The following is a 144,179-nucleotide window of genomic DNA, read 5'->3' as shown; positions in this document are numbered from 1 at the left end:
AATCCTCCATGGGGCGCAGCTCGCTGCGCCGCCATGGGGATTCAGACACCCCATACCGCCATCCTGTTCCTGGCGGTTCGCCCGCCAGGAACAGGATGGCGGTATGGGGTGTCGTGGGGCCCCTGGGGGCCCCTGCAGTGCCCATGCCAATGGCATGGGCACTGCAGGGGCCCCCGTAAGAGGGCCCCACAATGAATTTCACTGTCTGCATTGCAGACAGTGAAATTTGCGACGGGTGCCACTGCACCCGTCGCACCTTCCCACTCCGCCGGCTCCATTCGGAGCCGGCGTCCTCGTGGGAAGGTTGTTTTACACTGGGCTGGCGGGCGGCCTTTTGTCGGTCGCCCGCCAGCCCAGTGTAAAACCCAGAATACCTGCAGCGGTCTAATGACCGCGGTGCGGTATTCTGGAGGGGGGAACTCTGGCGGGCGGCCTCCGCCGCCCGCCAGGGTGAGAATCACCCCCAAGGTGTTAAAAAGCAGTGGTTATTTGCACATCTCTGGATTCCGGGGTCCCCATACTAGCATGTGAATTACAGAGCATTTCACAAATAGACTTCTTTTTTACACATTTGGAAGGAAAAAATGTTAAGAAAGACAAGGAGCAATAACACTTGTTCTTCTATTCTGTGTGCCCCCAAGTCTCCTGATAAAAATAGTCCCTCACTTGTGTGGGTAGGCCTAGTGCTCGCGACAAAAAACACAACATGGACACATCAAATTTTTACATTGAAATCTGACATATTTTTGGGAAAGTGCCTAGCTGTGGATTTTGGCCTCTAGCTCAGCCGGCGCCTAGGAAAACCTAGCAAATTTGTGCATTGTTTAAACCTAGACACCTAGGGGAATCCAGGATGGGGTGACTTGTGGGGCTCTTCCCAGGTTCTGTTACCCAAAATCATTTGCAAACTTCAAAATTCTGCCAAAAAAAACACTTTTTCCTCATATTTCGGTGACAGAAAGTTCTGGAATCTGTGAGAACCCACAAATTTCCTTCAACCCAGCATTCCCCCAAGACTCCGATAAAAATGGTACTTCACTTGTGTGTGTAGGCCTAGTGCCCACAACAGAAAATGTCCCAAAACACACCGTTAACACATCACATTTCCAAAAGAAAACTGACCTGTTTTTTGCAAAGTGCCTAGCTGTGGATTTTGGCTTCTAGCTCATTCGGCACCTAGGAAAACCTAGCAAACCTGGACATTTCTAAAAACTAGACACCTAGGGGAACCCAGGATGGGGTAACTTGCGGCACTCTCACCAGGTTCTGTTACCAAGAATCCTTAGCAAACCTCAAAATTTGTAGAAAAAAAACACTTTTTCCTCACTTTTCGGTGACAGAAAGTTCTGGAATCTGAGAGGAGCCACACATTTCTTCCTACACAGCATTCCCCCAAGCCTCCCAATAAAAATGGTAACTCACTTGTGTGGGTAGGCCTAGTGCCCGCAACAGGAAATGCTCCAAAACACAATGTGAACACATCACATTTTCACAAAGAAAACTGACCTGTTTTTTGCAAAGTGCCTAGCTGTGGATTTTGGCTTCTAGCTCATTCAGCACCTAGGAAAACCAAGCACACCTGGACATTTCTAAATACTAGACACCTAGGGGAACCCAGGATGAGGTATCTTGTGCACTCTCACCAGGTTCTGTTACCCAGAATCCTAAGCCAACACCACACTTTGGAGAAAAAAAAACTTTTTTCAGACATTTCGGTGATAGGAAGTTCAGGAATCTGAGAGAAGCCACAAATTTCCTTTCATCCAGCATTCCCCCAAGTCTTCTGATAAAATTGGTACCTCACTTGTGTGGGTAGGCCTAATGCCCGCAACAGGAAATGCTCCAAAACACAATGTGAACACATCACATTTTCCCAAAGAAAACTGGCCTGTTTTTGCAAAATGCCTAGTTGTGGATTTTGGCCTCTAGCTCATCCGGCACCTAGGAAAAGCTGGATATTTCTGAAAACTACACACCTGGGGGAAAACCAGGATGGGGGTAACTTGTGGGGCTCTCACCAGGTTCTGTTACCCAGAATCCTCAGCAAACCTCAACATTTTACAAAAAACACTTTTTCCTCATATTTCAGTGCTGCAAAGTTCTGGAATCTGAGGGGAGCCTCAAACTTCCATCTACCCAGCATTCCCCCAGGTCTCCTGATAAAAATGGTACCTCATTGTGTGGGTAGGCCTAGTGCCCGCGACAGGAAATTCCCCAAAACACTATGTGGACACATCAAAATTGTCAAATACAAAACTACCTGTTTTTGCAGGGGGGCATCTGCGTTTTTGGACCTGGGCTAGCAGCCATCTAGGGAAGCTTTCCAAACCCAAACATTTCTGAAAACTAGACAACCAAGGGAGTCCAGTGAGGTGCAACTTACTTGGATCCCCCAGTGTTTTCTTAAGCAGAATCCTCAGCAATCCTCAAATTAAGCTAACAAATCACATTTTCCCACATTTCTGTGTGAGATCATCACACCAGCACAAATTTCCTACCACCCAATGTTCCCCTCAGTCTTCCAATAAAAATGATACCTCATTTGTGTAGGTGGGTCAAGTGCCTGAGACAGAGAAGAGCCAAAAACATGTTGAAAATGAGGGGAAGCGAAAGCGGGTCCCAAAGGGCAGTTTGAAAAAAAACATTTTTTAGGCTGACAAGTGGGGCAGAATTGTTATTGGTATAGATGTGGCAGTGCTGGGTGGTAGGAAGTTTGTGCATTCCTGCAGATTCTGGAAGGCTCATCACAAAAATGTGGGAAAAAGGTGTGATTTCCAGCAAAATTGGAGCTTTGCAGGGCATTGTGAGTAAGAAAATGGTGTAGGGTGCATGTAAAGCACACTACCGTGGACTCACCCAGATGTTTAGTTTTCATATGTGTTTAGGTCCCATAGTTTTTTCTACATGGCAGCGCCCCTAAGTCCAAAATGTGCAGCCCTCACCAATCCCACTGGGATGATTTTGAGAGTTAGATAAGCTCTCATGGCTCAAATGTAAAACCAAAACCCAAAATAATCAAATGCCCTCTTGCTTGCCATGGAATAAGATGTTTTAGTGTGGGGGGAGAGCTGAAAGACTGTTACCCCCTACAGTTTGGGCGGGGGCATAACCATGCCCATACTGGTTGGTGGCCACCATCCCACTAATTTCTTTTTTTTGTTTTTAATTCCCTGTCATCTAGTAGGCTTTCTGCCCCACCCCCGGGGAAGTGGATCAGAGGTAATTGCCCGATCTGTCCACCGGTGGGCAGAATAACTTTGTTCCTATTTATTTGGGGTGGGGGTATGGCGATATCTCCACCCTCTATTTTTTAACAAACATTTTCCCTGGTCTTTAGTGGGATTTCTGCCCCCCTTGGGGGTAGATGGGCCTTACAAATATATGCCAATCTACACCCAAGGGGCAGAAATGACCAACAGTAATGTTCCACCATGGGGAGCGACCCTTATCCAAGGGGCTGCCCCCTCCCAAACAAAACACACACACCAATCCCTGGTGCCTAAGTGGTTTCTGCCCCCCCTAAGGGCAGATCGGCCTAATAGAAATGGCCTAAAATAACTTTGACCCCAGGGGAGTGACCCTTGCCTATGGGGTCTCTCCCCTTGTGTGAAACTGGCATTAAAACAATCCCTCATGTCTAGCGGTTTCTTCCCCCCTTGGAGGAAGATTGGCCTAAGAAAAATAGGCTGATCTCCCCAAAGGGGGGCCGAAGTGGCATAAAAAGAAAATGTGACCACCAGGAGAGCAATCCTTGCATAAGGAGTCGCTCCCCTTGCGTGAAACTGATGTAAAAGAAAATGCCTCGTGTCTAGTGGTTTCTGCCCCCCTTGAGGGCAGATTGTCGTAAGAAAAATAGGCTGATCTGCCCCAGAGGGGGCAGAAATGGCCTAAAAAGAATTTGCCCCCAGGGGAGCGACCCTTGCCTAAGGGGTCACTCCCCATCTGTAAAAAAATAAATTTAAAACTCCCTGATGCCTCATGGCTCCTTCCCCCTCAGGGACCGATAGGCTTAATTAAAATAGGTCGATCTGCCCCCAGGGGGGGGGGGAGGGCAGAAAAGGCTTTATAAAATATGCCCCCCCGGGGAGCAACCCATGCTCAAGTGTTTGTTCCCCTCATGCCAATAACAGAACACCAAACAAACAAACACAAAATCCCTTGTGTCTAGTGGGCATTTCTGAAGCATTATCACTTCACAATCAGGCTGCAGATATTCTCAGAGAGACAGTGAAGGAAAGGAAAAGCCTTTCCTTTCCTTTGATGCCTCTCCTACCCCCCCGTGATCAGAAGAGAAATGCAAAGTATTTCTCTTCCAGTGCGACGGGGTGGCCTCTGATGACATCAGAGCGCGATTGCGCGCAGACGTCATCAGAAGTCACTTTGGGGTTATGGGGGGTGGGGTGGAAGGGTGGAAGGGTAAATGATTCCCCTTCCATCCCTGACCATGGGATGGGGGTGCGAGGCCCTCGAGGTGGTCTCATCATCAGCACATTGCAACTGAGGGCAAGACCACCTCGTCCTGGGCAACCAAGGGGTTAATTCTTTGAAAAATCATAACCCCAGTTCTACTAATTGGAGTTTTGTTGCTTTGATCTAATTTTGTTTTTTTGAATGTTGCTCAATTTTTATAACCTTGTGTAGTATCTTTTAGTGTGGTGTTTGCACTGTTTTGCTGTTTGATGTGAAGCACAAATACTTTACAGATTGCCTCTAAGTTAAGCCTGACTGCTCTGTGCCAAGCTGCCAGGGGTTGAACACAGGTGAATCAGGTTAATTTAGGGTTTGCTTGTGCCTTACACTGACAAGGATTGTCACTGATGCTTGACGAGGGCTTACACCCTGGTTAACCAACAATTTGATTCCTTACGAGATATTTGATACATAGAGTTGCTTCATGCTGAGGGGTCATCTTCAAACCCATAACAAGACATTGGCTTTGTGGTGCAGTTGCCACTCATAAAAAGCAATGGCAAAGTCTATAAACCTGTCAGGCTTGTTAAATTATCCATTTAGTTTATTCTTTGGAAACCTATGCATATAAACATTAAAATTGTAAAAGTAATAACAAGTAGAAACCCCATCATTAGAAAGTGGTGTATATGTTTGAAAAAAAAGGGAAAAATTGACCCATTGCAAAAATAAATTGAAAGCGGTGATTGACCTACTGACACAGAAGGACACTATTTTTTAAGGCCATGCCTGAGTCAGCGCATGTGCTGTCACTTGCAAGACATTTTATTTTAAAGAGGGCTTTACTTACCATTTGTTGACTTCATGGTCACACTTATTGCTTTTAATTGGTCAGTGCATGCTTGTTTCACTTTCTGTTTCTGTGTTTGACCTTTTTCCTGGATCATAGACCTGTATTGCTTCCTGTCAGTGTCCAATGTCCTTTCTCTGATCACAAGTTTCCAGAGATACTTTCTTTATTTTAATTGCAGAACTCCATAGTATTGCATGCTTTGGCAGGCCACCTCTCCTTCTCTACACCCCTCCTACATCCTCCTGCATTCTGTTGCTGGTTGCCCCTTCCCTCTCACCCCTCCTGCATTTCATTGTTGCTTATCTCCTTCCCTCCCAGCACCTCCCAAGTTTCGTTGGTGTTTCTTAGAGCCTCCCAACCACACCCATTCACCATCATTGCTTACCTCTTACCCCACCCCCTTTCTCTTCTTGTTCCTTACCGTGTACCAATGGCCCCTTTTCCTGTGATTGCTTTCTCAATAACCCCATTCCTTCACATTTCTTGGCCCGTCCCCCTGACCAACTCCACCCATTGTTTTTTACCCTGATTGCTCCTGCCAGACACAAAATGCTCTGACAAAGCAAAGTCTGGCCACATCATAGTGCTTTTTTCCATCCCTCACCCCTTCCCCTCCTCTGTGCCTCATAACCTTGCCCCCTCCCTTGTGTCATTGCTTATCCTCCTCTGGTTGGTGCCTCATGCATTCTGGCTTCTAGTCTCACCCATACAGCAAAATAAACTACAATGCCAGCATACATAACATAACTCTACAGGGGTGGCAATCCTGTAGTCTAAGTGTCACTCTCCAGAACATACTTACAGCACATGCAGTAGCCATGCATGCGTCATACAATGAAGAGATGGAACCTGAGCTGAAGGAAGATCATCTTTCCTCACAGAGAGCATGGCTTAGGTAAAATTAGGTCCAGCAGAAGTGCAAGCTTCTGGCAGGGATAGAGCAGGTACATCACAGATGTTAGTACTTAGCTTGTAAGTTGCCATGGTCATGTAGAATACACCCAGTTTTTTGCCTACATTATGTTGCATTCTAGGACATGTATGTTTCCTTTTAACGCTGCACATTTGCAGGTCTGCTCTATTATATAGTAGAAAAACAGGACCAAACCCAAGTTTACCCAAACAGTGGAACCTGGATACATTCAAACAAAGAGGAAATGGTTTTGTGGGACTCACTCCAGTCGACCATGTGGTAAAACTACAGGGCAAATCTATAGATCATGTACAAAAATCACAATTGTATTACTTTCTCTAATCAGTGGTGCCAATAATTATGTAGAATAAGTGCAGACAGCACAGTGCTCATAAGAGCAATAATTAACATATGAGACATATACACAATGTGGGTATCCGTGAATCAAATATATCAGTCCAGCACAGCTTGTCTGAACAGAACTGTCAACATTTTGACCCACAGTACTACATACAAGGCCTCATTCTGACTTCGGTGGTCTTTTCGGAAGACTGCTGTGGTGGGGGCTGCCAAATGACCGCCATGTTGGCAGTAATCAGCCCCCCCCGTATTACGACTCCTACAGTGAAGTCTGCCAAAAGCAGCCACAAATTGGACACCGCCAGGAGACAGGAGGGTGGAAAAAAGGCAATTCCACCACCAGCACTGCCAGCCCGACATAATTCGACCCACCAGATTACGAGCCACAAATCACCACAGCGGTTCTTTCACAGTGGTAACCATTGGTGGTTCGAAACGCCGAGCTCGGAACCCACCACAATCAGAACACAACACCACATTGGACAGTTTGAATAACCCAAGTGACACACATACACATATACACACACCAGACACACCTACTCACTGCACTATATAACACACCCACTCACAACTCACAATCCTTTGCTACAAATTTGATGTTCAGATACACTGATATATCACTACTACACCATAGGCACATATTCATATCTCACTCAGCAAACACCGCACAACTGCAGTACCAACACAAAACACACATAACAGGCACACACACAAACCACAAGCGTCCATCACTGAAAACACACTACCCACACCCTATCATTCACCCTCCACTGCAACCCTACACACACAACATCCCCTCCCATCCTCAACATACCCACTACCAAGTCCCCACAAAAGCACCCACGGTTCACAGACAAGTTGACGGTCATGGTGGATGAAATCGTCAGGGTAGAGCTACAAATGTTTGGAGGACTGGTCCAGCAAACCTTGATAGCCAGAAACAAATTGAGTTCTGCCAGAGAATAGCCAACAGGGTAAACTCAGTAGGCAAACATCCACGCACAAGGGAGGACATCAGGAAGAGGTGGAATGATCTTAGGGGCAAGGTACGTTTCATGGCATCACAACACCAGATTGCCGTGCACAAGATGGGCAGTGGGCCCTCACCTCCTCCCCCACAGTTCACATCATGGGAGGAGAAGGTCTTGGACATTCTGCATACCAAGGCCCTGACTGGAATACCTGGGGGACTGAATTCTGGTAAGTACCCACAACTTCCATGTTACACAATTGTTGTGTCCTGCATGCTTCCTCACCACCCAATAGTCCCCAATTCACAGTAAGTCTCACTACACCTCCCACCTATCCACCTAATGCCCCTCTCCTTTATGCCACACCTAAACCCAGCCCAAATGCCCACACAGCCATTTGCAAAGACACAAATGACATTGGCTAATACTATCACTACAAATCCCACAATGCACTAGCCCATCTACATGAATACTTGGAATGTGCACATCACATCACATTCCTTGCATGTATAACTATTGTACCACCTATACCAACTAGATAGTATGACGGGGGACCACTACATGGCAATGACAGCAATGCAATAGCACAACACAGTGTCAAACAAGGCAAAACACAGCTACAGCACCGTGACAAGTCTAATAGGCCATTAATCAGGATCCACAACGCAGAAAATTACCCACAATAGTATGGAATGTAAGATGGTAGCCTCTATGCACATTCACAACATACACAGACAGGACAATTAACCTTGTATATACACATACCCTCCTCTCACTGGGACATCGTGCTGCAATGTCCAGTGATTACCTCTCACAACTAGATGCCTGTATAATCACTTGCTAACAGTGCATAACAGTCACGTGCATCAGCGATGGTCCGATGATTCAGACAATAGATCTGGATGATATGCCTGTCCTCCAGGGTTGCAAGGTCAACTAGTGGACGGTACACTGGTGGTTGTCTCAATCTCCTCATGGCAGGATATCTAGGTAGAGAGCAATGAATGTACATTGAGAAATGCACTTGACACATATAAGCAAAACATGTCAAAATCGCACACACCTAACACTGTAGGAAATGCGTAGCACTGCTGACACATGCTATTATGGACATGCTGAAGCAGCTTGGACACCATCCTTGCAGCACATTGCTGAACATGTAAGTCGTATGGGACACATATCACATGTGTAATGTACCATATGTGGCACACTGAGCAGTCCTGCACTGATCAATTGAATAGTAGTGAGATGTACCCATAAAGGCTTACCACACCATTTGGCTGAATATGTGTATGGCACACTTATTTTGGCACATCAACACATGATATGTGCACAAAATGTTAGCTGGGTAATGTTGTCATGGCAGTAGGTGGTTGCAACCGCTGTGCAGCTTGCCATAGGTTAACATTGCTGTTTATGACGGATTAGGGCCAACGGCAGTTACAGTCCTGTACATGGCGGCTGTGACTGCCATTTTTTGCAGCCTTGCTCACTTGACTCCTAACACTGTTGCTAGCAAGACCTCCACGACCTGAGCTGCTGTGTACTGTCTCTGGGAGCCATCATGACATGTCTTGCAGATGATAGGACCCCAGCCTTCACCCCAGCCCTCACCCCAGAAGACATGGAGAAGCTTGCAAAAGGGGTCCTGCCCCTGTATGGACACTGTATGGGGCACCTGAAGAGCAGGTGAGCCCAATGCCATAGTTATGTGTGATAGGGGTGCGTGTGACGGTGAATGGGGTAAGTGTACCGGTGAGGGAGTATAGCATGCAGAGGGCATGAAGTGAAAGCTTGTGAGCCGAGAGGATGGGTAAGTGTAGGCACTTGGTGGTTCAGATGTGTACAGGCCACTCCTGTTGGAATGGTGCCAGTGTACAAGAATTTCTCCTTTTGTCTGTGTCATCCATGCAGGTAAACACCCATCAGAAGAAAGGGATCTGGTGTACCATCGCCAAGCAAGTGCGGACCCTGGTGGTCCGCAACCATTGTCGCAAGCGGTGGGAAGACCTGAGACACTGGGCTCGGAAGACCATGGAGGTCCAGGTAGGGATGTCCTCCCAATGAGGGAAGGTTGGCCGTCAGACAGTGACACCCCTAATGGCTCCCAATAGGGCGGTGGCCTACCCTGAGGTAGATGGGCATTTGAGGACAGCACAGCAGCCACAAGGGGGTGAGTAGTAACTGTATCCTGCGACTTGACTCAGGTTGTATGGGATTAGCTGTCTCACTGTAGCTTACATGACAATGTAGTCAATGCAACATGTATGTATACTAGTAGGAATGGGTAGTAACCACCCATGCTGAGTATACGTTGCAGATATGTTTTGATGTGTTACGGTCAGTAGATGTACATCTTTCATATCAAGACATCTCCATATCTGGATTGTGGGAATGGTCTAATGACATTGGCACATGTCTGACTTCATCCTTCGCATACAATGGATGTGAGCTTGTGTATCACCCTAACAATTATGACCATGACCTGCTCCATCCATCTGCATTTGTGGCTCTAAGGTGTCAATCCACAACCATCTGTGTAGCATACCTGTATATGCAACTGTGTGACTTTCATTTGATCATAGGGACTATATACATCAAGTACTGGTAATTGTATTGACTGAATGTGAGGCAACCATTACATTTCCACCACAGATATGGCCTGTATAGGACTGGACGTGTGGCTTTATGGTTGCATACTCATATATTGGTTGTTAGAAATGGCTTCTTTGGTTGGCAGTCAGGTCACCCCCTGTCCAAGCAAGGACCCTGAGCTAACCCCTACTTATCCCCTTGGTAGTTTTGCATGAGCAGTAGGCTTAACTTCAGAGTGCTAGGTGTAAAGTATTTGTACCAACACACACAGTAACTTAATGAAAACACCACAAAATGACACAACACAGGTTTAGAAAAATAGAGAATATTTAGCTAAACAAAACAAGACCAAAACGGCAAAACTCTACAATACAGAAGTCAAGTTATCACTAAAAATGCAAAAATAATCTTCATTTAATTTTAAACACACACTAATGCTTTTAGCATGAAAAAGTACCTTGGGCTCATCACAAATAACCCCGAACGGGCGAATGTGCGTCAAAAAGTGTTTGCAATGCGTCAATTTCACTCACTAGCAAGACCTTGCATTGTTTCTTCTTTTGTCGGGTCGTCGTGCGTTGTTTCTTCTCTCCACTGGAGAGCGATGCGTTGATCCAGTCAGCACTCTCGGGTTCGAGCAGGCCTTGCGTCGTTTTTGCATGCCCAGCGGTGTTTGCGTCAGAAATCCAGCAGCATGATGATCCGAAAAACCACGCAACATGGGTTGCGATCTCATCAGCCTCCGTCAGCGATGCTGTGCGTCGTTTCTCTAGCCCCAGGCATTGATCTTCTGGTTGCGTCGATTTTCAGCCACAAAGATGGCAGCTCATCGATTTTTCAGCCGCAGATTGGAGTCACGTCGATCTTTTCCCCGCACGGCAATCTGTGTGTGGATTTCTAACTCTTTGGCTGCCAGCTTCTCCTTTCAGGGGCCCAGGAACTGGTTGGGCACCACTTGGCAGAGTAGGAGTGTCTCCAGAGACTCCAGATGCTGGCAGAGAGAAGTCTTTGCTGTCCCTGAGACTTCAAACAACAGGAGGCAAGCACTAAATCAAGCCCTTGGAGAGTTATTCACAAGAAGGAAGGCACCACAAAGTCCAGTCTTTGTCCTCTAGCACAGGCAGAAGCAGCAACTGCAGGATAGCTCCACAAAGCACAGTTACAGACAAGGCAGCTCTTCTTCCTCCTTCAGCTCTTTTCCAGGTAGAGGTTCCTCTTGGTTTCCAGAAATGTTCTAAAGTCTGTGTGTGAGAAACTGGGGCTGATTGCAGAGGCCCCCTAACTTTTTGCCCCCATTTTCCACTTTATGCTGGTGTTTTCCTGACTCTGATGGTGCCCTGGGTACTGCTAACCAGTCCCAGGGCCTGTGCTCTGTGTAAAATGGATATGCAAATTAGGCTAATTATAATTGGCTAAGTTAACCTACCTATAAGTCCCTAGTATATAGTAGGGCATGTAGGTTTAGGGACCACAGCATAGGTGGTGCACACCTAGGTGCATTGCTGAGGTGCCCAGTGTCATTTTAAAAGCAAGCCTGCCTTGCTGGCTGCTTTTAAATTAAAGTTATATGCAAATTCGACTTTGGAATTAAAGGTACTTCCAAAGTCTTCAACTACCTTATTTTTACATATAAGTCACCCCTAAGGTGTGCCCTATGTGCCCCTAGGGCTGGGTGCCATGCAACTATAAGCAGGGACTTTATAAAAATAGATTTATAAGCCCTGGTGAGGTAAAAACAGCCAAATTCGTTTTTCCCTCATTGAAGTAAATGGCCTTCATAGGCTAGAATGGGCAGACTTTATTTTAAATTTTAAAGTCCCCTTAAATGTTACATACCAAGAATTTGGTATCAAATTGATTGTTATAATAAATCCCCCAACTTCCAGTTGTTGGATTTAATATAACTAGTGCAGGTAAAAAGTTTAGACTTTACCTAAAAAGTTGCCAATTTCAGCTCTGCATTGTTTTTGCTGCTGTGCTCTGATTGGCCAGCCTGCAGCAGCTTCTGCCAGGCTACTTTAATGAGGTGTGAAGTGGCCTGACTTCACACAAAGGAATGTGCTTGGGGGAGAGAATTTCCCCTCAGCAGATGGTGAGGCAGGAAGGGGGAGGGCTGCCAAACTGGTCTTCAAAGGCAGAGAAGGACATCTGGAGCACCCAGCAACACCCCCACATCCTGCAACCCCAGACAGCTAGGTGCCCCCTTGATTAGATTAGGAGAGGGCAGGAGAGGGGTGTGTTTATGATTTTTAGCCACACCAGTGGGTGGGCTCAGCCAGATCTCTCCTCCAAAAATCAGATTCATCCATTTTGGATTTTTAGAGACTGTTGCCTTCTGGGATGGATTTTTGCCACACTTCCCAGGAAGTGGTCATCACAGGGGGACGACCCTGTCCCTGATTGGAGAACCAGGGCCCCCCTGCTTTTCACCCAGGAGCAAGGATAAAACTGGCAGACCTGCACCCACGCCTCAGATCCCCACCAAATTTCAAGAAGAAGGAACTACAAGAAGAAGAAGGACTGCCCTGCTGGACCCCTGGCCTGCACCTGGACCCTGCACTCAGAAAGACTGCACCAGCTGCACACTTGGGCTTCACCACAAGAAGGACTTTGCCTGGCTTCCACTGGTTCAAGGAGGGACTCCCTGTTTGCTACAGGTGAAAAATTGCTAACCAGAGTCCCCTGCACCAACTCCTGAAAAAGTGACCAGCTGACCACTGCCCAGTGGCCAAAAAGGAGTTTGCGCCAGGTGCACTCTGGGAGTTGAAGTCCGCACTTCCCAAGGACCATCACAGAACTTCTGGACCCTTGGGGTGAGCTGTGGACCCCAAAAGAACCTTAAAAGAACATCTGGGTGAAGCCCCAGAAGTTTTGAAAAGATTGGAGAATTTTTGGAAAAAAGCTCCATAAAGTGACCGACCCGACGCGGAAATTCTAGCCGGCTTGCCTCAACCGCGACCCGGCCTGACTTCGTGGTTCGTCCCGGTAAAGAAAAACATCCAAAAAAGAGACTAAGTCCGAACGTAAAAAGTTGACCGGGACCTTCCAGCCATCGTATCCGAGAAGGGCTCCACGGACGTCGGATCAAGATCCAGGTTTACCCCGGTCGAACGATTTTCATCTCGAAAAAACGACTAAGTCCGAAGGTAAAAATCACCACCGAGGAAACCGACTTCGCGTATCCAGACAAGGGCTCCAGGAGGTCGGATCCAACTGGCAGGTTCGTCCCGGTGAAGAAAAACTTCAAAATAAAGACTAAGTCAGAAGGTAACTTTTTAACCGAGGCTTCCCGCGACCTGTAGCCGAGCAGGGCTCCATTGCGGTCGGCCTGAAAGTTTGACTTTGTCCCGGTCCTGGTGCAACCAGATGACCCGATTGGCGCTTTTTGTTTCTAAGTGCTAGAAAATAATAATACTTTAAAAATTCATATCTCTGGTTCCCCTGAACCGATTTTAATCGTTTTTGTGTCATTTTAAAGATAAAAATATAAGCTATTTTTATAAATTGGTTTTGGATTTTTAAACTGTTTCCTGTGTTTTATTTAATTACTGTTTTGTGATATTTGAATGCTTTACACTTTGTCTCCTAAGTTAAGCCTTGACGCTCGATGCCAAGCTACCAAGGGTAGAGCTGGGATTAATTTACTGAGACCTAACTGTACTTTTGTGGAGGTTTGTGGCTTGTTGCTAGGTGTAGGTACCTACCTGCCCTACCAATAACCCATTTTCCAACATAATTGAAAGCAGCGACGGGATCCTGTACTTGTGTTCAATATCACGTTACAGTTTTAGATAAAACAAATTAAAAATCCTTTAAATTGTCCTAGTGCAAAAATTGTTTTTAATTATTTTATTTTTTTAATTAATTTGGATTAATTTCAATTATTGAATTTTTGTAATTTTTCTAAATTCTTGTTACCAATTTTTGCAAAAAGTTTTTGTTGACACAAAACTAGGGAACCATGGAGCTTGATCTGGCTAGCCTACCCACATTGACAGTAGTCCAGCTTAGGGGGTTGTGTATTGAGAGAGGGTTGCCTTCAACCCCTGATCTCAGGAAGCAAATCCTGATTAAATCCCTGACAGCATGGGCTGAGGCCCAAGAGGTAGAGACAGAGGAAGCTCCAGAGGGGGAAGAAAAAGAGGAAGATGCTAACTCTAACCACTCAGGGGAGGGAAGGCATCAGACCCCAAGTGAGGAAGAGGAGGAACGGTCCTCAATGGATACAGTCACTAGGGGCAGACCCAAAGCTAGTGGTAGGAAGAGGGTCCTTTCAGGAGGAGAGAACCCATCCATCAGGGAAAGAGAGCTGGAAGCCCAGCTGGCCTACATAGCTTTGGAAGCAGATAAGCTTGCACTGGAAAAGAAAAAGTGGGCAAGCAAAGAAAAAAGAGATGGAAGCAGCGATAAAGAAGCTGAGGTGTCCATGGGTGGGGGAGTTTGCCCCAGATTACTCAAGGGGGTGGTCCCTGCTTATGTAGAGGGGGATGACATAGATAAGTGGCTGGAGGCCTTTGAGAGGGCACTCCAAATGAGAAAGGTTAGGCCTCAATACTGGGGTTCCCTTTTGTGGGAGTTGGTCCCCAACTCAGGGAGGGATAGGCTTCTGACCTTAAGGGGGGAGGAGGCAGATTCATACCCTAGTATGAAGAGGTGCTTAGTCAAGAAGTTTGGTCTGACCCCAGAGCAATATAGAATGAAGTTCAGGGACACCCAGAAGGTCAGTACCCAATCTTGGGTTGACTTTGTGGACATTTCACTAAAGGCACTAGAGGGCTGGATTATTGGCAACAAAGTAAATACTTATGAGGGGTTATACAATCTGATCATGAGAGAGCACATCTTGACCAATTGTATCCAAGAAAGGTTACGCCAGCATCTAGTGGACTCTAAGCAGACCAACCCTAGAGAGCTAGGGGAGGCAGCTGATGAGTGGTTGAGAACCAGGGTGGTTGTCAAGTCCCAGGGGGGAGACTCCAAGAAGGGGGGGTCAGGTCCCCAAAAACCTAAGGAGGGAGGTGGTAAGCCCACCACAGAGACTCCCTCTGTACCCCAGAACCCTAAGGAGGAGGAGAGAAAATCCCACTCCCACTCTGACAAGCAGAGACAGGGAGACCCAGGGTTAAAAAAACTCTTGGACAGTAGGGCTTGCTTTGACTGTCAGCAGACAGGTCACTTCAGAGGAGATGCAGCCTGTCCAAGGAAGGTGGTTAGCACTGGGCTGTCCAGTGTAGCCATAGAGGAGGATTCCTCAGATGATGAAGTCCTCCTAGCATTGTGCTGGGAGACAGGACCAGATGGTAAGCTGGTGATCCCTGAGGGTGGGAGTAGGCACTTCCACCACATTCAAGTGAATGGGATCCCTACCAGATGCCTGAGAGACACCGGTGCCAGTCACACTATAGTGAGTGACCGGTTAGTGACCCCAGACATGTATGTCCCAGGAAAGACAAAGAAAGTCAGGATAGCCACAGGGGAGGTCACCTCCAAACCTGTAGCCATAGTGCCCCTAGAGAGGGAGGGTATCCTTGACTGGATTAGGGTGGTAGTCAGTGCTGACCTCCCCCTAGATTGTATCCTGGGCAATGACCTCCCAGAGGTGAGTCTGGTCACAGATGGGGTGGTCGCCCAGGGCGCCCCCCCAACCCAAAGTCCTGGGGAGTCAGTCCCTACAGTTAGGAGACAGGGGTCCCCAAGAAAAGGAAAGAAGAAAAGGAAGGGTAGGCCACTCTTAAAGAGAGTTCCAGGGAGCCAAGGGCCTTCTGCCCCAGTAGGGGGGGAGCCCAGAGTTGGCACTGGTGAGGCCTCACCTGACCCCAAGGAAGTCCTGAGTAGTCAGGCAGCTGTCCAGATGCAAGGTGTTGCCCCTGCACTGACAGAAAGGAGAGTGGAAGGAGGGTGTCTGCCACAGGAGGTGGTAGCCCCCCACTCTAGACAGCAAGAGGGGTGCCAGGACCCCAAAGATGCCCCTAAAGCAGCTCAGCCACCTGTCAGTGGAGAGCTTAGGGTGTGGTTCTGGGTACTGACAGCTGTCAGTAGCCTCTGCTGGGTGCAAGCCTTCCTGGCAGCACTGTACTTGGCCTGGGAGGCAGACCCCAAGGCCAATAGCAAAGTAGGCCCCCTGACCCTGTTGGTCATGGTGGGGTTGCTCAAGTGTTGGGTGACCTCTTTGGGTAAGCTAGGTGTTGCCCTAGCAAAGTTAGGAGTAGGGGAGGTGGGCACCTCACTACCCAAGTTGACAGAGAGAGAGGAGGAAGACCCCCCTAGAGGGAAGTTTCAGTTTGAGTTGGGTCCTTTTACTGTTGGGATGGCTTCACTACCCAGAGGGAGTGACCCTGACAGGAGGATGTAAGGCAGAGTAGGCCCTGCAAAGGGACAGCCAGTTTTCTTCACTGTCTTCCTCGCCTAACAAGCCAGGAAGACTCTCCCAGGGTTGGGCTGAGTCTCCTGGGCGTGTGGGCTGGGGGGGGGTTGTGTGAGAAACTGGGGCTGATTGCAGAGGCCCCCTAACTTTTTGCCCCCATTTTCCACTTTATGCTGGTGTTTTCCTTACTCTGATGGTGCCCTGGGTACTGCTAACCAGTCCCAGGGCCTGTGCTCTGTGTAAAATGGATATGCAAATTAGGCTAATTATAATTGGCTAAGTTAACCTACCTATAAGTCCCTAGTATATAGTAGGGCATGTAGGTTTAGGGACCACAGCATAGGTGGTGCACACCTAGGTGCATTGCTGAGGTGCCCAGTGTCATTTTAAAAGCAAGCCTGCCTTGCTGGCTGCTTTTAAATTAAAGTTATATGCAAATTCGACTTTGGAATTAAAGGTACTTCCAAAGTCTTCAACTACCTTATTTTTACATATAAGTCACCCCTAAGGTGTGCCCTATGTGCCCCTAGGGCTGGGTGCCATGTAACTATAAGCAGGGACTTTATAAAAATAGATTTATAAGCCCTGGTGAGGTAAAAACAGCCAAATTCGTTTTTCCCTCATTGAAGTAAATGGCCTTCATAGGCTAGAATGGGCAGACTTTATTTTAAATTTTAAAGTCCCCTTAAATGTTACATACCAAGAATTTGGTATCAAATTGATTGTTATAATAAATCCCCCAACTTCCAGTTGTTGGATTTAATATAACTAGTGCAGGTAAAAAGTTTAGACTTTACCTAAAAAGTTGCCAATTTCAGCTCTGCATTGTTTTTGCTGCTGTGCTCTGATTGGCCAGCCTGCAGCAGCTTCTGCCAGGCTACTTTAATGAGGTGTGAAGTGGCCTGACTTCACACAAAGGAATGTGCTTGGGGGAGAGAATCTCCCCTCAGCAGATGGTGAGGCAGGAAGGGGGAGGGCTGCCAAACTGGTCTTCAAAGGCAGAGAAGGACATCTGGAGCACCCAGCAACACCCCCACATCCTGCAACCCCAGACAGCTAGGTGCCCCCTTGATTAGATTAGGAGAGGGCAGGAGAGGGGTGTGTTTATGATTTTTAGCCACACCAGTGGGTGGGCTCAGCCAGATCTCTCCTCCAAAAATCAGATTCATCCATTTTGGATTTTTAGAGACTGTTGCCTTCTGGGATGGATTTTTGCCACACTTCCCAGGAAGTGGTCATCACAGGGGGACGACCCTGTCCCTGATTGGAGAACCAGGGCCCCCCTGCTTTTCACCCAGGAGCAAGGATAAAACTGGCAGACCTGCACCCACGCCTCAGATCCCCACCAAATTTCAAGAAGAAGGAACTACAAGAAGAAGAAGGACTGCCCTGCTGGACCCCTGGCCTGCACCTGGACCCTGCACTCAGAAAGACTGCACCAGCTGCACACTTGGGCTTCACCACAAGAAGGACTTTGCCTGGCTTCCACTGGTTCAAGGAGGGACTCCCTGTTTGCTACAGGTGAAAAATTGCTAACCAGAGTCCCCTGCACCAACTCCTGAAAAAGTGACCAGCTGACCACTGCCCAGTGGCCAAAAAGGAGTTTGCGCCAGGTGCACTCTGGGAGTTGAAGTCCGCACTTCCCAAGGACCATCACAGAACTTCTGGACCCTTGGGGTGAGCTGTGGACCCCAAAAGAACCTTAAAAGAACATCTGGGTGAAGCCCCAGAAGTTTTGAAAAGATTGGAGAATTTTTGGAAAAAAGCTCCATAAAGTGACCGACCCGACGCGGAAATTCTAGCCGGCTTGCCTCAACCGCGACCCGGCCTGACTTCGTGGTTCGTCCCGGTAAAGAAAAACATCCAAAAAAGAGACTAAGTCCGAACGTAAAAAGTTGACCGGGACCTTCCAGCCATCGTATCCGAGAAGGGCTCCACGGACGTCGGATCAAGATCCAGGTTTACCCCGGTCGAACGATTTTCATCTCGAAAAAACGACTAAGTCCGAAGGTAAAAATCACCACCGAGGAAACCGACTTCGCGTATCCGGACAAGGGCTCCAGGAGGTCGGATCCAACTGGCAGGTTCGTCCCGGTGAAGAAAAACTTCAAAATAAAGACTAAGTCAGAAGGTAACTTTTTAACCGAGGCTTCCCGCGACCTGTAGCCGAGCAGGGCTCCATTGCGGTCGGCCTGAAAGTTTGACTTTGTCCCGGTCCTGGTGCAACCAGATGACCCGATTGGCGCTTTTTGTTTCTAAGTGCTAGAAAATAATAATACTTTAAAAATTCATATCTCCGGTTCCCCTGAACCGATTTTAATCGTTTTTGTGTCATTTTAAAGATAAAAATATAAGCTATTTTTATAAATTGGTTTTGGATTTTTAAACTGTTTCCTGTGTTTTATTTAATTACTGTTTTGTGATATTTGAATGCTTTACACTTTGTCTCCTAAATTAAGCCTTGACGCTCGATGCCAAGCTACCAAGGGTAGAGCTGGGATTAATTTACTGAGACCTAACTGTACTTTTGTGGAGGTTTGTGGCTTGTTGCTAGGTGTAGGTACCTACCTGCCCTACCAATAACCCATTTTCCAACACTGTGGTTTTGGGTGCCCTTCTTATAACCATTTTGCCCTTTGAAGTAAGCATACTTCAAAGAAAAGTCTCTCTTGTTTGTGAAATCATGCCTTGCCCTGGCCAGGCCCCTGACACACACCAGGGGGCTGGAGACTGCATTGTGTGATGACAGGCACAGCACTTTCAGGTGTAAGTGACCACTCGTCCCCTCCCTCCTAGCCCAGATAGCTCATCAGGAAATGCAGACTACACCCCAGCTCCCTTTGTGTCACTGTCTAGTGAGAGGTGCAACCAGCCCAACTGTCAAACTGACCCAGACAGGGGATCCACAAACAGGCAGTGTCACAGATATGGTTTAAGCAAGAAAATGCTCACTTTCTAAAAGTGGCATTTTCAAACACACAATCTTAAAATCAACTTTACTAAAAGATTTATTTCTAAATTGTGAGCTCAGAGACCTCAAACTTCACATATCTATCCGCTCCCAAAGGAAATCTACCCTTTAACCATACTTAAAGGTAGCCCCCATGTTAACCAATGAGAAGACATATGAAACACATCACTCTATGTCCTACCATAACCATATACTGCACACTGTCCTAGGGGCTACCTAGGGCCTACATTGGGGGTGCCTTACAAGTAAGAAAAGGCAAGGTTTAGGCCTGGCAAGTGGGTACACTTGCCAAGTCGAATTTACAGTTAAAAACTGCACAGACAGACACTGCAGTGGCAGGTCTGAGACATGATTACAGAGCTACTTATGTGGGTGGCACAACCAGTGCTGCAGGCCCATTAGTAGCATTTGATGTACAGGCTCTGGGCACCTCTAGTGCACTTTACTAGGGTCTTACTAGTAAATCAAATATGTCAATCATGGAAAAGCCTATCAACCATACAATTTACACAGACAGCATATGCACTTTAGCACTGGTTAGCAATGGTAAAGTGCTCAGAGTGCAAAAGCCAACAGCAACAGGTCAGAAAAAATAGGAGGCAGGAAGCAACAAGATTGGGGATGATCCTGCATAAGCAAAAAAGTCCAACATTAGTCATCCACTAACTATAGGGTATGTTAAGGTTGCTGAAGTAGGATACGTTTATGTATTAGGTCTGAATGAAATCATGCATTTCTAAGTGCTAGACTTGTGAGGATGAAACCTTGAACTCAATGGGACGGTACTAGAGGTGGCAAGTGCCTAGATAGACCTCTTCATTGTCAATATGTTATGTATATGCCATCAATGCCAATGCCCTAGCAATTACAGTGCAAACTAGCTTAGTAACTCCCTACATCATGTCTCAATGGTTACTTGGGAGCAAATCTGATGGAGTGGGACAATGTCTTCTACCCCTGGCCTAGCTGAAGTGGCAGATATGGACAGGTTTGGGTATTGCATGACTCATGGGATGTTGATGTGAAACAAATGTTGTATTTTCTCTCTTGAGGCTGCTTTAAGTAGCAGTGGGATATGTATTGTCAGTGCAAAGGCAGTGGTGTTGGTCCGTGCATGCACAATGCTTATATGTATTTACCATCAGAGATGTGTGTTGTCTGGACTTAGGTACTGCTATTCAAAAATCTGGAATGGTGTGTGTGAGGGTGGTGTTATCATTGCATGGTATTGTATGTCGACCACGATGTAATATGTGTGTTCTTGAAGCTCATCAGTTGTGACACTGCACTCAGTGAATGTGCAATATGGGCCATTGTAGATGTACTTAGACATATGATTAGTGATATATAGGTGTTGGTGTCTGCCTCTGTGATTGGGTCAGACTAATCACATCGCTATACCCCAGACTTGTATTGTACACATCAGATGTCACCTTTATGGGTGTCTAACATGTGGTGGCTAAATCACTTATGATATCTATATTGGCATAACTGTACAGACTGTTAGGTCAGCCATGTAATGTGACAGGCAGATGCTGTGTGGTGTGTGAGTGGTGTAGTCTTCACTGTCATGGATATTTTACATTGAATATGGACTGATCAGCTGTTGTTACTGTAGAGGCCTGATGTGTTTTGTTCAGTCAGCTGCACTTCCAGTGGGTGATAGGAGTACGGAGAGGTATGATATGAAATCAGGGAGTCGTTGTACTTCATTCAGGGCATGATGTGCATGCAAACATGGCTTTGGTGGTGATCATGTGGATGACTCCAGTCATGCTGACCTACTTAAATATAGATCCAAGTGGGGGGGTTGGCATACAGGGGAAGGTAGTAGTAACGTGTTGTATCATGATGTAGGAGATGTGTATTGGCACCTGAGATAGCCTAGCCAGGATTTGTACTCTCACAAATGTGCATGTTAACATGTGTGTATGTGAGGTGCATGTTAACCCTTTCTCTCCCTATCTTTATCTCTCCCTCCCTCTCTCTATTTGTGTGCATCAGCAGGTGAAGGAGATGGGGCACAATCTCTCCCTCCCTCTCTCTCTCTATTTGTGTGCATCAGCAGGTGAAGGAGATGGGGCACAGGCTAGTGGGGATGCTGCAGGCCATGCGACCCAGGGTGCTGCTACCAACAACAGCAAGGGACCCAGTGGCACATAGGTCGAGGGGAGGGCCACAGGGGAGACCAGAACTTCCACTTCATCTTTGGAATCCTCATCCAGTGGACACTCCCTGATGGTGGCGGACCCATCTGGAACCACACCAGCACAATCTTTGTCCCCTACCCCCTCACTACCACTGCTCTCCCTGTAGCTCCCCACCCAGTTGCCCGTGCCCGCTCACCCAAGAGGGTGGGCACATCATTCACCGCAGGCACCTCTGCCACTGCCCCAGTCAGCCCTGCTGCCCTCAGTGAGGAGGCTATTGACCTCCTGAGGTCCATCTCTGTGGGTCAGTCAACCATTGTGAATGCCATCCAGGCACTGGCAGCTCAAGTCCAGCGGAGCTATGAATTCCTGATGGGCATTCATGGTAAATTGGCTGGTCTACAGAGGTCCTTTAAGGCTCTGGCCTCCTTACCGATGGCACGCAGTCAACCTTTGTCTACCCCCCCTTTCACCTACCTCTTCCCAATCCCAAACCCCTATTCCCAAACCCAGCCAAAGTACTCAGACATACAAGCATGCATCAATCTCAACATGCTACAAGGGCAGCGCAGACAAACACAAGCACCACAAGACCCACCACTGGCAAACACACAAAACACCCACCTGCAGACACACCACCACTCACTACCTGCACAAACTCCCCAAGCACCCCCACCTTCAAAGAGACTACACCAGACACATCTGCAGCTACCACACCAACATTCGCTGTTCCAGCCACAGGTCCTATCTTACCCACAGTCAGCACAATATTAGGCCTGCAAACATCCACCCCAGTCACCACATCTGCAGACACCACAACCACTGACACAACTACATGCAGCATATCTTCAATACCTGCAGACACTACCCCACAGACAGTCACCCATCCAGCTTGGCATCTCCCAGCACCTCCTCCCCCTTTCGTCCTAACACACAAATGCCCACACTCACCCACTCAACAGACAGCCAGCACCCACAAGCATACCTGGTATGCACATGCACCCGACATCCACCAAGACACTTCCTACAACCACTTCCTCTACCTCCACTCCCAAATATTTTTGCCATGACTGCCCAGTGTGTCTAAAAAGGTCTTCTTGGAGTTTTCCCTGTTCCCTACTCCTCTCCCACCCCGAGATACTCCCAAACTGTCTTTGTCCCTCCCCAAATCCAGCCCTTTCACCCCAGAATCCTCCCCTGCCCCCCACTAGTACCCATGCCCCCTCCCCCTGCCAAGAAGTCCACCTCTCCCAAGCCCAAGCCCAAAGACCCCCCTCCCAAGCCAAAGCCCAGAGACCCCCTCTCAAACCCAAGCCCAAACCACCCCCTTCGCCCCCAATCCCTGAGGTACCTGCCTGCCCCCTTGATGCCCCTACCCTGTGGAGGTCATCTAGCAGTCAGGAGTCATGTTGGGGCACACAGAAGAGCAATTTGGGCCTTGTCCACTTTGGAATGGCCATTGGCCTTCTGTTTGTACATAGTTATTATTGTTTGCCATTAATTTGTATAGATATTCATTATATCTGGTTGGTTGTTGGTTTGATTGATGGTAACGTACTTCTCCTACCTTTCTTTACACATGGCTGTTTTGGTCTTGACTGCTTTGGTTTGTGTGTGAGTGACATTTGTGTGTGTGTTGGTTGTGCTAGTTGTTGTGTCTGGGCAGCATGTGTGGGTGTGGCCCTGCCATATGTCCCACTGTGATGGCTGTGTGTTGTATGTGGGATGTGTTTGTGTTTGGAACATGCATGTATGTTGATGATTTGTGTATTGTTTGTGTTGACATGTGCAATGGTGGTGTTGTGTGCCCTTATGTGGTTGTTGTGTGTGGTGATGGGTATGTCAGAAGCATTGTCAGGTGTTTTAATGTGTTGTTCAATGTATGTAGTGTCATGTGGAGGTGTGTAATGAGTTAGCTTGCCATAGCATTTGTGTTGTTGTGGTTGTGGTGTAGTTGTGTGAATCAATGCTGTTGTGTATTGCTCTGTTGGACTGTGCTGGTGCTGTGTGTGTGCGGGTTGGTGTGTGTATTGTATGTGTGTGTTGGCCGTGGTGTGTGTGTAGTATGGGTGTGTGTGTGCGAATGGGTGTGTGGTTAGGTGTGTGTTTTGCCATTGCCTGCCATCCCGGATGTTTATGTGCATGTGTAATGTGTAATTTGGGTTTTCCCTGCGGTGTCAGGTGGGTGTGTGTACTCATGGTTGTTGTCATCATTGCCTGTTTCGGAGTCAGTATGCGAACAGGAGCAGTGGGAGGACATGCTGTTCAGGTTTCATGGCGGCTCTAGACAGGTATGTGTTCGAGAAGATGAGTGTCTCCTTTTATATAGTTGGTTTCCACCAGGGTTTTCATGTGACAGAAACATTGGCGGTGTGCAGCCTTGAAATCTGTCCGGTGGCCCGAAGTTGGCTACCACCGTCCGTGGAGGCATGACCACGCTGGTGGCACAGGCGGTGGTTTGGCTGTTGGGAAGACCACCATGGTCATAATTTTGCCACCGGTCCGTCAGTGGTGTGGCTGCCAACATGGTGGACCTGATACCACCAAATTCATAATGACTCCCATAGTGTGCCTCCTCAGGACCAGAACTCCTTCTGAACCAGAACCTTGAGAAGAATGTATAAGAATATTTATTAACCTCATGGACCTATTTTTTTTGTACATCACCAAGTAGTCTAAGTGAAAACACACATACCTTTTAATTGTATGCAAATTGCTTATCTGGATGTCTCGTGCAATGATGCCAGAGTTCATTTCTCTAAAAAAATCAACAGATATGTATCACCGTATGTCACTTACAGGTCTACCAGCTTATAGATAGTCGAGGGCCCACTGCTTATGTAGCCTCCTTATATTCCTAGTGTGCATCAAAATAGTTTGTGGTGAGGAAACAGGTGATGGAAAAAATACCACTAACTCTAGGGTTCAGTTAGTGAAATGCACCAGATAATCATGAATGTATAATATTGCATTGGGTTTAAAATGCCATCTATCATACATCACCCTGTGTGTATAACTTCACCAATAATCAAGAGTTCACAAGGTCATTGAAAGCACTCTCTGGCATGCCACTATTTGTTGCACAACTTATTGCATCATCTCTATCCATTCATGCAAAATCAAATATGTATTTCTTGTTTTTACCCAACACAGAAGAAAAGTGCAGTCAGTTCCTCACCCATTGTGACACGTAATCTCTACAGTTAGCTGAGGGTTATCACTTTACAAACATTGTTCAGTGAATGGGTCATACTTTTAAGGTGCTCAATCCACCTGCATTCTCTGAGACTGGGCAGTTCATTCAAATTTTCTCCTCTGGAGACTAATTTAACCACTTCCAACATGTACCTCCTTATCATATCCTCTGTTTGGTGGAGCTTGGTGAAATGTTTGACCAATGATGCTCCCTCAGTGTGACACCTTATCCTGCTTTGATGTGGCAGATCCTCTGCTTCATCATTTCAGTTGTTTGGCCCACATATATCAAATCACATGGACACATGATGACATATATTACATTTCTGCTGTTACAATGTGACCAGCCAAGTAATTTAATTTGCACCTGCTATATTTCAATTCTTTTTATGTCAGATGTAAATCTACATGTTTCACATTCTCCACACCTGAAGGGGACCCTAATAGGTGGTAGCACCCCCTCCTCAGTTATGGTTTGTAGTTTTGGTTCCCTATGTGCTTACACTACATGATCTCTGATAAATTTGTTCCACTTGAAGGCAAACATTGGATTAGTGTTAATATCATCCTGTATGAATAGCAAATGTCTGTTAATTACTCTGCTCGCAGCATTACAAGCAGGGCTGTACATAGTAACCATGATCATCTGGTCATTATTAATATTGGACTTGTCTCTGAGGGTAAGAATGGTTTCTCTGTTCGGCAGTATAATGCTCTTTTTAGTGCTTGACGTACTATTCTCCATGGGTATACTCTTTCAGATAATGTGGTTATCCGTCCATGCATAGTGATATTTTCAATTATGTCTAAGAAGATTAATTAGCAGTGCATGGTAAGGGTGCGAGTTACAGTTACTTTAAGGCACGAGTGATAGTTACTTGTTATAACTATAACTGGTAAATGTCAGTGTTTTTTAGAGTTTAAAATGTTATGTTGCTACTGAATATTTCAGCTAACTATAATGTTACTTTGTTCTTTTTTTCAGTAATTTTATTTTTTAACATAAAGTCATATTTAATTACCATATGTTAATTCAATCCCTGCTGCTTACGGCCTGCAGCCGTGTACAGTGAGGACTTGGCTGCAGAGCCGGTCTGCGGCCAAACCCTGTCACCAACTACCTGCCATGCAGCCAACCCCATGCTTCATATGGCTGTTTGGTTGATCTAAATATTGCTTCCGCTTACAGGGAGCAGCATTATTATTATACTTTTTTAATTAGAGGCCCTGTGGGGTGAGGTGTCCAGGGCCATAATAGGTTGGGAGACGGGGCACACAGCCCCCCTCCTCTTTCAAAAAAGGCACTGAGTTCCCCAAGGCCAGACCTTGTGGCTTCCAACAGCAAACAGCTATGTGTGCAGAGGGGGATTGTCAACAGTGTCAACAGCCTTGTGGAACTCAGGGCCTTTTTTTTTTTCAAAGAGGTCAAAGAGGAGGAGGACTGTGTGGTCCCCTCCCACAACCTATTATGGCCCTGAAGACCCCATTCCCCCAGGAATTATTATTATCATTATTATTATTATTATTATTATTATTATTATTATTATTATTATTATTATTATTATTATTATTATTATTATATTATTATTATTAGTAATAACCTCTTAGCTGCTGGGCCTCCACCCCCCACCCCCTCCAGTGCTGAGCCCTTTTTTGGCTATTTGGAGTAGTTTGCACTTAGGCCTTCATAACTTTTTGTCAACAAAAGCTATCCATGCCAAATTTTTGTCCTTTTTTCCAACATCCTAGGGATTCTAAAGGTATTCAGAGTTTGTGGGGTTCCCCTGGAGGAAACCAAGGAGTTAGTCAAAATACAGCAAAAATGTTGTTTTTTTCAACAAAATGGGAAAAAGGGGTGCCAAAGAAAGCTTGTGGTTTTCTCCCTGAAAATGGCATCAACAAAGGGTTTGCAGTGCTAAAACCACCATTTTCCCAGATGTCAGGAACAGGCAGATCTGAATCAGAAAACCTAATTTTTCATCACAAGTTTGGCATTTTACTGGGACATACCCCATTTTTATGATTTTTTGTGCTTTCAGCCTACTTCCAGTTAGTTACAGCAATGGGTATGAAATCAATGCTGGATTCCAGAAAGCTAAATATTTTTGAAAAATAAACAAAAGTCTGAAGTCAGCAAGGGGTCATTTGTGTAGATCCTACAAGGTTTTCCTACAGAAAATAACAGCTGAAATAAAGAAAATATTGAAATTGAGGTAAGAAAACAGCAATGTTTCCCTACATTTTACTCTGTAACTTTTTCCTGCGATGTCAGATTTTTTAAAGCAATATACCATTATGTCTGCTTACCTCTTCTGGTTGCAGGGATATATATATATATATATATATATATATATATATACGGCTTGTAGGTTCATCAAGAACCCTAGGTACCCAGAGCCAATAAAGGAGCTGCACCTTGCAATGTTTTGTCATTCTATACCGGGTATACAGCAATTCATTTGCTGGAATATAAAGAGTGAAAAATAGGAATGAAGAAAACCATTGTACTTCCAAAATGGGCACAAGATAAGGTATTGCAAAGCAGTTGTTATTTGCACATCTCTGAATTCTGGGGTGCCCATACTAGCATGTGAATTGCAGGGCATTTCTCAAATAGACATCTTTTTTACACACAGTCTTACATTTGGAAGGACAAAATGTAGAGAAAGACAAGGGGCAATACCAGTTGTTTTGCTAATCTGTATTCCCCCAAGTCTCCTGATAAAAATGGTACCTCACTTGCATGGGAAGGCCTAATGTTCACAACAGGAAACACCCCAAAAAGCAACATGGGCACATCATATTTTTACATTGAAATCCGACGTGTTTTTTGCAAAGTGCCTAGCTGTAGATGTTGGCCTCTAGCTCAGCCGGCACCTAGGGAAACCTACCAAACCTGCACATTATTGGAAACTAGATACATAGGGGAATCCAAGATGGGGTGACTTGTGGGGCTCTCACCAGGTTCTGTTACCCAGAATCATTTGCAAACCTCAAAAGTTGGCCAAAAAAACACTTTTTCCTCACATTTCGGTGACAGAAAGTTCTGGAATCTGAGAGGAGTACAAATTTCCTCCTACCCAGCGTTCCCCCAAGTCTCCAATAAAAATGGTACCTCACTTGTGTGGGTAGGCCTAGTGCCCGCAACAGGAAATGCCCCAAAACACAACGTGGACACATCACTTTTTCCGTAAGAAAACTGACCTGTTTTTTGCAAAGTGCCTAGCTGTGGATTTTGGCCTCTAGCTCGGCGACACCTAGGGAAACCTACCAAACCTGTGCATTTTTAAAACTAGACACCTAGGGGAATCCAAGATGGGGTGACCTGTGGGACTCTCACCAAGTTCTGTTACCCAGAATCCTTTGCAAACCTCAAAGTTTGGCAAGAAAAACACTTTTTCCTCACATTTAGGTGATAGAAAGTTCTGGAATTTGAGAGCAGCCGCACATTTCCTCCTACCCCGCATTTCCCCAAGTCTCCCGATAAAAATGGTACCTCACTTGTGTGGGTAGGCCTACTGCCCCCGACAGGAAATGCCCCAAAACACAATGTGGACACATCACATTTTCCCCAAAAAATCAGAGCTGCTTTTTGCGAAGTGCCTAGCTGTGGATTTTGGCCTCTAGCTCAGCAAGCACCTAGGGAAACCTAGCAAACCTATATATTTTTTTAAACTGGACACCGAGGGAAATTCAGAATGGGGTGACTTGTGGGGCTCTCACTAGTTCTGTTATCCAGAATTCTTTGTAAGACTCAAAATTCAGCAAAAAAAAATCTTTTTTTGTCACATTTCGGTGATGGAAAGTTCTGGAATCTGAGAGGCGCCACAAATTTCTTCCTTCCCAGTGTTCCCCCAGGTCTCCCCATTAAAATGGTACCTCACTTGGGTGGGTAGGCTAGTGCCCGCAACAGGAATGAATCACGCAAGGGCCAAAGGTAGTCTTTGCATGAGGGCTACTGTTAACCCTGGAGTGATCCATTCCTGAGGCAGGCACTGGGGGCAGACACAAAAGTGGGGTTGTGCTTTTATCTGGACAAGTGGAGAAACACTGGGTGATAGGAATCTTGAGGATTCCTGCACATTCCTGTAGTTTCGGTGATGAAAAAGAAAGGGAAAATAGTGTTTTTAATCAACGTTTCACTTTTGCAGGGTATTCTGGGTAAGTAGGTGTGAAATCCAAACACACCACACTTCTGTGGACTGCTTTAGGTGTCTAGTTTTCAGAAATGTCTGGGTTTGGTAGGTTTACCTATATGGCTGCCGAGCCCAGGACCAAATACTCAGGTGACTGTCTTACAAAACGAGGCGGTTTTGTAGTAGGTAATTTTGATGTCTCCACAGTCCGTTTTGGGTACTTCCTTGTTGTGGTCACTTGCCCACTCACTAAAGTGAGGCAGTTTTTCGCTGGAGACCTAGTGGAACTCTGAGTGGTAGATAATTTGTGGCTGCCTGCAGGTCCCTGGACTTCTGCTCATTGAAATGCAAGGCAAAAGTGTTTTTAAGCAAATTTTGTGATTTCAAGGGGATTCTGGGTGACGGAAAACTGGTGAGAGCCACGCAAGTCCTGCACCCTTGGACTCCCCTGGAACTAGTTTATTAAAGTTAAGCCACCACTCACACTGGTTGGTTTTAGCACCTCCAGAAATTATGGTTTCAAAGCATGAATACTTATCAAAGTATTTGAATATTGAAACCAAGCCATCTGAAGGTGGGCCATAAAGCCACGCCCAGGCACCAACCTGTTTATGGTCCATTTACACGCAATTCACACACACCAAACAACCCTGTCATACCGCCGGCCATGGGCCCAATCCAGCCAATCACTGCACTCACATTAACTTACCGCTGCCAGACAAGGGCCCATCACATTCACACGCCACCGAACGGAATAGGTTTGACTACATTTTACCACCTGTCAAGTAACCGCCTCCTTCTTCTTTGACATTACCGAATGCATGCATAACGAACCTTTACTAATGACTTCCATGACAGCCACCCGAGGCTCAGGTAGACATGTTTTCCATGTGCCTTTAACCCACTCATTGTGCTAAATCCAACTCCTTCCAGTTTGTGGATGCAAGTTGGGGGTGTCCGAGTATGCCGTACAAAGCGATTCCTCGAACTGAGTGAGCATATTTACCTTTGAAACTAAGGGAGACATGCTCGGGAATTCTCGTGATGTTCCCTAAAGAGAAGTTCATAGACTATGAAAAAGGGTAGTGTTTGGGACACAAGGGGAGTCTGTGAGAACATAGCATATGTCCCAGGCAATATTATGTGCAGTGCTGTGACTGTAATGCACTTATCATACAGCAAACTGAACATCTCAATCAATCAAAAAATGTATTAAGCTACTCACCCAATAGGGTCTCAAGGCGCTGTGGGGGGGGAGGGGAAGCTGCAGTATTACTACTCAAAAAGCCATGTGTTTAGGTGCTTTCTGAAAGTAAGGAGGTCCTGGGTCTTGTGTAGGTTGGTGGGGAGGGAGTTCTAGGTCTTGTGGGCGAGGTACAAGAAAGATCTGCCTCCGGAGGTGGTGCGTTAGATGCGGGGGACTGTGGCAAGGGCGAGGTCAGCAGAGCGTAGTAGTCGAGTGGGTGGGTAGAAGTTCACTCATTCGTTGAGGTAGGCTGGTCCAGTGTTGTGGAGGGTTTTGTGAGGGTGGATGAGGACTTTAAAGACGATCCTCTTGCTGATGGGCAGCCAGTGAAGGGATCTGAGGTGAGCAGAGATGTGTTTGTGGCGTGGGAGGTTGAGGATGAGACGTGCGGCTGCGTTCTGGATATGCTGGAGTTTCTGCTGAAACTTGGCTGTGGTACCAGCATAGAAGGCGTTTCCGTAGTCTAATCTGCTGCTGATGAGTGCATGGGTGACGGTTTTTCTGGTTTCTATGGGAATCCATTTGAAGGTCTTCCGTAGCATGCGAAGGGTGTTGAAACAGGAAGATGATATGGTGTTGATTTGCTAGGCCATGGGGAGAGATGAGTCTAGGATGATGCAGAGGTTGTGTACGTGGGTGGAGGGTGTTGGGGGTGGTCCGAGGGTGGTGGGCCACCATGAGTCATCCCATACTGTCTTGTTGGGGCCAAAAATGATGATTTCTGTTTTGTTGGAGTTGAGTTTGAGGTGGTTTGCTGTCTTCCATTTGGCGGTGTCGAGGAGGAGGTTTGTCTTGGTGGTGGAGGGGATCCTGGTGAGGGAGATGATGAGCTGGGTGTCGTCTGCGTATGAGATGATGGTGATTCCATGGGGGAGGAGGATGTTGGGGGGCGGGGCCATGTAAATGGTGAAGAGGGTAGGGCTGAGGGAGGACCCTTGGGGACCCCGCAGATGATCTTGGTTGCTGGGGACTGGAAGGGAGGGAGGCGGAATTTCTGTGTTCTTTCACCGAGGAAGGAGGTGAGCCAGTCTAGGGCCTTGTGCCCTCTACTAAGTTCTGATGGAGGATGAACATGAAAAGTAGGTCAAACACTGAGCTATACATGTCATTGTCCTTCAGTGCTGGGATGGCACCAATAGGTTTGAATTTATAGGTGTAGATGATGTACATCTGTACTACCTTAACTATCTGCCTTCTACCTGTGCAATATCCCTGTGAAGGGCACCTTCCATAAGCTTTCCTTACCCATTCATGTCTTTGTTCTCATCAGAGTCCTGACTAATCCTGTATGATTGCCAAGTGAACCTATACTAGTTTGTGGATGCAAGTTGGGGATGTGCAAGTATGCCTTGGGAGGCCTATTCCTTACAATGAGTAAGCATATCTACCGTTGAAACTAAAGCAGACATGCTGGTGAAGAAATCCTAAGCTCTTTAAAGTAAAAAGTCAAACAAATATCCAGTGGGACTCATTCACCAACACTTCTACTTTTGCTTTGAAAGTGAAGCCACAAATTTAGTTTGCACAATTTCAAACAAGTAGAAATGTTGGTGAATATGTCCGACAGGACATTTGTTTGACTTATTACACTTACTCTGGTTCTCGATGGCAATCATGGTGTTCCTGGTGTAGTATACATAAGTTACCTAACAAGCACTTCAGAATTCAGTCATGCTTTTATCATTTCTGCCACACAGGGTACTCCGTGACAATGTGGCATGGGTTCTGTGCACTAGTATATGCAGTATGGGGACTATAATGCACGTTAATTAAACAGAACACCTACCACGTTCTGATGGTGGGTTTAGGTCTCAAGCAGGCCATAAAGAAGTCCATGATTTCCTGAAGTAGATGAAGTAAAATTCTGTGGCTCCTTGCCTAACAAAGCAGTGGCCCATGGACGTTCATTATCCATGCACTGCTGCTGAATGGATTACCCAACGACAGCTCCACCTCAGTCAATTTCCCAAAACTTTGCTTTAGTATGATACAACGTAAAGCAAGTAGGGACACAGAGGCCTGGTTGTAATGGGCACTGGGGACAATAATACCAACTCTCCTGCCACTTTCCATGCTTCAAGCACAGTTTACAGCGAAGACATGGACGATCCTTTTTGGGTGCTTTAGGAATGCGATCTGCAAAGTGTCGCTCCTGCTGCCTTGCCACATCCTCCAGAACATATGAGGTGGAGGCTGCTGCTGCTTCTGTAATAGCAGTGAGGCTTTCACTTACAGACTACTGGAAATCAAGGAAAGTCATGAGTCTTCCTGTGGTTGTCTGACAGTAAACAACATACGCATTGTATGTTGCCATCTGGATCAGTTGGGTAAACAGTTTATTGTACCAAGTGTGAGTTTTATGACAGGCATTGTATGGTTGAAGAACCTGGTCGTTCTTGTCCTCTCCGTCCATGTACTTATTGTAATCAAGTATACCGATGGGCTTGTGGGCTTCGGCCATCTGACCCCAAACCATGATGGGGGAAGTGCTCTCATCATGAACTGTAGTGAGCACGTATACATCACGCCTATCCAAGAACTTGACTGCGAGCAGTTCTTTGGAATGCAATTCAGCACTCTGGGATTTCTGGAGCTTCTTGAAAACAAGCTCCTGCATGAATCCTTTGTGGTTACAACAAACTGTACCGCAGGCCACAGTGCCAGCTTTGTAGAGCTCACTGAACAGCTCTACTCCTGCATAGGAATTGTCCACATAAAGGTTATAACCTTTGTGAAGAAGTGGGTGGACAAGTTCCCATACAATCTTACCTGTGACCCCTAATGGGGGAGGGCAACCAACAGGGTTTAGGGTAGAGTCCTTCCCTGTATACACTCTCAAGCTGTACACATAGCCAGAAGAGCTCTCACACAGCATGTACTGCTTCATGCCATAGCAAGCTCTTTTGCTCGCAATGTACTGTTTGAAAAGCAGATGTCCTTTGTACTGGATCAAGGTCTCATCGACTGTTATATTCTTTCCAGGAGTATAGATCTCTGGAAACTTGGCAGACAAATGTTCCACGACAGGCTGAGTTTTGAACAACCCGTCAAGGTCTGGATGGTCCCGGGGCACTGCAGCACAATTGTCATTGAGATGCAGCATGTGCTGCAGTAGCAAAAAACGATCTTTGCTCATGTATGGAGCGAAAATGGGGGTTATCCAAACCGTGCAAGTCGTCCAGTAGGACTGCAAGGTGGGTTTCTGCACTAATCCCATTTTGAGCGTAAGGCCCAAAAATATCTTCAACTCCACCAGCGAAGTTAGAGTCCACTGGCGTGCCCTAGAACGGGGCCCTAGAGTGCCTCCACGCTCCCTCAGAAATTGGCCTGCACGCAAATTTGTTTGCTGCACAATTTCCCGAAGGAAGTCAACATCTAAAAATAGATGGCCGTAGTCAACTGGTAAAAAGTTAGCTGTATGGACTTTACATCCAGCGTCACCAGTAAAAGGTGGAATTTGGGGCTGAACTAAACAGGGTGGCTGCCAATAGAGCGCTCTCTCTGTGCTTGTGGCCGCATGCACCTGCTCTCTGGGTTCGGCTAACCCAATGTTGTCCCGCTGCACAGACTGTGCTTGTGAAGGGACAGCACAGCTGTCATCATCGTCTTCTTTAGAATCACTGGAAGAGGTGTCGTTGGATGGGACTTTGCCGACTGAAAAATCACTCCCAGATCCTACCCCATTGTCCTCTCCCTCAGATGCTGTCTCAGTATCTGCTGTCTCACTCTCTGATCCTACATCAGAGCTGTCCTCTATAACCTGAGTTAGGGCTTGAGCAGCAGTCATTCAACGAGACGCCATCTCTGCTACTGGCTAAACTGTCCCTCTGAAGTAGTAGACTACGTAGAAGGCAGATAGAGTCATACAGTTGCTCGTGGATGTGTGTGATGTGTCAAATAGGAATGTCATCACCTTAACTTCTCTTCTTCTCCGATTTGGCAGATTCTCTGAAGACACTGAAGAAAAACCAAAAAAAGACAGTATTACTTCACCTTACCACATACCCATCATCACAGCCTTTAGCGGTGGTGGCACTCAGTGCGACAGTCATTTTTGGTGCTCTGCCTCCCATGACCTCCTCTTCTAATTCCCTCACTACCACCCAGCAAAAGTGCCCCTCATATCTCCATAGTGCCCCACGCACATACATTTCATTTGTTTTAAAGTGCAGGTAATGCTTGCCTTTACTAATCCACTCAGCTAAATACATATAAATGTATATCCGTTGCACAGCAGGACAATAAACTATCTGTGCTAATTTATGGCATTAAAACTGCCACTAGACAAAAGACATATATAGGTATATATATATATCACTTTTATATATGTATGGTTTCCCTAGGGGACCAATTGTAGCTCCCGGAGAACAACACATGAAACATAATATAATAATAATATATATATATATATATATATATATATATATATATATATATATATATATATATATATATATATATATATATATATATATATATAAAGAGAGACTGACTCTCTACATCACTTTGTTTTCATACATATGTGCTTTCCCTTGGCAAAGCACACATGTATAAAAAGAAATCACATCTATAAAAAAATGGCCCATAGAGGGTCAGCCTAAGGGCTAAACCCAGCATTTTCTATTTTTTTAAAAACCTTCCCTGGGGGGGCCCGATCGCCCTATAAACTATAATGATTTATAGCCCCAGGGGTCGGGCAGTGTTCGAAGGTCCGAACCCGGAATTTTGTTTTCTATTTTTTTTTTTTAATACATTTTTTTATCTGGGGGGCAGGATCACCACCCAAAAGAACCCCAACCTGTTTTTATTTTGTATTTATGCCCCCACAGGGGGGAGCCGACCCATTTACACGTGGGTCGGCCCCCACAAACAAGATCCCTGGTGCCTTGGGGCGTTTCCTGCCCATGGATCGCAGCCACACTGTGATCCATGGCCAGGAAACGGTGCCAGAAAGGCATTGATGGAAAGGGGAGACTCTCCCCTTTCCATTGATGCCTTCCCGGCATCTGAGGAGGCCGTTTTGGCCTTTTTTCCCCAGTTTAAGGAGAGGATGCTTAGCTGCTCCTCCGCTGTTCCGGTGGGGAAAAATGTGACATCACAGAGGGGCGGGTGGGGGGTTGCAGGGAGTCTTTCGTGTCTCCCGGCATGAAAAAAAGAAATAAATCCTCAGATTTTTTAACCCCCTCCCAGGTGTCACCCACTGGTCGTGACCCGCACCATGAAGTTAGTGTGCCAACACCCGCACTAAACGGGTTAGTAATAATAATAATCACAATAATAATAATAATAATGCTCTTAATCCTCTCTGTAAGTGGAGGGAATATTTAGATCTATTTCCCTGCCTGCAACACTCCAAACAGGTAATCAGCTCTAAAGTCAGCTCCCAGCCTGTAGGAGCATTTTACAGGCTCCCGCCCGCTCGGTGTGGACTTCATGTTTGGTACCGCTTGGGGGGACATTTGAAAATTCCCCCACCAAGTAAGAGCAAAACAGGTTTGCCTGACCTCACCACTGAAGGCAGAAAAACTGCTATGTGCTGAGGGTGGACTCCACGGGACATAGCCTGAGAGCCAACTCTGTGGGATGGAGTGCACTGTGGGATGGAGTGCTCAGGGGCATTAATGATTCAGAAAGGGAGGCATGGCCCCTCCTTTTCATATATGACTGAGCCTCAGGGGATGGAGCCTTTGGGGCTCGAATTATCACAGGGAGGAGAGACTCATGCCCCATTTATTTATTCGGCCACGCCCCAGGGGATGAGGTACCAGGGGCTTTTGCCATCCTCCCCCCTTATTAATTCAGCTGTACCCTAGGGAATGTATTCCCTGGGACCACAATTGAACTGGAGAGGGGGGGCCACATGCATGCCCTCCCCGGAATATAAATATCTCTTTCGCTCCCAGGACCTGGCCCACGCGGGGGCTTAAAAAACAAGCATGGAGACTTCAAATCTTTTTTTTCCATTTTTCTGCAGATTCACAGATGCTCCATTTAAGAAAATGGTTTTGGACACACCATCAGGTCTAGGGTGTCAGGGTATTCCTACCCTGCCCACTTGTGTCTCTTTTTCCATCTTTTTTTTTAGGACTCAGGTCATTACTGAGTCCTAAGATGGCTGCCACCACTTCCTGGCTGAGGTATTGGCAGCCAATCAGATCTCAGTTCGAGATCTTTCGGGATTCCCAGAGCTCCTGGGTCCCTAGATGTACACTATTTTTTCACATTATTTGTTAAAAAACTACTGAATAGATTCATACCAAAGCACATAAAGCACCTTTTTGGGACCTATAGGTAGCTTTCTGCCAAATATGATGTAAGTCTGTTAAGTGGTTTAGGCTGTATCTGTGTCTAACGTTCCTATGGGAAAATGAATGGGGAAAGCACATTTTGGAACCCCCCTTCTTTTTCGGGCACCCCTTAACAGATCACCCCAAAACTTTCCATGTGCAAACTAGGCAAAAAAGAGCACTCTTTTGAAATGTTTCACGGAGATTTGTCAAACTGCGCCAAAGTTATTAGCAACTCAAAAAAATGCAATGGAAACACAATCCTAACTATAACCACCCAGTGGTGACTGGCCCCAGGGCAAATAATTATTTGTAATAATGTCAATGTGTTCCTTTACTATAAAACGTAGTGTATTCACTTAAAAAAAAAGTTTACAGGAACTTTATAGTTAGGCTCACATTTTAAATGTACAAAACCACAGAAATGTAGCTGTTATACTTAGAGTTATTTCAAGTAACTATAACTCATGCCCTAAGGTAACAATAACTTGCACACTCGCCAAGCACAGTTTTCACATCAATAATGTTACTGCCAATAACTGCAGTGATATTATCTATGTTGTTATAAAAGATGTCATGAGTGCTGCAATATCTGGGGTAATGAGCAGTGCATGGCGAGTGTGCGAGTTTTAGTTACCTTAGAGCACGAGTTATTGCTACTAGAAATAACTCTAACAGCTGAATTTGTTTGTCTCAAAATGGCTGCCAACACCTCCTAGTTGAAGTGTTGGCAGCGAATCAGATCTCTGCATAAGATCAGGATTCATGAAGCCTTCGTGCCTCTAGGTGTACAAATTTGGTTTTCTATTAATATTTCAAAAGCGCTGATTAGATTTACACCAAATAACTAAAAGGCTTCTTCCTGGACCAAAAGCTACCTTTCTGCCAAACGTGGTGTAATTCTGTCAAGCAGTTTGGGCTGTAGTCTTGTTCACAATCTCTACGGGAACTCCCATGGGAAACACACTTTTTTTTACCTCCCTTTTCCTCGGCCCCCGCTTGACGCATCTCACCAACATTTACCATGCACAACACGACTCTTGGGCACACCTTTTTGGAAAATGTCATGAAGATTTGTGAAACAGCGCCAAAGATATAGCCAAGTCAGAAAACGCTTTTTCAATGGAAACCAGGTCCTAACTATAACTACCTACTGGTGGATCTCTTGAATTACTGGGCTCCCATCTAGCTGGGGTGGCAGGAGGTGAGGGTCAGCTTATGTCTTCTCCTAACTGTCATTCCCCCTTTAAAGACCAGTTTTGCTACCCCGCCCCTTTCCTGCCTTCTGCTCTGCAGCTTGCAGATCTCTACCCACCAGATATACTATTGTCTTAACTCAGGCCACTTCAAACCTCATTAAGGTAGCTTGGCTCACCCTGGCAGAGGTTGGCCAATATGAGAAGAGCTGCTGGAAGCCTGGATTTTGCCTCATCAAAAAAGCAAGTTCTATAACTTATTTTCTGTGATAGTTGTAACAAATCTAGCAGTGAAAATGTGTTGGATTTGTTCTAACTATCATTTTAAGTCCAAGACGGACATTTTTAGCTCCTTCCTAGCAAAAATACTTTAATAAAGTATTCCAATGTTCACCTATGAAACTAATGTAATACAATTGGGAAAAATGAAATTGGCAGTTTTCCCTCACAGGGCATACAAAACATCTTTGAGAATGTCCCTGCTTTTAGTTACAAGGCATCTCACACCTGTGGCACTTAGAGAACATCTTAGAGGTGACTTATATGTAAAAAATATTGTAGTTTGAGGCTTTGGAAGTACCTTTAATTCTAAAGTTGAATTTCTATATACATGTATCTTACAAACAGCCTCAAAGCACAATTAAGTGTATGAAATCTGGTGGGCCTCTAAACCTACATAATCTACCATATACTAGGGACTTACAGGTAGGTTGGCATGCCAATTATATTTATGCTTAATTTGCATATACTTTTAATCAGAGGACGGGTCCTGAGTTTGGTTGGCAAAGTTCAGGCCTGCCTCAGAGTCAAAAAAACAGTATCTAGTAATGGCAAACGGGGGCAAAAAGTGAAGAGACACATCAAAAAGCCCTGGTTTCTAATAATTGGTGAGTCAAGAGACAGGTCTCAGAAAGAGAAAGTTTGATTACTTTGTGTTGCATAGATTTTCTAAGTAACACAGGGAGGGCCTGATTCACAAAGGTAAGGTTACACTTTGGTGCTAGTTTATTGACTCTTACAGTGTAAGTTTATGACTAGTAACTTTCCCATCAGTAACTTTATGGTTAGTGATGTTGCGAATAGTAAGTAATCCCTATTGCACTTACTACTACTAATTAGTTACTACTCATAAAGTTACTACTTATACCGCCTAAGATCTGATAGTTTAGTTAAACTGCTAGAGTGAACTTGTTGTGAGGTTATTTTAGAGTTTAGGTAGGCACATTTATTTTAGCTTGGGTCTGAGTCTTGCACCCTCTGCACACAATAGTTTGCCGGGGATTGCCGATCCAGATGGTATAATATCTAACATACATAGAAAAATATTTGTTGTTATGTCAGGCAGTTCTTACAACAACAAAATGTTTTATTATAAAACAACATGCTGCCCCACCACTTTAGAGGGAACATTCCTGTCACCCCGCTATCTCATGCTGCATGTTGTTGCAGTTTCTGCTGAAACTTCACGCTTACTCTTCGTCCACGTGGGAGGACTCCCAACAGACTAACAGACCACTTCCTTCCTGGTACTAGATGGGTAGATTAGGGCTACCACTACTATTTGCTCTCATGTAGAAACTTAGTAGTGTAGGTAGGGATATTAGATACACGATTGTGACAATATAGTGGGACTTTTCCTGTGTTTTACTTTCGTAGTCACTGCCGTAATAGTGATGTGCTTCATTATCCTCATAATTGCAATTCATGTCTTTTAACATAAAAGCAATTGGTTCAATAAAAACTTTTGAACCAAAATCCTGCCTCTGTTTGTCCTTGCATGTATGAAACGTGTATAACTAAGAATAAGGGGTACAGTCTGTTCTACCACAACTTTCCTGTGGAGTCTTAGGGTATCTTACAATAGGTTACCACAAATCACTTTTACCTCTGGTACTGGTGAGGTGCTGCTAGCTAGCCGAGAGGGTTAGGCTTACAGCTGTCACACGGTGTGGGATCAGGGTCAGTTCCTCATGTTCAGTGGTGCCGCCACCCAAAATCAAGCAGTCTGGTTACTACAATAGGAATCCTACAACAAACTTACAAGAAACATGCAACTTTTCCTTTGTGAAACAGGGCAGATAGGTCACATTAGTACTACCTATCGTGGAACCCTAGAACAGACATTGTTCTGACTCTGTAGTATGATGAGGATTTTTTGTTATATCCCTTTCATGCCTTGGAGGGTAAGTGGGGGCTATTGTTGAGGTAATAAGATTCTGTAGTGAGTAGGTGTCACTTTCACCACATCCGCTCCATTTATGGTGTAAATCTGTAAGTTACACCTCAATTTGTCACACAGCCTGGGGTTTGTTGAATTGATGGGAATGGGGAGTTAGAGAAAGGTGTGACAAAGACAAACACTGCACAACAACAATGTTAATCAGGTCTATGAGCAGCACATCATCATCAAATATGTTGTTGAAGGACATGAAGGAATTACACAGTTCAGTTTAATGTATTGCAGACAGTCCTTCAGCCCCAGAGACCCAAGTTATTATCTAATTGTTCTGACATATTGGTTTAAAAAATACATATGAGGGAGGAGTGAACCTACACACTTATAAAAATTATTATTGTTATTAGAAATGGGGTCTCTGGTTGGCAGTTCGTATGCACTCTGTCCAAGGAAGGACTCTCACTCTAGTTATGGTAAGAAAGATACACAGCTCAGATAACCCCTGCGCACCCCCTTGGTAGCTTGGCACAAGTAGTCAGGATTTTCTCAGAGGTGATGGGTAAAGTATGTGTACAATCACACAGAGTAACACAGTGAAAACACCACAAAATGTCTCAACACCAGGTTATACAAATTGCCAATATTTATCTGAGTAAAACAAGACCAAAATGAAACAAAATCGAACATACGCATGCAAAGTTAGTAATTTTTTAAGATTAAACTTCAATATAGTGCTTAGAAACACAAATGCTTCGATTTGTTGATATTACTGCATTGTGACAATGCCGTTCCCAACAATCCGACACCAATGGCACCGGTCATGGAGTTGCACGGACCCCCAGGTACAATACCTTGTGAAAATGAGGAAACAGGCTTGTGCACTGAGGCAGGGATCGAGGCATCTCTGAATCCGGTGTGACATTGGTTCCCTGGCTGTGGAGCAGAGGTGTCAGTGCGAGGCGTCGGGTCCTTGTTGTGGAGGTGAGGCGGCATCAGTGCAAAGCATTGGATCCCTGCACTTCTGGCATAGTCGGGTGTCATGGACGTTGGTGACACAGCACTTCAGGACTAATGGAGTTGTGAACTTTAGCGAGGCTGCGGCAACATCGGTCCCTTAGGGTAATTGCACTCTAGCTAGGACCACAGCTTTAGTTGCAGGCAGCATTGTGGGATCCAGCAGCAGCATCAGTCTAGGCATTGTCCGAAGTCAGTGCACTTGGTTCTTCTTGGTTTGTCACCACCTTCTCCTTTCAAGGACCCAAGGACTGGATTGGTCACCACTTGGTAGGGTAGGAGTCTCAGCAGAGAGTCCAGAGGAAGTCTCTGATGGCCCTGAGACTTCAGAACATGGGGAAAACTCAGTCCAAGGCCGTGGAGAAACTTCACAAGCAGGATGCACAGCAACAGCCAGTCTTTGTCCTCTCTAAAGAAGAAGTAGCAACTGAAGACCAACCCAGCAAAGCACTCACAGCAAAGGAGCAGTATTCCTCCTCCAGCTCCAGCTCTTCAACTCTTTCACTTGGCAGAAGTTCCTCTTCATCCAAAAGTGTCCCAAAAGTCTGGGGTTTTGGGTCCACTACTTATACCCAGTTCTGCCTTTGAATTAGGCAAACTTCAAAGGAAAGCCTCCGTTGTTCACAAAATCCTGCCTTGCCCAGGCCTAGCCCCAGACACACACCAGGGTGTTGGTGACTCTATTGTGTGAGGACAGACAAAGCCCATTCAGTTGTAAGTGTCAGCTCTTCCCTCCCCACTTTAGCCCAGGAGACTCATCAAGATATGCAGGCTATACCCTAGCTCCCGTCATGTCACTGTCTAACGAGAATTCACACCAGCCCAACTGTCAGTCTGCCCCAGACGTCGATTCACAGGCAGGCAGAGGCACAAAATGTTTAAGCAAGGAAATGCCCACTTTCTAAAAGTGGCATTTTCAAACTGAATTTAAAAAACAACTTTACCAAAATATGTATTTTGTGAGTTCAGAGACCCCGAACACCATATCTCTATCTGTTACCAATGGGAAACTGCTCTTAAAAGATATTTAAAGGCAGCCCCCATGTTAACCTATGAATGAGATAGGCCTTGCAACAGTGACATTTTAATTTGGAAGTATTTCACTCAGGACATGTAAAACACACTAGTACATGTCCTACCTTATACTTACACTGCACCCTGCCCATGTGCCTACTGCGGGCCTACCATAAGGGTGCCTTACATGTACAAAAAGCAAAGGTTTGGGCCTGGCAAGTGGGTACACTTGCCAGGTCGAATTGGCAGGTTGAAACTGCACACACAGACACTGTAGTGGCAGGTCTGAGCCATGTTTACAGGGCTACTCATGTGGGTGGCACAATCAGTTCTGCAGGCTAATTAGTAGCATTTGCTTTATATGCCCTGGGCACCTTTAGTGCACTTTACTAGGGACTTACTAGTAAATCAGACATGCCAATCATGCAAAAGCTAATTACACACACAGTTTACACAGAGAGCACTTGCACTTTAGCACTGGTCGGCAGTGGTAAAATGGCCAGAGTACCAAAAACCAGCAAAAACAAAGTCTAGCACACAGTCACAAAATAGGAAGTAGAGGCAAAAAGACAGGGTCGACTACGCCAAGGATGCCAGGTCTAACAATCATTAACAGAAAAACGTATATAAATACCAAATTGAGGGGTTACATCTGCATTCTTCTCAGGACGTCCATCTTGGGTGCATGGCTAAGCCGGTAAGGTAGTTAGGAGTCCAATGGAATTTTCATGCAGAAGTGAAGGCCTGTGGATTGTAAAACAGTAAATTCCAATAGTGTAGAGTCAAGGAAAACATAAGGTTCATGAGGAGTGGACCAAGAGGCAGAACAAGATTATAGGCTTCTGCAGTGCAATCACGATCACTCAAGTGCAATTACCTGAGAAGTGCAAACTATTTTACAACCAATCCAAGAAAAGTAGCTACATGTATCTGGCTGATCAATCTGAAAACTTTTATAACAATTAGCCAAGTTCGTTTATCATGTGACATGTCTGCCTCCAGTTATGGTCCCCCCTCACCTACTGTAACCACTTAATTAGAGTAGTTTGACATTTGAGGCAGCGCACTACTCAACATTTCCCAAATCAAAACACCTCTCTGCAGGCCACAGGGCTCAGTAGGTCCCTTTGAGTCATGTTATTTTCACTTTGAAGGAGATTGGCCTTGTTCTTAACTTCTTTCTTCTGGCTGTTGAAGTAGTCCAGCCCTGAGTCGTGACTCAGAGTCCTGACTTCATCTGACTTCGGACCCAAACTAGATTGAGAGAGATAGAACTGTAGTGCACTGCTGTTGATGGGCAAGAAGAGCAAAATAATTTGAGCATTTTATGTATATTTGTTAACTAAAATGACTGCTCTGGTCTATGAAGAGACCAAACGAAGTAAACAAGGAGTGGACCATTCAAGTAAATCTAGCTAAGTGTGGAAGAGGCAAGCATATTCAAGCAGAATCACCCACCAATCTCCAAATCATTGAAATCAAGCTTACAGTTATTTGAACAACACCCTCACTGTCTGGCATCACATAAATCCTCATCACTCAATCTCACCCAATATATGTTACTCATTGGTGCAATAGTTACCTGTTTGAGTCTAAGCATGATGGTGCACATTTATCTATTGTATCTCCTCTTTTCCCATGGAAGCAACACAATGACAGTCTTGTAAATTACTGATCTTTACTGGGACAGCCCAGCCATTTAGGGAATGAAAAAAGAAGGATAGGGATGGGATGGAGGCATGCATTGTCTTCATGACCTTTGGGCAAATGGGAAGAAGGTTTCTTCTGTGCATAGTGGTCCAATTCCAGTCTGGCCATGCATTTGAACAGATGGTGGGGCTGCATAAGTCAGGCACCAAATATATAAATCCTCCTCTATCTACATCCTTTTTTTTCAAAGCTGTTTGACAATAATGTGAAAGTTCTACCATGGCCTGGTCAGTCAGGGAAGTCGGGATTGTCTTTCAACTCAGGAGATTCTCACAGAAGTTGGTCAACTAATGTACTTGAGTCTGCCAAATGGCTCTAATCCTCTTCATGTGCTGTTTCAGGGACAATGTAAGCCAGTTGTATGAAGAGTTTGTTCATTTTAATCCTGGACATATGCTCCATGTTTTGAGTCAAGAGTCTGGTCCTTCAGTCTATGAAATCTGTGCCAGCTGCTCTGAAAATACTCTCAAGAAACACACCGGCTACAGGACAAGCCGGATACTTCATTGGCAGGCTACTGAGCTCTGGCCATTGGCGTACCTTCCGATATCAATAGACCAATGGCTTTTTATCCAGGTAGACCTCTTTTGGGTCATCCAGAATTTCTTGGACCATTCTCTGAATGGTCATTGGTGCTGCCATTTGCTCGACCTCTGTTGCTTTAACCTTTGCACTTAAATTAGGCCTTGACACTTGAAACCACACCATTGCAGAGGTTGGGACTAATTCTTCCTTTGCTGGTGCTATTGCATGTGTTGCTGCTGGTGTTGCTGGCTGCTGTGAGACAACAGCACCACCCTCTTTGGAGGTTGAAGGCTGCATGCCAGAACATCTGCTGGGGACTCTAACTTCAAACCATTCTTCTTCCTGGTCTCTCACTTGCTCAACAATCCAAGTTGTGTATAGTGAAACATCCCCTCTTGAAAAAGGAATGAACGTGGCAAGTATTTTTTTGTAAGTGGATCAACTATTGTGGCACATATGTACTCTTTGAAGGATACAATCTTTCTTTGCACTCTTGGATTAACAGCCAAGTGAATAATTCAGCTCTGAACCATCTCATATGCTTTTCCTTACCAGTGAACCTGTGTGACACCTTTTGAAACTGGTCCTGTAGCAGAAGCAACAATAGGATTGCTTGGCTCATCGAACTGTCCTCCTTCCTGACTTCTCATGTGGAAACCTCAAAAGGAAGTAGCCTTTGTGCAAGGGATTTGACTAGGTCCCATTTGTCCATATCCATGGTCATACTTTTCCCAATTGCATCCCTTCATCTTTGAAGGGCTTAGTCAGGGATCGGTCTGTACTGCTCAAACAGACTTTGCAACATGTAGTAGGTTGAGTTCCAGTATGTTGGTATCTCCTGTATGAGGGCTTTAACTGGTACTCTACTAGCATGCTGAATGATCATCAACTGCTTCCAGGCTTTTAATAAAAGATTGAAATGAGTGCAGATGCTTCTGCAGGTGGCCAGTATGTGCTGACTATGTCTTCTTTTTTTTAGAATGTCATGTACAATCAGTTTGATGCAATGCACCAGACACAGGACCCTGAAATATCCAGCATCTGCCATGGCCTTGACTATATTACTGCTATTGTCAGTGGCAACAAATTGAATTCTGAAACCTCTGGGTTGCAGCCATTCAAACACCTTGCTGGTAAATTATTTCAAGATGTTTGCACATGTATGAGATATCTCCATGGTGAACATCAATACTGTTGCATGCCACTGAACACCTTTAAATGTTTCTTCAGCTTTGAGACCTGCAGATAGCTCTTAGCAAACCACCATAAAAGAGATCCAGTGGGCAGTGATACACATGTAATAATTTGCTTTACAACTGGTCCACGTCTGTTGTCAGGTGAATAGTGTGAAAGGTACTCTGCTGCAAAGATTGTCCAACCAATTATAGCACAGCATGATGGAGCACAGAAACTCTGGCAAAATAGGTCCAGCTGGGAACTTTGGCCACCACATCCCTCTGAGCAGGCTGAATAGGAGGGGTGCAGAAATAGGCAGAGGTGGCTGAGGTAGAGTGTGGTGTGCTGTCACTTTGTGCAGGCCTTCAGTCTGACAGTAATGTAGATGTTTCTTGTGCATCTGAGCAAATAAAAATAAAAACATAGTGAGACATTGCATTTTTGCAGTTTAAATTATGCAAGCACACAATAGAGAGGTAATCCTAAATAATTAACAACAATAGCATATAAAATCCCCATTCCAATCAAAATCATGTCATAATATTGCTAGTAGCATACAAATTTCAATTTTTGCTTCATGTGCCTCTAAGGTGAGGCACCTGTGGTGTTATATGGTGCCTACTAAGATATAAGAACTGTGTATTAGGAGTACAGAGCATCAGAATGTGGTGGCTGAGTCCTTCCACACCATCAGAAGCTGTTGTCCCAATTCCCTGTGCCTCACCCTAACTTCTAACCATACGGGGGTGGAAGGTGATCACGGCAACTGGAACATGACTCTCTAATCTCCAAGGGAATTGTGGAAACAGATCTCACCCTTTTGTTGTATTACTCATGAATGCCCAGGTGAAAACACAAGAGAGATAGGAGATAGGTTTTCAATACATGTATTCTAACTATCATAATCTTTCATAGAGAGAATGAGCTGTGATACTTGGGCATATTTAAAAAGATCAATTATATCAGCATTACAATAAAAGTAAATAATCCAAACATGGTAAATGATTTCTAGATATTCCCACATGAACCTAGGCCTATAGTGAGAGCACAGTGGCTGTACCCTCTGCCTGATCTAAGACAATAACCTTTGCCCCCACACCTGAAGAAGTGAATCATGAATCGGCTTGTAATGTGAATGGCAATCTTTCGGCAAACTGGAAGATCAGCACCAGGAGAGCTGCATGCCATACACAAATTTTGTCCCAGAACATTTGCAGCTGGAGTGCCCCTCTGCCCCTTCCGGGTCAGTGCATCGTTTATATAATCAAAGCAACACTGTGTTAGAGGCACAGCTCTGGTGCAATGATACCACTAGGTCCTAGAAGCTGTCTCCGAGCGGGCAACACAAGCACTAAGATATCGTGTATTGTATCCTAGCCTTGGACAGAATGTTCTGATTATATGCTGAGAAAGGCTAACTAAAACAAGTGACGTATAGTGTATACTTAGAATAATATTGTGCAAGCATAGGTGCGTAAAATGTCACTGCTGAAAACAATGTTAGCTAAAACATGTAAAACGTACAATATGAAACAAATCTACAATGAAAAACTAAGCTAGGTTCAAAACGGCCTCACTACAGTAGCAGACAGGCAGGTGCAGGAAATAATTGAATAATTCTCAAAAAAAGTGAACGCTGGTGTGTTCCTATGGCCAAAGAGACATATGGCAGGCTGGGGATGCAGGGAAAAACTAAACAATAATCCTTCAAAAAGTGCATGATGATGTGTGCCTATGGCATAAGGGGATATATGGCAAGCAGTGGGTGCAGGGAATTATGAAACAATCCTTAAAAAAAGAATGCTGGTGTGCACCTATAGCCTAAAAACCTATGCAGGTAGGTGGTGCAGGGAGAAATTAACTAATTATTTTTAAAAAGTGAATGCTGGTGTATGCCTATGGCCTAAGAACTGGGGGATGGTAGGGGTGCAGGGAAAAATAGAATAATCATTAAAAAAGTTGCTGGTGTGCCCCTATGACCTAAGACTCAGACCTATGGCAGGCCTGGGTTGCAAAGAAAAACTGGAATGCTGGTGTGTGTGTATGGACTAAGAGACCTATAGCAGGCAGGGATTGCAGAGAAAAATAAAATATTATTTAAAAATGTAATTGCTGGTGTGTAGTGGCTAAGAGAAATCATTTGAGAGGCTGGAGGTGCGGTACAAATGGAAAAAATACATATATTATCCAAGAAACACTGTACATGCATACTACGATGAGCCTTAAAAACAATAAACTGACATCAGAGAAAAATGTAAAAAATGAACAAAAAACAAAGGGCCAGATGTATCATTATGGCCCTTTGCAATTCGGAAATAGCGATTTTTAAGAAATCGCTATTTCTGACTCGCAAAGTGCCATGTATCACATTTGCGAATCGGTAATAGCGATTTCTTAAAAATCGAAAATGCTATTACCGAATCGCAAATCACGATACCGGCCCCATTCACACCTATGGGGCTGTTGGCCCATATCTGCGAATTTCTTTCATTATCAAAATTGCGATTTCTGAACCAGAAATCGCAATTTTGGAAATGCAACACCCCAGGGTGCTGGGGGGCTAAGGCCCCCTCTGCTGCACCCCAAAAAATAATTTTGGGGACATGTAAGGTGCTCATATGCCAAAAGGGCATGTGTGCTTGACATGTACAATTTAAAAATGCATTTTAAATGCATTTTTTAATTTTGCACATGGTTACCACCAAGTTCAACTTGGTGGTAATTAGCGATTCCTAAATGCCAAATTCACATTTAGGAATTGCTTCATACATGTGCTAAGAAATCGCAAATAAGGAATCCTTATTTGCGATTTCTAATTCAGAGAGTCGCAATTTGCGACTATCTAAACAGGGTCGCAATTTTAAGGAATTGCTATTTTAGTGATTCCTTAAATTTGCGTTCAGAATGTTTTTCATACATTCTGAAATGGCATTTTGCATTCGCAAACAGGCATTTGCACCGTTTGCGAATGCCAAATGCTTTCATACATCTGGCCCAAAAAGTCATAGCCCTCCTCTATTAATGTCCCTACAACATGGCTCTGAAAACTTAAAGATAAATAATTTAACACCCTGGCTGGCTACACAAAATGGCCACTGGCTACATGTTTAAACACCAACAAGCAAGGAGGCATGGAAAACAAAAAAGAACACGTGCAGGCCTATGGGAAAAGCACACTGGCTGAATACACAAAATGTCTGCCAGCCACATGTTTAAACAACAATAAGAACAGAGGCATGGACAACAAAGTACACATGCAGGTCTACTGACACTGACTACACAAAATGGCAGCTGGCCACATGGAATGGAGAACAAGGACAAGCTAGTGGTCAACGGCAAACACAAACACACACACACACAGGCTAGACAAAGCAGGCATGGCAAACAATGAAAAAAGATTACCATTAATTCAGCAATGCCAAAAATGAAAATTGTCAGCTATAACAAATTTACAACACACATCCTCCCAATGCGTCAAATTATATTACCCCACCAAAATGCATTTCTTTGCAGAAATGTGAATCACAACAAAAAAAAACATTTTGCATTTAATCCAATGCCATCCCTAGCCCAAACTATAGATGTTTTAAACAACATATACCACAGTTATTTCATATACCCAATGACAAATACTGTCTGGATGACCCTTGGGCAGACTATGCCACATGCTAAAATCTATGAATAATGCAAATTTAACAAACATGGAGAAAATGTGCTTCAATGTGCAAACCTTTTCCCTTATAAAAGCTAAAAAATTAAATGCAAAACATTCTAGGCCGTTATTGAAAGTCCAGACCACCCACCACAATCAAATTTAATAAAAACACAAATATATACTGGTGCATACCATTTATTGAATAACACTCTAATCCATATTTGTAACCTACTTGTGACCTCACAAAAACAAAGTTCTTAAAATTCAGTACTATATGTGCAACTGGAATCGCACCTCGAAATACAAATGAAAAGTGAGAAAGCACTAGGAGGAGCTTTCTGGACAGAAAGATGAAGTTGTAATCTCTGTGGCACTTTCTTCCTGTTGATAAAAATGTAAAATCTGTTTGAGTAGAATATACACTTGAAAATGTATTTTTGTTTGGATATAGCTGCTCCTCGAGTAGAAAATGTGCTTGAGAACCAGCTGCTCACAATTGCAGGCATGACAAAATGGCACAAGAAAGCTCTGTAACAACTGGAAATTGCAATAGTGAGCAGCAAATCTCGCTCATGATTGCAAGCATGAGTTACAGAGCCTCACATTGTTCCTGTGAACATCTCAAAGCCCCAAAGACAGAAGAGTTTCATTGTGTGCCAATTGGCAGAATTTGGCAGGAACTATGACACAAAATTACCAAATCCCCTCAACTCTGCTAGTGGAATTATAAGTCCTCCCGGGCCTACGCATTTGGCTCCAAACATGATATTGCCATAGAATTTATTTTCCTTTACTTTTTTATAACCAAGCTAATGAGTCCAGGAAAATCAGGGAAAAGCATGGCACTCCCCATCCTGTCATAGTGTGCCATGGGAACTTCCCTTCATAATGAATCTCAGATGCCCATGCTATCCACATGCCAACCCTGGGGTTCTCCATCAGGACTATTTCTGTTAGTGTTCCTGTTTCCCTCCCTTATTCCTCGGCCCTCCTCCTCCCCCTCTAACACCTGGAACTTTGCTTTTTTAGGCATGTCGTAGCAAGTCTGTTACCTGGATTAATGTTTGTTTTTTCTTATTTGCATTGTGCAGGGGGGCCCTCCAGTAGAGCAGAGGAGCGGCACTCTTCCAATTAAAATTAAAATGCTCCCAAAAGCCCCAAAGAAATTAAAAATAAAATGGTAAAAAAGTTAATTCATTTCAAAATTTTTTTTCATCCGCCTGTCCCGAACCAAGTGTCAGGACAGGATGGGGCCTGATGAGTGGCAGCAGGGAGGAGAGTGGTCTGCCTGGGCACTTAATTTCAAAATGTGCATGTTCCTTTGGCCAGCCATCTTGCAACAGCTAGCCAGACATGCGCACTTTGAAACCTCTCTAACCCAGTTGTCTTAGAATACCCCAGCTGTGTTAGAGAAAGCACCGGCCTCCTTTTCCCTCGAGAGCGGCAACAGAGACCACTCCCTCCAATCCTGGTGTTTCTCTCAAGCTAGTTTACAGCATGAGAGCAGCGCGAGCATTAGTTAAGGTGGTTGCCTGGGCCCCTTCTGAACACTGGACTGCCGAGGAAGAGGACGTGCAGTGAGGAGGACGTGTCATTTCTGTTAGTTAACAGTATTTTCTTTATGTTGCTTGCGGCGCGATCGTTCAAGCTACCGATACTACTCACCACCCATTTGCCGGCCCACCACGCTCTTTCAATGCCAGCCGCCACTAACTTTGTGTGCTGTTGAAACCTTTGTGAATGCACATACAAGATAAAGGACATCTTCATACCCCGTAGCTCTTAAAGGTGGTCAGTAATATTGCCGCAGCAGGAAGCGTCTGAATAAAATGCGCAATGCGCTCCTCGCATTTTCTTTCGCTGCATGTTGCTGTTTTTGTTTTAAAATGTGTTGGCAGTGGACGTAACTGCAGAACTGCTGTGTACAGTCGTGACTGAGAGAATAAAACATGACTAATAATTTGTTTCTGCTTTTGCCATTTTAAATGCTCTGAAGATTACAGCTGTTAGTTTAGCCCTGTCCAACGACGCAGAATTGTCTAATCGAGATCTGGAATTGGAAGACCTATGTTGGGCCTGCTCAGCTAGAATCTCAGGAGTTGGATGCCCTACACATATGTCAGCAACTGTTTTGTAATACGCGTCAGTAACTTCATGTTATGATAGTAACTTTGGATATTCTTTTCAAATTTGTAAGAAACTAGAGCCTGGCTTGTTGACAAAGTTGCAAAAAACATTAATTGAGTGATATGTGGAAATAGGTAGGACCCGCATCATTGAAAGCTCTTAGACAGAAGGTGCTGGCTGTACATGCGCTTGCATTCCTGCATTCAGGTCTTTAATGTTTTTTGGTTCAAGTCAAAGCTGCGTTTGAGACAGTATTTCCTTCTTATGTTGTAGTTCGGGGCCTATTGCCATATCCTGTCTTTATCCACAGCTGCTCACATTCCTAAACCTGTCTTCGATGTGCTGTTGTGTGAGGTGGATGGTTGGTGAAGCCAGTTTCGAGGCAATATTTCTTACAGATATGCCATACTGGAAGGAAGTTTATAAGTTCATCTCTATAAAAGTTTCCTTCAGTTTGTTATGCTTTTACGTTCATGACTTTTAAGTCACTCATCTAGTAGTGTGTTTTGTGCTTCACGTTCAGCTGCACTGCTATACAACGTGGGAAAAACATTGGCAAAGCCAATAGCTCTCGGACCTGTTGGTTTTGCCAATGATTGCTAGGGAGATGTGAACATGTGCAAGAGCAAAATGATGCCACTCACAGTGAAGCAAATTGCTGCATGCTTTATACTGTATTGGGTGGTAGGAAAATGTGAATTTCAGAGAGCAGTTTAAAGGATCAAGAGGGCCTGACCCATATGGATGTGTGTTTTTATTAGGACTAATAAATCTATGCTAGACCAAAAATGGGTACCAAATAGAACCCAACTATTTATTACACTTGTCCATTAAGAGGCAGTCTTTCTAAAATGCATTCCAGATTTCTGACTACAAGAATTAAATATTGTTTAGCATCTAAAAATTATTTAGTAATCGAAAAAATAGCTTCGCAGAGGAATGAAAGCCAACGAGCATGTGTTCGCTGTTAATTAGTTTAGCATTTGAATTTCCAACAGCAGAAGCCATTGACCGAAAGACGCCTCTTCATTTGGTGAACAGAAATAACTGCTTGGGCAAAATAAAAGGGACGATTGCCAAGTAAAACCACTGGGTTAAGTAAGAGCCACACGTGAGAATAATTAATCAAGAGTAGAATGGGGAGTTGAAAAATAAACTACAAAACCATGTAATGCAGTTCTGTAGGCGAGGCAGAGATTTATGAAATAGCATTTCTACAATAAACACGGTACGCAGTAATAAACGGTACGCAATGGCAAGATGAGTTTATTGGTCTCAGAAACTGCGAGTTGATGGTAATGTACATACAAATGTCATGGCAACCCTTCCCATCAGCACCGACCCTCTTCTTCTGGCAGTCTGATTCCCATTATTGTGTGTGCATAATATATAGGTGTCATAGACTGTGCTCTGACTACTCTACAGATGTATATGTATTCTTTCAGTCAGCTCTTGATAACGGATCTTCTAAGGACACCCCACATGGCAGTAAGTAGAAACACCTAAAACGAATTTATTTTAAATTGAAAAATATTGCAAGAGTAAATATCTATGGTTACCTCGGTATACCCTTCTGTGACACCATTACCTTGAACGATGGCTTAGAAAAATATCGGAGCCATGAGGCACTGTTATTCACATACGGTGCCCCCTGCAGTGCAGTGACATTGGGCTACATGGCAAGTGTTGAAGAAGAAAGAGGACAGAATACATTGCTCAAGAAACTACTGAAATCTGCACCAGCCTTGATTGCTTCTGCATCTTGAGTCAGGTTTACTGAGTACTTCGAATGAATTACAATTGAAACCATCCCTGCTTTGGGAACTTAAATTCGCATAATTATCTGCAGCCAACATCAATGCTCTTTGTTATTTTGTGCATCCCCACATTGTGACTTTGACATAATGTAACCTTTGTACTTTAAAGCATACATTCACAATTGGGTATCTTGGTGCTGAGTAACAGATTATTAACAAACTCAGTGGCACTTATTTATTGGTCTCAGGAGGATCAAAGGCTGTGCGGACCTGCCCGAATAGAAACCTGTGAGAAGGAAGTCAAAACACAGATCCCTTCAGTGGAAACATTTGCTTACTGAGTCACTACACCAGCCTCAGTGGATTTTGAAAAAGAGCATATTGGTCTGAGTAATAAACTTGAAACCATAAATGTGGCACTAAACAAGCATTACTTTGTGGTTAAAAAACCAGAAGGAAGAAATTTTGGTGAACTCTCCTGGTTTATTGAACGTTGTACGTCAAATTAGCCATAGGAAATTTACTCCTTGCCTCCTTTCCCAGTAAGTGGATTGTACAAAGTAACTCTGCAAATATCTGTTGGTATTGTCCTAACATCAAGAAAACCCCTGAAGACTTTTGATATGTGTCTCTCTTGTAAAAAGACTTGAAATATTAATGAGTACAATCAATATTAAACAATTATAGAATAAGAGATCTGAAATAGTGTGATAATTACTCTTGAATCATTTGTATTATAAAAGTGGTTTAATCTAATAAAAGCTGCTCGGTAGTGAGAGCGTATGGAGAGCAAACGTACAGAGACTCCTCCACACTCCAAAATGCTGTTAAACTGTCAATTCATTTGCAAGATTCTTAACCCCTCTTTCATCATAGGATTTCACTGTAGAAAAAAATGAAGCATGTACTAGAAAGTCGTATAATATACATAGAATATAATACATCTTTCCTAAAAAAAAAACAGCTGACAAAAATAATATGTAAACCTAGCTGGTATAAGATAAATTCTCACGCTATTATACTAACTGTTCTCAACTTTGCATGAATAAGAAATAAATAGTTCTCAACAAACTTGAATTAAATACAATGTTCCAAGAACATGACACAAAATGAGCTGTGATACCTACTTCGCACAACAATAGTTCTTACACTTTTGCATTGTCTGTTATCAACCTTGAAAGGGTCATCAGCCACTTGATCAGAATTCCTTTTCCAAGGAGACAAATCACTGTGTTTTTTTCCCACAATCAACTGGTTGATGCATTATATTGTGACACATATCATTACATTTTAGACCACTCCCATCACCAATTTCCAGCATCCTCTGTTCAGCCCTAGCTTCTTCTGCCATAATCCCTCAATGATTACTGTTGGAAATGACTTTCTGCATGGTCACCACCAAACCTTTTGCCTTCCTCCTCCTCTTTTTCTGACCTCGTTTTCCCTGGTTTTAGGACTCTGCGCACTTTACCACTGCTAATCAGTGCTAAAGTGCATATGCTCTCTCTCCTTAAAACAAGGTGACATTGGCTCATAACCAATTGGCTTATTCAATTTACTTGTAAGTCCCTAGTCAAGTGACTACATTTGTCCAGGGCCTGTAAACTAAATGCTACCAGTGGGCTGCAGCACTGGTTGTGCTACCCACATACGTAGCCCCTAACCATGTCTCAGGCCTGCCTCTGCAGTGTCTGTGTGTGCAGTTTCACTGTTAATTCGTGCCAAGCCTTAAATTCCCCTTTTTCTACACATAAGTCACCCCTAAGGTAGGCCTGAGATAGCCCATAGGGCAGGGTGCTATGTAGGTAAAAGGCAGGACATGAACATGTGTGTTCTATATGTCTTGGTAGTGTAAAACTCCTAAATTCTTTACACTGCTGTGAGGCCTACTCCTTCCATAGGGTAGCTTTAGGGCTACCCTCGTATACTGTTTGAGTGGTAGATCCTGATCTGAAAAGAGTGGCCAGGTCATATTTAGTATGGCCAAAATGGTGACACAAAATCCTGCTTAATGGTGAAGTTGGATTTTATATTACTATTTTAGAAATGCTACTTTTGGAAAGTGAGCATTTCACTACACATTCTCTGTCCGTCTGTGCCTTCCAATCCACATGTGGCTAGGTTTAGTTGACAGCTCCCTTGTGCATTCACTCAGACAAACCCCAAACACAGGATGCTCAGTCATACTTGAATACATCTGCATATTGAATGGGTCTTCCTGGGCTGGGAGGGTGGATGGCCTGACACCTACATATCAAAGGACAGTAGCCCGCCCTCACACAAAGGAATGCCACACCCCCTACTGGGACCCTGGCAGACAGGATGAAACTGAAAGGGAACCTTGTGCACTTCTAAGCCACTCTTTGAAGTCTCCCCCACTTCAAAGGCCCATTTGGGTATTTAAGCAGGGTCTCTGACCTTATCAACTTAGATACTTCTGGACAAGATACCACTGGAGAAGAAACCCTGAACCAGAACCTGCAACCTACCAAGAAGAACTGCCTGGCTGCCCAAAGGACTCACCTGGCTGCTTTTCGGAGAAGGACTGCCGTCTTGCTGTTGCCCTGCTGCCTTGCTGCTCTCTGGCTATGCTGAGAAGTGCTCTCCAAGGTCTTGGATAGAGCTTGCCTGCTGTTGCCTGAAGTCTCAGGACCAAAATGACTTCATTCCTGCAAGAGAACCCCCTGTGTGGCGAAAATCGACACAGAGCCTGCAAGAAACGACACACAGCCTGCACCGCAATGAGAAAATCATTGCACGCCGAACTGGAGCAACGCAGCCCAACTACACAAGGAGAAGATCGATGCAGCGCCAGCGTAGCGACTGAAAATTTGACACACGGCCCACTGGATTGACGCAAAGCCGGAATGATGCAGCCTGACTTGATGAGAGGAATCGACGCAGTGCCTGTCCTGCGGTAGACATCTCCACGCAATGCCCCCTGTATTAACGCAGCCCCTGTGACTTCGTCCTGCAAGTGCCAGATTTCAATGCATTGTCCCCGGGGCATCCGAAAACCCCCCACCCCGAAGAGGATCCCAGTCTACGCACCGGAAATCAACGCAAAGCCTGCCCTGTATGAAAACTCAACGATGCACCGTCTGTCTGCACCAGAAAATCGACGCACTCCTCCCTGTTTTCCACGCATCTCCTCCTTTGCGGTCCCTTGCAGAGAATTTGAACACAAACCAGGTACTTTGTGCTTGCAAGAGACACTTGTTCTTTTTTAAAAGACTAAAGACACTCTATATAATTTTCACAGTGATATTTCAAAGTATACTTATTGCATCTTGATTGTTTTGACCTGCATCTTACCAGATAAATATTATATATTTTTCTAGACACTTTGTTGTGTATTTTTATGGTGTTCTACTGTGTTATTGCATGATTTATTGCACAAATACTTTACGCATTGCCTTCTAAGTTAAGCCTGAGTGCTTAGTGCCAAGATACCAGAGGATGGCCACAGGATAATTTGGATTGTGTGTGATTTACCCTAACTAGGGTGAGGGTCCTTTCTTGGACAGGGGGTAACCTGACTGCCAACCAAAGACCCCATTTCTAACAATCACCATTGACTTTAATAGCATTTCCACAAATGTTGTCCACTCTGACAGGTTTGCCAAATTTACTTCCACTTTTCTGGACATAAAAAGATGATTTCAACCTAACCAAATTACCAATCTTAACTTGAACATCTTTGGGACACATCCTCTTGTCATGCCAACCTTTTTTTCTTTTGATCTATTTCAACATTTCTTTTCCCCAACTCCATCAATCATCAACAATTGATTCACCTTTTATCCACTTCAACATCCATGCTGGAATCAAATCAAATCAAATCAAATCATTAACATTTATAAAGCGCGCTACTCACCCGTGCGGGTCTCAAGGCGCTAGGGGGGAAAAGGGGGGGTTATCGCTGCTCGAACAGCCAAGTCTTTAGGAGTCTCCGGAAAGCAGAGTGGTCCTGGGTGGTCCTGAGGCTGGTGGGGAGGGAGTTCCAGGTCTTGGCCGCCAGGAAGGAGAAAGATCTCCCACCCGCCGTGGAGCGGCGGGTGCGAGGGACGGCAGCAAGTGCGAGGCCAGCGGAGCGGAGGGGGCGGGTGGGGACGTAGAAGCTGAGGCGTCTGTTGAGGTATTCCGGTCCCTTGTTGTGGAGGGCTTTGTGTGCGTGGGTGAGAAGACGGAAGGTGATCCTTTTGCTGACTGGGAGCCAATGCAGGTGTCTCAGGTGTGCGGAGATGTGGCTGTTGCGGGGTACGTCGAGGATGAGGCGGGCCGAGGCGTTTTGGATGCGTTGCAGGCGGTTTTGGAGTTTGGCTGTGGTCCCGGCGTAGCGGGTGTTGCCGTAGTCCAGGCGGCTCGTGACGAGGGCGTGGGTCACGGTTTTTCTGGTGTCGGCGGGGATCCAGCGGAAGATCTTACGGAGCATGCGGAGAGTGAGGAAGCAGGCGGAGGACACGGCGTTGACTTGCTTGGTCATGGTGAGAAGAGGGTCCAAGATGAAGCCGAGGTTGCGGGCGTGGTCTGCGGGGGTCGGTGCGGTGCCGAGGGCCGTGGGCCACCAGGAGTCGTCCCAGGCGGACGGGGTGTTGCCGAGGATGAGGACTTCCGTTTTTTCAGAGTTCAGCTTTAGGCGGCTGAGCCTCATCCAATCTGCGACGTCCTTCATACCCTCTTGTAGGTTGGTCTTGGCGCTGGCGGGGTCCTTGGTGAGGGAGAGTACAAGTTGGGTGTCGTCGGCGTAGGAGGTGATGATGATGTCGTGCTTGCGTACGATGTCGGCGAGGGGGCTCATGTAGACATTGAAGAGTGTCGGGCTGAGCGATGAGCCTTGAGGTACGCCACAGATGATCTTGGTGGGTTCTGAGCGAAACGGAGGGAGGTAAACTCTTTGGGAGCGGTTAGCGAGGAAGGAGGCGATCCAGTCCAGGGCCTGGCCTTGGATCCCGGTGGAGCGTAGGCGGGTGATTAGGGTGCGGTGACAGACGGTGTCAAAGGCAGCCGAGAGGTCGAGGAGAATGAGGGCGACTGTTTCACCGTTGTCCATCAGGGTTCTGATGTCGTCTGGAAGGAAATGAGTATGAGGTTTTCTCCCCTTTAAAAGTTCAAAAGGAGAGATTTGGTGGTGGAATGAGGTGTGATCATGTAAAACCATAGCATGCTGCGCACAGCTTTCACCACATCTATATGAGAGTATTTGGCCCACCTGATGCATTCCCCCACCATCCTGTTACTCCTCTCTACAAGTCAATTTGTTTGAGGGTGATATAATTAACTTTTAAGGTGTTTGACCCCACAATCCAGCAGAACAAAACTTTTCATTTCCTTACAAATTGTGTACCATTATCTGATGCAATGTATTCCAGAAATCTCTCCCTCATAAAACATTTCTCCCAGAAAGGTGATAATTGTGCTAGCATTAGGATCTTTGACCATCTTTAATTCTTGAGCCATTTTGAACAATAATCAACTAGAACCACGATAAACTTTGACCCACCTGGTATAGAGTCTTATTGACCCATAATATCTATGCTCAGTTTAACCCTTTGTCAGTCCAGACATTCTATAGGCATACGAAGAGGAGTGGACACTTTTAGGCTTTTTGTCTGCAGATTTGCAAATTACACAATTCTCATTCACTTCACGGACTTCTGTGTCCATGTGTGGCCACCAGAACAACTCTTGAATCGATATCTTAGTTGAAGATGCATCAAGAAGGCCCTCACGAGCATAATCAATAATGTTTTGTCTCAAGGCATATGGTGGAATTAACCTATCTGACAGTAAAAGCAGACCATCCTCAACAGACATCTACTCATTCACTCTACAATATGGATGTAATAATGGTGAAAGAGCTTTCTTCTGGGACCAAACATTTTTGACTAGGTCAATGATTTGCTGCTGCATTTGATCTCCTGACATAGCTTCCTTCTATACTTCTTCCTAGCATACCTTAATTTTAGGAATTTACAAAGCAATCTTCAAAATCCTCATCCAAAAAAATCCAAAAGTTTCACATCTCCTTCACATTCCTCTTCATTCTTATGCGGAAACCTGGATAGAAAATCTGTTCTGCCATTTTCCTCCCAGGAATATGACTGATCTTAACATTGTATTGCATAAGTTTAAATGCTAACTGTAATTTTCATGGAGAACATGCTTTGCTACCCCCACCACTCAAAATGTTTACCAAGGGTTTATGATCGGTTTGCAACTTGAATTGACCTCCTCAAACATCTGCAAAATTTCTCAATTGCCCAGCAACATGCCAGCATCTCTCTTTCAATTGCTGATAAGTGCAATTCCACCTCCCTTAGTACCCTTGAAGTGAAAGCTATGGTGAGTTCCTTGTTTCCATCAAACTGTGTAAGTGTGGCTCCAAGATCCACCTGGCTAGCATCTAGTGTGATACAACAAGATAACCTTGGATAAAACAGATTCAGAGCTTCACTTTGACTCAATTCTAATTTAATCTGCTGAAATGATGATTCACACTTTTCACAGCAAACAAATGTTGTGCCTCTCTTCAGAAAATCACTAATGGGTCTTACTTTGGTAGAAAAACTGGGAATGAAACATGAGAAACTTCGCACAGACCTAAAGATGACTTGACCCCAACCTTGCCAGAGGGAGGTGGGGCTCTAAGTATATATATTACACCAAACCCTGTCTGCGACTCAGACGATCTTTGGAAATTACATGTCCAAATATTCCACCTCACTACAGAGAAACTTACATTTTTCTTTCTTTAAAACAACACCTTGATATTTAAAAATATTCAAAACACATTCAAGAATGACGTGTTCTTCAACATTCTTTGCATAAGCTAGTATTCAAATCCAGAACCCCCTGAACATCCATCAAACGGGTTATATATGACCCTCTGAAAAAAGAAGCTGCAGAGGCCAGTCCGAACAGCACCCTATGGTATAGGAAAATGTGGGTGATAAACGCTGTCAAATGTCTGGAGGATGGATGTAGTTGTACTTAATGGCACACACTAGCTAGATCAAGTTTTGAGAAAATGGTGCCACCTGTAGTACATGCAAATACATCTCAAATTTTAGGTAAATGATGGGAATCCACCCAAATGTCCTTATTTATTGATCTGAGATCCAAACAAACACACAATTGGACACATCTTTTCTGAGCCACCACCAATGGAGAGAGCCATAGAGTGGATTCAGCTAGCCCTATGATCCCCTTTTCACACAGGCTTCTAAGTTCCTTTTCAAGATTATTTCTAACACACTGAAATGGAAACTACTTAATGTGTGTTTTATGGGAACAGCTCCTTTCTTTATTCCGATTTTGTGTTTAATTCCATTATTTTTCCATACCTCCTCTCTAAACATAGTAGGGAATCTCTTGCTCCACTCACTTGCCACATCTTCACAGTCAACAACCAATACTTTTTTCCACACAGTACATATACTAGGCACCACTTTTTTCACACCCTTTTGCACTTCCCCTGTTTAGTAAGTCACTGTCACCTTTTTATTTTGCTCCACCATGTCACATTTAAAAAATCCCCCTTATTCTGAGGATGAGTTAAGAGTCATGGTGGATGAAATCATAAGAGTAGAGCCTCAATTGTTTGGAGCAGAAGCCCAGCATACTCCTCTCAGTAGGAAAATGAAAATCTGGGACAGGATCGTCGACAGAGTGAATGCTATAGGCACCACCCTGCAGACAAAGGATGACATTAGGAGGGGGTAGAATTACCTCAGGTTCAAGGTCTCCAGGCACCAGCTGCAGGCTAAGAAGACTGGTGGTTGCCCTCCCATTGCCCCATTACATATCTTTCCCTCAGAGGAGATGGTCTTGGCTATCCTGCATTCTGAGTGTTTGACAGGATTACCTGGGGGAGTCAGGTCTGGTAAGTCACAACACTACACATCTCACCAAAATACTATCTCATGCATGCTCACAGCTCAGCTTATGCAACTTAAACTGTCACTCCACTTACCAGCCCAGTGTCCACCAGTCCAAAAACCTCCATATGGCAACTCACATTTGAAGTGTGCTCACTTGGGGAGATGGCATTTGTAAAGTGTGTGTAGTACAGGAACAGACATGACTCCAACTATAATTCCAAACAACAGACCAGTTGTCACTCCAAATACCCCTGCTTGGTACCTATCAATTTACGGGTACACACCTGGGGAGACAACATTTGTCAAGTGTGTGTAGTGCAGGCACTGATATGACTATAACTCCCAGGAGTCACTATTCCTGTAAATACAAACACTAGCATAGTAGTCACATGCTACAATACATCTGTTAGTGAACTCTCAATTGTATTGTATTCACCTGGGGGTGGGGGGGCATTGGTCAAGTGTGTGTACTAGGGAGAGTGACCAGAGTGCAACTCACAGGATATACCCTTTCAACACCTCCAAACACCAGAACAGTGTTTACTTGTCTAAAGACCACTCTATGACAACTCACAATTTAAATGTACTCAGCTGGGAGGATACCATTTGTCTAATGTGAGAAGTAGAGGGAGTGACATGACTACTAAAGCCAGGAGGGTCCTGAGCTGTACTACCAACCATCATCCCAGTGTTCTCATGTCCAAATGTCATTGTCTGTGAACTCTCAATTGAAGTGAAATCACCTGGGAGGATAACATTTCTATAGTGTGTGTAGTACAGGGACTGACATGACTGCTAAGGCCAGGAGGCCCTGCTTTCTCTTGTCCAAAGACCCCTTTGTCCTAACTCTCAATTGAAGTGTACTCACCTGGTGGGATATAATTTGTATAGTGCATGTAGTAGAAAATGTAACAACTGCAACTCTCAGCAGGTCTTGTGTCTATAACTTCAAACACAACCACAGGGTTCACTTGCCCAAATAAACCTGTTTGTAATCTCTCTAATGTGCTTTACTCACCTGGGAGTATACCATTTGTTAAGTATTGGGAACTAGATAGAGTGCTATGACTGCAAAACTCAGCAGGTCCTGTATCTCTAACTCCAAACACCATTACAGTGTACTCTTGGCCCAGGACCCCTCTGTCTTAACTCTCAATTGAAGTGTACTCACCTGGGTGGATACCATTTGGATAGGGTACATGGCTGCAACTCCCAGGAGGCACTGTTACTGTCATTCCAACAACCTGCCCAGTGTCCTTTCCTCCAAAGACTCCTGTCTGGTAACTCACACATGAAGTGTAATCACCTGGGGGATACAATGTGTATATTGTGTGTACTAGAGAGAGTGACATGACTGCAACTCCCAGCAGGCCCATTATCTGTAACTCCAAACACTAGCACAGTGTACTCTTGGCCAAGGACCCCTGTGTCTTATCTCTCAATTCAAGTTTACTTACCTGGGCTGGTACTATTTGTATAGTGTGTGTAGTAAAGAGAGTTACATGATTGCAACTCCCAGGAGGCACTGTTCTGTCATTCCAACCACCAGTCCAGAGCCCTCCCCTCCAAACACTCCTGTCTGGTAACTTACAAATGAAGTGTTCCCACCTGGGGGGGATACCATTTGTATCGTGTGTGCAGTACAGGGACTAACATGACTGCTAAGGCCAGGGGGCCCTGCTTTCTCTTGTCCAAAGTCCCCTTTGTCCTAACTCTCAATTGAAGTGTACTCACCTCGTGGGATAGAATTTGTATAGTGTATGTAGTAGAAAATGTGACAACTGCAACTCCCAGCAGGTCTTGTTCCTATAATTCCAAACACCAGCCCAGCATTCTTTTGTCCAAATACCCCTGTTTGTCACCTCCCAAAAGAAGTTTACGCACCTGGGGGGGATACCATTTGTCAGTATTGGGGAGTAGTGAGAGTGACCTGACTTCAACTTCCAGGAGTCTGCAATTCCAAACACCAGCACAGTGGTCACATGTCCCAAAACATCTGTTAGGGAACTCTTAAATGAAGTTTACTCACCTTTAAGAGAACATTGGTCAAGTGTGTGTAGTAAAGAGAGTGACTTGAGTGCAACTCCCAATAGGCCCATCTGTTACTCCAAACACCAGCCCAGTGTTCTCTTGTCCAAAGAACCTGTGTCTTAACTCTCAATTGAAGTGTACTCACCTGGGAGGATGATATTTGTATAGTGTGTGTAGTACAGTGAGTGACATGATTGGTAAGGCCAGGAGGCACTATGGGCCAGATGTAGTAAAAATCTGGATTGTGACTCGCAAAGTGCGAGTCAGACAGGCTCGCAATTTGCGAGTCGCAATCCAGAATGTAGGATGGTGGGTCGCAAAGGCCCACCTCATTAATATTAATGAGGTGGGTCGCAATTTGCGACCCCCTTGTGAGTGGCGGCACTCACAGGGATGGTGGCCTGCTGGAGACAGCAGACCACCATGTTTGTGACTGCTTTTAAATAAAGCAGTTTTTTTTTTGTAATGCAGCCCGTTTTCCTTAAAGGAAAATGAGATGCATTACAAAACTAAAAAATGAAACGTTTTTGTTTAATTTTTTCAGAGCAGGCAGTGGTCCATGGGACCACTGCCTGCAAAAATGTTTTTCATGCCATTCACAAAGGGGAAGGGGTCCTAACTGCGATTGCTTTGCGACCGCGTTTGTGGTCACAAAACAATTCAGCATCGGGCTGCGACTCGCAATTAGGAAGGGGAACACCCCTTCCTAATTGCGACTCGCAGTCCGGTTTTGCCAGTCGGTAACCAGGTTACCGACTCGCAAAACGGGGATTGGGCATCGCAATGTGCTTTTTGCACGTCGCAAATAGCAAAATTCACTGTTTGCGACATGCAAAAAGTTTAGAACATCTGGCCCTATTTCACTAACTCAAAATACCAGCACAGTGTTCAGTTCTCCAAATACCCTTCTTTGGAAACTCACAAATGAAGTGTACACACCTGTGGGGATGACATTTATCAAGTGTAAGAATTAGAGGGAGTGACATGAGTGCTAATGCCAGGATGCTCTGTCTCTCTAACTCCAAACACAAGCCCTGCGTTCTTAACTCTCAATTGAAGTTTACTCATCCAGGGGAATAACATTTGTATGATGGTGGGACATAGAGGGCATGACCAGAATGCAAAACCCAATAGGCCTTGTGTCTCTAATTCCAACCACAAAAACAATGTTCACTTGCCCAAATCTATCTAATTATGAACTCACAATTGAAGTTTATTTACCTGGGAGGATACCATTTTTCAAGTGTGTGTAATATAGAGAGTAACCTGACTGCAACTCCCAGGAGGCACTGTTTCAGTAATCCCAAACACCGGACCAGTGGTCATTTGTCCAAATATCCTTGCCTGCTAACTCTCAATGGAAGTTTACTCACCTGGGAGTGACCAAGATACAGAACATGCTACACTCTGAGATCTGTCTGGCCATCTAGCTCCATCTTGACCAGCTAACCCAGGGTGACACTATTGAGGACAGGAAGGACACCTTACACAGTGTGTAAAACAAAGACCCCAAAGGCCTCAAGATGCATCACCAGAATGGTATTGGCAGCAGACATATTCACAGCGCACTGACCACATGACAACTGCAGTCACTTATACAACAAAGTCCTGAGTGTGCCTGCATCACAAATAACTATGCCTCAAAATGGCCAAATACATATCTTGCCTAGCCACTGTCTTGCCTGCACAGGGGGCAAGATGGCATTCTCAGGCCAATGAGGCTTCAGGAACAAGTTGGAGAGGGCCCCCTGTGACAAGGGCTAGGTCTGTGGGGGTAGCATGCATGGGAGGGATGCTGTGGGCCAGCAGGGTGAGGCCACTGGGGCTGCTCTTGGACAGGGCACCATCAGCCACATCTTGGGGGTCTATCAGGAGTCCCAAGGTGTGATGGGCCAGGTCTTGACCAACTCTGGAAAAACAAGCAGCTACAGAGGGACATCGACAGGGATATGTGTGAACAAAGGGAAGTTCACAATACTATCATGGCCTCCCTAACAGGGGCGTTGAGGGACATCAACACCACCCTGAGCAGGACTCTACAACTCCACTCTACCCCTTAATTTGGTGCATCAACACCAAGCCCTTATTCATCGGTGACAGCCACTGGAAGGGAGGCCCTGCCAGAGGAGCAGGCCAGAGACACCCCTCCCTCTATAGCAGCAGATCTACCACCCCTCATGCAAGCGGGCCATCCCGCCAAGAATACAAGACGTGCGAATGGCAAGACACTCACCAATGCCAGCAAGTGACCTCTTCCAAAAGGACCTCCTTTGTGTGCCACGCATTCCTTCTGTAGACTGACCCTGAACCACCTACCTGTTCCAATGGGAGGAGTACTCAGGACTCCCAGTGGTGTGGCATCTACTCCAATAATTTCATTCACCATGACTGACCACTTCACTTTACATTTTTATCTTTCTGTCCAAATTTTATTTACTATATGAGCACTGTGATAAAATTCACCCATCACAAGCGTATTGTCTGTTTGCTCAATTTTAACATTTTGATATGTAGAGATGTAAGACCATGTGAACCAAAATGATGAGGACATAATTTACTTGTGCAAGGAGGGATATATTGCAGGTACTCTGTATTGTGCTCAAGATTGCAACCATTACACACAAACACATGCTGTTCACACCAAAATTTTATTCCACTGTACAGCACACAGCCTGTCCATATGTCTGGACCTTTTTGACATAAGAATGTGTGACTCATACTGAGTCAAAATACATATTACAAGGTACAGCCCCCCAGACCATGGAAGGGAGGAATTTGTCAGAAATTGTCCTGTAGAATAGGCATTAAAGAGGATGATGTCAGCACTGTTAGCCTTATCACAAGCCCCACAAAAGTAATACAACATCACATAATCCAAGATAAAGACAGATGGCAGTACAACAATCCCTGACCACAGGCCATCATAATTCAATGACCATGCATCTGGTGGTATGACACAAACATATGTCAGTGTTGTGGCATAGGCACTGTGGCCTGCAATGATGAAACACATCTACAGCTACATATAAGTCTTTCAAGAATAGTGTTTAGCCAATTTGAAGGGTGAATGACTTGCTCGCAATCTATGACTACATATTTCATGTCCACATGATGACACACATGATGGAATGGGCCCAACACAGCACACAAAACAATTCCATTGTGCAATTCTGACCTTCCACATAAACATTGTGCAAGCTGCCTTGGCACAGGTCTCATACACCCCAAATCAGTGACCTACAATACGTGGAACAATCCTTGTCCACTTCCTATGTCCGAATAGCATCAGATACCTGCCAATGTCACAACTCTGAAATGCCCACATGAGGATGTCATGGTGAAGTACCTGTACAAAGACAAGGAGTATAGGCTTGAAAACATAACTATTACATAAATCACATAGCAAGCAACTGGAAATGTCATTGCATTGCTAGGAAACTGACACAAACAAAGCAACATCATCAAGGTGGGAATATGTCAAAGGCTAACTCTTCAAGCAGCCTTTGGCTGAATATTGCACAGTATCATCTCCGTAGCTGTAACCAAAACACTCATCTCCACACAGTCTCACAACTACAGTTCATTGTACAGTCACAGTCATTACATCACATGACATACTTATACACATTAAAAGTAGCTGTTAATGAGATTGTTAGAAATGGGGTCTTTGGTTGACAGTCAGGTTACCCCCAGTTCAAGCAAGGACCCTCACTGTAGTGAAGGTGACAGAGAATCACTCTCAGCTAACCCCTGCTTACCCCCTTAGTGGCTTGGCAGAGCAGTAGGCTTAACTTCAGAGTGCTAGATGTAAAGTATTTGTACCAACACACACAGTAACCTAATGAACCACAACAAAATGACACAACACAGGTTTAGAAAATTAGGAAATATGTATCTAAACAAAATAAGACCACAACGACAAAAATCCACAATACACAAGTCAAGTTATCAATTAAAAATTTAAAGAAGAGTCTTTAAGTAGTTTCAAACACACACTAACACTGTTAGCGTGAACATATACCTTGGGTGCATCAAAAATAACCCCACACGGGCGAGTGTGCATCAAAAAGGGTTTGCCATGTGTCAATTCCACTCACGGGCGGGACCTTGCGTCGTTTCTCCTTTTGTCAGGTTGGGCCAGTCGTTCCTTCTCTCCTCAGGAGAGCAATGCATCAATCCGGTCAGCAGTCTCGGGTCCGGGCGGGCCTTGCATTGTTTTTACATGCCCATCGGTACTTGCTTCGGAAATCCAGCCGCACGATGATTCTAAAACCACGCAGCGCAGGTTGCGATCTCCCAGCCTCTGCGCATCGTTTCTCCTGCTCCGTGCGTCGATTCTTCAGTCACGTTTTCGGCGAGCATCGATTTTCAGCCCCAGAGCCGGCAGCACATCGTTTTTTAAGCCGCAGATAGGAGTTGAGTCGATCTTTTCCCCGCACGGCACTCTGTGCGTGGATTTCTCACTCTTGGGCTGCCAGCTTCTCCTTTCAGGGTCCCAGGAACTGGATGGGCACCACAGGGCCGAGTAGGAGTCTCTCCAGAGACTACAGGTGCGGGCAGAGAGAAGTCTTTGCTGTCCCTGAGACTTCAAACAACAGGAGGCAAGTTCTAAATCAAGCCCTTGGAGACTGGTTCTCAAGATGGAAGGCACACAAAGTCCAGTTGTTGCCCTCTTACTCTGGCAGAAGCAGCAACTACAGGATAGCTCCACAAAGCACAGTCACAGGCAGGGCAGCTCTTCTTCCTCAGCTCTTCAGCTCTTCTCCAGGTAGAGGTTCCTCTTGTTTCGAGAAGTGGTTCTAAAGTCTGTGGTTTTGGGTGCTCTTCTTATACCCAATTTCTCCTTTGAAGTAGGCCTACTTCAAAGTAAAGTCTCTTTTGAATGTGAAATCCTGCCTTGCCCAGGCCAGGCCCCAGACACTCACTAGGGGGTTGGAGACTGCATTGTGTGAGGGCAGGCACAGCCCTTTCAGGTGTGAGTGACCACTCCTCCCCTCCCTCCTTGCACAGATGGCTCATCAGGATATGCAGGCTACACCCCAGCTCCCTTAGTGTCACTGTCTAGTGTGAGGTGCAACCAGCCCAACTGTCAAACTGACACAGACAGGGAACCCACAAACAGGCAGAGTCACAGAAATGGTACAAGCAAGAAAACGCGCACTTTCTAAAAGTGGCATTTTCAAACACACAATCTTAAAATCAACTTTAATAAAATAAGTATTTTTAAATTGTGAGAGCTCAGAGACCCCAAACTCCACATGTCCATCCGCTCCCAAAGGGAGTCTATACTTTAATCAGATTTAAAGGTAGCCCCCATGTTAACCTATGAGAGGGACAGGCCTTTTCAACAGTGAAAAATAAATTTAGCAATGTTTCACTGTCAGGACATATAAAACACATTACTATATGTACTACCTTAACCATACGCTGCACCCTGCCTTTGGGGCTACCTAGGGCCCACCTTAGGGGTGTCTGACATGTAAGAAAAGGGAAGGTTTAGCCCTGCCAAGTCGAATTTACAGTTAAAACTACACACACAGACACTGCAATGCAGGTCTGAAACATGATTTATGTGGGTGGCACAACCAGTGCTGCAGGCCCACTACTAGCATTTGATTTACAGGCCCAGGCACCTCTAGTGCACTTTACTAAGGCTTTACTAGTAAATCAAATATGCCAATCATGGATAAGCCAATTACATACACATTTTGTAAAGGAGCACTTGCACTTTAGCACTGGTTAGCAGTGGTAAAGTGCCCAGAGTAACAAAAACATAAAAATCAGAGTCCATCACACATCAACAACCTGGGGAACAGAGGCAAAAAGTTAAGGGAGACCATGCCAAGGATGAAAAGTCTAACAGAGATCTTCCCGCAAGTCAGCTCCTTCCTCTTCACTACTGTCATCCTCACTTAGCATTTCAGGATTCTTGGTGGCACTGCAGGCTCCCCCTCCTGTGGGCTGCCCGGGATATTCCTTTGCAGGGCGTTGTTGTGAATCATGCAGCATGCCACAAGGATCTGACACACTTATCTGTGTGAGTAGAGGAGGGCTCCACCAGTCCTCTCTAGATACCTAAATCTGGCCTTGAGGGCCCAAAAGCCCGCTCTACTACTCGCCTTGTTCTCCAATGAGCATCACTGAAGCGGACTTCTCTGGACTGTTTGGATATGCAGAGTCTCCTGTTAAGTAATGGGACATATGTGCAACAATGAGTCGCTCACTTCATGTATGAATATAGTACCAGACATTGCACACACACATAGAAGTGATGTGACTTATCAACCAGCCAGGCCCTCTCTGGGCACAGTTGTGACAGCAGCTGGGGTATGGTACTGTTCTGCAATATGAAGGAATCATGGGCCGAACCCAGATAATGGGTACAGACATGTGTAATATAGTGATATGCCAAACAGACAACTTCCGTGTTGATGTAACGTAAGTTCTTTCTGTTGCAATAAACTTGTTCATTGGCCTGCAGTGGGACCAAACCAACATGTGTGCCATCAATGGCCCCCATCCACAAGTGGGATGCATGCGAAACCATAAAAGTCAGCCTTCACCTGGGCTAAATCCTCACATGGGGGAAACCACATATAGTTGTCAAGGTGTTTCAACATTGCTGAGCGGACGTCAATCAGCATCAGACTGAGCATAGGTTGGGACATACCAGCAGATCGCAGCACTGTATGTTGGAAGGAGCCTGTGGCAAGAAGTACAATACCGACATGATTTGTACAATGGGTGGTATGTTGGTTGGATAACTAATAGTTGGCATCAGATCTGGCTCCAACTGATGACAAAAGTTTACTATTGTTTGTCTATCAAGGGGTAACATGTTATTATGTGCCTTTGTGCCTAGTCTGAAGGTATGAGAGTGGACGGTAGACGGGATTTGTAACATTAGTCAAGTGTGTCCACAGCAACATACATTATGCATGTTAATGATGTCATGTGACAAGGTATTTCTGACTAGACAGACATGGCAGCCAATTCACACCCCAGCTGCAAATAACATAAGGATCACATGTGCCCCCTTTGGCTTTCCACATGTGTCTACAACATGTACGTAGACCAAACTCAAAGATGTGTAACACAATTGCCCCTCGAAAATGACCGTTGGCAGTGGTAAACTGTACCCCACTGCTAAATGTAATGTGTGCCCAGCAACATACTACAATGGTGTTTGAGTAGTAGGACCTACATGACAAGACAGGACACGATGTTGGTGAGGTCAAAATCATTTTTTGCCGGTGTGACACAGTTTCTAAATCCCAATGCATTGTTTCAGGCCACCAAAATGGTGGCTGCTTGACCTACCAGACAGCATATTAGGAACCGCCCATGACCACTGGCAGAATTGCCATGGTGGTAGGTGGTTGCAACCGCGGCAGACACAGCCATAGACTAACATTTTTGCCAGTGGTGGTAGCAGCCATCGGTTGTGTCCATCCGTGGTCACGACCCTTGTGTGGCAGGCATGACTGCCATATTCTGCAGATTCACTCACTTGAATCCTGACACTGATGCCAGTAACACCTCACGACCCAAGCTGCAGTGTGCCACCACTGGGAGCAATAATGCACAGTGTTCAGGAGTTGATAGGGCCACTGCCTTCTTACCAGAAAAGTGTGAGAGGCTGGTGATTGAGGTCCTAACCCTGTATGAGCAGCTCTATGACTCACCAGAGGAGCAGGTAAGTACCTCATATGCACAGTTTTCTCTGCACTTTCACCATCCTTTCCCTCCTCAAGAATGTGTATGCATGTTGGTTTGAGAGTCATGTGAGCAACGTATATAGTACAACAGATCTTTTAAACCACATTTTCCATTGGTCAACTATTTTGTGGAAGGCATGTCATGAGTCACTCTGCTCTTCAGGGTGCCACACACCACGTGCCAAATTGCTGTTTGCTACATGATGTACTGTCATGCATTGAAGTGATGTGAATGGAATGTCATGTAGGTTCTGTCAGCTCAGCCTGAAGAGACCCGGGCCTGTCAAATGTATCTCCCATTATAGGACCTAGTCTAGGATGTGAAAGAGTCACTGTGGCTGTGCAACTGTGGCACTGTGTCCACTCTCTGTACCCCAGCAGATCCTGGCAGGTGGCCAATATGATGCTCTGATGGCAAAACCTGCCTTGAAAGCCTCTTTCTTTTGTCTAGATTAGGAATGGGTACAGGGTTAAACCATTAATTTAGTCCATATGCGCATTAATCATCATTGCCAATGTGTGTGTTAGAATTATGACACATCGCTTACAGCTCTGTTGTCCCCTTCACACAGGTCATATTTGTCCTGTACAGGTGTATTTCATATATGACAGTCCAACAGTTCAGACACTGTGCTGATTCCTGGGAGGCCATGATGTGTGACTCAGTAGCTTGATCACATAGCAGAAACTCTACAATGCATCTATTTGTTTGCTGGATGCCACCTCTGTAGGATAGACACAAATGTCCAAAGGAGTGTTTTGTGGGACTGGTACATTACACAGAACCCCACCCCCTCATGTGGCATGAGTCTGCATTTCTCAGGCCCAATGTTCACCAATGGACAAGGAAGATACTTCTGTACCCACCATGCCAGCCCCTTGATTGCTACTCATGTGTAATGCTGAAGTTTGTACTTTGGCAGTTGCCTGTAGGGACTCTATGCAGTGAGTCATTCTCACAGAGTGTGAATGTTTTGGTTCATTCATGTCTCAGGAGTTTACCCTTCAGAAATCACAGAGGTGTGTAGTGTTTTCGTGTGGCACACATCATAGTGCAGGTTGCTAGAGCATGGGCTACCTGATGTCAGTAAGCATGCTTAGGCATTGTAGGCCATGAGCAGGGTCATGGTTAGTCTGCGATGCAAAGACATATGACTGTAGTCAGGTCCCTGTATTTATTGGCTTGTTTGCTTCATACGTAGGGAGTATTACAAATAAAAAGATCCTAGCTTGGTGTTACTGACATATATGTGACTCTACCATTTGTGATGAAACATGATAATAATCTCTTGATTGGTCTTTTGAATCCATGCAGGTCAGTGCTCATCAGAAAAAGAAAATATGGAGAGCTGTCACCAAAAAGGTGAGAACCCTGGCCCGCATTCTGGCAGTGGCCTACACATACCTTGATGGGCATTTCAGGACAGCACAGCAGCCACAAGGGGGTGAGTACAGGGCATATTCTTGCTTGTCACATTGCCAAGTGAATGTGTTAGATTCAGACATCTTCCCCTGACATCATGTGTAACACAGTAGATGAGTGATTGTTTGTGTAGACATGTCATGTTGTGTATACTGATGTGCCTTGCCAATTGGGCAGGGACCTAGGACACAATTGTGTAAAATCCACAAACAACTTGCTCTCCAGGGACGACGTATGGCTGTCTACAGTGATGAATCAAGTACTGTTTGTCATAGTGGGTGTACATTCTGTGCAACAGACCACTACTCCTCAATGTTGCAGGCCAAATGTAAGAAAGTGATGGATCACCTTCCTCAGCCTTGTGTCTGGGTAAATTAGTATTTTGGTCTCTGCCACCCAGAGGATACTTGTATTCAGTGCATGACGGGGGCTGGTGCCTCACTACAGTCTGTAATGTGAAGATGACCATCACAAATGTGACCAAACATAATTGTACTTTGGGTGCAGCTACAGATCAATATTTTCCCTTGGTAAGTGGAGAATGTCCATTGACATGATTTATGTGCCATCACTGTTGCCAACTCTCCTTGTGCCTACATGTCAGCATGTGTCCCTTTCTCATTAGTAAAATAGTTGGAAGCTGATTTTTCATGCATGGTCTACCTGTGTTGATGGGATGATGTATTTATTCCCTCACACATGTGCATGGCAATGTGTGATGGAATAAGACATTTACAGTGTGGGGATATTTCATGTTGTGCCACATATAGGAGTGTGTCACTATTGTTTATTGGCTGACACATACCCTCATGCATCATAACATGTAATTTAGCATGTACAACTGTAGTAGCATTGAGGGACATGACAGGCAGGCCTATAGTTTTTAGCCACAATGTGCATTTCTCTGCCATTGATATCGAATCATGAAGCAAAGTGATTAGCACATGTGAAATTTCTAAGGGTTGTAACGGGGTGTTGCCATGCATCATGGAGTGACTTGCAGTTATGTTGAAATCACACATGTTTGGGTACAACCATTCACCCTCTATCATCTAGGTCTGCATGACCATAATGGAGACAATGATGTAGCTTCCAATTGGGAAACATGTTGAGGGCCCTCAACAAGTACTTGCAAATCACTGGGCCACTCCAACATCCAAGGGAATAATGGCATCTACTGACAATTATGACCATGGTGAAAAGATCGCAGATAGATAGTCACTTTACCACACTGACCGTCAGGGCGGAAACAACAGACACCATGGTGGTAGCCACCTATAGCTAGACAGAAGTTAATGTCCCGCCCACCATATTAAGACCCTTGAAACCGCCACCTTTTCCGGGCGGTACCAAGCCTGGTGGAAACACTGTACAGAAGGGAAAGGACCCACCTTTGGAGACACAGGGAACAACCATGACGCCATGGAGCCCAAGCTGCAAATCTTTCCTATGATATTTTACATCCTACTCCATCACGAACACCAACGACAGCAAAGACGACTATGGTGAATACAGCCACCTAGCACACAGGGGAGGGGGGAGGAAAAAGAGAGTGACATACACACGCACAACACCCCCCCCCCACCCCTAACACCATACACACAATCAGATGCAGTAAGAAAACATATTGACCCCATACCCTTCAGGAATAATGCAAGGACAACATGAATAGATGAGGGTAATAGGGAGGTCGGGGTTCAAAGGGCACCTCTATCTGGGCCTCTGCGATCTTCCGTGCCCAGCATCCCAGGTCCTCCCACCATTTCTGACAGTGGGTGCTCTGTCTGCCATAGACCCCCAGCATCAGCTCGTCCTTGGCGATGGCACGCCATATACTCTTCTTTTACAGACAATACACACAGGGAAATGTATTAATCACACTGTTCTGCCTGTTACACTTATGGCCCACCATAACTCTTCACATCGCCATTTGCACTCACAGGGCTGAGCACACAAGCTGCATACTGCCCAGGGGACATCCACCAACACCCCCTACACGAGGCCGTCACACACACCACTCCATGCATTCATGCCCCATGCATCGTGCTCACTGTGTACTCACCTGTTGGTTTGGAGGCCTATACAGCAGTCCGTACTGGGGTAGGACCCCATCCACCAGTTGATATAACTCTGCTGAGGTGAAGGCAGGGGCCCTTTCTCCAGTCACACGCACCATGTTAGGTTCCAGACACAGGTAACAGCAGCACACGCAGTGTAGCTCCTCTCCTGTTGAAGGTCAAGTACCTAGTGAGTAAACAGATAGAAAATGGCGGTGATGTCCACAGCTGTTGGTGCCCCACTATCACTCCTGGTGTGATCACTGCAGCCAAATACAGGTCTTTCCAATGTGAACATTACTGTATATTTGAATTGCAATGTTTGAACCTGGTTAAACAAATACATACTTAAATCATTTGACATACTCCATACTTGCATTGTTTTCAAAGGGTGTATTTTTAAGTGCTAAGAAGTAGGGGGACAAGTGGATAGGGCTGGGTGATGATGGAGGAAAGTCCAGGGTAAAGTTCCAGTCTATGGGGAGCACAGGTGCATTGTCCAAGGGGACACAGGAAGGGGAGCAATGGCAGTTCCAGTTGGACAGGGTGACAGAGTGGGACACAAGGATGACAATCAGGAGAGTCTCATTTCCTGGCGGGGTCTTGGCAATTGTCTCTGGTTTCTGCCTGGATCGCAGGGAACATTTACAGGGTGGTTCAACTTCTGCAGGGGCAGGGGTGCTGTTCGCCTGTTGGTCCTGTGGGGAGGACTCCTGTCCACTAGTGGCAGCGGAGGTGGAAGGCAATTCAGATGTCTGGCTAGTGTCAGGGGCCCGCTGTTGTGAGGCTGCCTCCCTCATAATGTTGGCCATGTCTGCCAGCATCCCTGGAATGGAGACCAGGGTGGTGTTAATGGCCTGCAAGTCTTCCCTGATCTCCTTGTATGCTTCCAGGTTCTCAGTGAGTGCCTCCTGGAGACTCAGTTCTCTGGGCCTGTCCTCCCCTGGTGCACAGCACTCCTCCCAGTTTCCCTGTTGTCCTGTCCCTTGAACCATGTGCCCACTGACCCCAGGTCACTGATTGTCTTGGGGGCAAGGTGTGCCCTGGGGTCCCTGTGGTGGTAGACATACTGCTAATTGACATGTCCTGGTGACAGAGGTATGGGTATGCTGGGTCTGTGCTGTGGTGGTGTTTCCTGAGAGGGGACGCTCTGTGGTGGTGTGTGACTGTGGCTGGGTTACCGACTGTCCAGAGGTCCCTGATGGCCCAGGTTGGTCATCCAGATCCAGGCGACCAGAGTTGCTGTCATCACTGTGGGCCTCTTCTGTGGTGGGACTGGATAGTGCTGGCACCTCTCCTCCGCTGACATTGGCTGGCGTACCTGTGGGGATGTGAATGTAGTGTTATTGTTTCTGTGTGTGATGTATTGTGCATCAGTGGGTTGCCCTCTGCAGCTTTCACTTGTGTGAGTTGGTATATGGTGGGATAGCTGATTTTCTCTAATGTGCATGCTTAAGGGATAGGTATCCATGCAGGGCTGTGAGTGGTGTCCATGCATTGGTAGTGCATGTAGGGCTTGGCATTGGGATACGTGATATGTGATGGTAGGGTGTGTGGGAGGTGGTGGAGTGATGGCAGTGAGGGTGAGGGTATGAGATGGCATGCAGGTGGGGGGGTGATAGTAATAGTGAGTTGACTTACCAGAGTCCAGTCCTCCTGCTACTCCTGCCAGGCCCTCAAAATGCATGACTGCCAAGACTTGCTCCTCCCATGATGTTAGTTGTGGGGGAGGATGTGGGGGTCAACTGCCAGTCCTCTGTACAGCGAGTTGGTGCCTTACTGCAAAGGAATGTACCTTCCTCGGAGGTCATTCCACCTCTTCCTGATGTCATCCCTGTTTCTTGGGATCTGTCCCATGGCCTTGTCCCTATCCACGATCCTCCACCATAGCTCCATCTTCCTAGCAATGGAGATCTGCTGCACCTGTGCTCCAAATAACTTTGTCTCTACCTGGATGATTTCCTCCACCATGACCCTTAGCTCCTCCTCTGAGAATCGGGGGTGTCTTTGTGGTGCCATGGGTGTTCTGTGAGTAGTGTTGGTGAGGGTGTGTAGGGTGATGTGTTGGGGTGTGTGATGTAAGGTGTGTGGTTGGTGTATAGGTGATGGTGGTGTGTGGCTCTGGTCTTGTCTATGGTCATGGTGTCTGTCTCATGACAATGGTTTGTATTTGTAAAGGGTTGTGGGTATGTGGGTGTGTGTTTTATAGTGGTGTAGGTGTGTGGGTGTGGTGTGTGTATGGATGTCAGGTGTGTGTAGTTTGAATTGTCCAATGTTGTGTTGTTTTGTATGTGTGTGTATGTATTTTGAGTGTGGCGGTGTTTACCTCCATTTAATGTCTGCCGTGGTGATTCCTGGGTCATAATGTGGTGGGCGTTGTTCTGTTGGCATAACTGTGTGGGTTTTGATACCGCCAGTTTATCACTGACCTTTGGTGTGGCAGAATTGTGTATGTGGCTAAATAGTGACAGATTGTTGTGTGTGTGTCATAATATGGTGAGTGGATGTTCGCGGCGGTAGGTTGTCTTCTGTCAGCGGGGCGAAAAGCAGGATTTTCTGACAATGTCATAATGAGGGCCTATGTGTTAACCTGAAAACTCAATCATAGAAACTGCATGAATGTTCTGTTTGGACTTCGAAAAGACTTGCCACCTGTGGTAGCTGTAATGGTGTGCATATCACCACTAGTGTATGTATTTCGTGCGGCCAATGGTTTTAACAAACGTCCTGAAGATGTATTGTGCAGACACACTAGTTCAGCAATTCATGACTGTACAACTACAAAACCAACTGTGCCACAAATCAGCCTGAGGTGCAATAGTTCAAGGATACAACAGTTCTGATGCCACAAAGAATGCCACAAAAGAGATGGCCACGGTCTGCGGTAAACTGTACTTTCAGTGGTAATCAGCAGTCTAGTTATATATGGCTCATGTTCAACAAAACGTAGTGTGCAGGTTCATAGAACAAATAAACAGTGCTCTGAACTTAATCTGCTTGCTTCTTCTGTCCTGGGAGTGAAAGGACTGGACTTGGCTTTCTATATCCTGCTTTCCAAGGTTTCCTATGCCTTGAACTGAGCTTGTCTTCTGTTAAGATGTCTCAGGGCCATCAAAGACTTCACTTGCCAGCACCTTGGCTCTCTTACTGAAAGTCTAGACTTGCCAAGTGGTGCCAAATCCAGTTCCAGTTAAAATGGGGCAAACACACCACTACTTAAGGAAAGCTCACACAAGCAACATCATTGCTCAAGAAGGACGACATGGAGGTACTACTCATGCAGCATGCCAGACAACGCAGAGCACAGAACCAACATCAGCAGCTATCACCACACCAACGTGGACCCCAAAGGCAACGCAGAAGGCAGGAGAGGGTCTTCAGGAACAGGACAACCCTCCTGGGCCTCTGGGAACAAGATATCATCCAGAGGTACAGACGCAAATGGCAAGTCATACAGCAGCTGCTGCGCCAAATTGAGCCACAGTAAACAGCCAGCCTGCAGACACCTCACATTATTCAACCGGAGACCAAGCTGCTAGCTGTCCTGCACATGTTGGCAAGTGGCTCAGCCCAAACTTCGGGTTCCCTGGTTGCTGAGGTATCACAGCCCTCATTCTCTGCCTTCCTTCCCAAGGTTCTTGATGCCATCATCTCCCTCACACCCCACCACATCAGCTTCCCCAACACACAGCAGAAGCAGCAGGAGACCAAACAGAGGTTTTGACAAATAAATGGCTTCCCGCATGTGCTTGGTGCCATTGACTGCACACATGTCCGTATTGTACCACCTTCTGCAACCGAGCACCTATACCGCAACAGAAAGCACATGCACTTCATCAATGTGCAAGCCATTGTTGACCACCTGGGGTTGTTCACCAACATCATGGCAAAGTATCCTGGGAATGTACATGATTCCTTCATCTTCCGCCACAGCACCATCAATCGGCACTTCCAGGATGGAGAATATGGCAATGGCCTTCTTGTTGGTAAATCCATAAACCTAGTAATATACACATGGCACAATAACCCTGTAAGACACACAATACATACACCACTACATTGACACATGGCCAGGAAGACACTGAGGTGTGACACTGGTAGTTATGTTTGATATCCTGACCCAATGGGATACACACCTATGGACAAATGACCGCTGCCAATAACAATAGATGTCACTCTAGAGCCACAAGAGACCAATTTAAAACAACACAGTGACAATGACATGGCCTGCAGTGGCAGTACAACTTGGAAGATTAACCATTTAATATCACATAAGGCCACATAGTCAATCCCACATCCTCCCAAACAATATGAACTCTGTAGGAGGTGTGCAATGTATGTTGCTGCAGATCAAACACCATGAGACACATAGCATGATGACGCTGACTCACATGTAGGTGACATGGAAATACTGAGGCAGTATCAACATTTCACATCACTCCTGGGGTGACGTTGCCATCTAGCAATAAGAAAGTGGACTGTGCTATGAAAACATGTTGATGTGACACTAATGCAAAGGCACACTGCTGCACATACAGAAAGATATAATTCTCCATCTACATAACAGATTTACAGGGAGATGGCCCTTCCAGCACACATACATCCACCTCCACAACCAAGTTAGTCAGCTCACCTGGAGCAAGTTCAATACTGTAGGTGCACGTGTGCACATGAGCCACTGGAAGAGGGAACAACAAAGGTTTGCATAGAACCTAGTCACACATGGGATAATTGTGCATTGTCAATAATGAACACCTCAGTGCTGTCAACTTATGGAGATGTGTTGTGCATTGTCACCCAGCCTACTCAAAGGGCCTCACTGTTGCATTTCATCTGTAATGACATATGTCTAATTGGATGGGATGTCCAGGCCATGTAGTGCAACCATATTACCACCACAGTGGAATCTATTGTGTGCGTGTGGAAGTATCATGCCCCCCCCCCCAGTGAATGCACACTAAAAACTGAGATATCAGGTCAATTAGCCAAACACAAGTTTTTCAAGTCAAACAACCCAATGCATAAAGAACCTCACAGAAGCCCAGGATCCCACACAATACCACAAACACATATGAGACACAGGCAACACAAGATATCAACTGCCATGCTACATGACATTCCTGGTGCAAGCAACAACAAAATACTTACCCCTATTTTCTCTTTCAGCTGATCAGGGTTACGGGATCCAGCCATGGATCATGACCCCATTCGCCACCCCAAGCACAGCAGCAGACCGTGCCTATAATATGGCACATCGGAGGACACAAACCATAGTTGAATGTACTTTTGGCATCCTGAAGTCCAGATTCAGGTGCCTGGACATCGCCGGAGGCAGCCTCCTATATTCCCCAGGAAGAGTCTGCAAGATCATTTTGACCTGTACCATCCTGCACAATATTTTTATTAGGAGGAACATCCCCCAATATGAACCTGAACAAGAACTGCCTGAAGAGGAGGAGGAGGAGGTGGATGCTGCCTGGGAAAACGAGGGGGAACATCCTAACACAGCTGCAGGAATGCGTCACAGACAACAGATAGTTCAAAACATTTTTCAACAATAGTCACTATCAACACATTGTTACGATATGGAATGAAACACCTCACTTGATCACTCAATCCTGCTCTGGGTAATTATTTATTGATTACATATTCTCTAGGAATCAGAGTATTACCTCAGGGAGCATGTCACAAAGACAAATCTGACTACTTCTGATGCCACATCACATTTGATGGGTATGGTTGTACAGCAAACATCACACATAGTTTGCATGAAAAACATATTTTCTATTTCACATTTGAATGGCAAATTCATAGGACCACAGCAATGAGAGACATCCATGTTGCCAACATGGTTTTTTGCAGCATATGACATGCAACTAAGACATCATCAATCATAAGGTGAATAAGCACATCATACATGAACCAGTGGATGTGAAATAGCATTGGTAACAGGAATGTATGACCAGACCCTTGACACCAGTAAGTGTGACATCAGCTATCTCTGCAAGGAGCATGTGTGACAAGAGGTGCATCAATCCTGAAAATGGATAGCACAAATGTCCCAGGTATGACAAGCAATGCTCACAAGACATGCCCTGCGCAGTCCATCCCAGGTAATAAGTCCTGCCACTGCCATGTTTTAAGTCTCTGCCCTCCCTTCTCTAGGGGACACCGTAAACAGACTATCTGTACTCTGGGAATCATCATCTACACTCACCCAGACTCCCATTCTGACTCCTGTGTGCTTCCCTTTTCATTATGGCATGCCATAGTTCAACTACATCCTCCTGCATGGACTTCATGTCCCATAATGCACTACCTGGTAGTCGGCAAGACCTGTAATCTCTGTATTGCTTCCCATGGAAAAAGTCAAGTTGGCCCCTTATACTGGATTCTCTCCTCCAGGACTTGTGAGAGACTGAAGCTGCACACACCTGTGAGCTCTCTCATGCAGCCCAGCCATTTCACTCTGCTCTAGCCTTTTTGCTGCCTGGAACTGCTTAGAAGCAGCCCTTCCCTAAAGCTCTTTGTTGTGCATTGGAGTACAGTTCATTTGTGTAGCAGAGCCTTTGTTGGACTGTGTTACAGTGCTGAGTACCCTTAAAACTGTTCATTGTTTCCACAGTGTTGTTCATGCTTGTTCCAGTCAGACTCTGCTCCCTGTTTTTCTGCCTTGTTCATATTTGTTCCTGACAGAGCCTGCTTTCTATTAGCCAGACTGGTTCCAGTCTTTGCCTCAACTAGAGCTGTTCCCTTTGCCTGCATTTGCCTCATAGTTCGTTTCCATGCCCTCCGTTTCCTCTTAAGGTATTGTTTCTGGTAAGTATACGATCAGTCCTCAACTGTATAGAATAGTTTTTTTTTGTTGTTGTACTGGCATGTGTTTACTAGGGGACGAATCCAGCCCCCATTCTTTGTCTGGTTTTGAAGTATTCATTAGTGCCAAACAGTGACAGTGTGCTATGGCTGTTTTCCTGGTTTTGGTACTGTGGCTCCAGCCCAACAAACAAGGGCTAGTAATGTGTGTGCAAGGACAATCCATGTTTGTGCCCTGCTGCTCCAGACACAGATTCACTTCTGCCGCCACCTTTCGATGGGGCTTGCGTGGTGACTAGCTGTGAGATTAATCTGCAGAGAGATACTGATGTTTCCTGTTGCTGTGGGAGGGAAGTTCAGAGCCCTATTCTGTGTACAAATGTAGTGATGAGACCTGCTGTTTGTCCATTACTGAGCCGTTACATATTTGTCCACAGCAAGGTTGCTCTGTCTTCACTTTTCTGTATTTTCTGCTGTACCATAGCTGCCCTATCCCATTGTATGCCTTTAGCTGATCTTCAGCTTTAGGTCAAATCTGCTTTGAAAGATACTCTGTGAACTCAAGGTTTGCCTCCACAGACTCCTGACTAGACCTGCACGTAACCGTTACACCATGGAGGCCAATACTGACACAGTGTGCACATGGCCACACACTTTAACTGGACACATTTGTGCAATGAACCTCTGAAAATATGTGAACACATGCAGCCTGGGCTGCTAGTCCACCACAGCCACAGGAGGAACATAGGTAATTTACATTAGACAAACTGTGATGTATATAACACTTTCATGATTGGGATTGAGACTCTGTATCGCAAATACTGTACCTACCAAACATGTTCCAATGCCTTACTCATGGGTAGTGTACACACAAGTGACCATGAAGTGGTAGGCAACAATTAATGACATGTGAGGGGTAACATATCCGACATAGCCCTCATCAGCCATCCTCGATCTTTCCTGTGTATTGTTTGTCGTGGGAAATGTATTGTCCCCAAAGTCAAACAACTACACACAGCAAAAGAGTCGACACATAGTACAAACACATATTGTGACTGTTGTACCTAATTGATTGGCATCTGATGTTGATACCCATTTGTAACACATTCATACATTAACATCACGCATAATGTATTGCGTGCCATTCCAACAGAAGCACACAAATAGTTTTAATAGTCAATTCACACACAAAACACACAGGCCATAAATCATATTTTTGTAGCGTAGCCTAGCTGTCCTCTATTGATGCAACATATGCGCAAACTTAAACATTCCATTTTAAGTTCCAAAGTTTGCACTGCTGTTGCGTCAGCTAAAAAAGCTAATCCTGCACAACGATATTAGTAATGTGGGCCGCAGTAGCATGGTCTACCACATGTGGCCAAACACTAAAACACACACTGCAAGTCATACCATCCTATCTTTGTGTAGTTATAGGCTGCATGAATGTTAAAAAATGAAAAATGATGCAAACACAGTTTGAATCAGAAATGTACATGCAAATGCGTCAAATAATGATGCAAATACTCAAAATATATCAAAGGGTCCCTAGCGTTAATTCCACCAGTGCACCCCAGGCATGCGGCTATTGTTCCATGAATGCGCGGGATTTTGACGCAAACCACGTAAGCGTAAAAAAATTACATGCAAGTCAGAAAATGAGGTGCAAATGAGACAGGAAGTGAAGTAATAGGATATCCTGTTTACAGAAATGGTACTGTGGGTGTACTTTCACTTTCACTTTGCAATCTGTGATTTTTCTAGACTGTATGGCTGTGTGTTGATTTGCTCTTCTGTGGATTTTGTATTTTTTCTCCTGTGTGGTCTATCTTTTGTCTTTTGGTGTTCACTAACTGTATTTTGTACCTGTGTAAGTGTTTTTGTGTCTTTTATTGTTGTTAGATGTGTATATGTACTGTTTGGGGTCTGTTTGCGGGTAGGATTAGTTGGGATAGTTTAGGTCTTTAGTTGGGTTTTATAAGTTTCCTTTCTTCTACTTAATTGTCCAATTTTTTCCCTATTTAATGTCAAATGTGTTTTGTACTATGTCGGTAAGGGCAAGGGTGGGGCGCATGGGTGAGGAGGAGCTTGGGGCATTTATGTGGCTTGTGTGCCACTCCCTTTCCATGATGTTGGAAGCTGGGGGACATGGGATATAGGGGTATCACACGGAGGCAAGATGGCTGCACTGGGCAAAGATGCTGTTCCATCTGAGAAGAATATTTAACACCGCCCGGAACGAGCACCAGCTCAAGCAGTGCTGGGCTGACCTGGTGGCCCGAGAGCAGGACCTGCTGGAACACCTGGGTGTGGTGATTGGTGGCCCTGTTAGTGAGTATCACATTGACAAATGTGTACAGTTCAATGCTCCTGACAGTAGCAGATGTCGTGACATGCTGCATCCAATGTTTGTGGCCTTGTGGAATGCAAGTTGAACAAGCTGTAAGTGAACCAGTAATGTGATGTATTACACATGATAATACATGGTAACAATGCAGTCCACAGTTTCGTTGAGCCCTGTCTGAACAGTATTCAGGGCCATGTGTACCAAGCTCTTTATAACCTTCACTAATGTCTAAGTTCACTGAATTCTTGTGTTTACTTCAGGACAAATATTCATTCACATGGACAAATCCAAATGGCCCATTCTGCTATCAGATTACACAATCACAAAACGGGGTCTTCAAGTGGCATTTAGGATTAGGGGTTCAAATCCTATCATTGAGTCGCAGGCACCTACAACATTTTTTTCTTGTGCACAATTGCCGGGACTAAGCTATTGCAGAAACCATCTGTTTCAAATTGGTGCCGACCCATTTTCAAAAGGGAAAGGGTTAGCATAGGATCCCACCTCTTTGTAAATGCATGACCACAAACTATTTCTGAGCATGAAGTTGTGCAAGGGACCACTGACTGCTTCCAAAAATCTATTTTAGTAATGAAATAGTTTGTTAAAATACTTTCTGTACACCCCGGCTGAAATAGTGCTGCATTTCATCAAATGTTAACATCTCAATACGAAAGCAGTCACAGACATGGTGGTCTGCTGAGCTCAGCAGGCCAACATTCCTGTGAGTGCTGCCATTCCCAAGGGGTTTTCAAAATGAGACCTACCTCATCATGATTAAAGAGGTAGGTCATTTGCTACCCCATTTTTTATTTGCAAACAGTGTCATTTTGAGTGCTCCACCTCTGATCATTCAAGTTTCTAATGGCCAGTTGCTGAGTCTTGCAATGTGTGATTCACAATACTTGATATAGGTACACATGGCCCTGAGTGACACATTTCAGGTGCAATGATTACACCTGTGCCCATGCATTCTGTCAACAATGATCAGCTAAGACACTGTCATTATACATTATTTTTCAGTTTTGGAACAGCAAAGTGGCCAATCCATGTTTACCGCTACATTGTCATCATTTCACACAGGATCCCTGCCATCATGTTGTCATAGGGGGCATATACGGCTTAGGGGACACCGCCAATGGGGCATTTGTAACCTACATACAACACTGGCACACCTATAATGGACCACTGAAAGCATGAAAATTCCTGAATGCAAATCAACCCACATGTCCATCACACAGTTACTCATTGTCCCTTGATGCACAAGCCACAATACCTGAGTCACTGGTATTGCAGTGCACCAGGAAAGCGGCATTACAATTGTCACCCACTAACAAATGATGAAATGGAGTACCATCAGAAATGGATTTGCCACAAAAGTGTGTAGTCAGGTATAGCACCACATGATTGTTAGGGCAAGTGCATGTGTGCATATGTGTGTCCATCACTCACTGGAGTGACAGTGTCAATGCACGTTTGCAGGGTTATGTCTGTTGGAGTGTCTACATGCCTGATGTGCAGCTCTATCAAATAAAATGTCACACACTGTGATATGTTGTTTCCACGTTTGTACAGTGATCAGGCATTGAGCATATATCTCTCTTCCATGTTTTACAGGTGGACCAGACCCCTATACCATTGGTGAAGTGGCTCGATTCGAGGACCCAGACGTATCCAGTAAGTGTGAAAATGTCTGTCCTGTGTTGTGATTGCAGCTGTTGTGTGATTGACTCTTGTGTGTTGGACTCACTGCAAGATATCATGAGGTGGCACGTGATCTGATATGTGACTTGACTGGAGGTTGACATAGTGTTCCATGGAAGAGTTAGACATTCACTGGAAGAGAGTCATATCTTGGGAGTCTAGTGCTGTGAAATAGGCATGGGCAGGTGAACAAGGTGATTTGTAGACACATGTAGGCCCACATTTGATTTGGAGGTGGTCCAGTGTCATAATTTAGTCAGCCAGGCATACCCTATTTCATGCAAAACAGTGATGCCTCATTAAACACACAAAATTGTGCATCCCTGTAATGTAATGAACATGTAGGACTGTATGGGTGACTGTCCCCCAGCATCTAGCCCCACATGTTGTACTCCATTTACGTACAACTTAAGTGTTATGTTATAGGCGTGCATGCAGGTCAGATGTGTGCTTGCATCAATGTCGGTGATTTAGGAAATGTGTCATGTGTGATGTGATATTGATGGTTGTCCACAAATGGAAACATGAATGTAGATGTGAATGACCAATGGTTGACTCACTCCTAGTTGGCAGGTCTCCTTACATGTGTTCCACTCACTAAATCCATGTACAGATGTACAAAGCTTAGTGGTTGTCCTTGACGGTTAAAAATATGTATTGCATGCCTATCCCCTGAGGCACAGAGTTAGGGAGAGAAAATATATGTAGCTAGGTGAAATGATCACAGTGTAGATGACAGACATGTAATTCAAGCTTGCATGTGTGCAAAATTACACTGACCCTTTATGATTACCAACTGCATACCATCCTGCTAGTTCCATATACAAATCACAGGTCTTGAGTGCCTTGAAGTTGATCCAGATGATAGGGATTATTTGGCCTGGTAAATGTTGAGGACTTGCTGTATTTGCAAAGTGACTAATTGCACTACATATATGCACAGATCAGTTAATTTGGTACACACCTTGTTGTGCATTGCTGTGCTGTTAGATAGTTGATGGGTAGGCTGCATTGGCATGTCATTCCTCAGGGACATTCTATCATCTTTACTGTGATTTGGACTGCATGTACAATTTGTGAGGAAGTGTTAGATTATCATCTGTACATGCATCACACAATGATGACACTAATGTTTACCTGTCTCTTTTTTACAGCTGCCAACATGAATGCGGAACAAATTTGTGAGTTTCAGAGGCGGGCAGTGTGATACAGGTAAATCCTCGATGTCGAGGCTGGGTATAGAATGATGGCAAGACGCTATCGTCATGAAAGAGCCACAGGGGCATGGCGGGCTTCTAGCCAATGGGGCCGGCATTGGCCACGACAGGTGCCACCACCACCCCGAATGCAGGCACAGTGGAAACCAGTATCTCTGCCACACCTGCTGCACCCTCAAATATCTGCAGCACAAGGCACTACAACTGCTGCACCATCTATGCCCCCACCCCAACCATAGCACCAGCACCTGCAGTTGCTACAACCACTGCGACACAAACCACCACAACAGGAGGTATGGACATGGGCGCATTGCACCAGCTACAGCAGGACATGCGTAGGGTCATAAGGCGAATGGACAGTCTCCAGCATGAGGTAGCCCGCAACAGCCGAAGACTCAAGTCAATAAATAAAAACTTTGAGGAGGGCATACCTATGAGTCCAGTTTTGCCTCACCCCTAATTCCGTCCTCTCCCTCCTCTTTCCTTATACTGTTTTTAGTGGATTTAGGGGGCTTAGTGATAGGTTAGAGTATGGCTATTGGTTTAGATAGGATAAGTAGGTTGGGGGTCATGGGGGGAGTTATATTATTACATGTTAGTTTGTGGGTGGGTGGGGGTTGATGTTGGGGTTTATGTGTATTCCAGAAAAAAAAGACTACAAAAATACAAAAAAATATATATTTGTTTAGTATTAGTTAGTGTCTGTTTAGGTTAGTATATGTTGTCCTACACATGTCCCGTCATATAAGGTGGATGGGGGGGTTAATGTTAAGAGTGTTTAGTTACATGTGGTAAGTACGTTTAGCATGGGGTAGTTAGGGCCAGGTGTGGGTAATGTATAGTTAGGATAGGTTAGGTTAGTATAGGTGTGTGTAATGATCACAGTGTAGATGACAGACATGTAATTCAAGCATGCATGTGTGCAAAATTACACTGACCCCTTATGATTAGCAACTGCATACCATCCTGTATGAAAGTTTTCTTTCATACATTTGTAATAACGTTTTATGTACTCCTTTACAGTATGTGTCATATGCTTGGGGATCTGGGTCTTTGCATGAGTGTACAGTGGCAAATTTGTGTTTGCCTGTGTATTCCATCCTGCGTCCACATCCCATTTTTGCCATGTTTATTCCCACTTCCAAATGAGCTGTCACATTGGCAGCTACAACAAAGCTACATCTCTCTGCATCTCCCTTCAATTGTACCCACCACTCAACGTGACTATGGTTCCCATGTATTGGACAGGTAGGTGTGATTTTAAAGCTGTCATCGTTTGGTTCATCTGTTGGAATCTTCACCACTGGGGGACGTCTGCCTGCAGCCTGATGTGTATGTGAACCCTGATAAACTGAGTGGTGTCATAATCTTATGAGGTTCAGTATACAAAATTCACTCCTATGAGTTTTTCATTATACTTCCAGGTGACGTTATTGTCCAAACACTTTTACACATCCATTCCTTCTGTATGTTGTGGTTGTGGGATTTAAATTTAGAGTCAGATGTCACATACACAATGATTGTCTTGTAGGGGATGTGGGCAGCATTGAGTTTCATCTTGTAGATACCTTGGGCATTTCATATACAATTTCTACACTGCATTTTACTGTTTGTGGTGTTTTAACTTCAGAAATGAGCCAAAAGCAGCACAGATGATTGTAAAATCAAAACCCTTGTGCATACATAATAGCCCACGTTATTTCTACGCTCTTGTATTGACATTCTGTAGCCATTGACATGTTACATGCATCACAAATCTCCTGCACAGTAGATGTGTCACATTACACAGAGACAAAGTGCTGTAGTGCAATATTTACATAGTCCAGGTTTGTAAGTCCATTGGTGTGACACATTCTATTGTGACACAAAACAAGTGCAATGTTGAGGGACATGTCATTGGACATGTTGCGATGGAGTGTCATTCAGTGCAGAGGAACATGAATTGCAACTTGAGTAGTGAGAGACAATTGCAGTCCATAGTGGTAAGGTAAACAGTGTGTTGGAGAACAGTGCATGTTAGCAACTGTAGCAAGACTGGCATGTTGTCAAGCATAGGACATAGGAAAACTCAGTGCCCATGTGGCATGGGCTGGTGCTACTGGGTACTCCTACAGGTGAAGGTGATCTGTTCCATGTCTACCTCTTCTGATGTGTGTGTCGTCTCCTCTGGCCTTGGTGGTGGTGGTGGTGGTGGGTTTGAGGGGGCAACACACGTTTCAGTGTTTGGAGAAGTGGACTCTGAATTCCCGGTAGCTGCCAACTGTGGAACTATTAAGGGCATAACTGCAGCAAGGATGAGCTGCTGGTTGTTGAGTATGGCAGCAACATCCCTGTGGTAGGCAGCCAGGTCGACCCTGAGGGAGTCCTGATTGTTGTTGTGCATGCAGTGAAAAGTTTGGGAGGCCACGTGTTGTGACAATTCCCTCATTGCAGTGGTGAAGTCCCTCACACACTGTTGTAGTCCTTGCAGTAGTGATTGTTGGACTTGCATGGCTGCTGACTGTTCTGCAGATGTCATCATTCACATGCGCACTCCCTCAAGGCTGGCTGCCATATTTTGGATCCTCACCCGCACCTCCTTGGCCAGCTCTCGCTGTACTCCTACAACTGTCCTCTCAAAGGTGGTACCAGTGTCATCAGAGTCCTCAGCTGTGTTGGAGCTGGCAGGTCGTACTATTGGGGTGGTGGGTGGTTCCTCTGGGATGGCTGCTACATCTGTGCTCCTCCTTGCGACTGAAGGTGGGGTCTGGAGGGTTCCCAGGACATTTTGGAGGGTTTCCTGGCCAATGGTTGTCAGCTCATCGTCTATGTCATCAGGGTAGTCCAGGATAGGCATATCCACAGGAGACCCATCGTCCTCTGCAATGAGATATAGTACAATTAGTGAGTGTGTCTGTTGTGCCAGTTGTAATGTGACGTCACTGACTTCCTATTAGTGGAACATTGTAATCTGGGTTCCTGTTCATTGTTCCTGTCATTAATATTTGCATTCTCACAGGCCTATGCCCCACCTACATGTCACGTGTAGCGTGGGCAGTTTGGGGAATTGTCTGCGTCACATTCTCTAGGTGTAGGTTCTGTCCAAATTGTGTCTTGCCACCTTCTTGTCCTACTCAATCCTCCCTCTACTACCATTAGCATGGTGAGGCCTTGAAATGCCTGTTGGTGTTCTGATACCACATGCACCACACATAACAATATGGCCCTGAGCCAGTCTACGATATTTCTCATACAGCTATACGTTGCTGAGACCTAGCACATACCATGTATTGCATTGGCATGACATGACACAGGTGTCAGCATTGGTAGTTTGTAATGTTGATGTTTGCGAATGTGTGTTACATTGCATTGCACTGATGGGCCTGGCAGAGTTCCTTTTCCTATTATGACTGTGTGGGTGTGTTTCACTAGCTACACACATATGTCCTCCCCCTCAATGCTGTTGTCTTAGCAGTATGACAGTTGAGATGTTGCATGGTGGCATTGCGGCTATTGTAACACAGGCCCGGGGTAGACCCTGAAATGGGCAGCATGGGTATGACATTACTGCTGTGTACTTCATAATGTAAGTGACAATGCCTGATGTTTATTGAGCTTATAGATATGAGCATTTGACAGGAGTTGCACTTGCATAGGAATTGAAGGATATTGATCTCTTAGTCATCCAGAACCCTCATTTTGAGTGTGTTTGTGCCATGGACACCTAACTGCCATTTCCTAATTGACCAGCACAGACAGCACAGGTAGTAGTGGCAAATGTTGTCAATGGTAAATGCCGCTTGAGGCAGTGGTCTGAGACTGGGCATTGTCCCCTAGTTCACATTCTGACAATACCAGCGATCATGTGACAGCAGCCCTGTTTTACATTCTGGCCTACCCTCCTGGACTGGCTTTGACTTTCCAGCTGCCTTGACATGGCGGTGTACCCCCATGCAAAGGTTGTTGGTGTTGTGTTGTTCTGTGCTCCTGAATGCCCTTGCAAACCCCATGCACCCGTGCCGTGCCCCTTTGCCCTTTCCACTGCCTGAATACCATGGCTGACATTCATTGTATAGTAGGTTTGTACCTCCCCCTTCTTGCACTTTACATTTAAGCATTTTGGTCATCCATGCAACTTACCTTGCATATGTGTTGTTTCCTGGTAGTCTGCGCTGTCCTGTCCTGCGATTCTTGTGACGATCTCCTCTGGGATGATGGATGCAACCATCTCCTCCATCTCGTCCAGGGCCTCCTGCAGTGCTGGACTCCCAGCTCCAGTCTGCAGTGCTGCTTTTCTGTTCCTTGCCATTTTCTCCTTTGTCCTGTGCTTGCAGTTATGCCAGCGTTTCTTGCACTCAGTGACAGTTCTCCTGACCTCTGCCACACTGTTTATCTTGTTGACAATTTTTTGCCAAATTGCCTCTCTCCTCCCAATTGGCAATTTAGAGGTGATGAAAAGTTGATGTTGGTGCTCCGTCACCTCTCTGATCAGTATTTCACGCTCCTCTGCACTGAAACAACACTTCCTTTTCTTTTTGTCTCTCCCCTGGGTCTTGTCTGTGTCCTCCTGGCTGGTTCCTGGTAGATCGAGGTCTCCCTGGGGTCTCTCCTGGCTTCTGGGATCCATTTTGGGGCTCCTTAGCACTGTTTGCTGCGTTTGCGCTGCTTTTTTATGTTATTGCGGTGGAAAATGGCGCATAACCGGTTTGCAGAGTTTTCCGCATCGCAAACCGGATTCGAGTCATTTTTCCTGCGTTAACAACATTTTGCTTTACGATGCGGCACAATGGTTAGTATAAAAAAAAAAAAAATTACTCTAACCAGTTCTTAGAGCCACAGTGCGTCAAAGTATAAATTTGACGCATGGGTGGGGCGAAGAAATGGCATTAGCCCACATTAATTTTTTTGACGCAATACTGCGTTAGCGCAGTTTTGCGTCAAAAAGTATAAATATGCCCCTAAGAGTATTCTTTTTTCTTATTCTAAACTCTTGTTCGTTTTACAGTATGAAAGTATATTTGATTGTTTTTCCAGGTTTTTGGGTGAATAAATTAACCATGGGACCGGTTGCTATTCTAAATTAGATTATATGTTACCTTACTTTATGTTAAGGTATTGCAGGCTTATATTCTGCTGTTTACTTCCAAAGGGCAGTTTTAGGCCATCAATGTGACTTTGTGTGTACACAGAAATAGGCTTTAGTTAACAACATTCTAGAAATGTTCTGTGGTATATTGTGGAGCACTATACAGCACATGTACACTGACGCTTCTTGGCACTACTTGAGCAAAGATAATATATATTGAGAGGGTTTACTTATAACTAAGTTTAATTATTTCTTAAACTACAGCAATAAAGTTTCAGTATGAGGTCAAGAGAGAGAGTATTCCAAGTTTTTACAGCAGCTATAGAGAAAGCCAGGTCTCCAAAGATAACAGTGCGAGAGATAGGCACAATTAAAAAATGTTGATATCTATGTGAGTGTGGGTGGCGGGCACGAGTAGAGATATAGCAAGAATATTTTTCCTTAAGGAAGTTAGGAGATTTCTGGTGTACAGGCCAGCGCCATTGTCTAAAAAATGATTCAGCATCTTATCGGAAGTCTTTTTAATTGTTTGAACACTGGGGAGTTATGAGGTTGTTTAAGTAGTTTGTTAAATCAGACGGCAATATTTTGCACCAGTTGAAGCTGGCGCAGAGGATTTCTGGGGCAGCTAGGTAAATTGTAAATTGTATTGGCGTATCCCAGTCTAGATTGGACCCCGGCATTAGTAATATGTATGTGAAAGTGTAATCAAGGCAGTAACGATCTAAGAGTTGAAGGGGCCAAAAGCATGTCTTAGGGACGTAAACTACTTGTGCTTTAAAGCAGAGATTATAAGCAAACACTACACCTAGTTTGCAAACAGACTATGACGGTATCAGAAAAGGACTCATCGCCAAAGTTAGTGTTCGAAATTTCAGAGAGAGTCAGAAGTTCAATTTAATTAAAAAAAGTATGTAATGTCCGCGATATTGTGAACTATAAGGTTTTCATGTTCTTTCAATATTTTAGATGGCCAATGATGTCGGGCATGTCTTCCAGAAGAAAATGCCATAATATAGCTTCTTGGATGAAGATCAAACTCCTGTAATTGTCTCTAAACAATGGATCAAATCTAAGCCTTTTTAGGTTTCCGCTGCAGATTTAGCTGTCTATAGGCTAACCTATTGTTTCAAATACATAACAGGCACTTAAAGTTGGCTTTAGCACACCCCATTGCTCACGATTGGGTGCTTTGTTGTTGATCTCAGCTGTCTGCTCTTGATTTGAATATTTTTCTCATTCTTGTGTTTGTTCTGCTCAGAATCAGTTCGGTCTCAAACTTTGTTATTAGATGAGTTGTATCCTTTCCCTGCATTCTTGAAGGGACTCTGTTTTTCAGTTTGTTAATGACGACTACATGAAAGTGCATCTATTTCTTTGCACTCTCCTCTTTTTCTCCAACATTTTTAAAGCAAAGGACTATTAAGTTCATTAAAGCTCTTCTCCTTCTGTGGGCAGTTACATGCAGCAGGCTCTCCCTATGCTGATATCTGATGAAGTGATTTCCATTCCCAGTAGCTCTTACAATAGCTTGACCTTTCATAACTCAATTGTTACCACTGCAACCTCAGCAAAGTGGTTTTACAGTTCATGATAACATCAAATGTGGAAGAGTTCTCTATTTAAACATATTTCTTGTTTTTGCTTCAGACGTTGTTAACTTGTCTTCAAATTAAAATGCATTTCTTTCAATTAAATATATGTGATGACAAATAAATATTAATGCGTATTAGTTATGGAATATTATCGAAACATACTCTAGGGCAGCACATTTTAGGTCAATATATCTTTGGTTTGAAGGATCAGAGTGGTTTATAGTAATCAAGGCATGTTATTGGAATCTAATTTTTTTTAAGAGCAGTCCAGACTTTTGCCATAGTTTTATGTGAATCTGATCACAATACTCAAGTTCTGTGCTGAAAGATTGTAAAATAAGAGCGTGTTTTAATCTGTGGAAAAAAAACAAATGCTTTCCATGAGACAACTGAAATGTTGAAATCTATTCTTATCATTAGTTTGTATTGTGTTTTATATTTGTCTAACTTCTTTCCTAGTGAATAATGGCTAGTATATAAATTAGTGGAGATTGGCCCAATCCACCCAAATCAGTTTCTTTATTCAGAGTCTGCACCCACTCCCATGTCTACAATGCGCATGGGCTTTGTGCAGTCTCAATTTTAAAAATGTCTTTACATGTTTTTCCAGGATTCACACACAGTAATAACATGAAAGCACAACACAAGAAAAATCCCAAACCAATTTAGAAAAAAACTAGGGTAAAATTTAAATTTAATTAGTTATTTGACACCTGTTGGAAATGGGGTCTATGGTTGGCAGTCTGGTTACCCCCTGTCCAAGCAAGGACCCTCACCCTAGTCAGGGTAAAAGAGAATCACCCTCAGCTAACCCCCACTTGCCCCCTAGGTAGCTTGGCACGAGCAGTAGACGTAACTTTAGAGTGCTAGGTGTAAAGTATTTGTACCACCACACACAGTAACTTAATGAAAACACTACAAAATGACACAGCGCAGGTTTAGAAAAGTAGAAAATATTTATCTAAACAAAACAAGACAAAAATGACAAAAATCCACAATACACAAGTCAAGTTATCAATTAAAAACCAAAAAGAGTCTTCATGTAATTTTAATCACAACCCTAATGCTGTTAGTGTGGAAATGTACCTGGGTGTGTCAAAAATAACCCAGCACGGGCGGTGCGAATGTGAGTCAAAAAGGTATTGCGATGCGTCAATATCATTCACAAGCGAGACCGTGCGTTGTTTGTCCTTCAGTCAAGTCGGCGTGCGTCATTTGTTCTCTCTGCAGGAGAGCGATGTGTTGATTCGAACCGCACTCTCAGGTCCGGGCAGTCCTTGCGTTGTTTTTACACGCCCAGCGATGTTTTCGTCGGAAATCCTGCCACACGATGATCCCAAAATCACGCAGAGTGGGTTGCGATCTCACCAGTCTCCGTCAGCGATGCTGCGTGTCATTTCTCCAGCTGCGTGCGTCGATCTTTCAGTCACTTTGCAGGCGAACGTGGATTTTCAGCTGCAAAGCCGGCGGCGTATCAAATTTTTCAGCCATGGATCGGAGTTGCATCGATCTTTTTTCCACATGGCCGTCGGTGCGTGGATTTCTCACTCTTGTACTGCCAGCTTCTCCTTTCAGGGTCCCAGGAACTGGATGGGCACCACTTGGCAGAGTAGGAGTCTCAACAGAGGCTCCAGGTGCTGGCAGAGAGAAGTCTTTGCTGTCCCTGAGACTTCAAAGATCAGGAGACAAGCTCTAATTCAAGCCCTTGGAGAGTTCTTCACAAGAAGGAAGGCACAGAAAGTACAGTCTTTGTCCTCTAGCACAGGCAGAAGCAGCAACTGCAGGATAGCTCCACAAAGCACAGTCACAGGCAGGGCAGCTCTTCTTCCTCAGCTCTTCAGCTCTTCTCTAAGCAGAGGTTCCTTTTGGTTTCCAGAAGTGGTCTAAAGTCTGTGGTTTTGGGTGCCCTTCTTATACCCATTTATTCCTTTGAAGTAGGCTTACTTCAAAGTAAAGTCTTTTTTGAATGTGAAATCCTGCCTTGCAGAGGCCAGACCCCAGACACACAGCAGTAGGTTGGAGACTGCATTGTGTAAGGGCAGGAACAGCTCTTTCAGGTGTGAGTAACCTCCTCTCCCTCCTAGCACAGATGGCTTATCAGGAAATGCAGGCTACACCCCATACCCCTTTGTGTCACAGTCTAGTGAGAGGTGCAAACAGCCAAACTGTGAAACTGACCCAGACAGGAAAACCACAAACAGGCAGAGTCACAGAAATGGTTTAAGAAAGAAAAGGCCCTCTTTCTAAAAGTGTCATTTTCAAACACACAATCTCAAAACTAACTTTACTAAAAGATGTATTTTTAAATTGTGAGCTCAGAAATCCGAAACTCCACATGTCCATCCGCTCCCAAAGGGAATCTACACTTTAATCATATTTAAAGGTAGCCCCCATGTTAACCCATGAGAGGGATAGGCCTTGCAACAGTGAAAAACGAATTTAGCAATATTTCACTGTTAGGACATATTAAACACATTATTATGGCCCTCATTACAACATTGGAGGTAAATCCCACTTATCGCCGTGCAGAAGACTGCCAACACACCGCCGCGGCCGCGGAATTCCGCCACACCTATTACGACCCACAGCTCGGAATCCGCCAAAATCCAGACACCCACACAAGTCCGCCACACCAAAGGTGAGTGATAAACTGCTGATAACAAAACTTCCACCGTCACGCCAACAGGAATACGCCCACACTATCATAACCCACGAATCCACGTGGTGGTCTTTCAACAGCGGTATTCCATTGGCGGTACACACTGCCGCGCTCAAAATACAAACACATTTACAAAACACTACCACATTGGACAATTCCAAATACACACACCTGATACACATACACACACCACTCCCACACACCCAATACAATATAAAACATACACCCACATCACCCACAAACCCTTACTACCAGAAGTTTAGACGAAGGCCAGAGAGACAGCACAGCAAAGACAACCCCACCATACAGAGGCACACAACACCATCACACATACACATCCACGCCCAAAACACCACACACCCCTAAACATCACAATACACACCACCTCACACATCACCCACACCACCCCATGGCACTCCAAAGACACCCACCCAGGTTTTCTGAGGAGGAGCTCAGGGTCATGGTGGAGGAAATCATCCGGGTAGAGCCACAGCTATTCGGATCACAGGTGCAGCACACCACCATAGCTAGGGAGAGAGAGCGATGGTGCAGAATCGTGGACAAGGTCAACGCAGTGGGACAGCACCCAAGAACACGGGATGACATCAGCAAGAGGTGGAACGACCTACGGGGGAAGGTGAATTCCGTGGTCTCAAGACACCACATCGGCGTTCAGAGGACTGGCGGCGGACCCCCACCTCCTCCCCCACAGCTAACAACATGGGAGGAGCAGGTCTTGGCTATACTGCATCCTGAGGGCCTCGCAGGAGTTGCAGGAGGAATGGACTCTGGTAAGTCAAATCTTAACTACTATATCCCCCACCCTACCTGCATGCTATCACATGCCCCACCCTCGCCCTCACCCCCATCACTCCAACTCCTCAAATATGCCCCACTATCACAAACCACACATCCGAACACCAAGCGCTGCATGCAACAACAAAGCATGGACACCCATCTCCAATGCATGGCCACTACACATACCCACACTGACCCCTAAACAATTAGCACACAAGGTCCTAGACAAGAATGCAAGCACTGGGATACAGGGTCACCCACCCATTGCACACCATGGCACACACCGATGCAATAATCATGCATTTATACCCCTGCAGGACCCCTACCCAACGTCAACGGACAGGAGGTTCCAGACGTGTCCACTCCCACCACAAAAGAGGCCCACAGTGATGACAGCAGCTCTGTCCAACTGGATCTAGATGACCAGCCCGGCCCATCTGGGACCTCAGGACAGTCAGTTCCCCTCACACTGGCACAAGGCACAACAGAGCCTCCCCCCTCTGGAAACACCAGCACAGCACCCACCCAGCGGTCCCATATTTCTGTCCCCAGGACACGTCAAGCAGCAGTGTGTCCACCACTACAGGGAACCCAGGCTAACCCACCACCCCAACAACAGCAGGGACCTGGTGGCAGTGGCAGTGGGCACACAGTTCAGGGGACAGAGGCCCAGGAACACAGGGGAACTGGGAGGGCTGCTGTGCGACAAGGGGGGGAAGGCCCAGGGAACCCACTCTCCACAAGGCCCTCTCCAACATCATGGGAGCCTACCACCATTCCCAGGAGACAATGGCAACGGTACTGGCCAAGTTTCAGGAGACCCAGCGGCTGCAGGAGGAACAGTATTTGGGGTTCAGGGAGGAACTAAAATCCATTGATACCACCCTGGGCACCATTGTAGGGGTGCTGAAGGAATTCGTCAATACCAGGAGGGACACTGTTACACAACAAGGGGCCCCTGACACTAGCCTGGATGATGAACTGTCCACCACCTCGGCCGGCACTAGTGGACAGGAGGCACCGCCACAGGACCACGACACCAGCACCCCACCTCCTGCAGATCGAGAACCACTCAGCAAGCAGTCCCTGAGATCCAGGACAAAGACAGAAAACAATGCCAAGACCCCCGCCAAGAAATGAGACCACCCTGAATGTCATCCTTTTGTCCCACTTTGTCACCATGTCCATCCATCAACTGCCCCAGCTCCACTTCCTATGCCCCTTTGGACAATGCACCTGTGAGACTAATAGACTGGACTCTGCCATGGACATTCCTCCACCATCACCCCTGACCATTTTACAATCCCCTCCACTATTTAGCACTTTAATAAACACCCTTAAATCACAAAACTATCTGGAGTCAGTCTGTGCTTTCGCAAATGTGTATTTGCAATAACTGAGGAAAGATGTAATATCCATTGTATTGTCAACATACCTATGTCACACAGCTCTAGTCCATGAGGAAACAAAGCAGATGTCACACAGTGGGACCCACATCTGTGAAATCGAAAGGGAAAGTGACAACTCAGGGTCCATACACTGGGTGAAAGTGACAGACAGATGAGAGGTAGAACAAGTGTATCAGATGTAGCTGGCAGTGATGTCTTCTTACCTGTGTCTCACTGGAAGTATTGATGAATCACTGTGTTTCTGTTGTCGATATCCTCTTCTTTTGCTTCCTCGTCTTCACTGTCCACAGGCTCCACAGCTGCCACAAGACCTCCTTCAGAACCATCCTCCTGCAGAAAAGGCACCTGACATCGCAAAGCCAAGTTGTGCAGCATACAGCAGGCCACGATGATCTGGCACACCTTCTTTGGTGAGTAGAATAGGGAACCACCTGTCTTATGGAGGCCCCTGAACCTGGCCTTCAGGAGGCCAAAGGTCTTCTCTATAACCCTCCTAGTTCGCCCATGTGCCTCATTGTAGCGTTCCTCTGCACTTGTCCTGGGATTTCTCACTGGGGTCAGTAGCCATGACAGGTTGGGGTACCCAGAGTCACCTGCAAATGTCAAGGGACAACTGTTAGACACACACTAACCCTTAGGGACAACCCCAGACCCAGACACCTAGTCACACTGTATAGGTTCCATTTCCTCACCTGATAGCCATACACAGTGCCTCTGGAGTTGCCCCATCACATAAGGGATGCTGCTATTGCTCAGAATGTAAGCGTCATTCACTGAGCCAGGAAATTTGGCGTTCACATGGGAGATGTACTGGTCGGCCAAACACACCATCTGCACATTCATTGAATGGTAACTCTTCCGGTTTCTGTACACCTGTTCACTCCTGGGGGGGAGGGGGGGGGGGGGAACCAATGCTACATGTGTCCCATCAATGGCACCAATGATGTTGGGGCTATGTCCCAGGGCATAGAAGTCACCTTGCACTGTAGGCAAATCCTCCACCTGAGGGAAAACGATATAGCTGCGCATGTGTTTCAGCAGGGCAGACAACACTCTGGACAACACGTTGTAGAACATAAGCTGGGACATCCCTGATGCTATGGCCACTGTCGTCTGAAAAGACCCACTTGCCAGGAAATGGAGTACTGACAGGTCCTGCACTAGAGGGGGGATACCTGTGGGATGGCGGATGGGTGACATCAGGTCCGGCTCCAACTGGGCGCACAGTTCATGGATTGTGGCACAGTCCAGTCTGTAGATGACAATTACATGTCGCTCTTCCATTGTCGACAGGTCCACCAGTGGTCTGTACACCGGAGGATGCCACCATCTCCTCACCTGCCCCAGCGGACGTGCTCTATGGAGGAGAACAGCGAGCGGAGGGTCAGCCAACACTGAGGTACGAAAACACAACTTTATTGCACACATTTTTCAATCCACTATGTGCCTGTCTTAGTGTGCATGCAAGGCCTAGATATGTGAGACCCATTTAAAAATAATGCCATGTGGCCCCCTGAAATGGCGGCTGCCTGACCTGTAATGTGGGACAAGGGGATATGAGGTAACTGCACTGGCGTGCGCAATCCTACATTGGTTAACATTGGACCCTATGGGTCCCAGGAGCCAATGACGATTAACGCCGGCGGTGACGGTACGCCCTGCCGTGGACTTGACCGCCATTTTCTATCTGTTCACTCACTTGATACCTGATCTTCGACAGGAGAGGACCTACACTGCAAGTGCTGCTGTGACCTCAGTCTGGAAGAGACAATGGCTCATGTGTCTGAAGAAAGGGCCCCTGCCTTCACCACGGAGGAGTTGGAGAAACTAGTGGATGGGGTCCTCCCCAGTACACGCTACTCTACGGTCCTCCAGACAAACAGGTAAGTACACTGTGAGCATGCTGTATGGGTAATGCCTATGTGGAGTGGTGTGGATGGAAGATGGGGGGGGAATGAGGGGTGCATGAAATGACGGTGAGTGCATGTGCGTCATGGCAAGGGTAGGACCGCGGGCCAATGACTGTGACGGTCCGGACGGCTGTATCTTCTCTATTTCCCCTGTACGATTCCTGTAGGTCAGCACCCACCAGAAGAAGGATATTTGTCGTGCCATCGCCAAGGAAGAACGGACCCTGGGGGTCCACCACAGATGGAGCACCCTCTGCTGGAAAAGATGGGAGGACAGTCGCCGCTGGGGCAAGAAGACGATGGAGCTCAGCTGGTGATGGCCTCCCAACATGGGAGGGGTGCCCGTCGCACCATGACCCCCCTGATGTTCCGGATCCTGGTGGTGACGTATCCGGAGTTGGATGGGCGCTTGAGAGCATCACAGCAGCCACAAGGGGATGAATACCTTCTCATTGAGCTGAATCAGCGCACATTGGAGGTGTCTGGGTGGGGGAGGTGGGCTGTGGGTTCCCCTAGGCCAGGACGAGTTTAGCAGGAAAGGTCCCTTCGTAAGGCAGGCCATGTGGCACCCCACCAGTGTTCAGAGCCAAATACACCTAGTCAGGCTCGTGTGACTTCCATGTGTGCAGCAATTGGGCATAGGCCTTGTACCCCATGTCCCTGTGATTAATTAGGGAACTCTAAGTGCACAGCGTAGTGTAGAGGGCTTCTGTGTCTGTAGTGTGGTATTGCATGCACTGAACATGTCTTTCTTCTGTCTTACCCCCCCTTTTTTTGGTCTCCTTGTTCTTGTGTGTGATAGCATCATCAGATGGAGGAGCAGTGGCACCGGAGCAGGAGGGAGCTGCATCCCACATGGCCCTGGAGGGTGATACAACTGAGTCTGAAGGCACCAGTGGGACAGAGGGCGAGGGGAGCTCCATGGCGGGGACAGGAGCTGAGACCAGCGACACAGACTCCTCCTCTGATAGGAGCTCCCTTGCGGTGGCGATCCCCTCTGTGCCCCCCGCATCTACATGTACAGCCGCCACCCCCCCTACCAGCACCACTCTCCCAGCAGCACCTCAGCGTGTGCCCCATGCCCGCTCACCCATGAGGGTGGGCATCTCCTTCGCCCCAAGCACCTCAGCCCCTGCCCCTGTCAGCCCTGATGCCCTCAGTGAGGAGGCCATTGACCTCCTCAGATCCCTCACTGTTGGGCAGTCTACCATTCTGAATGCCATCCAGGGTGTAGAGAGGCAGTTGCAACAGACGAGTGCATACCTGGGGGGCATTCATTCTGGTCAGGCAGCCCAACAGTGAGCTTTTCAGACTCTGGCCTCAGCACTGATGGCACTAATTGTCCCTGTGTCCAGCCTTCCCCCTCCAACTTCCTCCACCCAGACCCAAACCCCTGTACCTCAGCCTATCCCAAGTACACCATCAGAGCAGCATGCACACACCTCAACACACAAGGGAAGCTCTGGCAAACATAAGCACCACACATCCCACAGGCACTCACACAAGCATCATACCCATGCAGACACACCAACATCCACTGCTTCCACTGTGCCCCCCTCCTCCTCGTCTCCCTCCTCCCTCCCTGTCACGTCTCCACTCACACCTGCATGCACTACATCTTCAGCCACTATGCCCATCACCAGCATACCCATCACCACACACCGCTCATGTGAACTCACCACCCCACTACCATTTCCACGTCCCCTGTGTCCTCTCCCAGTGTGTCTGTGAGCCCACTTCCCAAGGTATCAAACGCAGTCACACACCCACCCAACAGCCATCCACCGCACGACAGCCTCCAGCCCATGCACCTTCACCCAAAGTCAGCAAACGTAGACCTCCTAGAACCACTACTTCTTCCTCCACTCCCAAACCCCCTCCATCTACCCGTCCCAGTGTGTCTAAAAAACTTTTCCTGTCCAACCTTGACCTCTTCCCCTCACCCCCCCCCCCTTCAGTCCCCTAGGGCTCGTCTTTCCAGGTCCCAACCCAGCACCTCAGCCACCACATCAACGGGAACAGAAGTGCCAGCAGTAACCGGCTTCTGGAATGCGCCAAGCAGCAGGGCAGCCAGTGTGCCAAGGAGCCAGACCACGGACAGTCACCCAACTCTGAAGAAGTTGGCCACTGCCCGGAGGGAGAAGGGCAAAATACCTGCCACCAAGGGCTCTCCCAGGACTATGGTTGGGAGTGGGAAGACAGCTGCGCCACCAGGGGCACAGAAAGAAAGGGAAGTCGCCGCCAACTTGCATGGCGGACTAGACCGCCACCAGCACCGCTTCCCAGGACACCGCCGCCACCAGCACCGCTTCCCAGGACACCGCCACCACCAGCACCGCTTCCCAGGACACCCCTGCCACCAGGACTGCTTCCCAGGACACCGCCGCCACCAGCACCGCTGCCAAGGACACCGCCGCCACAAGCACGCTCACTGAGCCACCCACCAGCACCTCAGGCCAATGAGCGCCGCAAGCACCGCCGCTACTGAGGGTGCCACGAGCAAGATGAAGGACTCTGGACACCAAGCCCCCTCCAGAACCAGCGGAGATTCACTTCCACTACCTCATTCCTTGGCAGGATGAAGCACTCTGGGCACCAAGCCCCCTCCAGAACCAGTGGAGATTCCACTACCTCTGTCCTTGGCAGAATGAAGCACTCTGTGCACCAAGCCCCCTCCAGAACCAGTGGAGATTTACATCCACTACCTCTGTCCTTGGCAGGATGAAGCACTCTGGGCACCAAGCCCCCTCCAGAACCAGTGGAGATTTACATCCACTACCTCTGTCCTTGGCAGGATGAAGCACTCTGGGCACCAAGCCCCCTCCAGAACCAGTGGAGACTGTTATCCACTTGAGAGACTGTGACATTACACTCCCCAGGATAAAGCAGTGGGCAACCCACCCACTGAAAAGACTTGTTAGACTGTGGCTTTGCACTCCCCAGGATAAAGCAGTGGGCAACCCACCCACTTGAGAGACTTGTGAGACTGTGGCTTTGCACTCCCCAGGATAAAGCAGTGGGCAAACCACCCACTGGAAAGACTTGTGAGACTGTGGCTTTGCACTCCCCAGGATAAAGCAGTGGGCAAACCACCCACTGGAGAGACTTGAGAGACTGTGGCTTTGCACTCCCCAGGATAAAGCAGTGGGCAAACCACCCACTGGAGAGACTTGAGAGACTGTGGCATTGCACTCCCCAGGAAAAAGCAGTGGGCATGGAGCTCCCTCGTGGATCTGGCGTCATGCACTCATCCGGCTGAGGTGCCCCCCCTTTCCTTCCCCCTGAGGTGCCTATTGTATTTCTATCTGATGACCCTGCAGTGTTCTCTCCGTTTTGATCGGGTATCTTGTGAGGGCTTTGCCCATGAATTTTGGGCCCAGTGGTCCACGGACTATGTATGTGCAGTACATGGACTTGAATTCTTGGTGTATATATATTTGTTAATAGTGTATATATATATATATAAATATATATTTTTGAGTACTGGACTTTAATTGATTACAGTCGTTACAATCATTTCCTTTTGTCTTTGCATTCTTCCTGGGGGTTTGAGGGTGTGTAACTGTAATGTATCAATATGTATTTGTGTGTGTGTTGTAGTGGGTGAGGGTGGGGGTGGGGGTGTTGCGTGTTGCGTGTGTGTGTGTCACTCTCTTTTCCCTTCCCCCTCCCCTGTGTCGTAGATGCAGTACTCACCGTGCTCTTCACCGCCGGTGTTCATGCTCCTGCTAGAGGAACAGAAAGACAAAGGCAGGTAGAATATGGAGTTCTGGCTCCATGGCGTCCTGGTTCCTCGTGGGGTGTGTAGAGGTGAGCGTTATCCCTTCCAAGTCCTGTTTCTTCCGTGTTTTTGTTCGCGGTGAATCCGCCCCAGAAAAGGTGGCGGATTGGCCTGTTGAAAAAGTGTGGGCGGTACATTGTCTTCCTTCTGTCTGTTGGCGGTTACCGCTGCAGTGTTAGTTTGTACCGCCGCGGCGGTCGGTGTGTTAAAGTGGCTGTCCATGTTGACGGTTTCCGCCATGGTCGTGATTCCATTTTTTTTACCGCCGGCCAGTTGGCGGTTTAACCGCCGCTTTAACACCGACCGCCAGGGTTGTAATGACCCCCTATATGTCCTACCTTAACATACACTTCACCCTCCCCTTGGGGCTACCTACGGCCTACCTTAGGGGTGTCTTACGCGTAAGAAAAGGGAAGGTTTAGGCCTGGCAAGTGGGAACACTTGCCAAGTCGAATTTACATTTTAAAACTGCACACAGACACTGCAGTGGCAGGCCTGAGATGTGGTTACAGGGCTACTAATGTGGGTGGCACAACCAGTGCTGCAGGCCCACTAGTAGCATTTGATTTACAGGCCCTGGGCACCTCTAGCGCACTTTACAAGGGATTTACTAGTAAATCAAATATGCCAATCATGGAGAAACCAAACAATACAATTTACGCAGAGAGCATATTCACTTTAGCACTGGTTTGCAGTGGTAAAGTGCTCAGAGTTCTAAAGCCAAAAAAACTGTTCAGAAAAAATAGGAGGAGGAGGCAAAAAGATTGGGGATGACCCTGCAAAAAGGTCAAATTCCAACATAACCCTCTACCAGCCTAAAGCCAGGGGAGAGGAATCAATACCTTGAGGCACTTCCCTGATTGGGGCGATAGAACAGGGACCCAGGCCAACAACACCAGGGGCATTTTCCAGTTCTATGCCTTCCTGACTCCTGTTGGATCCCTCTGTCCATACTCTCAGGCCCCACTAAGCTAACCCATCGGGAACCCTTCTCCTCACCTGTAGATACCATCTGTGCAGCACCTAACCTTACTTGGCAAACAGATGTATCTCAGGGGGCAGATAGTACTACCAGGGCCAATACAGTAATGTTGCCCACTCCACCCCAGGGGTGTGACTCTTGTCCCCCCATCACACTAGGGGGGGGGGGTGATTGGGCAAACCCCCCTTCAGGTCTGGGTTTACCCCCTGCACCTGATCCTCCAGTCCAGGGTCTGTACCCTCAGACTGGACCACTGCCTGGCAACCCAGGATTTCCTAGGGGGCACATCTACTCCCCACCAGGTCGGAGTTTACCCACTGAACCTAGTCATCCAACTAAGAGTCACCGCCCTGCGATTGAACCCCTGCCTTGCGCAACAGGACTTCCTTGGCAGCACACCTACTCCCCATCAGGTCAGAGTTTACCCCTGAACCTGATCATTCAACCAAGAGTCACCAACCTGCGGTTGAACCATTATCTATCACACCAGGACTTTCTGGGAGGCACACCTACCCCCCCACAAGGGACACATCGTCCCCAATGGCCGCACAAGAGTCTGGCTGGTGCAGGTCTCCTGACCCCTGCCCATCTGGGAGAGTCTGGATTCCCCCCACCCAGAAATGGTCTCACCAAGGTCATTCCTGGGGGGCTCTGCTCTCAAAGCTGACCCCTGACCCTCCAGGTTTTCCACTGTGGTCCACAATCCCCACTCAACCCTCTGTCTGGACTTCTGCACCCCCTCACTAGGAGTGGTACTGCCAGACACCAGAACCGGCGGGATGCTGGCTACAGCCGCCCCCCCTCAAGTTCTCCTGACACTGTGGGGTCTCCCTCAGCAGGTAGCATTATGGTACAGGCTAGGCTCCCCTCCTGGTGTTCCCTTAGGGAACCTTCCAGGACCTGGGACTGGATCTCAGGCAACTTGGGCCTCAGCCCATCCCCTCTGCTCTGAGACTGAACATGGGGTCCCTTACCCATCCCACCACACTGGGATCTGTGACCACTCCCCTCAGGAGCACCCCCAAATGCCTCTTCAGACTCTCTGGTACTCACCCAGAGGTCTGCCTCCAGAGTAAGTTCCCTGGGGAACTCCACCTGGTGCTGGTGTAGCTCTGGAAAATAAGGACTAGACTTATGCTCTCCAGCAATCACATCACACAGTCCCTCACATGAATTAACCAAACTACCCTTCACCCAACCATCCAGTGACTCAGCCTTGAAAAAGTACCCCACATCACCCTACTGAGACTGGTGAGACAGTACCTGACTGTCCCTGACACTCAACCCACACTCTTCTGGGATGTCTTTACACTCCATAAACAACAACAATGCAATCAGTAGAACCAGAGCTATGCAATTTTAAAGATTACAGGTAAGTATAGCACCTAAAAGCACCAAGAAATTGTTTTAGTTATCTGAACGTCCAAGACTGGGTGAAAGCTACAAGTTCAGGCTGACTGCGATAAAGCAGGGGCTAGATACAGGGACCAGGTTAGTCCAGCTGAAAGTTATCTTCCCAAAGTCTAGAATGAAGTGTCCTGTTCATGGTCAAGCGGGCTGAGAGGAGCAGGAAGCGTGTTGTGGATGGTAGTCAATGTAGGTCAAAGAGCTGACCTGGCATCGTGAATGGTCATCACTGTAGCACAACGATACAGTCAGGTATCACGGATGGTCATTGCTGGAGCTTCATGTTTGCGGTCAGTCTGGGATGTTGTTGCTATATCGCAAAGTGCAGATCTCACATTGCCCGACTTCGTTGGCGGTCACTGTGGTACAAACAGTCGGGTTCACTATAGGTTCATGTTGGTGATCGTCACAGACAGCAGAGTCTCGGTATGAATGGGCCAGTTTGCAGTTGCCCAGAACATCAGGATTTCACCTTTCATTACAAAGTCATGCACTCCAATGCCTGCCAAGAATCCTGGACCTCCTGATGTTCCTCTTGGGGACAAGGGACTAACTTAAGCGGAGGCCAGCAGGGCTCAGGCAGATCCATTTGCAGCTCTGGTCTGCTGAGCGACTATAGGACAGGTTTCTGGAACTTGCTATGTCCCTGTAGCTCACGCAGAAGGCCAGCCAGCTAGCCCTGAAGTCACTATGTTGGTCCTGGGTTCAAGGAGCAGAGCAGGAGAGCAGTCCTTCACGCGCAGGGCAGTCAGCCTTCTGAGTCATCCACAGGTCCGGAAGTGAAGTGATAAGTGACTCAGGAGGTCAAATATTTATAGCTGGTATCAGCCTTTGAAATTGAAACGAAGTGACTCCTTTACTACCCACTCATCTGGTTCTTGACATTTCTTCCCTTCCTCTGTCAGGGCTCCAAGTAATCTAGGATGACAAAGACTCGTGTCAGGTTCCTTTGCGTGTGGGGAAATATCTCACCTCTTTTGCCTTGCTGTCTGGGAGAAATACACTGACTGGCAAACTATTTAGTCATGTGACTGAGGGCACATATAGCAGGCACCAATCAACAAGAAAATTACAACTTTCTAAAGAATACACCAAGACTGGTATGTAAAATGAAAGGTTTTCAAGGCTCTTGTATTTTATTGAATGGTTTGAAACAAAGGGTTTCGCCTCAGAAATGTCAGATACATTTTTATCTCTGTTTTACATGTTGTGTCTGCTCTGAAATCATAAGAGCCATGATGAAGATCTGTGTGCTTAATCGCTAAAGCCGCAGAACGTCAAAACAAGTTGGTGTTATTCAGTGTTGTTGAGGACACCTCCTGTTAAAGACTAATAGAAGTCAAAGGACTGGAATCACAACAAGTGAAACCTCTTAAAGTTACAACCAAGGATACAATCTTGTGACCCTCCCTTGAGGGTCATCTACAGTATCTGCAATAAACATGCCAATGAGATTTATGGTGGACACTTATTTCTGTCACATGCACATATATGTTGCCTATGTAAATGTTTGTAATGAAATGGCAGGGTGAATATTTTTGAATATGTTAAAATGCTTGTGTGCTACAAATCTCAAAATGATGTTAAGTTATGACCTCCAGTTATAAATGCCTACAAAGTCTTGTGTTTTCATGATATCAATTGAGTCACTAATAAAAGTCTTAATTAAATCTTTAGGTTAATGGAAGGTGTGTGATGATCTCCATATAACTCATTAAAATATATGGCTTATTTGGTGTTAAATCTTTAGGCTCAGAGTAATTATGTGGCCTGTGCAGTTCTTGAAGAATATGTGGTGTGTGGGGGGGCTTTGTATTTCTAGTTTGAATTAATCCCTCCCCATATTTCCTCTATAGGATTACTCCTTGTAGTGTGTCATACAATTTCTAAAATGTACATTTTCAGAATTGTGAGAACAAATCTGACTATTACATTACAGAGTATTTTAAATTATAATTTTGAGTGCAAACTTCATTTTCCTATCTGCTTCCAAACATAAGTTATCACTTATTAAGTATTATAAGGTACCTCAGTGTTATCCCATGGGGGAGAGAGGCCCTGCAATAGTGAAACACTTCTTTCTGAATTTTTCGCTACCAGGGAATGTAATAATAAACCCACAAGTCCTACATGTTAAATACAATGCACCTTTTGCTGTGAGCCTTTAGGGTGTACCTTAGGGGTGACATATATGGTATTAAAAAAGGAAGATTTAGACCTCCCAAGCTCCAGTGGCAGGCCAGGAACAATTATTAAAGTTCTGGTTTTAGTGGGTGCACAATTAGTGTTGCAGACCCACTAGTAGAATTTAATTGACAGGCCCTGGCTACATGGAGTACATTTTATTAATGTCTTTCAAGTAAATTAGATGTGTCAATTAGGTATAGACCAATTGTACCTTGTTTTAGGGAGAGTGTACAGGCAACAAATACAAATTCGGCAAAACAGTAGGTGTGAAGGCAAAAGGTTTGGAGACCTACCACCCAACAGTGTCAGGTCAACAGTTATATATGCATATCTTTATATTCCCTAAAATAAAAACTAAAGGTTAAAGTGACATTATAGTTAGGTGTTCAGATGATGTAAACTGCTTACATTTAAAGAAACAAAAAACACTGAAATTCACCACTGAGCTGTCTATAACTTGCGTCCCACCATGTACTGTCTGTGACCTCACATATTACATCATTGCTGACATCATGCCACTTTAACCTTTATTTTTTTCAGTGTATTTTAAGGGATTATTTAAATCTAAGGTAAGATTTCATTACCATACCCACCAATAATGCCCCTTTAACATTTTCCCTCAGTGAGTTTCTGGGGTCTTTAATCATATTTAAAGTCTGTACGCAGCAAGGGTTGGCTGCAAGGTCTGAGTGCAGGACTTATGTGGGGAAAAACATTCATTTATACCTAACTTTTTAACTACTTCAAGCCCAACACGAGCACCTCTTTAGATGCAAATGTCTTGAAAATGGATGAATGGATTTACACTAACAAAAAGCACACTTTCTGAGTAAACGTCTATGTGTTTGCCAAATTTAGTGGGAGTCTGCTCTGCTATTTTTCTTTATCAGAGAGCAAAGATTCTTATGGGAATTAACATGAAAAATTAACCTTTTAGAACCCCCCTTTTTCTGGGTGATAAATGTTTTTTGGGAAAGAGTTGTGCACATTTTTCAAATGGTGGCAAAGGTAAAGGTTAGCAGAACAAAAAACCCTCTTCATATGGAAACTGTGACCTAACTAGAACTACTTAGCAGCAACTGCAAATTACCCAAAAGAATGTGTGTGTGTGTGTTTGTGTGTGTGTGAAAGTGTGTGTTTGTATACACATTGTGCACAGGTAGCACCAACACATTTCAGCTTGACAGGGCCATCCTTAAGGCAAGGTAGTAAACCCCCTCTGCTATAGCAAATATATTCAAACATATGCCATAGACATAGAAGAAAGCCTTATCAGCAGATAATATTGAAATTAATATTGCATATTACAAAAAACAATCCACATTACATGATGTGCATGATGTTCAAATGAACCTTATGTCTTATTAAATATATCATCTAAAAATCACTTTATTGCTTATTGGGTTTGCTAAAAATAAACATAGTAGAAATCCTCCAGTCATCCAGCCAGAGCCCGAATAGTGTCCCACTAGTCAGAATAAATAGCCATTTTCAATTATTTCATCAGCCTTCCATATTGCGCACAGTGCGCATTTATCACATGAATAATTGTTAACAATCCTTCATAACCAGGCCACTTAATTACAACAAGATATAAACACCCTACCTGTATTTGTACTCAATTTGATAGAAATCAACATAAAACATTCCTCAAAATATTCAAGGCTGGTATTTACAATTTCTAAATTTAAAAAAACAAACTAACACCAGGTTAAATATTCCTGTGATCCACAATCAAGCGCATGGTGTGCACATATTCTCATGGACATCATCCCCCTAAAGTGCAAGTGCATTGAGCATGTATCTTGACCTAAGCGGGGGGTTTACGCTTAAAGAAAGCAGCAATAGTCGTGCACAGTTTAAAAAAAACTATAAAATCTAAACCACCCATACCTATCACTCCCATGATACGTTCACCCAGTAAAAATAACAATACTACAATATGCCTATACACTGTGCAGGAAACCATAAACGAAAACAAACACTAAAATGAAAACTCCTATATTTCACCATAATCTCAAGGCACAAAGCGGGGAAGGAAAATACAATGTTCAATATTAAGTGAATGAGGAAGGTAGGGGGAAGCTCAAAGACCTATATATAGTCACATTAATCCTATAGGTCTATGCAAGGTTATGATCAATACTAAGAGTTCCTGTATATCAACAAAAATATATGTAAAGAAATCCTGATAAACTAGTCACTGATGTATGCACTATACTTAGTATCCAAGTCCTATTCCTCTATGTGGTGTTCATCAAAAAGGACACCCAAATTATGAATCTGCGATATTCTTAGTGATGGAAAGATTCAGATGATATATCAGTCAATCCCTACAGCAGCATTCCTATTTTTTTCCAACATAATTTATTAGATTTTGCAAAACATCATGCAAGCTGACAACAAATTCCCCCTTATCCCTGATGCCATAATTTGACATCTGTACCTGACTAGCATAGCATAGATCAAAAGCAGTTTAACCAAAATTTTGCATCATTTATATTGATGATCAATGCCAGTACTTTGCATGCAGAATTATCTATTGCTGAGGGCAGAACAACTAAGTGCCAGGACTAGTGACTCCCAATCCCACGCATTATCTAATGTGCCTATTCCCTTTTGTGCCTCTCTTTGCAGAAGAGTTCCTTCACATTCTGACCATTTCTCCAGCTCATTAATCCAGTATAGAAAGGAGGGGCCTGTAGGGTTTTTCCATTTTCTTGTGATTTCCCTCTTAGCTAACAATAGGCCCAGGTCTTGAAATCTACTAGTGGTTTTGTTCTTGGCCATGTGTGGATACCAGTGCAGTAAGCAGTGAGTGGGTGCGAGTGAAATAGGGTTATTGATAATATCGGCAAGTCGTTTTACAACCTTTGTCCAATATTGATTAAGAACCGGACATGTCCACAGCATGTGCATGAAGGATGCCCCCACCTCTCTAAAGTGGTAGCAAGCTGCTCCATGTATGTGGAATTATCTATTAATCATTTCTGGGTGTAAATATGCTCTCTGGAGGATATAAAAGTTTCTGAGCCGAAACCTGGAATTTCTGGGGGTTCTGGGCATCCTATCCAATATTCCATCCCATTCTGCCACTGATATAGTGGTGCCCAAGTCTGCCTCCCTTGTATTACTTAGTTCATCGTTGGGCCTGTGGGTCTCTGCTTGTAAATGTCGATATCAACAAGCAACTGCCTTCACCATCCCGGCAGCCTGCAGGACGTCAGAACAGCACGTATGGGCTCACAGTTCTGAATCTCCGATTCCCCAGTGCCTGCGAATGTTTGTCAGTGCTGCCCTGTTGTTCAGGAATTGTCCTCCCGAAAGATTAAATTCCACAATAAACGTCTCAAAGGGAGTTAGGATCCTCACCCAATCTAGTTACATCTGCTGCAGTCCATGTCCTCAGACCATGCCAGTGCCGTCCCGCCTTCAATAATGGCAAGACCAAAAGGGGGAGTTCTGGGGAATATGGCCATTGAGTATCTGTTTTTTTTCATGGCTGCTCTCCAGCATTTTTTCGGGGGTGTCAACTCTCAGGAACAAACCAAGCAATGCCCTCTATGTGGGTATAAACCCATCTATGTGCTCCTCCTGCTGTCGCTTATGCGTCAACCATCTTGCAAGCCAATGCAGCAGCGCTGCCAAATGGTACAACTCGAAGTCAGGGGCTCCTAGACCTCCCTGTCACACCAGACGTTGAAGTGTAGCCTATGTCACTCACCATCGCCCGCCCCATATCAATGCTGTACTAAGTGAGGTTAGTTCTTTAAAATAGGATTGGGGCACCCACAGAGGGAGCGTTATGAAGAGAAACAATAACTGTGGTAGTGCAACCTTTTTCAGGAGGGAAATTCTGCTTGTCACTGATATGGGCAGTGTCTGCCAGAAGGTAATAGATGCCTTCAGGTTGCAAATGCCTAGCCCGTAGTTACCCTCAAATGTGTCCTGGACAGATCGGTACAACCTGACCTCTAGGTATGGCAAGCAACAGGGTTCCACCTCCAGATCTCTGGGCAAGTTATCCGGGGGTCTAATTTTCCTTAATAAGGAACAATTTTCTTTTGGATCAATTCACTTCAGGTCCTGAGACCACTGCAAAGTGGTTCAACAGGGATTGACACCCCCCACGGATCGCGTCCCATATCCCGCAAAAAAAATAGCAGATCGTCAATGCAATACGCTGTACGTCTCCTCCTGCTAGAAGCCCCTCAAAGTGAGCTCACATCAGGCTAATGCTGCCAGGGGCTCCATGGCAATGGCAAATAGTTAGGGGGATATCCCAGCCTCATACCACGCTCTACACCAAAGCCCTCTGTTATAGTCTGCCCCATCTTCACTCTGTCTGTGGGGTTAGTATATAGGAGCTTCCTCCAAGCCACAAACCTCTGTCCAAGTCCCTTACGGGTCATGACTTCATAGAGGTACGCCCACTCAAGGCTATTGAATGCCTTTTCAATATCTACAGATAGTATAGCAGCACTGGTCTGGTCATAGGAGGTATCCACACTATGGTCATAAGACGGCTGATATTAGCCACCGTATTGCGTTTGGGAATTAACCCAGATTGGTCGGGTGGATTAGCTTGGGCATAAGGGGGAGAAGTCGGGATGCTAGAATTCCACTTAGGATCTTATAATCTACATTCAACATGTATAGCAGCCTATATGCTCCTACTTCTGATGCCTCTTTCCCAGGTTTGAGCAACAGGATAATTACTGCTTCTCTACTGGTTGCTGGCAGGTGACCTAGTACATATGTCTTATTGAACACTGTCACAAGTCTCGGGCCAACTTTGTTGAGTAAGTACTATAAAATTCGGTCGGTAGGCCATCTGATCCTGGAACTTTACCTAAGGCCTTTCTTTTATATATAGCACAGTTATGTCCTCCCCCATAGTTACTGCATAGTCCTGGATTTGGATCAAGTGTGGGATTGTGATGTCTTGCAGAAAATGAACTCGCTGAGTGGGGTCAGATAAGGGTCTACTACTATACAAGGTGCAGTAAAAGGCAGAGAAGTAGGCATTTATTTCATCTTGTGTTTCCAGCAGGGTCCTGCTGATCGAGTTTATTTGCACTATTGGAGAGCCCCTCCTTGCTGAGTTCACAAGCCAAGCCAAAAGTCTTCCCGCCTTGTCCCCTTCATTTTGTTGTCGTACAATATAAGCCTTATAGTCAAACAAGCATTGCTGTTCTGTGTTTTCCGCTACTTCCGGCCTGACCTCCTGCAGTCGTGGTTCAAGGTCTGGGTGACCCAGTCTATCTAATTCTAAAGAGTGCAGTTGAACTTCCATATCTTTGATGTCCTTAAGCAAGTCGGAGCAAACCCCAACCCTCTCCAAAATACAATGCCCACTAGTTACCACCTTGAACGTTTCCAACTCTGTTTGAGAGTTTGAGGCGGTGCCCTCATTTTCGGCAAAATAATGCACTATCTGCTGTTGTGTCTTTTCCCGAAAGGTGGGGTCCTCCAGCATCACTGGGTTCAGCCGCCAGCTCGGGATCGGTGCAAGTGGCTTTCCCCAGGATAACCTAAGCAACACTGGATTATGGTCAAATAGTGTGCCAAGCTAGGTACTCGACACCTGTCACCTTGATGTGAATTTCTGGGGAGCAAAGAAAGAAATCTAGGCGGACATGCAGCTCATGGATGCTTGAGAAAAAGGAGTAGTCCCTTTCTAGTGGGTGAAGTAGGCACCAACTGTTCCAAATCCCCCAGTGTTCCTGCCACTCTAGTAAAACCCTTGTTGCCCTGCATGCAGGTGAGCCCAGCAAGGGAGGGTGACAGCAATCCATCTTGGGGTCAAGGACACAATTTAAATTGCCCCCCAAAATGACCCTGCTCATTAATACGTGTGGCAATCGCGCTGTCAATTGATCAAAGAAGAGTGTTTGGTGTATATTGGGGCTATAACTATTAAGCAGTGAGATGTCCTGCCCATTTAGCCTAACCATCAATGCGACATACCTCCCCTCAGAGTCCACCTCTGCATGCACCAGAGAAAAAAGCAGGCTCGCCCTGATCCAAATCAGAACTCCCAGCGCAGAAGCTGAGAACGTAGTGTAATATAGCTGTCCTCGCCATCGTTTCTGCAAGGCCTTGCACTGTTTGGCAGACATGTGAGTCTCTTGCAGGAAGGCAATGTCCACTCCCCACCTCTGTAGATATGCGACAACCTAATATCGCTTAGCTAATGTATGTATGCCCCTGACGTTCCAGGAGAGTATTGTATAGATTTTTTTATACAACATGGGGGACGAGTCATTTGAATTGGAAAGCGGACATTGCCCTCCACAGGCCGCAGGAACTTACACTGAGCTCCACCCCTCGGCCCAACATACCCAGTCTACCGATTCCACACCAGCGTTAAATCCCAACAAACCCTAACTATATCCAACTCCTACTCACCAGAACCAGAAGAAACAGTCCCCACATCCAAACAATAGAGGAAACAACAGTTCAATCATAGTAGAAAACCCTACAGGGGGTATCCAGGCAGCAGTTGACCTCCAGGAAATCCAGCCCCAACCCGGCTTCAAACATTTCTTACATAGCCCTCTATCATGGTGACACGTATGAGACAATAGAAAAAGTCATGCTCTGCCCTGCAGGGCAGCGCCCATTGATTATACGGCTCCCCAGCTGGCAACACAGGACCGTTCTCAAAGTCAATATGTTAGAAATGGGGTATTTGGTTGGCAGTCAGGTTACCCCCTGCCCAAGCAAGCACCCTCACTCTAGTCAGGGTAAAGGAGAATCACACTCAGTTAACCCCCGCTCACCCCCTTGGTAGCTTGGCATGGGCAGGCAGGCTTAACTTCAGAATTTAGGTGTAAAGTATTTGTACCAACACACACAGTAATACAGCAAACCACTACAAAAGGACACAACACATAGGTTTAGAAAAATATTAAATATTTTATCTAAATGAACAAGACCAAATACGATTTAAAAAATCCACAATATACTGTTAAAAATATGAATTTTAGCACTTAAAAGCAAGAAAACAGTGATCTGGGGTGAAAACACTGCAATTTGGTAAACCACACGTTGTAACGAAGTTGTTCACGGAGTTGGTCGACTCCAGGTACCGTACCTTTAGAACAAGTGGAAAACAAGCCGGTGCACGTAGTCGGGGAAAGCGGCTTTGCTGGATTTGATGCTGTGTCGTTTCCGTTGCCACAGGGTAGGAAGAGTGCGGAATCACGCAGCGGCATCTGGCCCTCGCTACAGGGCGGTGGAGGTGAGCGATGTTGGATGTGAAGACGGTCCCTTGATTCCATCAGATGCGAGTCCGGCGGGGTTCCGATGCTTCGGTACAACCTCATGGGGTTGGATTGATGTCACAGGGCTGCAGGCGCCGCGATGCTTCGGAACGTCACCAACATTGGACTTATGTCACTCCGATGTCAGTGAAGTCGGGCAGGATCAGCAGTTGCAGCGACGCGAGGCCTACAGGGTAGGGGTGTCAGCTCACAGGGTCATCGGATTCACACTTCAGCGTGGTCCACGGCCTCGGGGCAAGCAGCATTGCAGTTCCAGGCAGCAGCGTACTTTGTAAAGTCGCAAGGTGCCGTCCAACGTCGGTAGACTGGTTTTTCACCAGGAATTGACTTTCAGGGGTCCAGGAACTGGAATAGCACCATCTGACAAGCTAGAGTCCACAGCAAGTGGACTCAGGTCTGGTTGGTGAAGATGCTGTTGTCCCTGAGGCTTCAAAACAGGAGGCAAGCTCTACTCCAAGCCCTTGGAGTCACTTTTCAAACAGGAATGAAACAAAGTCCAGTTGCTGTCCCCTTGCACAAGCAAAAGCAGCAACTGCAGGATAGCTCCACAAAGCACAGTCACAGGCAGGGCAGCATTCCTCCTCAGCTCTTCAGCCCTTCGCCAGACAGAGGTTCCTCCTGAATCCTTGAAGTAATCTAAAAGTCTGTGGTTCTGGGCACAATACTTACAGTCCCTCCTGCCTTTGAAGTAGGCCTACTTCAAAGGAAAGTCTCTTGTGGCTGTGAAATCCTGCCTTGCCCAGGCTCAGCCCCAGACACACACCAGGGGGTCGGACACTGCATTGTGTGAGTCCAGGCACAGCCCTTTCAGGTGTGAGGGACCACTCTTCTCTTCCCCTCCAGCCCAGATGGCTCATCAGGAAATGCAGGCTACAACCCTTCTTCCTTTGTGTCACTGTCTAGAGGAGAGGTGTCAATCAGCCCAACTGTCAAACAGACCCAGACAGGCAATACACAAACCAGCAGAGTCACAGAATGGTTAAAGCAAGAAAATGCCTACTTTCTAAAAGTGGCATTTTCAAACTCACAATGTAAAAAACAACTTCACTAAAAGATGTATTTTTTAATTGTGAGCTGAGAGACCCTAAACTCATTTCTTTCTGCTCCCTAAGGGAATCTTCATTTTAATATTATTTAATGGCAGCCCCCATGTTAACCTATGAGAGAGATAGGCCTTGCAACAGTGAAATACGAATGTGGCAGTATTTCACTGTTAGGACATGTAAAACATATAAGTACATGTCCCACCTTTAACATACACTGCACCCTGCCCATGGATCTGTCTAGGGCCTACCTTAGGGGTGCTTTACATGTATAAAAAGGGAAGATTTAGGCCTGGCAAGTGGGAACAATGCCAAATCAAATTGCCAGTTTAAAACTGCACACACAGTCAGAGCAATGGCAGGTATGAGCCATGTTTGCATGGCTATCAATGTGGGTGGCACAACCAGTGCTGCATGCTCACTAGTAGCATTTGACCTACAGGCCCTGGGCACCTCTAGTGCACTTTACTAGGGACTTACTTAAACCAAATATACCAATCATGGATAAGCCAATTACATATACATTTTATATAGGAGCACTTGCACTTTAGCACTGGATAGCAGTGGTAAAGAGTCCAGAGTAACAAAAACAGCAAAAACAAAGTCCAGCACACATCAACAACCGGGGGAACATGAGCAAAAGGTTAGGGGAGACCACGCCACGGATGCCAAGTATAAGACAAAATATCTTTTGTTCAGATCAGATCATCAGCTGAGCGGGGTCACCACTGGTAAGCCCTCACTAGAGGGGAGAGAAATGTTTACGTCAGTGTCCAAGTTAGAGCTTGTGTTGGCGCCTGGCAGTGGCTGTGTACATCCCCCAGGCGCCTTCCCACTTATGGAGGCCACTTATTCAACTGCCCTCAGTTTTCCTTGCTGTAGCTGTTCTGCTTTGGGGGAACCATGCATCGTCGTCCCTCCCCTCCTTTGGGATTGTTCATGGCACCTCCTCTTCCCAGCCTGCCGGTCCCCCTCCCCAGTGCCTGGACCAGACTGGCATTCCATCCATGACCAAGCCTCCTGGGAAGTGAGGAAGAACTGAACACCTACTGGAGTGATCACACGGAGCCGGGCTGGGAACTGCATAGAATATTCCACTGCTAAGTCATGTAGCTTTTTTCACAGTGTTAAAGGCTCCCCGTTGTTGTTGCATTTCCTGAGAAAAGTCAGGGAATATTAACACTTTATGGTTTTCAATCACCAAGTTGTTGTTTTGGCGAGCTCGAAGTAGTATAAGGTCATGATCTCCTGTAGCAGTTTTGCTACAACTGTGTGTGTTAGCGCACCCAGAGGGGGAGCTCTGGCCAGCACCCGATGTGCTCTTTCAAACGCAAAAAATGGGGAGAGCCCTTCTGGGACTAGCTCTTGAGCAATCCATTTCTCCACAAGGTCAGTTTTCTCTATCTTCTCTGGCAGGCCCACTATTCAGATGTCATTACGGTGGGCTCTGTTTTCAGGGTCTTCTGCTCTGGCTTCTAATACCTTCAAGCGCAGATCCACATAATTTAGGGGGTTATTCTAACTTTGGAGGAGTGTTAATCCGTCCCAAAAGTGACGGAAAAGTGACGGATATACCACCAGCCGTATTACGAGTTCCATAGGATATAATGGACTCGTAATACGGCTGGTGGTAAATCCGTCACTTTTCCGTCACTTTTGGGACGGATTAACACCTCCTCCAAAGTTAGAATAACCCCCTTAGTCTGTTATTAGCCTCTGTTGCTGCTGGAGTCGTCTCCGACAGTTCCCTTTCTGCCACAGTCATGCGTTCCCCCAGGCATCTATGATCATCTTGGAGAAGTCACAGATCCGTGCTTAGACCAACTATCTTCTGTTCTAGAGCTTCCCGAGATGCTGCGATTGCTTGCATCACATCTTGAAGCGTGGGAGTGGGGAGTATACTTTCCAATTGTGGATGGTCCTCCTGCGCCTCCATATCAGTCCTCTAGTAGCCGCTCATCTGGTCCTTCGCCGTCACGTCCCACTTTTTATTAGCCTTCCCCATAGTTATGGAGTCCAGCAATGCCCGGAGAGCCCAAAATGGGGTACTCGCTTATTTTTACCAGGTGTCTCCAACTGATGACCCCAATCAACCTGCTGCTATTGCGTGGTCAATTCTCTTCACTTGCTGAGTGTGTTTTCCTCCCCTGACGTTGTGAGCCACACAGGCATTTCTGTTCTTGCCTTGCTTACCAATCTATGGACCTGTGTGTTCTGGGCGGCGTCCGCCAGGCACCCCACCTGCAGCGTGTTGCACCCCTATGTGTGTAGGGTGGCTCCCCTGGTGATTTCCAGGCCAGGTGTCAAAGGTGGTACCCGCAACCAATAAACATTTGGGCCCATTGGTTGGCCGGGACCCCTTGTCCATGTTTCCATCACTCCACTCCCACGGTTGGGTCCCAGGCTCAGTTTCCAGCAAGGGCACAGGGTGGGGGGGAGGTTTCACTCTCCGTGTAGCATTGAGGTTCCTCTGCCAATCTGCAGGGCCCCCGCTATGTCACCTCCGTCGGCAGGGCCCCCAGCTCTTTCTACAGCTAGGCTGCTCCTCCTGTCTCCGCAGTTCCCTCGCAGGGGGCAGACAGCCCCCCATCATCCACACTCAACAATCAAGAGAGGGAGGGCTGGGGGTGTGGGGAATGGCAATCTGCTTTATTGTTACTGTGGTCCCGCTCAACAACATGGGCACCACAAGGCCTTGCTAGCCCCCCAACTTCACTGGGGGTCAGGACACTCGGCGCAGCACACTTGCTCAAGTTCCAGGCCCCAGCTCTCAGGACGGGCCCGCCGATACACTTTGTCAACTTCCCGTCGCCGTCAATCACTGCAGAGCCGTGGCGGCTGCCATTTTGAAGGCCCTCGCAGCGTCCCAACTACATCACCAGGCCCAACAGCAACCCGCTTCTTCTTCATTTTTCCATCCAGGGTACCTCGCCGCCCTTCTATGTTGGGCAGTTTTCCCATGGAGGGCAACACTATTGCCGGATGGATCGGGCGAGGAACGTTTCCCCAGAGCTCCGAGGTTCTGCGTCTTACATCTCCAGCCACCCGGCCAGGCCCCCCAAAGCAGCATCCCTATATATACAAATTTCTTTTTTTAATAACTTCAAAACTATAGAACATATTTACACCAAATTACAAAAAGGGCGCTTTTTAGACCAAGATCTAGCATTCTACCAAATTTTCCGTAATTCCATTCAGTGGTTTGTGCTGTAGTAGTATCTAAAACCTCTACTGGAAATAACATGGGAAATACACATTTCTGACCCGCCCACATTTTTCTCTGCCCCCGCTTGATGAGTGACCTCCAAAATTTTCAATGCATAAATTATACAAAGTAAGGCACTTTTGAGGTCAATTTCAAGAACATTTGTCAAACAATGCCAAAGTCATAAGTAAACCAAAAAATGCTTTTCCTATGGAAACTAGGTCTTAACCATAACTGCCTACTGCCAACCGAATAGAAAGACTGGGGGTGTGAAACAGCGGGTGACCCCTACCCCGAAACATCACTTTATCACCAGAGATGAGGTCCTAGAGACGTTTTCCTTGGGAAAGGGTCAATGCAATACATGAAGATTTCGATCACAGCTCGTAAGACATGGCTATCCTTCCCTGAGGAACCCAATAGATTGGCAGTCTTAGCTACCCTGATATATATTCTTTTGTGTTTTTTTCAACACATACCAAATACAGCCAGCACTTAAATTTCACAACTTACTCAAAGGGAGGGGGAAGGTTACCAGAACCTTCCTCTAGGGAAGGATTTAAGGTATATAAGGTGGGGAAACTTGGCCCTAAGGCAGAAGGAACTCATTTTTGAGGGAGGATGCACTGCTCGAAAAACCCGAGTACCATTGGGGAATATTTCTCCTGTCTCAGCTGTCCAGGGTTCCACAGCTTGACGTTGGCAAGGACAAGGATGATGTTGGATTCGATCCCCATGGTGATGCACTTTTAATTCTTAATTATCTAGCTTTGCTGTGTGCATGCATAAATATATATACTCACTGCTCACATATTCATTGTTGATGTATTGCAATTTGTTTGCTTATTATTATTTAACTGCTGTGATTATTTTAGTATCTGCATGTGTTTTACTGCATTCAAGTTAAATACTTACGTTAATATTTTTGTATGAACTTGTTTGAAACTTTGGAATTACCTTAATAAATTCATTACTCAGACTAAGGGGGTCATTCCGACCCTGGCGGTCCATGACCGTCAGGGCCGGGGTCCACGGAAGCACCGCCAACAGGCTGGCGGTGCTTCCAGGGCCATTCTGACCGCGGCGGTAAAGCCAAGGTCAGAAAAGGGGAAGCAGCGGTTTCCCACCGGTTTTCCCCTGGCCCAGGGAATCGGGATTCCGACCCCCATCCCGCCACCCTGTTTCTGGCGGTTCTTACCGCCAGGAACAGGATGGTGGGAACGGGTGTCGTGGGGCCACTGGGGGCCCCTGCACTGCCCATGCCACTGGCATGGGCAGTGCAGGGGCCCCCTAACAGGGTCCCATGAAGATTTTCAATGTCTGCTTTGCAGACAGGGAAAATCGCGACGGGTGCAACTGCACCCGTCACACCCCTGCAACTCTGGGTGCTACTATGGGACCTATGAATTGGAGGGGTGGGGGTGGTGGCCCAGAGGTCAACATTGCTCAGGAAAAGTTTTTGACGAAGATTGGGATGGGTAGCTGGAGGGGGTCTGGGAGTGGAGGAAGAGGAGGTGGTTGTAGGAGGTGTAACTTTAGGTGATTTGGGTGCAGGTACAGGTACTGGAGGCTGTCGTGAGGTGGATGGATGTTGGGTGTGTGGGTGCCCGCGTTTGTGTACTTTGGGAGGGGGCGTCACAGACACACTGGGAGTGGACACAGGGGACGTGTAAATGGTAGTGGGAGTGGTGAGTGCAGGTGAGCGGGGTGTGGTGCTGGGTGTTCTGGTGCGAGTCCTAGTGCCTTTAGATGTAGTGCATGCAGGTGAGAGTGTAGACGACACTGGGAGGGATGAGGGAAACGACGAGGAGGGGGACACAGTGGAGGCAGTGGATGTTGTTGTGTCTGTATGTGGGTGATGCTTGTGTGAGTGCCTGTGGGTTGTGTGGTGCCTATGTTTACCTGGGCTTCTTTTGTGTGTTGAGGTGTGTGCATGCTTGTCTAATGGTGTGCTTGGGGTAGGCTGGGGTACAGGGGATGGGGTCTGGGTGGAGGAAGTTGGAGGGGGGAGGCTAGACACAGGGACAATGGCTGCCATCCGTGCTGAGGCCAGAGATTGCATGGATCGATGATGGGCAGCCTGACCAGAATGAATGCCCTCCAGGAATGCATTAGTGTGTTGCAACTCCCTTTCTACACCCTGGATGGCATTCACAATGGTAGACTGCCCAACAGTGAGTGACCTGACATGTACAGGGGAAGAAGAGAAGTCATTGCCAACTGCACCGTCGAAGTTAGTGGCCCACATCCCTACCCTTGCCATGTGGCAAATGCATTCACAGTCCTACATGCTCGCAGAACCCTTCCCCCTTCCATCTTACAACCAGCCCTCTCCACCCAGGCATAGCCCATACAACGTGCTCCCTGTGTACTTACCTGTTGGTCTGAAGGACCGTAGAGTAGCGTGTACTGGGGAGGACCCCGTCCACGAGCTTCTCCAACTCTTGAGCAGTGAAGGCAGGGGTCCTTTCCCCAGACGCAGCAGCCATTGTCTCTTCCAGACCAAGGTCACAGCAGCACTTGCAGTGTAGGTCCTCTCCTGTCGAAGATCACTTATCGAGTGATTGAACAGATAGAAAATGGCGGTCACGTCCGCGCGGTGACGTCCGCGGCGGTGCGTATCATTACCGCCGGCGCACTTCATCATTGGCTCCTGGGACCCATAGGGTCCAATGTTAACCAATGCAGCATTGCGCCACGGTCTACGACCGCCTACCGCGACGATGTACAACGCCAGCGCAGTTACCTCACGTCCCATTGTCCCAGTTTAGAGGTCAGGCAGCCGCCATTTCAGGGGCCCACATGGCTTCATTTACTACTGCGTCACACATACCTAGGCCTACACTCAACACACATACAGGAAGAGTTTTGTATTTGGTGTCGTGTTCTGTGTAGCTGTGGGTACATACCTGAGAATTTGCTTACTCTGTGGTCGCTGTTGTCCTTCTTAGGCACCGTCAGCTGGGACATTTGAGGAGATGGCGGAATCCTCCGGTGTACCGACCGCTGGTGGACCTGTTAACAATGGAGGAGCGACATTTGATCATCACCTACAGGTTTGATCGTGACACAATCCAGGAACTGTGTATCATGGAGCCAGACCTGATGTCACCAATCCGCCATCCCACAGGAATCCCCCCTGAAGTGCAGGTACTGTCAGTGCTATATTTCCTTGCAAGTGGGTCATTTCAAACAACAGTGGCCATGTCATCAGGGATGTCCCAGCCTATGTTTTCCAACGTGTTGTCCAGAGTGTTGTCTGCCCTGCTGAAACACGTGAGGGGCTACATCGTTTTCACTCAGGTGGAGGATTTGGCTACTGTTAAAGGTGACTTCTATGCCCTTGGACATATCCCAAACATCATAGGTGCTATTGATGGGACCATGTAGCTCTGGTCCCCCCCGCAGGAGTGAACAGGTGTACAGGAACCGGAAGAGTTATCATTCCATGAATGTACAGATGGTATGTTTGGCAGACCAGTACATCTCCCAGGTAAATGCAATGTTCCCTGGCTCAGTGCATGATGCCTACATCCTGCGGAATAGCAGCATCCCTTATGTGATGGGTCACTTCCAGAGGCACCGGGTGTAGCTATTAGGGGACTCTGGTTACCCCAACCTGTCATGGCTACTGACCCCAGTGAGGAATCCCAGGACCAGGGCAGAGGAACGCTACAATGAGGCCCTTGGGCGGACTAGGAGGGTGATCGAACGCACCTTCGGCCTCCTGAAGGCCAGGTTCAGGTGGTTCCCTATTCTACTCACCAAAGAAGGTGTGCCAGATCATCATCGCCTGCTCGATGCTTCACAATCTTGCTTTGCAACACCAGGTGCCTTTTCTGCAGGAGGATGGTCCAGATGACGGTGTTGTGGCAGCTGTGGAGCCTGTGGGCAGTGATGAGGAGGAAGCTGAGGAAGAAGACATTGACAACAGGGAGTCAGTCATACAGCAATATTTCCAGTGACACACAGGTGAGAACATTTGCTTACTATTATATTCAATTTCATACTTCTACCCCTATCCTGTCTGTCAATTTGAATCAGTATTGGGAAACTGAGTTGTACATTTATATTATGGTCTCACAGGTGTGGTTACCAACGTGTGTCATCTGCTTGCTTCCTTCATGGACTTGTGCTGTGTGACATAGGTATGTTGACATTAAAATTTTGAACGGATTTTGTCATAGTCATAGCTAATACACATTTTTAAAATCACAGACTGACTCCAGATTGTTTTGTGCTTCAAGGGTGTTTATTTATGTGCTCAAAAATGTAGGGGGGTGGTAAAATGGTGATGGGTGATGGTGGAGGAATGCCCATGGCAGAGTCCAGTCTATTTGTCTCACAGGTGCTTTGCCCATATGGGCATAGGAAGTGGAGCTGGGGCAGTTCAATCTGGACAGGGTAACAAAGTGGGACAGTGGGAGGACAATCAGGGTGGTCTCATTTCCAGGCGGGGGTCTTGCCATCTTGCTCTGTCCTGTTCCTATATCTCAGGGACTGCTTGCGGGGTGGTTCTCCGTCTGCAGGGGGTGGGGTTCTGGTGTGGTGGTCCTGTGGCGTGGCGTCCTGTCCACTAGCGCCGGCGGAGGTGGTGGGCAGTTCATCGTCCAGGCTAGTGTCAGGGGCCCCTTGGAGTGCCACGGTGTACCTCATGGTCTTTTGTATGTCCTTCGGCACCTCTACGATGGTGCCCAGGGCGGAGCTGATGGTTCTGAGCTCCTCCCTGAACCCCAAATACTGTTTGTCCTGCAGGCGCTGGGTCTCCTGAAACTTGGCCAGGACCGTTGCCATCGTTTCCTGGGAGTGGTGGTATGCTCCCATGATGGAGGATAGGGCCTTGTGGAGAGTGGGTTCCTTTGGCCTGTCCGCCCCCTGTTGCACAGCAGCCCTCCCAGTTCCCCTGTGTTCTTGTGCCTCCGTCCCCTGGACCGTGTGCCCACTACCACTGCCCCAGGTCCCTGTTGTTGTTGGGGTGGTGGGTTAGCCTGGGTTCCCTGTAGTGGTGGACACACAGCCGATTGACGTGTCCTGGGTCCGGAGGTATGGGCCCGCTGGGTGGGTGCTGTGCTGGTGTTACCAGAGGGTGGGAGGTCAGTGTTGGGCTGTGCCTCTGCAAGGGGAACCGACTGTCCCAAGGCCCACGATGGTCCGCGCTGGTCATCAGGATCCAGTTGGCCAGAGCTGCTGTCGTCACTGTGGGCTTCTTCTGTGGGTGGAGTGGAGATGTCTGGACCCTCCTGTCTGGTGACGTTCCGTAGTGGTCCTGCAGGGGTATAAGAGCATGATTATTACATGTGTGTGTGTCATGGTGTGCAATGGGTGGGTGTGCGTGTACCCCAGTGCAAGCATTCCTGTGTGGGGGTTTGTGTGATGATGGTTGGGGGGTGTTATGGGTATGTGCAGTGAGCATGGTTTAGTGAGGGATGACCATGCTTAGTTGTTGCATGCAGGGCTTGGTGTTGGGATGTGTGGTTTGTGTTATTAGTACATTAGTGAGGAGTTGGAGTGATAGGGGAGGGGGTGAGGGTGGGGCTGTGTGATAGCATGCAGGTAGGGTGGGGGATATGATAGTTAAGATTTGACTTACCAGTGTCCATTCCTCCACCGACTCCTCCGAAGCCCTCTGGATGCATGATGGTCAAGACCTGCTCCTCCCATGTTGTTAGTTGTGGGGGTCCGCCGCCAGTCTGCTGAATCGCGATGTTGTGCCTGGAGACCACAGAACGCACCTTCCCCCGTAGGTCGTTCCACCTCTTCCTGATGTCCTCCCGATTTCTTGGATGCTGTCCTACAGCGTTCACCCTGTCCACGATTCTGCGCCATAGCTCCATCTTCCTGGCTATGGAGGTGTGCTGCACCTGTGATTCAAATAGCTGTGGTTCTACCCGGATTATTTCCTCCACCATAACCCTGAGCTCCTCCTCGGAAAACCTGGGGTGTCTTTGGCGTGGTGTGGGTGATGTGTGGGGTGGTGTATGTGTTGATGAGTGTGGTGATGTGTAGTGGTGTGTGGTGTTTTCAGCGTGAAATGTTGTATGGGTGATGGTGATGTGTGCCTCTGTGTGGTGGGGTTCTCTATTGCTGTGCTCTCTGTCTGTCACCTTCGTCTCTGATTTTGGGTCGTAGGGGTTTGTGGGTGATGTGGGTGTGTGTTTTATATTGTGTTGGGTGTGTGGCAGTGGTGTTTGTATGTGTCTCAGGTGTGTGTATTTGGAATTGTCCAATGTGGCGGTGTTTTGGAGATGTGTGTGTATTTTGAGCGCGGCGGTGTGTACCGCCAATGGAATACCGCGGTTGAAAGACCGCCGCGTGGATTCGTGGGTCGTGATAGCATGGGCGTGTTTCTGTTGGCGTGACGGTGGAGGTTTTGTTTTCGCCAGTTTAACACTGACCTTTGGTGTGGCGGACTTGTGTGGGCGACTGAATTTCGGCAGTTTCCGGAATGTGTGTCATAATAGCTGGGGTGGAATTCCGCGGCCGCGGCGGTGTTTTGGCGGTCTTCTTCACGGCGGTAAGCGTCTTTTACTGTCAATGTTGTAATGACCCCCTATGTCTTGTGTAAAATGGAAATACAGTGATGTCTCTTGTAATCCTATGCTTTCATTTGAGCCGGTGGTTTCTGGTGCTCGGCACCAGCACTTTTTTTACCAACACTGTCCCTTGTGGCAGTCTGCCACAAGGTGGCGCTGTCTGACAAATATTTGTGAATTGCAATTGGAGGGGCACCGACAAAGTTCATAAAGGAAGTAATCATCTAAATGTGTTGCTCCAATTAGATTTTTTATGCTCTGCAATATAACAGACAACAGACAACGCGTTTCGTTCACCACCTTTGAACTTCTTCAGAGCTATAAAACAAACATACATAAAGTATACATAATTTTCACTTGCTACATCAAAAGATATGATTCCAATATGTAATAGAGCCATGCAAACATGACATATAAAGCTTTGAGCTCATCGTGCTAATAGAAAACAATGTCAAATTTAATCATTACATTTTTGAAAAACATGTACACATGTATCTCCCCCCATGTATTATGTCATGTATAAAATGGAAATACAGTGATGTTTCTTGTAATCCAATGCTCTAATCTGAGCCGGTGGTTTGTGGTGCTCTGCACCAGCACTTATTTACCAACACCAGCACGTGTGACAGTCTTCCACAAGGTGGCACTCTCTGACAAATTTAGAGATGACCACAACAACAGTTTATCATTAATTCAATATACATTAAAATGACTATTACTTGTCTCCCAAAACATTCTTATGTCTTTTTGGGAATGGAATAGTCTGAATTGTTACACTTGGAAGAGTTTGATGGTTTAGTAGTTGTGTTGTTACTATCATTGGCAGCATAGCATAGGCAATGTGTAGTACAAGCTGTAGTGGCCTACTCACGAGATCCCTGTCATTTACTTTATTTTCTTTTCTTTTTTTTTCCACAAATTAAGCACTGTTGTAACCAAAACATAAAGGTATTCTGCGGTTCCTCAGAACAGGAGGTTGAAATTGCCTTTCCACTTCCAGCCTGTCCTCTGAAGCATCCAGGCAGATGCCAGGTGTGCCCCACAAGTAAACATTGCAGGAAAGCTGACCATTCTCTCCTGTCTGTGGGGTCATACCTCCAATCTCAAAAGAAAAACAAGTTTTGCAATCTGAAAATAAAGGGATTTATTTCGTTGGTTGTGTCACAATAAAAATTATAAATACCTAAAAAAACTGAGTAGTTATAAGCAGTTATCCTCCAAAATATTGCAGGTTACAACAGATTCCCTACAATGAATCGGTCTATTAGAGTTTAAGTACTTTACCATGCATAGTTAATGTGCAGGGGCAGTTGGTACCCTTTGAAAGTGGTGGGGTGAGTGGCGTGCCCCACCACTTCTCCCCCAAAAAAAGAAATACCCGTTCCTCCAAAACCTCAAACTAAACCGCCTTTCCCTAAAAAAGCTCATGATAAAACACCCCCTCCCTCCAAAAGCCCAAATGAAAACATAACACTAACTACAAAAAAAAACACTGCATTTACATGCAATACATATATCATATGAAAAAATAAAACAGCACTTACCCACAGGCTGCGCGTTCTTCTCAGTGTTTTTAACTTATCCGATACGTGAAGAGCTCCACTGACCAATACAGATGCTGCTCTCATGCTGTTAACCAGCATGAGAGAAGTGTTTGGATTGAATGGAGAGGGCTGTCTGGATGCTCCTACAGGCCCTGGAGGCCAGTGCTTGTTCTCAATCTGCTGTCTTAAGGCAGCCAAGTGGAAAGCTTCAAAGTGCTTATGTCACTTTGGCCAGCACAAAACAGTCAGCCAAAGTGACATGCACACTTTGGAACATCCAGTCAGCCCTGCCTTTGTCCTCTGCTGCCAATCAGCAGCAGAGGACACGCCAAGCATATCTCTGGACTTGGAGCTGGTGCTGCTGCAGTGCACCATTAAAACTTTTGATTGCCATTTTTTTTATGCTGTGTGGCCCGCACCGGTTGGGGGACAACGCTCCTCTTCCCTCGAGAAGAAACCGCTGATGTTTATGTGTAGAGGTGGCTTGTTTGTACTGTGTAGATCGGGTGTCTGCACCTTAATAAAAAAAAATACATCTCTTATTTCTCTCAAAATGAACTGAAAAAACTCCTGGAAACTTCATTTCTGTCCCCTACATGAGCCAGAAACACTTCCAGTGGATCTAGCCAGCAGCAGGCAAATGCATAGCCTTCTTCCAAGAGGTAGGAGCATTCAGAAACTGTGCCTCAGTGTGTGGGATTGTTGCAGGTCAGGACAGGGCATTAGGACCCTGTTGAATGACCAGTGGCCACATAGTGATTCCTAGTGAATGGGGTCCAAGGGAGGAAAGGAGGGCCTGAAGGGAAGAAGGGCAGTAAAGGGACTTTATGGAGCGGAACAGACATGTTGTGCTGACCTATGGAAATAAAGCACCTACCTCATCTTGTGGCCTCTGAAAGTTGGTCCTGTACATGACACATGGAAACACTTTACTAGCTTCTTGGCTTACAACAACTTTGCCAAAGTGAAGATTCCCCATTCACATCCTTCACAACTGGGCAGTTTTCAAGGAAAAGGATGTCTATCTCTAGAAGGGCATGAGGTGGTTAAGCAGAATATCAGAAACAAAAATATTGTGGGCCAAAATGTTGTGTGAAGAATATCAAGGAGAGAAATATTGTGAAAGTATGTTTCTATAGGTAAGCAAAGTTTTATATACATATATGTATATATAACTCCACATATATGAACCGTGATGGTATATATATTAACTTAAAAAACCAAAGGTTACAGGGACGTTATACTTAGGTTCTGAATTTACTCGTACAAAACATTAGAAATTTACCAGTTATAGTTATTTCAAGTAACTATAACTCGTGCGTGAAGGTAACTATAATTCATGCCCCCACCATGCACAGTTCTCTTATGAATAATTTTACAACAAATGTTACAGTGATAATATCAATGATGTTACAAAAAATGTCATGAGTGATGTAATATCTGGGGTAATTAGCAGTGCATGACAAGGGCGTGAGTATAGCTATCTGTGGCCAGTTCCTGGGTCCAACCCCCCCCTAACCACCCAACCCGGAGAGAGAGAGAGGGATAGAAAGTGAGAGATTGAGAGAAAGAGAGCAATTTAGGCTTTGATGAATGATATTCTTAGAATTAGAAAAATTAAAAAGAAAAATGTTTTTGTCAATTAAAAAGAGTGAGATCACTTTTCAGTACAAACCTAAAACTTTGAAATTTAAAAGAATTTAAAGACAGAAAATGACCATTGTCACCCCTGGAGTAGAACCCTCAACTTTCCATGTGAGCATCTGTGATCTTAACCTTTAGGCCATAGGTCACTCCTTAGTGTGATGCTTCCAGACATACCTATGACACTCAACCCACTCATGTGATTGGAAAGAAACAGGAATGTTCCATCACTAGGAAGGTTTAACAGTGAAAACACTAGTAAATGACCAAACACACTGCCAGTGATACTAGGATTTGAACCATCAGCCTATCGAGTGACTGCATAATACCTTGACCATTAGGCCAGAAGTAACTCTTTTCTGCTCTGCATCGAAACGTACCTATAACATTTGTACCAAACATCTTGCTCGTTTGATTCTTTTTAGTCATTGTATGGGAAGACAATTGCAATAACAAACTCTCTCTCCCTTCCATCCTTTTATGGGATGGAAGAGAGCGAGAGAGTTACAGGAGGCATGGGAGGCACCTCAAGGTCATCGTATTCATAGCCAGCTCCCCACATCCTGCAGGAGCTTGCATTGCTCCCACAAGTGAGTGCTGTTTGACAGCTCTCACTTGCGGAACGTGACGTGCTTGCTCTGACTTGGCGGGAGCTTTCAAAGCAAACAGCAATGTTCCGGGGGGTGGGCACCCCAGAACATAGTAGGAACTGGCTTTGGGTGGTGGCAGTCCCTAGGGCCATCATTGGCTCCATGAGGGGGGCCACCTCGCTCCCCTGCATACAATCATATATTTGCCCCAGAGAGGTGGTGGTCCCCAGGGCTGTGAGGGGCAACATGCCCCCGCATTAGTATATTAAATCCTTGCCTGGGTGAGGTGGTCGTCCCTGGGACTGAGGTGGGGGCTCATGGCCCCACTGCATTGTATTTGATTACAGGTCCGGGGAGGTGGCAGTCTCCAGGCTGCTGGGGTGATTGAGCAGCCACCCCACAATTTACTCTATTACAGGACCGGAGAAGTAGCTGTGCCTGGGGCTGTGGGGGTGCCATGCTGCTCCCCTGCATTCATTATAAATAAGCCCCGGGGAGGTGGAGGTCCCTGGCCATCAAACTACCCGAGGAGGGGGGACACCATGCTTCGCAGATCCACCACAAATTTCCAGCAATATAAAAAAAAAAAGTTTTTTACCCGGTGAGGGGTTTCCAGCACCAGAGCTAAGGGGTCAGGGTGACCTATATTTCTATGTATTTAGGCCAATATTTATACTTTTTTAGAGCTACATTTGCGCCGCTTTTTTACACAAAAACAGCGCAAACGTACAAAATACAATTGTATTTTGTAAGTTTGCGCCGTTTTTGCGTCAAAAAGCTGCGCTAATGCGGTGCTAAAAAGTATAAATATGGCCCTTAGTTTTCTTTTAATGTTTAAAAACGTACTGAATGGATTTACACCAAATAACAAAAAGCACTCTTTTTGGACCCAAAGCTATCTTTCTACCAAATGTGGTGTAATCCTTCCCAGCAGTTTGGGCTGCAGTTGTGTCTAAAATCCCTATGGAAATTATAATGGGAAAGGCACAATTTTTTACCCATGTTGACGAATCACCCCCTGTAAAACAAGATTCACAAACAATTGTGAAGACTTGTCAAGCAGCACCAAAGATATAGGCAAGTCAAAAATGCTTTTTCAAAGGAAACATGGTCCTAACTATAACTACCTACTGGTGTCCGCCAGTAGGATGTATCTCTCTCTCTCTATATATAAATATATATATATATATATATATATATATATATATATATATATATATATATATATATATATTCTCTCTTCGAGGTACGTAGCTGTGGAGTTAAGACTTGAGAATAGTAAATCTATACTAACCTATATGCACTTACCTCCTCGATATTTTGGTCCTCCATGTTTTTGAACACGATATTCTGACCACATAATATTTTTGTTTACAATACTCTGTCAGTTATACAGAGCATGACAAACTGCATCTGGAAATGGAATCAAAGAAGTATTACTGAGAAGAGTGATGTTAACAGATATGTTGCCAGGGATATCGGACAGTCCTTGCTGAGTGAGGAGGGAGACTTATTCAAAAACGGACACTACAATAGATGCTGAATAGTCAAAGCCCCTACAATGGGGACAGCTAGCCCACTCACTGCTCTCCGACACTGCAGGATCAGATTTCATATGCCACAAGGAACCACAAAAGTTTACCTTTTTAGGGTCGAGTCTGCGTCGCATGTGCTTGCACATGCGTATTGCTACCGAGACGCTTTAGGAATTAGAAAAGGGATCATAGCCCTGTCCACGTCATGTCAGTGTCTTTCATTGGTTCGAGGGCTTGACGGTTAGAATCGACTTGCTTTGATTAGTGGAAGGCATGCATACGTCATGCCTTTTCTGGTGGTTAGCCCTCCTTAAGTGTAGCGACCAAGTACAGAAAACATGTGAGGCTCGCTGTTTCCCGTCAGGTTTGTGGACAATTTTTTCTCTATTTTCGCAGCGCGATCTCGGCTGGCAGAAGTCGAGCGATTTGCATAATATCGACCCTGTTACACAGTTAATTGCACTTTTGCCGGTTATGTACATAACTGCACTTTTGCCAATAGGTTTCATTTTTAGTGAACTGTAGCAGCGCGATCGCGCTGTTTTTTTTTCTTTTAACGTGGCAAGAAAAGTCCGGTTGGGAGTTTACAACTGGTAATAGCTGTAACTCTGACAAATGCGAGACCCGTTGCATTGAAAATGCTTGTTTAAATAATGAAAGTTGTGTGCTGTGCAAATTTTGCAAATCTTAAAAGAAAGAACAGTTGCCTTGGCATCTTTGCACACACCTACGTTTGGGTCATTGATCATGCAGCAGTCTGTTCATTTGGAAAGGGGATTATTAGGACTACTTTCTGCTGTACCTAAGTCCCATGATCAAGGATCAGCTGATTGGAATATCTCTGGGGCTAGAAAATTATTTTCTGAATTCTTTACTAAGTGTTTGAGGGCCGTACTGACTACGCATTAGTAGGCAGTTCTGGAAGTGGAAACAATACCCTATGAATGTATTATTTTGCAAGGCTTGTTAGTATGATTCTGGGAGGGAGTAGATAGTGGTGATTCCAATTGGGCAAGACTTGCAAGCCCGTGTAAACATCTTAAGACCTGCTGAAACGATTTTAATTTAGGCACTGATAGCTGTAAAGCTACCTGTGAAATGGAGGATTTCATTTAAATCCCTCTATTTGGCCCATAAAGCCTTATCTTGTCTCCAACAAAACTCTTCATCCCTGAAATTTGTAAGTTGCACAACCTGAAAGAAACTTAGGGGCATATTTATATTCTGTCTGTGCTGAAATAGCGTAATTTGTTTACTCTATTTCAGCGCAAACATAACTCCATATTAATATTTTGACGCTAGGCACGTCTAGCATCAAAATATTGGAGTTAAAGTCATTTTTTGCTTGCATCATTGAGATGCAAGGTTGGCGTTCCTGGGCAAAACATGACTCTAAGGCCCAGGCGCCTTATTTATCCTCCCGTGCAAAAATGGTGCATGGGAGGGAGGCGAACTTAAATAATGGCACTAAGCTTGCTTAGCACCATTATTTAGCGCTTGGATCAGGGCAGGCGTTAGGGGACCTGTGGGCCTTTTTCCATGGTCAGAGACCATGGAAAGAGCCCACTGGTGCCCTTCCCTGACCCCAGGGACACCCGCACCAGAAAGGCACCCATCCCAGGTAAGAAGAGGTAAGTAAAGGTGAGTATATATATATTTTTTTTAAATGCCAAAGGGGGGCTAACTTGGGCCCCCCTACATGGCACTGGCCATTGGGCTGGGGGGCATGACTCCTAAAATGGCCTGGGGGATGGGGATGTGTGCCCTTATCCCCCTGAAAATTACATCAGGCCCCAGGGGATGTGATCCCGGGGACAATATCAGCCCAGGGAGGGGGACCGTGTACCCCCCTCTATTGAAAAAAGATGTTGGGTCCAGGCTCTGGGGTTCCCAGGGCTAAAATTGGCACAGGGAGGAAGAATGCATGACAAAAGATGTCAGGACAGGGGAATGGGGTACCCCGGGCTGAAATCAGCACAGGAAGGAGGGCCACTTGTGCCCCCTCCCCTTCAAACTAAACTCCACCACCCCCCCAGGCCCTTACCCACCCCAGGGGGGGGTTAAAGAACAAGCACAGGGGCACACCCTTTTAAAAAATATATATTTTCTAATCCTCTGAATTTGCAGAACATTTTTTGACTCTAGACAGAGGGACCGCCACCACCAAGTCTAGGGGGTCACATTTTTTTAGGACTTAGGACTGATTCCCAAGTTCTAGGAAAGCTGCCACCACTTCCTGGTTGAGGTGGTGGCAGACAATCAGATCTCAGCAGGAGAGCTGTCAGTTCCACAAATGCTTTGCGTCCATAGATAATAAAGAAATTTAAACACATGAATGGATTTACAACAAAATGCAAACAGCACTCTTTCTGGACTAAGATCTAGCTTTCTGACAAAAATGGTGTCAATCTGGTGAGTGGTTTAGGCTCTAGCAGTCTAAAAATCCTATGGAAAAATAAGTGGGGATAACGCATTTGGGACCCCCCTATTTTCTTGGCCACACTTGACAAATCGCCCTGAAACTCTGTGCGCTAACTTCTCAAAAAGTAACACGTTTTTGAAAAAGTTTCATGGAGATTTAACAAATGCTAGATGGATAGAGAGATAGATAGATAGATAGATAGATAGATAGATAGATAGATAGATAGATAGATAGATAGATAGATACACATAAACAAGATTGGTGCAAAACTGGACAGTTTCTTTGTCAAAAAAGTGATTTCACGTTAATTTCTTTAAATTAGAAACCGTTTCAATATACCAACAATAATGATATTTTCATTGTTTCATTGTACACTCTATGCAGCAAATCACAAACCAAAAGGTAAATGTCCTCTTTAATACAATGACATATGAGGTAAGAGCTAAGAGCCACTCAAAGCCTCCCTTGCAATGTTTAATTCAGAAAATGTAACCAGTATCTTAACAACCTTGGGACAACATGCTGTTTTACAGGAAATGTTCCACAAAAGGGCAAGTTAACTGCCATGTTCAACCCTAACCTGTTTATGAATAATGAAACAAATCATTTATTAATGTGTTTCAGAAGGTCTCATATGCATAATCATTGCTTCTAAATATCAAGTAGCCAATATCAATTCAATTAACACATCACACAACAATCAGGGCAAGATGTGGTTGGGGCCATGATGTGTCAGCTTCACCCAGTTTGTTCTGAGCTTGCAATAAAGTGCCTCATTCAATCCGAGCACATGCAAAGCATGCACACTTTTTAAAACATTATGGGGGTCATTACAACCCTGGCGGACGGTGTCAAAGCTGCGGTAATACCGCAAACAGGCCGGCGAAAAAAAAAAAGGGAATTATGACCGTGGCGGAAACCGCCAACATAGACAGCCACTTTAACACTCCGACCGCCACGGCGGTACAGACAAGCGGCGCGGCGGTCACCGCCAACAGACAGGCGGAAGACAATGTACCGCCCATAGTATCACAACCCACCAATCCGCCACCTTTTCCGGGGCGGATTCACCGTGGATAAAAACACGGCGGAAACAGCTTTTGCAATGGAAAAACGCTCACCTTAACACACTCCATGAAGGAGGCCACCATGGAGCCGGCACTACAAATACTCCCTGCCCTTGTCTTCCTGTTCGTCTACGAACACCAGAAACGGCGGCACCGAAGACAACGGTGATACTGCACCTATGACATAGGGCAGGGGGGAGGCAAAAGTCAGGGGGACACACACGCAACACCCCCACCCCCCACCCCCACCCTTGCACATTACAACACACACACCAATGCATTTCCAAACATCACAGTAACAACCCACAACCCCCCTGGAAGAATGCAAAGACTAAAGGAAATCAGTTCAACCATTGTAATGTATCGACACAGAGTAACCAAATATATACAGATATATATACACATTCTAGAATTTATACATTACGATTAGTAGTGCAGGTTTGCACATATCAATGTCCGTGGACCACTGGGCCCACAAAGCATGGCCGACGCCCACACTAGATACCTGTCCACAAACGGAGAGAACACTGCAGGGGCATCAGATAGAAATACAACAGGCACGTCAGGGGGAAGGGAAGGGGGGGCACCTCAGCCGGATTACAGCACCACACCAGATCCATGACGGGGCTCCATGCCCATTGATGTATCCTGGGGAGTGCAAAGCCACAGTCTCTCAAGTCTCTACAGTGGGTGGCTTTCCCACTGTTACATCCTGGGGAGTGCAAAGCCACAGTCTCTCAAGTCTCTACAGTGGGTGGTTTGCCCACTGTACCATCCTGGGGAGTGCAAAGCCACAGTCTCTCAAGTCTCTACAGTGGGTGGGTTGCCCACTGTTATATCCTGGGGATTGCAAAGCCACAGTCTCTCAAGTCGATAACATTCTCCACTGGTTCTGGAGGAGGACTGGTGCCCAGAGTGCTTCATCCTGTGCAGGACTCAGGTAGTGGATGCATGTCTCCACTGGTTCTGGAGGGGGACTGGTGCCCAGAGTGCTTCATCCTGTGCAGGACTGAGGTAGTTGATGCATGTCTCCACTGGTTCTGAAGGAGGACTGGTGCCCAGAGTGCCTCACGCTCCCCGTGACGGTCCCAGTTCCGTCACTGTCCCAGCTGCACATGGGCTAACGATGCTTGAGTTGACGGTCTTTGCCCTGTTCAGCGGTGCTTGACTTTGCTGTGTCAGACCTGTTCAGCGGTGCTTTGCCATGGCGGTCTTTGCCCTGTTCAGCGGTGCTTTGCCATGGCGGTCTTTGCCCTGTTCAGCAGTGCTTGACTTTGCTGTGTCAGACCTGTTCAGCGATGCTTTGCCATGGCGGTCTTTGCCCTGTTCAGCGCTGCTTGACTTTGCTGTGTCAGACCTGTTCAGCGGTGCTTTGCCATGGCGGTCTTTGCCCTGTTCAGCGGTGCTTTGCCATGGCGGTCTTTGCCCTGTTCAGCGGTGTTTGACTTTGCTGTGTCAGACCTGTTCAGCGGTGCTTTGCCATGGCGGTCTTTGCCCTGTTCAGCTGTGCTTGACTTTGCTGTGTCAGACCTGTTCAGCGGTGCTTTGCCATAGCGGTCTTTGCCCTGTTCAGCGGTGCTTGACTTTGCTGTGTCAGACCTGTTCAGCGTGCTTTGCCATGGCGGTCTTTGCCCTGTTCAGCGGTGCTTGACTTTGCTGTGTCAGACCTGTTCAGCAGTGCTTTGCCATGGCGGTCTTTGCCCTGTTCAGCGGTGCTTGACTTTGCTGTGTCAGACCTGTTCAGCTGTGCTTTGCCATGGCGGTCTTTGCCCTGTTCAGCGGTGCTTTGCCATGGTGGTCTTTGCCCTGTTCAGCGGTCTTTGCCCTGTTCAGCGGTGCTTGACTTTGCTGCCTCTAACCTGTGCATTGGTGTGTGGCATGATGGTCCCTCAGTGCCCAGCAGGGCTGTGGCTACCGGGGCCCTCCAGGGCACTGACGCTGGTGGTGGTCTCTGGACCAGTGACGATACTGCTGCCCACCAGGGCACTGACTCTGGCGGTGGTGTCCGGACCAGTGACGATACTGCTGCCCTCCAGGGCACTGACTCTGGCGGTGGTCTCCGGACCAGTGACAATACTGCTGCCCTCCAGGACACTGACTCTGGCGGTGGTCTCCGGACCAGCGGGGAGGATGGCGGCCTTCCCCGCTGTGCTGCTCCTACCAGACTTTGGAGACTTCTTCTGCCCCTTCACCACCTTGGGAGGAGTCACAGCTGACTCGGCACGCCCCCCGGGACCCTTGTGAGCAGTTTTGCCGGCAGGAGTCTTCACCCCCTCCTGTCTGGCACTGTCCAACTTAAGGTGCTTTACAGGGGGTGGACTGGCAGTGCTTTGGCTCTGTGTCACACTGCCTGCCCTGGTGGCCGGTGCACTCCACAGACCTCTAACACACACCACTGGTACCGGACTTTTTTTGGCTGAGGTGCTACTATGGGACCTATGAATTGGAGGGGTGGGGGTGGTGGCCCAGAGGTCAACATTGCTCAGGAAAAGTTTTTGACGAAGATTGGGATGGGTAGCTGGAGGGGGTCTGGGAGTGGAGGAAGAGGAGGTGGTTGTAGGAGGTGTAACTTTAGGTGATTTGGGTGCAGGTACAGGTACTGGAGGCTGTCGTGAGGTGGATGGATGTTGGGTGTGTGGGTGCCCGCGTTTGTGTACTTTGGGAGGGGGCGTCACAGACACACTGGGAGTGGACACAGGGGACGTGTAAATGGTATTGGGGGTGGTGAGTGCAGGTGAGCGGGGTGTGGTGCTGGGTGTTCTGGTGCGAGTCCTAGTGCCTTTAGATGTAGTGCATGCAGGTGAGAGTGTAGACGACACTGGGAGGGATGAGGGAAACGACGAGGAGGGGGACACAGTGGAGGCAGTGGATGTTGTTGTGTCTGTATGTGGGTGATGCTTGTGTGAGTGCCTGTGGGTTGTGTGGTGCCTATGTTTACCTGGGCTTCTTTTGTGTGTTGAGGTGTGTGCATGCTTGTCTAATGGTGTGCTTGGGATAGGCTGGGGTACAGGGGATTGGGTCTGGGTGGAGGAAGTTGGAGGGGGGAGGCTAGACACAGGGACAATGGCTGCCATCCGTGCTGAGGCCAGAGATTGCATGGTTCGATGATGGGCAGCCTGACCAGAATGAATGCCCTCCAGGAATGCATTAGTGTGTTGCAACTCCCTTTCTACACCGTGGATGGCATTCACAATGGTAGACTGCCCAACAGTGAGTGACCTGAGGAGGTCAATGGCCTCCTCACTGAGGACAGCAGGGGTGACTGGGGCAGGGGCAGAGGTGCCTGGGGCGAAGGTGATGCCCACCCTCCTGGGTGAGCGGGCACGGAGCGAAGGCTGAGGGGCTGCTGGGAGGGCGGTGCTGGTAGGGGGGGTGGCGGCGGTACCTGTAGAAGTGGGGGCACAGATGGTGCCGCCACCACAAGGGAGCTCCCATCGGAGGACGAGTCCGTGTTGCTGTTTGCAGATCCGGTGACCGACGTGAAGCTCCCCTCGCCCTCCGTCCCATTGGTGTATTCAGAGTCCGTGGTGTGGCCCTCCATGGCCATGTGGGATGCAGCTCCCTCATGCTCCGGTGCCACTGTACCTCCGCCTGATGATGCTGATGCACAAAAGAACAGGGAGAGCAGAAAAAGGGGGGGGGGACGACAGAAGAAAGACAGGTTGAGTGCATGGTGTACCGCTACCGTTGGCGGACAATACAGACACAGCAGCCCCCTGCACTACGCTGTGCTCTTGGCCTCTACAGATGCAATTCCTGGGATATGGCCTACATGGCTATGGGTGTCATCTGCCCACATAGATGACACAGGGGCATGTCTACCTGTACTTGGCACTCTACAGAGGTGGGGTGGAGTGGCACATGGCCTGCATTAGGGAGGGGCCAGCCTACGGAACTCGCCCTGGCCTAGGGAAACCCACAGCCCTCCTCCCCCACCCAGACCCCTCCACTGCGCGCAAAGTCCGCAGAATGAGAGTGTACTCACCCCCTTGTGTCTGCTGTGATGCCCTCAAGCGCCCATCCAACTCAGGGTAGGCCACCGCCAGGATCCGGAACATCAGGGGGGTCATGGTTCGACGGGCACCCCTCCCACGTTGGGAGGCCATCCCCAGCTGAGCCTCCTCCGTCTTCTTGCTCCAGCGGCGAATGTCCTCCCATCTTTTCCGCCAGTGGGTGCCCCGTCTCTGGTGGACCCCCAGGGTCCGGACGTCCTTGGCGATGGCAGGCCAAATGTCCTTCTTCTAGTGGGCGCTGACCTACATGACATGTACAGGGGAAGAAGAGAAGTCCTTGCCAACTGCACCGTCGAAGTTAGTGGCCCACATCCCTACCCTTGCCATGTGGCAAATGCATTCACAGTCCTACATGCTCGCAGAACCCTTCCCCCTTCCATCTTACAACCAGCCCTCTCCACCCAGGCATAGCCCATACAACGTGCTCCCTGTGTACTTACCTGTTGGTCTGGAGGACCGTAGAGTAGCGTGTACTGGGGAGGACCCCGTCCACGAGCTTCTCCAACTCTTGAGCAGTGAAGGCAGGGGTCCTTTCCCAGACGCAGCAGCCATTGTCTCTTCTAGACCAAGGTCACAGCAGCACTTGCAGTGTAGGTCCTCTCCTGTCGAAGATCACTTATCGAGTGATTGAACAGATAGAAAATGGCGGTCACGTCCGCGCGGTGACGTCCGCGGCGGTGCGTATCATTACCGCCGGCGCACTTCATCATTGGCTCCTGGGACCCATAGGGTCCAATGTTAACCAATGCAGCATTGCGCCACGGTCTACGACCGCCTACCGCGACGATGTACAACGCCAGCGCAGTTACCTCACATCCCATTGTCCCAGTTTAGAGGTCAGGCAGCCGCCATTTCAGGGGCCCACATGGCTTCATTTACTACTGCGTCACACATACCTAGGCCTACACTCAACACACATACAGGAAGAGTTTTGTATTTGGTGTCGTGTTCTGTGTAGCTGTGGGTACATACCTGAGAATTTGCTTACTCTGTGGTCGCTGTTGTCCTTCTTAGGCACCGTCAGCTGGGACATTTGAGGAGATGGCGGAATCCTCCGGTGTACCGACCGCTGGTGGACCTGTTAACAATGGAGGAGCGACATTTGATCATCACCTACAGGTTTGATCGTGACACAATCCAGGAACTGTGTACCCAGTTGGAGCCAGACCTGATGTCACCAATCCGCCATCCCACAGGAATCCCCCCTGAAGTGCAGGTACTGTCAGTGCTATATTTCCTTGCAAGTGGGTCATTTCAAACAACAGTGGCCATGTCATCAGGGATGTCCCAGCCTATGTTTTCCAACGTGTTGTCCAGAGTGTTGTCTGCCCTGCTGAAACACGTGAGGGGCTACATCGTTTTCACTCAGGTGGAGGATTTGGCTACTGTTAAAGGTGACTTCTATGCCCTTGGACATATCCCAAACATCATAGGTGCTATTGATGGGACCCATGTAGCTCTGGTCCCCCCCGCAGGAGTGAACAGGTGTACAGGAACCGGAAGAGTTATCATTCCATGAATGTACAGATGGTATGTTTGGCAGACCAGTACATCTCCCAGGTAAATGCAATGTTCCCTGGCTCAGTGCATGATGCCTACATCCTGCGGAATAGCAGCATCCCTTATGTGATGGGTCACCTCCAGAGGCACCGGGTGTAGCTATTAGGGGACTCTGGTTACCCCAACCTGTCATGGCTACTGACCCCAGAGAGGAATCCCAGGACCAGGGCAGAGGAACGCTACAATGAGGCCCTTGGGCGGACTAGGAGGGTGATCGCACGCACCTTCGGCCTCCTGAAGGCCAGGTTCAGGTGCCTCCATATGACAGGTGGTTCCCTATTCTACTCACCAAAGAAGGTGTGCCAGATCATCATCGCCTGCTCGATGCTTCACAATCTTGCTTTGCAACACCAGGTGCCTTTTCTGCAGGAGGATGGTCAAGATGACGGTGTTGTGGCAGCTGTGGAGCCTGTGGGCAGTGATGAGGAGGAAGCTGAGGAAGAAGACATTGACAACAGGGAGTCAGTCATACAGCAATATTTCCAGTGACACACAGGTGAGAACATTTGCTTACTATTATATTCAATTTCATACTTCTACCCTATCCTGTCTGTCAATTTGAATCAGTATTGGGAAACTGAGTTGTACATTTATATTATGGTCTCACAGGTGTGGTTACCAACGTGTGTCATCTGCTTGCTTCCTTCATGGACTTGTGCTGTGTGACATAGGTATGTTGACATTAAAATTTTGAACGGATTTTGTCATAGTCATAGCTAATACACATTTTTAAAATCACAGACTGACTCCAGATTGTTTTGTGCTTCAAGGGTGTTTATTTATGTGCTCAAAAATGTAGGGGGGTGGTAAAATGGTGATGGGTGATGGTGGAGGAATGCCCATGGCAGAGTCCAGTCTATTTGTCTCACAGGTGCTTTGCCCATATGGGCATAGGAAGTGGAGCTGGGGCAGTTCAATCTGGACAGGGTAACAAAGTGGGACAGTGGGAGGACAATCAGGGTGGTCTCATTTCCAGGCGGGGGTCTTGCCATCTTGCTCTGTCCTGTTCCTATATCTCAGGGACTGCTTGCGGGGTGGTTCTCCATCTGCAGGGGGTGGGGTTCTGGTGTGGTGGTCCTGTGGCGTGGCGTCCTGTCCACTAGCGCCGGCGGAGGTGGTGGGCAGTTCATCGTCCAGGCTAGTGTCAGGGGCCCCTTGGAGTGCCACGGTGTACCTCATGGTCTTTTGTATGTCCTTCGGCACCTCTACGATGGTGCCCAGGGCGGAGCTGATGGTTCTGAGCTCCTCCCTGAACCCCAAATACTGTTCATCCTGCAGGCGCTGGGTCTCCTGAAACTTGGCCAGGACCGTTGCCATCGTCTCCTGGGAGTGGTGGTATGCTCCCATGATGGAGGATAGGGCCTCGTGGAGAGTGGGTTCCTTTGGCCTGTCCGCCCCCTGTTGCACAGCAGCCCTCCCAGTTCCCCTGTGTTCTTGTGCCTCCGTCCCCTGGACCGTGTGCCCACTACCACTGCCCCAGGTCCCTGTTGTTGTTGGGGTGGTGGGTTAGCCTGGGTTCCCTGTAGTGGTGGACACACAGCCGATTGACGTGTCCTGGGTCCGGAGGTATGGGCCCGCTGGGTGGGTGCTGTGCTGGTGTTACCAGAGGGTGGGAGGTCAGTGTTGGGCTGTGCCTCTGCAAGGGGAACCGACTGTCCCAAGGCCCACGATGGTCCGCGCTGGTCATCAGGATCCAGTTGGCCAGAGCTGCTGTCGTCACTGTGGGCTTCTTCTGTAGGTGGAGTGGAGATGTCTGGACCCTCCTGTCTGGTGACGTTCCGTAGTGGTCCTGCAGGGGTATAAGAGCATGATTATTACATGTGTGTGTGTCATGGTGTGCAATGGGTGGGTGTGCGTGTACCCCAGTGCAAGCATTCCTGTGTGGGGGTTTGTGTGATGATGGTTGGGGGGTGTTATGGGTATGTGCAGTGAGCATGGTTTAGTGAGGGGTGACCATGCTTAGTTGTTGCATGCAGGGCTTGGTGTTGGGATGTGTGGTTTGTGTTATTAGTACATTAGTGAGGAGTTGGAGTGATAGGGGAGGGGGTGAGGGTGGGGCTGTGTGATAGCATGCAGGTAGGGTGGGGGATATGATAGTTAAGATTTGACTTACCAGTGTCCATTCCTCCACCGACTCCTCCGAGGCCCTCTGGATGCATGATGGTCAAGACCTGCTCCTCCCATGTTGTTAGTTGTGGGGGAAGAGGTGGGGGTCCGCCGCCAGTCTGCTGAATCGCGATGTTGTGCCTGGAGACCACAGAACGCACCTTCCCCCGTAGGTCGTTCCACCTCTTCCTGATGTCCTCCCGATTTCTTGGATGCTGTCCCACAGCATTCACCCTGTCCACGATTCTGCGCCATAGCTCCATCTTTCTGGCTATGGAGGTGTGCTGCACCTGTGATTCAAATAGCTGTGGTTCTACCCGGATTATTTCCTCCACCATAACCCTGAGCTCCTCCTCGGAAAACCTGGGGTGTCTTTGGCGTGGTGTGGGTGATGTGTGGGGTGGTGTATGTGTTGATGAGTGTGGTGATGTGTAGTGGTGTGTGGTGTTTTCAGCGTGAAATGTTGTATGGGTGATGGTGATGTGTGCCTCTGTGTGGTGGGGTTCTCTATTGCTGTGCTCTCTGTCTGTCACCTTCGTCTCTGATTTTGGGTCGTAGGGGTTTGTGGGTGATGTGGGTGTGTGTTTTATATTGTGTTGGGTGTGTGGCAGTGGTGTTTGTATGTGTCTCAGGTGTGTGTATTTGGAATTGTCCAATGTGGCGGTGTTTTGGAGATGTGTGTGTATTTTGAGCGCGGCGGTGTGTACCGCCAATGGAATACCGCGGTTGAAAGACCGCCGCGTGGATTCGTGGGTCGTGATAGCATGGGCGTGTTTCTGTTGGCGTGACGGTGGAGGTTTTGTTTTCGCCAGTTTAACACTGACCTTTGGTGTGGCGGACTTGTGTGGGCGACTGAATTTCGGCAGTTTCCGGAATGTGTGTCATAATAGCTGGGGTGGAATTCCGCAGCCGCGGCGGTGTTTTGGCGGTCTTCTTCACGGCGGTAAGCGTCTTTTACTGTCAATGTTGTAATGACCCCCTATGTCTTGTGTAAAATGGAAATACAGTGATGTCTCTTGTAATCCAATGCTTTCATTTGAGCCAGTGGTTTCTGGTGCTCGGCACCAGCACTTTTTTTACCAACACTGTCCCTTGTGGCAGTCTGCCACAAGGTGGCGCTGTCTGACAAATATTTGTGAATTGCAATTGGAGGGGCACCGACAAAGTTCATAAAGGAAGTAATCATCTAAATGTGTTGCTCCAATTAGATTTTTTATGCTCTGCAATATAACAGACAACGCGTTTCGTTCACCACCTTTGAACTTCTTCAGAGCTATAAAACAAACATACATAAAGTATACATAATTTTCACTTGCTACATCAAAAGATATGATTCCAATATGTAATAGAGCTATACAAACATGACATATAAAGCTTTGAGCTCATCGTGCTAATAGAAAACAATGTCAAATTTAATCATTACATTTTTGAAAAACATGTACACATGTATCTCCCCCCATGTATTATGTCATGTATAAAATGGAAATACAGTGATGTTTCTTGTAATCCAATGCTCTAATCTGAGCCGGTGGTTTGTGGTGCTCTGCACCAGCACTTATTTACCAACACCAGCACGTGTGACAGTCTTCCACAAGGTGGCACTCTCTGACAAATTTAGAGATGACCACAACAACAGTTTATCATTAATTCAATATACATTAAAATGACTATTACTTGTCTCCCAAAACATTCTTATGTCTTTTTGGGAATGGAATAGTCTGAATTGTTACACTTGGAAGAGTTTGATGGTTTAGTAGTTGTGTTGTTACTATCATTGGCAGCATGGCATAGGCAATGTGTAGTACAAGCTGTAGTGGCCTACTCACGAGATCCCTGTC

Source organism: Pleurodeles waltl, chromosome 3_1 (assembly GCF_031143425.1).
Source record: "Pleurodeles waltl isolate 20211129_DDA chromosome 3_1, aPleWal1.hap1.20221129, whole genome shotgun sequence".
In the NCBI taxonomy this organism is placed as follows: Eukaryota; Metazoa; Chordata; class Amphibia; order Caudata; family Salamandridae; genus Pleurodeles; species Pleurodeles waltl.
The sequence above is the reverse complement of the archived record's forward strand: the minus strand, read 5'-3'. Positions refer to the sequence as shown.